This window comes from Schistocerca cancellata, chromosome 2, assembly GCF_023864275.1.
Source record: "Schistocerca cancellata isolate TAMUIC-IGC-003103 chromosome 2, iqSchCanc2.1, whole genome shotgun sequence".
NCBI classification, from domain to species: Eukaryota; Metazoa; Arthropoda; class Insecta; order Orthoptera; family Acrididae; genus Schistocerca; species Schistocerca cancellata.
The window spans coordinates 1,010,539,243-1,010,683,421 of NC_064627.1; the positions used below are offsets into that span (position 1 = coordinate 1,010,539,243).

At 41.3% G+C, this 144,179-nt stretch overlaps 1 protein-coding gene across 1 annotated transcript; it reads left to right on the forward strand.

Annotated features, from left to right (window-relative positions):
• Nucleotides 1–46,230: 46,230 nt before the first annotated feature.
• LOC126149252 (uncharacterized) lies at nucleotides 46,231–113,174 on the forward strand. Its single transcript, XM_049915804.1, has 7 exons — nucleotides 46,231–46,527; nucleotides 46,815–46,979; nucleotides 52,021–52,258; nucleotides 87,877–88,108; nucleotides 95,029–95,356; nucleotides 103,045–103,273; nucleotides 112,806–113,174. The coding sequence occupies exons 1-7, from the start codon at nucleotides 46,390–46,392 to the stop codon at nucleotides 113,093–113,095; spliced, it is 1,620 nt and encodes a 539-aa protein (XP_049771761.1). The 5' UTR covers nucleotides 46,231–46,389; the 3' UTR covers nucleotides 113,096–113,174.
• Nucleotides 113,175–144,179: the final 31,005 nt, after the last annotated feature.

Below are 144,179 nucleotides of genomic sequence, written 5' to 3' on the forward strand. Positions count from 1 at the left end.
TAGGTTTGCCTTTTCTTAATATTTCTTCCAAGATAAGTCGTAAGGTCAGTATTGCCTCACGTGTTCCAACATTTCTATGGAATCCAAACTGATCTTCCCCGAGGTCAGCTTCTACCAGTTTTTCCATTCGTCTGTAAAGAATTCGCGTTAGTATTTTGCAGCTGTGACTTATTAAACTGATTGTTCGGTAATTTTCACATCTGTCAACACCTGCTTTCTTTGGGATTTGAATTATTATATTCTTCTTGAAGTCTGAGGGTATTTCGCCTGTCTCATACATCGTGCCCACCAGATGGTAGAGTTTTGTCATGACTGGCTCTCCCGAGGCCATCAGTAGTTCTAATGGAATGTTGTCTACTCCCGGGGCCTTGTTTTGACTCAGGTCTTTCAGTGCTCTGTCAAACTCTTCACACAGTATCTTATCTCCCATTTCATCTTCATCTACATCCTCTTCCATTTCCTTAATATTGTCCTCAAGTACATCGCCCTTGTATAAACCCTCTATATACTCCTTCCACCTTTCTGCTTTCCCTTCTTTGCTTAGAACTGGGTTGCCATCTGAGCTCTTGATATTCATACAAGTGGTTCTCTTTTCTCTGAAGGTCTCTTTAATTTTCCTGTAGGCAGTATCTATCTTACCCCTAGTGAGACAAGCCTCTACATCCTTACATTTGTCCTCTAGCCATCCCTGCTTAGCCATTTTGCACTTCCTGTCGATTTCATTTTTGAGACGTTTGTATTCCTTTTCGCCTGCTTCATTTACTGCATTTTTATATTTTCTCCTTTCATCAATTAAATTCAATATTTCTTCTGTTACCCAAAGATTTCTATTAGCCCGCGTCTTTTTACCTACTTGATCCTCTGCTGCCTTCACTACTTCATCCCTCAGAGTTACCCATTCTTCTTCTACTGTATTTCTTTCCCCCATTCCTGTCAATTGTTCCCTAATGCTCTCCCTGAAACTCTCTACAACCTCTGGTTCTTTCAGTTTATCCAGGTCCCATCTCCTTAAATTCCCACCTTTTTGCAGTTTCTTCAGTTTCAATCTGCAGTTCATAACCAATAGATTGTGGTCAGAATCTACATCTGCCCCAGGAAATGTCTTACAATTTAAAACCTGGTTCCTAAATCTCTGTCTTACCATTTTATAATCTATCTGAAACCTGTCAGTATCTCCAGGCTTCTTCCATGTATACAGCCTCCTTTCATGATTCTTGAACCAAGTGTTAGCTATGATTAAGTTATGCTCTGTGCAAAATTCTACAAGGCGGCTTCCTCTTTCATTCCTTCCCCCCAATCCATATTCACCTACTATGTTTCCTTCTCTCCCTTTTCCTACTGACGAATTCCAGTCACCCATGACTCTTAAATTTTCGTCTCCCTTCACTACCTGAATAATTTCTTTTATCTCGTCATACATTTCATCTATTTCTTCATCATCTGCAGAGCTAGTTGGCATATAAACTTGTACTACTGTAGTAGGCATGGGCTTTGTGTCTATCTTGGCAACAATAATGCGTTCACTATGCTGTTTGCAGTAGCTTACCCGCACTCCTATTTTTTTATTCATTATTAAACCTACTTCTGCATTACCCCTATTTGATTTTGTATTTATAACCCTGTAATCACCTAACCAAAAGTCTTGTTCCTCCTGCCACCGAACTTCACTAATTCCCACTATATCTAACTTTAACCTATCCATCTCCCTTTTTAAATTTTCTAACCTACCTGCCCGATTAAGGGATCTGACATTCCACGCTCCGATCCGTAGAATGCCAGTTTTCTTTCTCCTGATAACGACGTCCTCCTGAGTAGTCCCCGCCCGGAGATCCGAATGGGGGACTATTTTACCTCCGGAATATTTTACCCAAGAGGACGCCATCATCATTTAATCATACAGTAGAGCTGCATGTCCTCGGGAAAAATTACGGCTGTAGTTTCCCCTTGCTTTCAGCCGTTCGCAGTACCAGCACAGCAAGGCCGTTTTGGTTAATGTTACAAGGCCAGATCAGTCAATCATCCAGACTGTTGCCCCTGTAACTACTGAAAAGGCTGCTGCCCCTCTTCAGGAACCACATGTTTGTCTGGCCTCTCAACAGATACCCCTCCGTTGTGGTTGCACCTACGGTACGGCCATCTGTATCGCTGAGGCACACAAGCCTCCCCACCAACGGCAAGGTCCATGGTTCATGGGGGGAGGGGAGCTCCGTATGCCATGGCAAACTGGCTGACACTGACGGCGGCGGTGCACAAATGCTGCGCAGCTAGCGCCATTCGACGGCCAACACTGCGGTTCCTGGTGTGTCCGTTGTGCCGTGCGTGTGATCATTGCTTGTACAGCCCTCTCGCAGTGTCCGGAGCAAGTATGGTGGGTCTGACACACCAGTGTCAATGTGTTCTTTTTTCCATTTCCAGGAGTGTAAAAAGCAGAAAAGCTGTATCATTATCATTGACTGTTGGTGTTAAGCAACCAAAACTGTTCATCGAAGGGTTTCGGTGAATGAGTGGTGAATGCGAAATGAAACTGTGAACGAAGTTATGTTAAATAAAGCAGAAGAGACAAGACAATTTGGTCATATCTGTTATTATTCCATCAATCGTAACATTTCTTCTCGTTGTACGAAGCCTTTATAGACGATCGTTATGCCAATTTGCTTTGAAGGGATCTCGTTACGAGTTAAGTTTTGGGGACCTGGTCAACAGGGGATAGTTCGTAGATCTTAACTACTGCAGCTATTCTGGAATCAGGTGCTACCATGACCGTTGTGTGTTGTCAATGACTTAAGGTCATCATATCTCATGCTCTAAGATCGACGCGCCTTTCCTCTTGGTATAACGGTGTCTCACGGTAACAACGACAACGCCAACGGTGAAGGAAGATACGGTAGAGTATGATGCGAGAGAATAAGGATTCACCAGTCACACCCACATGTGAATGCTCACTTCCCCTGAGCAGTTTTCCATGCTGTGTGGTAATACATTCCACAGAATGCCCCAGTCAGATATTATCATACCACTGAAATAGTGATGCGATCTATACATTAGCATGAGGGACATTTTCAGCAATGTTCCTGATGTCATCCTCAAATGTATAATTAAGATTAGATCCAAACAATTATCTGCACCCCTCCTCCTCCTTTCATCAATACCTTTTCCATGATCCTTCACCAAAGAGCCTAAATATAGGTTACAATGCTGAGCAAGCACTTGGTTTAAAATGCTATGTAACAGTTAATCACTTTGCGAAGATGATTGTACAGTTCTTACATTCCTTTCCCTTGACCACTGCCTGGTAATAAGCCCTTCTTAGTCTTCTTAAAACGTTTTTTCCTACATTTAGCTTGTACTTTATGCTGTGTACTGTCAAACTGCTTCTGAATTTTTTGACTTCTCCATTGGATTTTGTCCTCAGTCTCCATGTTGAATTGAATATGATCTAGTCATACGGTGAGGAATTTAAAGTGGTACCGGTATCTATTGTGAGGTTGCAGACACATAGCACTATGGGGCAGATGCAGTTCTTTAGAGATCAGTTCAGAGTTTCACTTGACAATCAGCTTGATTAGTGAAATGAATATAATAGCAAAATGCTCAGGAGTGTCTTACTATAACAGACATCAGCACTGATATTACTGACTGTTAGAGTGGGACTTCTATGGGAGCTAGTCTTTCAAGATATGCCATGAGCTTTTGTGAAGTTTGTAAATTAGGAAAGAAGTAGTGGCAGAATTAAAGCTGTGTAAGTGGATAGTGAGTCATGCCTGAACAGCTCAGCCAACACGAGCATTGTCTGTAATATGCAAGTTTCCATATTTGAGTCCAGGTCTAGTATGCAGTTTTAATCTGCCAGCAAATTTCAAAACAACACCCACTCTGCTGAGAGTAAACAGTTCAGTCTTGAAACATTCCCAAAGCTTTAGTTAATCTGTTTCTTTGTAATATCCTTTCTTCCAGGAGTGTTACTGCAGCAAGGTATGCATGAGAGCTGATGTGAAGTTTGCGAAGTTGGTGAGAGTTAAAGCTGTGATATTATATCATGAATCATGCCTTTATGGCTCAGTTCATAAGGGCATTAGCCATGGAAGACAAGTTTCTGGATTTGAGTCCCAGTAAAGTGTGTAATTTTAATGTAAGGAAGTTTCATAAAATAATATCAATTAGATTACAGTGCCTTTTAGATAGCGCATAGAGGTTCAATGCTGTTGAAACCTTCAGGCCAGGGATAGGGATCTTAAGACAACCTTTGGAGCAAGTCAGACTTGAAAATGATGGTTTGGAAATGGACAGCCACTGAGCATTTTGATACATTGTTTATTTAACAACTCTTTTATCTTACACAGGCACAGATTGTCAGGAACACAACATGATCCAGTGAGCTTCTCTTAGACACCAGGCTTATGTCCCTCTGATACATTATCGACAGCTTACAAATATGCAGCAAAATATGTGGCAAATATAGAGTTTCTGCATTAACACAATTGTTAACAAATCTAATAATTAAATCCTTTAGAACCACAATCCTTGACTACACTTGAATTAATCCAAAACATTTAAGTACACCACTACAATTTAAGAAAAGAACATTATTAAAACTTAAAAACATTAGCAATTAATAATAATTCTGAAATTGGCCCATGGGGTGTGCACAGCTCTTGATGAATTTAATCAGAGTTCAGGCATTGCCCCTTTTTGGAAGATTATTTACACAGTTAAGTATACAAAATGGACAAGGATACACAAAATTAATATTTGGGAGAAGCCCTACAACCAAAATACTAATAACCTTGAAATTTGTCAGCAGAGCAAATGTAGCTCCCAGTTAAACTTAACCCAGACCTTGGGCATTGCACCTTTTGTGAAATTATTTACACAATTAAGAATACCAATATAGACAAATCTAAGCAGAATTAACATCTGGTCATGCGCAAAAATGCTCTTAACCTTGCAATTGGTCAGTAGAGCGAGTGTAGCTCCCAGTTAAACTTAACCCAGACTTCAGGCACTGCCCCTTTTGGAAATTGTTTATGCAGTTAAATATGCCAATACAGAGAAAAACATGGAATTAATGAACCTCAGCCTTTTTAAAGTCATACAACCATCCAACTATTAAAACTTCTTAATCTGCTTTATAATAAACAACCAAAGGATGTCGCCCTTTTTTAAAAAAAACACAGTCCACACCAAGCTAGGCATTGGGCATTGGCCTGTTTTAAGAAAAATAACCACATTAAGTAGAAAGTACCAAATATATTAAGCTGTTATCAGTTTGTTAAACAAGTAATTCATAGGCAAGTAAGTAATGACTTTTAACTAGTGTTGCCCAGCAAGAACACACCAGCTACCAAACAAATTCAACAAACACTGCATTAAGCGCAATGGTAGGAAGCTTGAGGAAATTAGAACATATTACAGAATGAGATTTACAGTCCATCACTGAGTGCACATAAACATAAGTTGACAGGAGCTGTCCTGGAGCTGAGCAAGGGCTTGAAGCACCCTTAAGATAAGTTTCTGCAACACTGAGTGGTGACAGGTGGCTTACCACTACATACAACCACAGGATTTAAATCTTGCTGTTCCCCCACACCCTTGGAATCATATCTGTGCTTAGAGCCACCCAGAGAGCACCTCACATGGCTCCCTTAGGGACACAAATAACTGCCTCTAGAAACTTCACCATGTACACATGGGAAAAAAAAGGTGAGTGTCTGCAATCCTACAGAATCACAAGAAATACCCAATAAATGTAGTTCAACAGTGGGTAACCCAAGAAGCCTCATCCCAAACAGATGGAATGACTAGGCTCACCAATGACAGAATGAAGCCCAGTGCACTAGCCCATGGGTGCAGATTGTCACTTCACTCCTGAGCAGACAGCAACCTGCCTATCCAAAGTGACTTGACATACATTGTTGACCCCTTCCAGAGGTGCTGCCTGCCTGACATCAAGGGCCCAGTGATCCACCAAACGACCTCAACAACACTAAAATGCTCACAGCAGAGCTTAGGATCAACAACCCCTGTGTCCTATGACTGCCCTCTTGGTTCATCTGTGATGCCTTAAGAAATTTTTGCAAGGGTACCACAGTGTTTCCCTTTTTTTTTTTTTTTTTTTTTTTTTTGTGTGTGTGTGTGTGTGTGTGTGTGTGTGTGTGTGTGTGTTTGTGTGGTGACCCAAGTGTCACACCATGAGTGGTGGCCCTGTCAGTTTGATGTGGTCTAAGTTACCTTTCACTGTTCTTCTTCAATTATGGTCACCCTTTTGTTTTGTTCTCATGGTCTGGCTACTCCATACCACGGTCATGTGTGTACTTATTCTTCTCAACTTCGTCTCCAAGCACGATGATGCTGTAAGAGAGTGTCACTATTTCCAGCTATGAAATGAATATGTCTTCTGCCCCCTGTCATTGCATACACACCATCTGCGCAGATCACAGATTGGAGTGTGCAAAATATATTTTTCTCACGACATAAAATTTTTACAAAATACACAACTATCTTTCGCCAGCATTAGTGTCTTCAGTGGAACATAGGTCATTCTCACAAATAACCTATGTTACACTGCAGATCCCCCACTGAGGCAAAATATGTCATGTAAAACTGCTTTAACACACTCATTAAAGTAAATATCACTTTTATGATACCATATTACAATTTGTTATCCTTTTCTTTTTCCCTTAATAAATGTATTCAATATTTTCGTTAAATGTCCATGCATGATTATTTATTTCGTCTTGAAGAGTTAGCGTGCAATACATCTCTAGTAACTCTGAGCTCTGAGCACTATGGGACTCACATCTCTAGTAACTGACCATACCATAGTATTTGGATTTGATCATTATACTCTCCATAACAATAATTCTGCTTCTAGCTTATAAGAGCATGGGATGTGTTTTCTTCATTTAAATTGAACTGCAGTGTTAAGTAACAGCTGTGATTTCACATTAACAATCCAAATCTCAGGTTTTAAAACGTCACCATACATGGAATGGAGATTAGCCCAATTGGTTCCATGGCAAATCTGTTTGCCCCTAAGTAGTTTGGATATTCTCTTTGACAAAGTGACTAATTGTCACTCAACGTATCTTTTCCAACCTTAATAATTGTGTTCAATCTTTTCTATGGTCAGATACTGTACAATCATTTTGCTTTTCAGATGAAAGTGTCCTCTATTCATTCCCCACCAAGAATGGTTTAGGTTATCCCTCTGTGGATTCACCAAACCAAATGACTAGGCACCTCTGTTGCGTGTACCTCCTGTGAGACTTCTCTACAGAAAGTATGGTATGGGCCATTTCTTTCTGGCATGCATCTGATCTTAGGCACAGAACAGCCTCTCTAGCCATTTCAACTCTCCCCAATTCACCTAAAGCAGGGTACACTTCACCATATGAAATCTGTCTGCACAGTGCCTCAATTTCATTTCTCACATCCTGACAGGAAGTAGTTCGTTCACTTCTGGCATGTCTCTACCCCTGTTTTGAGGTGTACCACACTATACTTCCGTTATAAAATTGCTTTTACCGACATGTTTGTACTAAATGAAAACACATCTTCGTTAGCAAATAATTTTAGGTAATGATATTCCCACATTCATTTCTTTTTCTCTGGATCATTTAGTTCCACAATTATGTTTGTACTTAAAATTATTCCAAACCAAAACATACAATTCACTTTATTATTAAAAAGTCCACAGGGCATACTAAATAAGGACTGAAATTGTCATTTTCATCCTTTGAAGAATCAACAGATTTCATGTTAGTGACAAAACCTACTAGGGTAGTCAAGGTAGCTCTATTTTCTTTCTTTTTTTCCATTGTCACATATTTTATACAACATTTGTATCATAATATGTATGTGTATCTGGGTGATTAAATTTTGTTTATGTCTTCTGACACTGATTGAACGTTGTGTGCTGACACTGGTTGAACGTTGTGTTACTTAAATATAGCCTAATTTTCATGTCCACTACTGAAATGATCTTGTTTTATTTATTGCACATCTGCACTATCATTAATCATTTCCCATTGGGTGGCACTGTTATGTTCAACTCATTACGCTCATACCAGCATGTCATATTTCATACTGTGGCACTTCACGCATGGGCTTTTCTCCCGTTATCTGCCCGAACAACATGTGGCAAATAAGTAATGACTTTTAATGAGTGTCATCCAGTGGGAATGCACCAGCTACTAGCCTGCTTGACAACATGGGCCTAACGATCCACCATGTGACCTTAGTGACAACAAACTGTTGCTGCAGAGCTTAGGATCAGTGCCCCTGTGTCTTGTGACCACCCTCTTGCTTGATCTGTGACACCTTAAGAAGTTTTTGCAGGGGTGCACATGTGCACCAACTGGCAGGAGGGTAAAATCTCTGCATCAGCGATGTGCTGCTGGCAAATATCGATAATGCCATGTCAGGTGTCAATGCTTATTGCTTTGCAAATCAGTCCGACACCATGTACATCTGCATCCTTTATGCAGACGACTCAGCAGCAGAAATCTAGTTTAAATCCAATGAAGGCCTTATCTGTCATACTGAGCAGTCACTTGGGGAAGTAGAAGTGAGGGTAAAAAATAATTTGAAATTAAACTTTGAAAAACCGAAATCAATCATTTCACCACAAAATAATCAGAGCAATGTATAAGTGAAATAAACTACATGTACAAAAAATTGGACACTGACAACTTTGTATATAAAAATATGTTGTGTAGTTATCATATGGACAGCATACTGAGTTGCCTCAACACCTTCATTTGTCATGAACATTTCATATAGTATCACTGATTTAGGTGTAAAAGAACTGTCTATTATGCATACTTTTTCAGGAATTAGGTATACTATAATTCTCTGGGGGTATGAGAAAACTAATCTACTTGTAGTGTTACAGGGTATAGGCAGTGATGACAAAGAATAATCACACAACAAACAGACTATTATTAATGAAAGGAGTTTACACTTCAGAAGCAAGCAAACTCAACAAAGACATAAGGCAGACTAACAGTCATTCAGAGAGAACCTGCAAGGTCCCAATGGACCACCAGTGATGATATTTGCTAACACAGTTTTTCCTCATCCCCCACCCCCACCCATGTCCTCCACTCCAGCCCCATAGTGCAGAGCACCGTGCGGGAGTCAAGACTGTGTGGAGATGGTGGGAGGTCTTATGGGGGTGGTGTTGTCTGCAGCAGTGGAGTAGTTGTTGGGAGGTAATGAATGCCAGATGGTGTACAGGTGGCAGTCATGGAGGCAGGCTGATTTGCATTGGGGATGGACATAGCACAGGTGTGTGGCGGCGACTGAGGTCGAAGGAGTGTGGATGTATCGCCAGGACCAGATGGCATCAGTAATGATGTGATTTCTGTTGGAGGCAAAAGTGAGGCTGTGGTTGTGAGGATGCCGTTGGTTGCAAAATGAGAGGTGAGAGCAGTGGTATCAGTGTTGTGTGGTACTTTGTTGGTCTTGTGGAAGTGTCATGTGATGGAGCCATCTGCAGTCTGGTCACCTGTGTGGTGATCCTCAATGAGGAGGTAGTTGTCTAAGAGCCTGATGTTGAGTTCTTCAGGGGGGAAACTGTGGACGTCTAGTAGCAATTTGAAGGCTGATGGTACAGCGCCAGTAATGAGAGGGTTGACAGGTGTAGCAGAGAGGAGAGCTTGGCAAGTGCTGTCTTCTGGTGAGATATCTTTTACTGTCCACACAGATTTGAGTTTGGTTAACAGACACTGGTGTAGGCCTACCATTTAATAATATCTCGAAGGCTTGATCATCTCTTTGAAGCATCTTCTGGGGACCTGAGTAGGGGTGCTGGGCAGGTCACGATGTGTCATCTCATAACATTGCAAAGTCACAATATTTGAGTGCTCTATGCAGAAAGACTTTACGTGCTGAGTGCAGAAGTGGAAGAGGTATGTGGAGGTGAAAATGTGTTGCTTGACACGAGAGACCAGAGTCTGCATGCAGTGTTCAAGATCACCCATGTAGTCACTTGTATGTGCTTAAAAATCAATGTGCTGGCCCCTCTGACATGGTGGGGTCATTATGTACACTTCTGGTAGAACCTCTTGATGCCACAGGAAGGTCGGATTGAGGGAGGACATAGAAGCAATTCAGAGGTGGGCTGCTAGATTTGTTACTGGTAGATTTGATCGTCACGCAAGTGTTACAGAAATGCTTCAGGAACTCGGGTAGGAGTCTCTGGAGGAAAGGAGGCATTCTTTTCATGAATCGCTACTGAGGAAATTTAGAGAACCAGCATTTGAGGCTGACTGCAGTACAATTTTACTGCCGTCAACTTATATTTCACAGAATGACCACAAAGATAAGATAAGAGAGATTAGGGCTCGTACAGAGGCATATAGGCAGTCATTTTTCCCTCGTTCTGTTTGGGAGTGGAACAGGGAGAGAAGATGCTAGTTATGGTATGAGGTACCCTCCGCCATGCACCATATGGTGGATTGCGGAATATGTATGTAGATGTAGATGTAGACTAGATGTCCATCTTCCTGGGGCATCAGCAGTCTCAGCAATTGCCCTCATGCCAGATGACCTTTGCTGTGGCTAGATGGTGCCCATGGGAAGTGCCCTTGATTGGAGTGGGTGGGATCAGGAAGGAAATTTCACATATGAAATGTGTCAAATTAAACAGAAACAATGGCAATTCCAATCTGGTTGTCTCAACAGACAAGTACAGAAATTTCAATGCAGACAGTTATAATCCTACTGCTTTCCCTACCCTGGCCACTCTATGGGGAGAGGGACAATGACAGATGATTGGGAACAAGACAATTTATCCAGTACCTGGTGTTTACTTGAATGGATAAGGAATGTTTTACTGTGACAAAACCATTATTTTTGTGGAACAAACTGAAGATAAATTTGAAGTTTGGACATTCGGAAAAATGCATGATGGATCATTACTAATTAAAGCCTCCTTTGCTGCACAATCTGCAGAACTTCAGGCATGTGAATTACTGGGTGACATACCAGCAACCATTGTCCATATAAAACTTTGAGTGTGGTCCAAGGAGTCATCTTCCACACAGACTTTACACTACAGACAGATGAAGAGCAATGGGCTAGTCTCAAACGGTGAGTGGCACATTTTTTCCAGCATATACAAAAAGGTCCCAAGGATAATTACACAGACACGGCCACTTTCATTTTAGCCTTCAAAGGAAAAGTGTTCAGATGTGACATGAAACCTTAAGTCCTGCCACCCATGCATTATTTCCAATGCTTACACTTTGGCCATAAGTCAACCTACTGCTTGATGGACCAAAGTGTGCAAACTGTAGTTGATTGCTCCATGAAGGTAGTCCTTGTGAGCTACTGCCTTTGTGCATCAACTGCATGGAACATCATCCTCCTAGTTCACCTGTTTGCCCATTCTTTAAGAAGGAAAAAAAGATATAAGAAAAATAATCTACTGACCTTCTTTAATATACCAAGGTGCAAAACAAATATGAATGCCTACATCCTGTGAAGTGGTGACCAATTATGTGAAAGCCACATCTCCCCTGTGGCAAAACAAGTGCTGCATCATTTGAGAGAGACAGAGGTGAATGAGTGTGCCAGAACTTACTACAGTTCACTGCTATTAGCGCTGTGTCGTCATAACGTGTCTATGCATAGCAAACAAAGTATCGTGCCATAATCTAACAATGAAATTCATAGTTAAAGTAACTTTTCCAAACTTTATCAATATATGCTTCAGTATATTAATGTTAAATCTAATACATCTCAGAATGATCAGATGAATATGTTTCGCTAAATACATTGTTTTAAGAAATAAATAAGTGGCACTAAATAATGAAGCTAGAAACCCAAAAATTGTTCAGGATGTGCAAATATATGTTGCAAGTAAAAGTTACAAGTCCCAACTTGATCGGAGCAATATTTTGGTCAAAATCGGCATTTCTATGAAAGATTGAAGGTGCTAAATATTAGAATCAGAAAGATGAAAATTCATATGAAGCATAGTTTGATATAAAAACATCAACTATGTGTCTCCATTAAGCTACCTCTATTAGTTTTTAAGTTATTTACTAAAAACTAAATTTGGAACAAAAACGTCCTTATTCATAATAGATTAAGTATCATTTGTATTAATGATAGAAAGTTCTAATTACAGCACTTGATTACATTCATTAAATAGTACAACTGTACCAAGTGTCAAAACTTTAATGTAAATAACAATCAATACAAGGACTCTTAAAGAAGTAGTTCAGAGGTCATGTTCTACTGTCAGTTCCATTCTAAAAATTCTAGCAGGCAAAGCTTAAAAGCAGCTGGGCTGAAACTTTTTCAATAATTAAAGCCAACTGAACTTCATTCATATAAAAATTATGAAGCTTGTAAATTGATACACAACAGAGTCATTAAATAATAAGTGTCCAAGAAAGTGGCCATTTAGATGTTGCTAGAGTGATTGGCAGCAGATGTTCCGTTCAGCCATCCACTGCACCCATGTGTAGATATGGCCAGAGAGGCAGTGGGAAGAGGCACTTCGCACCGAGCTACCCATCTGTCTGCATCGGTCAAACACTGGCTTACATGCTGTCTCGCATGACGCCAGAGCTAGATGCCGACCTAACATGTTTGGTAAAAGTAGGAAGTGAACTCACAAGGACTGTACATCATCCTGAATTGCATAGATTTCATGGAAGTAACTGTTTGTATGCCACCTGCAATGTTGACAAAACCACCTGGCAAGTAGTAAGATTATTTTCCATGTGTGTGGTGAGCAATTAACTTCGATGATTAGAAGACAAGGTGATAGACCATTCTACTTGGAACTTACTGTAGAGGTTGCTTTTGAACTGCCACTAGTGTTGTTTATGAGAGGGACATTATTATTATTATTATTATTATTATTATTATTATCAGGAATGTAATTACATTTGTGCATGCAATCTTTTTCTGAATGTATTAATCCGTTAGAACTCAAAACTTTTGTTTATAGTAACAGTACCTGATCTCGCTGAGTAAATAGCAACTAGAAACATTTTCTTTCAGTGAGCACTAGAAGAATGTGGACTTGCTAACTGGGAATTATGATCAGTATGTTCTCCATCACTTTCTGGCTGACTGCAAAAATAGTTGTCAGGCCCTTATAAAAATGGCAAACCTGCTGCCCCACACCCCCACCACTGTCCTTCTCACTTGTGGTTCTGACAGCACCACCTTTGCAAACCATTTCCCACACCCAAACTGAAGAAATAGCTTCCTGTTCATTTCTACAGGTGACAGGACAACCTCTCAGAAATCCTCCCTAGAAACCCACAGATCAGAGGCCAGACACCAGCCAATGGCTGCAGGTTATGTAGCCTGTGGGTCCCAGGGCTGACTGCTCTTCATCTATTACATTCATGCAGAATCTTGGCCACTGAAGGCCGAGAAGAAGGAGGAGGAGGAGGAGGAGGAGAAGAAGAAGAAGAATTGCAACAAGGCTGCTGCAGTGTCCCAAGAGGCTCCATATCCCTCTAGGCAGTCAGATGCTGAACCCAAATTCATTGATGTGGTTCCATCCCCACCAGTGGCAGGCAGTGGTGCCAGGTATGACAGACCTTCCCATCTCTTTCGTGCATAACCTAGACACCCATAACATGGCCATTCAGTGGAACTATAATAGATATTTCTGTCAACTGCCATAACAACACCACTTGTTCCCTCATATTGTATACAATGGGAGGCTACCTCGTGGTGCAGCAACGACTCCTACAGATGTGTAATGCAAGTATGTCACAGTCCCTGCCACTAGAAACTCTGCTCTGAGAGATTGCATGAAAACAACTAACATCAATACAATTTTGCTGCGCTGTTTCCAACCAAGCATCACCCAGCTTCCACGACATCAGATGGTGCCAACCTCACTGATATATGACACACATATTGGGGTAAACAGCACTGCTGTTGCAGCCACCATTGCACTTCCTTAAAATCACATGCCCATGAAATGCCATGACAGTATTCACCTGCTGGCATGTTTTTAGAGTGCCTCTTGACCACTCTGCAGCCAGTGTGTGCTCTGGGCTCAATGCTGACTATATTTGCAGCCCATCAAAAGGAATCATCTTCCCCTTGCCATTTACTGCTTTCTGGATTTTTGTCAGCTGCAAGTGCAAGTCTTCACTGGTCTTCCTCCAGCCACTCTCAAGTGCAGTGCTGTACTGGACCTGTGCCTTAGCTGCACTCGAGCTCACAGCTTTGTGGTACTTTCGTCTCAGCTGTCCATGAGCCCATGGCCTTGCTGGACCTATTGCTAATCATCCTCAACACCTCCTGCTCACCACTGACTGTGGCTTTCATGTTCCTCCTCATTGTATGCACTTTCCAGGCATTGTCAGAGACTGAATTTTTAGTTTGCAATCCAGTAGTAATGGCACTTGTTCCCAGAAACTGTGTATAGAGTTCTGTTTCTTAGTTAATAAAAGAGCAGTGGCTATTGCTACATGAGCACTTCTTTTGTCACCTGTCCCACCCCTTGGCCACACACACTACACTGGCAACCAAGCTGAATACTGTGTGTTTGATAGTTCATCATGATGGACAAACAGTTTCTGGAATTTTTGTAGGAATATTTGGAACAGAAGGGTATGCAGCATGAACTGCTACAGGAACAGCCTGACAATTGTGAGCCAGTGTGCCAACCTGACTCCACTGTGGCAGCTGCCACCTCCTGTGTCAACAATCTTGTTATTGGCACATTCAGTGATGGCCCTGTTGTGTTCAGTCCTGACAACACTGATGAAGGCTCTCTCGTTGTCAGCCCATTCAGTGCCAGCTCTGTTGGGGCCAGCCCCATTGATGCTGATGCAGGACCTGTCGTTACTGGCCCCCTAGTCTTCAGCCCAGTCAACACCAGACCTGACATGGCTGTCCCCAGTGACACTGAAATTGGCCCTGCAGCCAGTTCCATTGCCATGATCTCACTTCCCCACTGGTGCCACTGCCCTCATCAAGTCACCCCTTCCTCAGAGTTCCATGGCTCCTTATCCTTTTGCCTCATCTTCTACATCTCTTATGCCCATTGTGAATGTACGTTCCAGGGCTCCTCCCTTTCATTCAGTGGTGATGGTGCTGCCCTCTCCACTGACTGTGCTGGGTGATGGTTGCTCCTTGCTCCTCTCTGTCCTGCACCAGGAGCTGCCTGATGCCACTTCACCCTTGTTGTTGCCTTCCTTCCCTTCATTTTCAGAGGCTCCGCCCATTCCTCTAGTCCCCTGCCACTCTTCTGAACCTTTCCCCTCATGGTGTGGGTGACATTCTGAGTGTGAACCATTTGACTGTCTTTGCCTCTCATTGTTCACTGCTTTTCTGGGCCCTTGAAATGCTACTAGCACACGCAATGGTCCTTTGGATATGCTTGCCTGTTTCTCCTATTATATGGGTGTTCTTCCTGTACAGATCTCGCCCTTCTGTTTCTGTATGATCTTTGGAACAGTCACCACTGGCCACAATTCACCTTCACCTTGCCCTGTGTCTCCCTGCCAAAGATACCCCTCCTGAGTGTATCCCATCATGAGCATTCAGCATGCATACAGTCGTGCCTTGCAGCCTTTTTGCTACCACTGTTCATCATGATTCCCTCATGCTTGAGACAAACCCTGACCATGCTGGGGCCTACCCACACCACGTGTTCCCTATGCCAATACTGCATGCTTCTCTTTTTCCAGGATTGCTTCCTTGCCTTGGGTGTGTCCCTCCAGCCTTCTAGAGCTCTGCCCTCTCTGAGATGGCTTCACCATCTCTTCCTTAAGGGGGAGGATTATTGTATATGTTGGACTGCTACCTTGCAAGGCAGCCACCACTCTTACAGATGTATATCTGGGTAAGCCACAACCTTGCAACTTGTAACTTTACTTTGGGAGATTGCACGGAAACCACAGACATCAACACAACTTGCTGGATTGTTTTCAAACAGCCTCATGCAGCTTCCAGGGCATTGGGTGGTGCCTTCCATGCTGCTGTGTGGTGCACTGCAGTCACAGGCACCATTTTGCTTCCACAAAATTCATGTCCACAAAATGCTGCACCAGTATTCATCCACTGGATCCACTGGTGAGCATTTAGGCCACTGCTCAACCACTCTGTGACCGTGCATGCTCCAAGCTCAGTATCAGCCGCATCTACAGTATATCAAATGGAGTCATCTTCTTCCTCACCAAGAGTACCTGCTGTCCGACACATGCTGAACTTCCATTAGCCACTCCCATATGCAATGCTTCACTGGACTTCTGTCTGTTGCCATCAAGTGCAATTCTGCACTGAACCTGCATCTCAACTGCACTTGAGGTCAGAGCATCATGCAACTTTCATCCCAAGTGTCCATGAGCCCACAGCTAATCATCCTTGGCACCTTAGTGCTAAATGGCAGAACTTGTCACTGTGAGCACCTTCCAAGCAATGTCAGGGAATGACTTTTCAGTTTGCAATCAACTAGTATTTATATTAATCCCCAGAAACCATATATAAAATTCTGTTTCTTAGTTAATAATTTAACAGTTGTCATTACTATTTGTGCATTTCAGTTGTCTCCTGTTGCACCCCTTAGCCACAGACACTAAGCTCCTCTTCTGATATTTTCATTGCTCTACAAGAAACACTCTTCACTTATGACCATTCCCCAATGCACTTGCATTCTGTCAGAAACACGCTGGCTCCAAGAGGGCATTTGGGGGTCTTTACATTGGTTCACGTTCACATACATGTCATCAATGAGTGGAGCTCCCTCTGTACCATGTTAGAAGCAATAGGGGTGTTGGAGAAAACAACCTCAGCAGTCGCCATTTGTAACAGTTATTTATCTACAGGAGGATCACTTAATTAAACTGAGTTGGCCACCTTAATTCAACACCATACCCTTGCCCCTTTTCTCCTATTTGTGGATTTCAACACACCATCCCCTGTGAAGGAGTACAGCTTCACCTGATAAAGGCCTTCTGGTTGACCAGCTTCTTACTGACCATGATCTGTGTCCCCTCAATGATTGTCCTACTTACCTCAGTGTTGCTCCTGGCACCTTTCCACCTACTGACCTAATCTCTTCCCCCAATCTCTTGGCTTCGCTGCATTGGTCAATACATAATGATCTTTGGGACAATGACCACCTTCTGGTGAACTTGTTGCTTTCCTGCCCCTGTCAGATGGATCAAATTCTATGTTGGGTGCTTTGAAGAGCTAACTAGCAGTTGTAACCCCTCCTGTTACCTTCACCACCTCTATGCCAGACTGTACAGACGAATTGGTATCCTTCACAGCCTGCTCTCCTCACTTTTAAGTGAGTCTGCACTAAGGCTCACTTCTCTAATCAAGTGCAGTAAGATGGAAAGCTGGGAGCATTAGGTCTCCTACTTGGGAACATATGCCTCTTATTCCCAGGTATCGGACAAGCTCCATAGTCTTCTAGGCTGCCAAAGATCAACAACTGTTAGTGTTCTTTGTGCTGGTGATTCAGTTATTGCTGAACATATCGCAATCCAGTTTGCAACAGCACTAATGTCCTCTTCTTACCTGGCTATCTTTCTAATGCAGAAATACAAGTTGGAGACGTCTCCCTAGCTTTCATCTCCCTCCTCCCCACAAAGCTGAAATATATAACGGACATTTCACTGGCTGGGAACTGCTTCGGGCTTTTGCCTCATCCCTCAGTATGGCTCCAGGCCCTAATTCAATTCATAATCAGATGACCCAACACCTGTTACTCAAACGCTACATCTACCTGGCATCTTCAACCATATTTGGCTTGAAGTTGTCTTCCCTCCACAATGGCAAGATAGTATCATCATTCAGATCCTTAAGTCAGGCAAAAGTCCAACATCTCTTGACAGCTACTGTCCAGTTACCCTCACCAACAAGCTCTGTAAACTGCTTCAAAGGATGGTTGTCTGCTACTTATGCAGGGTTTTTGAATCTCAGGGACTTTTGTCCTCCTATCAGCGTGATTTCCAGGAATGAAAATCAACAACTGACCATTCAGTTAGGTTGGAAGGAAGGAAGGAAGGAAGGAAGGAAGGAAGGAAGATGAGAGTTTAATCTACTGTTGAGAGTGCTGCCATCAGAGATGAAGCACAAGCTTGGATGAAAAAAGGATGGGGAGAGTAATTGGCTGTGCTCTTTTCAGGGCAACCATGCTGGCATCTGCCTGGAGTGATTTAGGGAAATCACAGAAAAGCTAAATCTGGATGGCCAGACAGGGATTTGAACCTTCATCCTCCTGAATGTGAGTCCAGTGTGCTATCCACTGTATCATCTTGCCCATGATTAGGTTGGAAACAGCAATTCAACAGGCTTTTTCTAAATGCTAACACCTCATTGCTCTTTTACTTGACGTTCGTAAGGTGTGTGATACCACTTGCATCATTTCATTATGGATGAATTACATTGATTTTTTGAGCATTTGAATTCCATCCATGCTAGCATCAAATTTACTATGGAAATAGAAGATGGCTGCCTCCCCTTTTTGGATGTTGTTGTTTGACGTAAAGTTGATGGCACATTAGGAGATGCCGTATATCAGAAACCAACACACACAAATCTATATCTTCATGCCAGTGGCTGCCACCACCCTTCACAGACCATAGGTGTCCTTAAGACCTTAGTGCAAAGGACACACTGTATATCCAACAAAGACAATTAGCAAGAAGAGCTCGCATACCTCAAGAGCATTTTTAAATCGAATGGATTTTCTCTGCAGCAAATTCATAGAGCATTCAATGCAAAACCTAGAATTCAGGTATGTGATGGGGAAGAAGGTAGTAATTCCTTCAGATCTAGTGTGTTTTTGTCCTATGTGGGTGCTCTTTCCTCAAAGATAGGCCATATTCTTGAGAAACACTACATTCAGGTGATCTTCTGGCCCCGCATGAAGATTGCAGCTTTACTCGGCTCTGTAAAGGACAATTTACAGCTTTGTAAAGCAGGTGTGTATCCGATTCCTTGCGGAAATTGTGACAAGTCACACATAGGTCAAACAACACACATCGTTCATGACAGATGTGTGGAGCATTGAATATACACACGCTTATTACAACCAGACAAGTCAACTGTGGCCGAACATTGTATTGATACAGGGAATTCCATGAATTACAGTGATGTGAAGATTTTAACATCCACCTCTTCCTTTTGGGAATCTGTCTTCAAGGAAGCTATAGAGATTAGATTAGCTAATAATTTAATTTGGACAAAGCATGGAATCCAGCTCTTGGGGTAATTAAACTGCAGAGAAGTCATCATGGTGTCACCGCTGCCGATCATACATCGATAAGCGAATCGAATGTCTGTACGCCTTCGCCACACGCGGTGCATGTATAAGTGTATTTCTTTGCTGCCCACCAGCACCTGTGACCCTCATGCGCAGTACTGCTGCAGTGGAGCATATAAGGCCATGCTTGGCATCTTGGCATCAGTCTTGTGATGGTCAAGTGATACGTGGCCAAAATAAAAGTGGAGGAAATTTTATTTGCATCGCTGTATGCCCAAAATTTAATGGACTATTCATTATGCTGCGAAAAGTTGAAAATGCACAATCTGCTTAAACTTTGCCCATGATTCCTCTATGTCCATCTTACTGAAAGTGTGATTGAGATGCTAACAACTGCTTACCTGCTCTGTATACCAGGAACACTCTCCTAGCCTTCTTGACTGATTTATTAACTTCTGTAACCATAGTTGCTATAATGACATCGTGATCGCTTACCCCTGTTTCTATACTGATGTTCTCAAAAATGTCCAGCCTATTTGTAGCTACGGGGTCTAAGATATTTCCATTGGATGTGGGCTACTGAGCTAACTGCTCAAGACAGTTTTCAGAAAATGTGTTCAAAAGTATTTCTTCTGTCTGTCTGTCTGTCTGTCTGTGCACCACACAATGAATCCATAGACGTCCCAGTCTATACTTGGTAGGTTAAAGTCACGTGCAACCAGTATTGCAAGATCTGGGTGCTTATGCACTACTGAACATAGGCTTTCTTTGAATGTCTCTAGAACTGTCACGTCTACGCCTGTTATGGGTGACCAGACAACTTCACTGTCACGCTCAACTTTGACCTCAATAGAGACAGTATTTTTGTCAACTGTAATTAAACCTATTACTTCAAAATCATTCTTAACCGAATCCAGGTACCTTCTCCTCAGTCTGCCCCAACTCCTCCTACCCTCTACTGCTGAATCCATGAGTCTCTTGGGTAACCTTGCTTCTCCCATGCGTGTAACATGACCCCACCATCTAAGCCTGTTCGCCCTGACTGCTACATCCATAGAGTTCATTCCCAGTTTTTCTTTGATTTCCTCATTGTGGACACCCTCCTGCCATTGTTCCCATCTACTAGTACCTGCACTCATCCTAGCTACTTTCATATCCGTAACCTCAACCTTGTTGATAAGGTAGCCTGAATCCACCCAGCTTTCGCTCCCATACAACAAAGTTGGTTGAAAGATTGAACGGTGCACAGATAACTTAGTCTTGGTACTGACTTCCTTCTTGCAGAAGAGAGTAGATCGTAGCTGAGCGCTCACTGCATTAGCTTTGCTACACCTCGCTTCCAGTTCTTTCACTATGTTGCCATCCTGTGAGAATATGCATCCTAAGTACTTGAAACCGTCCACCTGTTCTAACTTTGTTCCTCCTATTTGGCACTCAATCCGTTTATATTTCTTTCCCACTGACATTACTTTCGTTTTGGAGATGCTAATCTTCATACCATAGTCCTTACATTTCTGATCTAGCTCTGAAATATTACTTTGCAAAGTTTCAATCGAATCTGCCATCACAACTAAGTCATCGGCATATGCAAGACTGCTTATTTTGTGTTCACATATCTTAATCTCACCCAGCCAGTCTATTGTTTTCAACATATGATCCATAAATAATATGAACAACAGTGGAGACAGGTTGCAGCCTTGTCTTACCCCTGAAACTACTCTGAACCATGAACTCAATTTACCGTCAACTCTAACTGCTGCCTGACTATCCATGTAAAGACCTTTAATTGCTTGCAAAAGTTTGCCTCCTATTCCATAATCTTGTAGAACAGACAATAACTTCCTCCTAGGGACCCGGTCATATGCCTTTTCTAGATCTATAAAGCATAGATATAATTCCCTGTTCCACTCATAACACTTCTCCATTATTTGCCGTAAGCTAAAGATCTGGTCCTGACAACTTCTAAGTGGCCTAAACCCACACTGATTTTCATCCAATTGGTCCTCAACTAATACTCGCACTTTCCTTTCAACAATACCTGAGAAGATTTTACCCACAACGCTGATTAAAGAGATACCTCTGTAGTTGTTACAATCTTTTCTGTTTCCATGTTTAAAGATTGGTGTGATTACTGCTTTTGTCCAGTCTGATGGAACCTGTCCCGACTCCCAGGCCATTTCAATTATCCTGTGTAGCCATTTAAGACCTGACATTCCACTTTATTTGATGAGTTCCGACTTAATTTCATCCACCCCAGCCGCTTTATTGCACTGCAATCTGTTGACAATTTTTTCCACTTCCTCAAATGTGATCCTATTTCCATCATCATTCCTATCCCATTCTACCTCGAAACCTGAAACATTACTGACCGCATTTTCACCTACATTGAGCAACTCTTCAAAATATTCCCTCCATCTGCCCAAGGCATCAACAGGATTCACCAGCAGTTTTCCTGACCTGTCCAAAATACTTATCATTTCCTTCTTACCTCCCTTTCGAAGACTGCTAATTACACTCCAGAATGGTTTTCCAGCAGCTTGACCCATAGTCTCCAACCTGTTTCCAAAGTCTTCCCACGATTTCTTCTTGGATGCTGCAATTATCTGTTTGGCTTTGTTTCTTTCTTCAACATAACTTTCTCTGTCTACCTGGGTTCTGGTATGTAGCCATTTTTGATACGCCTTCTTTTTCCTTTTACAGGCTGCCTTGACTGTATCATTCCACCAAGCTGTTTGCTTCATCCTACTTTTACACACTACTGTTCCAAGACATTCTTTAGCCACTTCTAGTAGTGTGTCCCTGTACCTTGTCCATTCATTTTCCAATGACTGTAATTGACTACATTCACCTAACTGGTACCTTTCTGAGATCGCTGATATGTACTTGTGCCTGATTTCCTTATCCTGAAGTTTCTCCACTCTTATCCTCCTACATATGGACCTGACCTCCTGCACTTTCGGCCTCACAATCCCAATTTCACTGCAGATTAAATAATGATCAGTGTCATCAAAGAATCCCCTGAATACACGTGTGTCCCTCACAGTCTTCCTGAGTTCCTGATCTGTTATTATATAGTCAATGACAGATCTGGTTCCCCTGCCTTCCCAAGTATACCGGTGAATGTTCTTATGTTTAAAAAAGGAGTTTGTGATTACTAAGCCCATACTGGCACAGAAATCCAATAGTTGTTTCCCGTTCCCGTTGGCCTCCATATCCTTTCCAAATTTACCCATAACCTTTTCATACCCTTCTGTTCAATTTCCAATCCTGGCGTTAAAATCACCCATGAGCAGAACACTGTCCTTGTCCTTTACTCTAACAACTACATCACTGAGTGCCTCATAAAAACTATCCATCTTATCTTGATCTGTTCCTTCACAATGCGAATATACTGACACAATCCTAATTTTCTTGCTAGCCACTGTCAAATCTATCCACATCAGTCGTTCGTTTACATACCTTATTGCAACTACGCTGGGTTCCATTTCTTTCCTGATGAAAAGCCCTACACCCCATTGTGCTATTCCTGCTTTGACTCCTGACAGGTAGACCTTGTATTCTCCCACTTCCTCTTCTTTCTCACCCCTTACCCGAATGTCACTAACAGCTAAAACGTCCAGCCCCATCTTACTTGCAGCCTCTGCCAGTTCTACCTTCTTCCCAGAGTAGCCCCCATTGATATTAATAGCTCCCCATCTCATTACCATTTGTTTGCCAAGTCGTATCTTAGGAATCCCTGGTTTGTCAGTTAGAGGTGGGACTCCGTCACCTCCAAAGGTCCGAGGCATTTTGCTCTGATTGTTGCCAGCATCATATTTAAAGTACCAGGGAAGCAGGTTGCTAGCCTTACTTGCCCTGAGTCCCATTGGGTTTTACCCCTAACGGCTGAGGGACTAACCGGTGGATTTGGTAGTCTTTGCCGTATGAGCACAAAGGTGACCACGACTCAGAATATGTCCGAGATGCCCAGCCTTATTCCAAAGTAACTGGTATCCCGACTGTCGGGACCACTTACTTGGCCACTCATACGTTGCCCGTGGTTCATGAACTAGGACATGACTACAGGAACCCACACCACTTCACCTCAGTTGAGCTGAAAAGCTACGGTGTCGTAAAGCTGTGTTACGTGTGTCAAAATATTGGCAGTCTTGTTTATTTGGTAAATTGTTGCCTTTAATTGTTAAATTATTTACATTCCATCAGGATTTTCCATTACTGATATATCAAGTAAGCTTTTGAGAACTTGCTTTAGTGACATAAGTGTACCATTGTGTCAAATTTTGAACCCAGCATTGTTTCATCATATACAGAGTGGTTATAACTAAACTGTTCACTACTCAAGCCAGTGTAGACAGAAAACTATTTACCGCATGTGTACCATACTTAACTTTATAGGAATGATGCTAAGACTGAGTGCTGCAGGATTTGCGCCATTAGAGGTGTTAGTGTCATGACTTGCCATTAGGTGATGGTACTGATACAGCACTGTAGGGTTGAAACACAAGCAGCAGTACAGATTACAGTTGCACACAGTCAATATGGGTCTGGACAAGATGAGCAGGACTTTACTTGTAAACAACAGCAATAGCACTGCTGCTCTATGTGAGTACCAGTGAATTAAAGGAATACAGAGAGGTCCTCTTTCCGCACCAGGGTTGAAGAACATGATTTGGAAGTTCAAAATAACTGGTGATATGGGAATTGCTCCTATGAGAGACCAACGGCCGTTTCTGCCACAAATTGTTGAAGAAGTTAATGTTGCCATTGCTGAGAATGCTGGACACAATGTGTGGTCTTCAAGCAGTGCAGGAGATGTGTCAAGACATCTGAACATTTCATGGTCGACCATTCAAAAAGTACTGCGAACAATTGTGAAATGGTATCTCGTGTGGTGCCAGGCTGTCATGGATGCAGGTGGTTGTCACATTGAGCAATGTTTGTAATTTGGAACACAAACATGTCTGCAGTTAACAAATGTTACTGTCTTATGTTAAAATTAAAATATGTTTCTTTCAGTGAGTTATTCATTATTTCTCTTGTTCATGTCCTTACAAATGTCTCCACAAAGTTTCACTGTCTTACGATCATTTGCCTTCTCAAGTAGTGAAAGTTTAATTATAGCCACCCTGTATATCCTGACAGAATGAAATATGTCATTGAAAAATGTGTTTCCAAAAAGGGAAAGGTGCAAAGATGAACAACCACATAACCCATTTCATTTCTGACTGTATATTAAAAAGTATCAAAAAACTTATACCATGCAGGGCTAATCAAACATCTTGAGACTTCGGAATCACTCACAGATTGTGTTATTAATAGTAGGGAATATGGCAGTTAGAAGTATTTTCCAACTGATTAGGTGCTCTTTTCTTGTGTGAATAACAATATAGACTCCTTAAACAATAACTGTTCACTAGTGAGTATATCAGGTGATCAAATTATGCCTTTGAATTGGTAAATAACATTGTATGATTGGAAAAAGCTTAGTACTATGGTATAATTTATTCATTAGGTAACCTGCTGAAGTTCTACCTCACCAACAGAGGGTAGAAAGTTATTTTAGAAGTGATGGAATGTAGATGAAGAGTATCTATTACATTGGATTGGGGTACTGTCTGGTGTGAAGCCCCTAAGGTTCTCATCTATGTTCGTTTTCATTTTGGATTTATGTTAATGATCTGCCCACAACTGTGAATCATTAGCATAAATTAACAATGTTTATAGATAAAAGCAGTGTGGTATAACTCCTGTCAACTGCAAAATCCAATAAGCCTGCTTTCCACAGTCCTCATCTGGATTACGGTCAGTTCCCTTTTTTTAATCAATCTAAGCAGAAACAACTTAATTCAGTTTTGTTAGCCATGTGTATTCACAGGATTTGCAGTGACATATGCTGGCCGGTGGGGCCAAGCAGTTCTAGGCGCTTCAGTCTGGAACTGCACGACCGCTATGGTCGCAGGTTTGAATCCTGCCTCGGGCATGGATGTGTGTGATGTCAGGTTGGTTAGGTTTAAGTAGTTCTAAGTTCTAGGGGACTGATGACCTCAGATGTTAAGTCCCATAGTGCTCAGAGCCATTTGAACCATATTTTGCAGTGACGCACAGTAACAAGCAGTTACAGAGAGTAGATAGTAATAAGTTACTGGGTCTTCATATGGTTTACATACCACAATGAGAACATCATTTACCAACACAGTACAGAGATTCAATTCTACTTCTGCCTTAATGCCTTCTCACTCCAGTGACCTGAAAATAATGAAGGCAACTTATTCTGCTTATGTACACTCCATTATGTGTCATGATATTATTTCTGTGGGAACATCATTTACCAACACAGTACAGAGATTCAATTCTACTTCTGCCTTAATGCCTTCTCACTCCAGTGACCTGAAAATAATGAAGGCAACTTATTCTGCTTATGTACACTCCATTATGTGTCATGATATTATTTCTGTGGCAGCAGGGGCTCTTTTATTTCTCAAACCATCTTCATCATACAGAAAGTGAATTAGCAGTCTAGTTAAAAGTTGATTAACTCTCTACAGTAAATTGATTTCTTAGGATGGATAGGATGTATGACTGCTGTGTACGGACGCAGGAGGAGCTGACCACTGTTTGCGAACAGCTGAACATGTTGATGGCCGCGGTCAGCCGTCTTCAGGCTGTTGCCTCGGAGTGTAGCGGCAGTGGGGAGTCTGGTGCGTTGCATGGTACACCCCAGATGTTACATGCTTCACCCACTGTCCCTGCTGTCGAGACATCTTCGCAGGTACCGGGCCCGGTTGGGCCACCCTCTCCCCAAAGGGAGTGGCAGGTTCAGCGGCGCACGAGGCGGAGGGTCAATGTGGAAGCTGGCCGTGTGGCATCGCCTTGCTCTGCCTGTCAGTGGACATGTGGCTGCTCCTTCAGCAAGGTCCGAGCAGGCACATGGGGGGAGGGGTTTATTAGTTATTGGGAGCTCCAACGTTTCCCTTAGGGAAATAGCGGAAAGGTCGGGGAAGAAGGCCAGTGTTCACTCTGTCTGCTTGCCGGGGGGTCTCATCCGAGATGTGGAGGAGGCCCTGCCGGCGGCGATAGAGAGCACTGGGTGCACCTGACTGCATATTGTTGCTCATGTCGGCACCAATGACTCCTGCCATCTGGGTTCAGAGGTCATCCTCAGTTCGTACAGGCAGTTGGTGGAATTGGTGAAGGCAGAAAGCCTCGCTCGTGGGGTGGAATCTGAGTTAACTATTTGTAGTATTGTTCCCAAAACCGATCGCAGTCCTCTGGTTTAGAGCCGAGTAGAAGGCTTAAACCAGAGGTTCAGACGATTCTGCGGAGATCTGGAATGCAAAAATCTCGACCTCCGCTATCGGGTGGAGAAATGTAGGGTCCCCCTGAATAGGTCAGGCATGCACTACACGCAGGAAGTGGCTACAAGGGTAGCGGAGTACGTGGGGAGTGCACATGTGGGTTTTTTAGGTTAGAGAATTCCCTCCCTAGGCCTGACAAGACACCTCCTGAGACGTGGCAAGGTAGGAGTAGGAAAAATGCAACAGGGAATGACAATATTAATGTGCTAATAGTAAACTGCAGGAGCGTCTATAGAAAGGTCCCAGAACTGCTCTCATTAATAAATGGTCACAATGCCCATATAGTATTAGGGACAGAAAGTTGGCTGAAACCAGATGTAAACAGTAATGAAATCCTTAACTCAGATTGGAATGTATACCGCAGAGACATGCTGGGCAGTGAATGGGGAGGTATGTTTATAGCAATAAGAAGTGCAATAGTATTGAAGGAAATTGACGGAGATCCGAAATGTGAAATAATTTGGGTGAAGGTCACGGTTAAAGCAGGCTCAGACATGGTAACTGGATGTCTCTATAGGCCCCCTGGCTCAGCAGCCATTGTGGCTGAGCACCTGAAGGATAATTTGGAAAATATTTTGAGTAAATTTCCCCATCATGTTATAGTTCTGGGTGGAGATTTTAATTTGCCGGATATAGACTGGGAGACTCAAACGTTCATAACAGGTGGCAGGGACAAAGAATCCAGTGAAATCTTTTTAAGTGCTTTATCTGATAACTACCTTGAGCAGTTAAACAGAGAACCGACTCGTGGCGATAACATATTAGACCTTCTGGTGACAAACAGACCCGAACTATTTGAAACAGTTAACGCAGAACAGGGAATCAGCGATCATAAAGCGGTTACTGCATCGATGATTTCAGCCATAAATAGAAATATTAAAAAAGGTAGGAAGATTTTTCTGTTTAGCAAAAGTGACAAAAAGCAGATTACAGAGTACCTGATGGCTCAACACAAAAGTTTTGTCTCAAGTACAGATAGTGTTGAGGATCAGTGGACAAAGTTCAAAACCATCGTACAATATGCGTTAGATGAGTACGTGCCAAGCAAGATCGTAAGAGATGGAAAAGAGCCACTGTGGTACAACAACCGAGTTAGAAAACTGCTGCGGAAGCAAAGGGAACTTCACAGCAAACATAAACATAGCCAAAGCTTTGCAGACAAACAAAAATTGCGCAAAGCGAAATGTAGTGTGAGGAGGGCTATGCGAGAGGCGTTCAATGAATTCGGAAGTAAAGTTCTATGTACTGACTTGGCAGAAAATCCTAAGAAATTTTAGGTCTTATGTCAAAGCGGTAGGTGGATCAAAACAAAATGTCCAGACACTCTGTGACCAAAATGGTACTAAAACAGAGGATGACAGACTAAAGGCCGAAATACTAAATGTCTTTTTCCAAAGCTGTTTCACAGAGGAAGACTGCACTGTAGTTCCTTCTCTAGATTGTCGCACAGATGACAAAATGGTAGATATCGAAATAGATAACAGAGGGATAGAGAAACAATTAAAATCGCTCAAAAGAGGAAAGGCCGCTGGACCTGATGGGATACCAGTTCGATTTTACACAGAGTACGCGAAGGAACTTGCCCCCCTTCTTGCAGCGGTGTAGCGTAGGTGTCTAGAAGAGGGTAGCATTCCAAAGGATTGGAAAAGCGCACAGGTCATCCCCGTTTTCAAAAAGGGACGTCGAACAGATGTTCAGAACTATAGACCTATATCTCTAACGTTGATCAGTTGTAGAATTTTGGAACACGTATTATGTTCAAGTATAATGACTTTTCTGAAGACCAGAAATCTACTCTGTAGGAATCAGCATGGGTTTCGAAAAAGACGGTCATGTGAAACACAGCTCGCGCTATTCGTCCACGAGACTCAGAGGGCCATAGACACGGGTTCACAGGTAGATGCCGCGTTTCTTGACTTCCGCAAGGTGTTTGATACAGTTCCCCACAGTCGTTTAATGAACAAAGTAAGAGCATATGGACTATCAGACCAATTGTGTGATTGGATTGAAGAGTTCCTAGATAACAGAACACAGCATGTCATTCTCAATGGAGAGAAGTCTTTCGAAGTAAGAGTGATTTCAGGTGTGCCGCAGGGGAGTGTCGTAGGACCATTGCTATTCACAATATACATAAATGACCTTGTGGATGACATTGGAAGTTCACTGAGGCTTTTTGCGGATGATACTGTGGTATATCGAAAGGTTGTAACAATGGAAAATTGTACTGAAATGCAGGAGGATCTACAGCGAATTGACACATGGTGCAGGGAATGGCAATTGAATCTCACTGTAGACAAGTGTAATGTGCTGCGAATACATAGAAAGATAGAACCCTTATCATTTAGCTACAAAATAACAAGTCAGCAACTGGAAGCAGTTAATTCCATAAATTATCTGGGGGTATGCATTAGGAGTGATTTAAAATGGAATGATCATATAAAGTTGATCTTCAGTAAAGCAGATGCCAGACTGAGATTCATTGGAAGAATCCTAAGGAAATTAAATCCGAAAACAAAGGAAGTAGGTTACAGTACACTTGTTCACCCACTGCTTGAATATTGCTTACCAGTGTGCGATCCATACCAGAAAGGGTTGATAGAAGAGATAGAGAAGATCCAACGGAGAGCAGCGCACTTCGTTACAGGATCATTTAGTAATCGTGAAAGCGTTACGGAGATGATAGATAAACTGCAGTGGAAGATTCTGCAGGAGAGATGCTCAGTAGCTCGGTACGGGCTTTTGTTGAAGTTTCGAGAACATACCTTCACCGAAGAGTCAAGCAGTATATTGCTCCCTCCTACGTATATCTCGCGAAGAGACCATGAGGATAAAATCAGAGAGATTAGAGCCCACACAGAAGCATACCGACAATCCTTCTTTCCATGAACAATACGAGACTGGAATAGAAGGGAGAACCGATAGAGGTACTCAAGGTACCCTCCGCCACACACCGTCAGGTGGCTTGCTGAGTATGGATGTAGATGTAGATGTGGATCAGAATGTCTTTACTCAACCAGTTAATATTGTGGAAAGGATATATTGCTACTCACCATAAAGATAACATGTTCAGTTGCTGACTCGTGCATTGAAAAGTCTGTTACTCATTGAGATTTCAGCCAAAACCTCCACCAGAAAAGAAAACACACACACACACACATTCACACATGCATGACTGCTATCTGTCGCCGCTGCAGCCAGAATGCAACTTTCACGTTGAACAAAAGCAGCAATCTGGAGTGGGGTGAGGAAGGAGGAGGGGGGAAGGAAGGGAGAAGAGCACTGTCTGCTGAAGTGTGCAGTGATTAGAAAGCGGCAGGACAAGCCTACCAGGCACAGTGTTGGGAGGCTGTGGGAGAGGCAGAAGGGGGGGGGGGGGGGGGAGAGAGGAAGGAGAAACAGGGAATTGCAAAGGAGAGAAGCAGAGAGGGGAGAAGACTGGTGGGTGCATTGACAGAGAGTGGAGTTGGTGATACGACAGAGATGGTGGAAACTGTTGGGTGGAGGGTGTGGGGACAGTGAGTTACCATAGGTTGAGGTTGGGAGCAGAGAATATGTTGTAAGGATATTTCCCATCTTCACACTTCAGAAAATCTGGTGGTGGAGGGAAGGACCCAGATGGCCTGGGTTGTGAAGCAGCCATTAAAATCAAGCATGTTACGTTCAGCTGCATGTTGAGCCACAGGGTGGTCCACTTTGCTCTTGGACGCTGTTCGGTGGTGGCCATTAAACCTGGTGGACAGCTGCTTGATGGTCATACCAACATGAAAAGCTGTTAAAGATCACAGCACAGATGGAATATGAGAAGGCTGCCTTCACAGGTGGCCCAGTCTCTAATGGGATAGGATAACCTATGGTGGGTGGATGGACTGGGTCTTCCACAGAAATACGATCTCTATGGTCAAGGGTTGGGATTGGGAATGGCATAGGGATGGACTAGGATGTTATGTTGGTTGGGTGGGCGAAGGAACATCACTTTAGGTCGGGTGGGAATGATCTTGGGTAGGGTGTCCATCATATCAGGGCAAGATGATAGATAATCCAAGCCCTAACAAAGGATGTAGTTCAGTTGTAACAATCTGAAAAGGTATTGGGTGACAAAAGGGGCACTCCTTTTTTAGTTGGTTCCTTGAGTGGTGGGAGGGTTGGGCTTATGTGGGGTTATGACATGAGGAATCTGTTTATGAACTAGGTCTCAGGGATAGTGCCTGCCTGTGAAGGCCTTTGTGACACTGTCATCATAATGGGCAAGGGAGTTTGCATCACTGCAGATGCACTGTCCCCAGGTGGTCAGGCTGGGGGGAAGGATTTTTTGGTGTGGAAGGAATGGCAGCTGTCAAAATGCAGGTACTGTGGGTAGTTGTTGGGTATAATGTGGACAGAGATGTGGATGGAGCATCAGAGACAAGGAGGTCAACGTCCAGAAAGGCTATATGCTGGGTTGAGGAGGACCAGGTGAAGTGGATGGTAGAGAGGGTATTGAGGTTGTGAAGGAATAAGGATAGGGCATCTTGGCCCAGAACCCAAATCAAGGAGATATCATCGATGAACCTGAATCAGACCATGGGTTTGGGAGGTTAGAAAGGTTTCCTCTAGATGGCCCATAGACAGATTGCATATGAGGGTGTCATACAGATGCCCAAGGCTGTGGGGTGGGGAAGGGGCTTCCTTCAAATGAGAAGTACCTGTGTGTCAAGATAAAGTTAGTAAGGTGTATGAGGAAAGAGGTAGTGGGTTTGGAGTCTGAACGATATTGGGATTTTAGTGTTCAATAGTGGCAAGACCATGGGCATGAGGGACATTGGTATATAAGGGAGTGGTATCAATAGGGATGAGTAGTGGTTCAGGAAGTAAGGGGTGGAGTGTCGATGAAGGAAGTGGTTGGTATCACTGATGTGAGAGATTAGATTTTGGGCAATTGGTTGCATGTGTTGACCATGAGGGCCAAATATTTTTCAGTGGGGTACAATAACCAGCAACAGTGGAGCATACAGGATTGTTGGGTTTGTGGATTTTCTGGAGTATGCGGTGGGTATGCAGGTTGTCACAGTGGTGAGGAAGGAAGTGGATTAAGAGGAGAGGTTCTGAGAAGGACCTAAGGCTTTAAGCAGGGACTGGACGATATTGGACTTAGGGGATGGGATCACTCTCGCAGAGTTTATAAGTGTAGTAGTCAGACAATTGGCAGAGGTGTTCTGCCAGGTAGTCACTGTGGCTCATAACGTCAGTGATGGAATCTTTGCTGCACGTAGGATGATTAGGTCAGAATCTGTTTTGGGGCTATGAAAGGCTGGCTTTTCTTCTGAGGTCAAGTTGGATATTTGGAATTCCTGGAAGGTGACCAAGGGGTGGCTGGATGGGAGGGAGGCAGGATAATGTTTGGATGGTGGTATGGAATGCGAGAGGCAGGATTCAGTGTTAGGATTAGCTGGACTTTGGTTGGAAGGATTGGTGGCAAAGAAGAGAGTCCATGGCAGGGATTGGGAGAAAGCTGTTAGGCATGTTAACATGGGGCTGGGGAGGGAGCTCATGGCAGACGGCATGGGTCTATCAGTAGATCGTGTTTCACTAGGCATGGCCTGCACCTCAATAAGTATGGGAAGGGGAGACTGGAAAAGTTTATAGGTGACGGTGTAGTGGGTGGTGGCAGGTTCACTCATGGAAAAATTCCTCTAGTAGTTGGTGTTAGAGCTGCACCTTTTTTTAGATTGAAATCAGCTAACTAAGGGCTCACCTTCAGAGGACATCATGTTTCCCAGTAGAGAAGGAATTGACATATTTCATCAAAATATAAGAGGTATTAGAGAGAAAGTTAATGAACTGCTTATAGATGTAGACTCTGAAATTATTGGTATGTCAGAGCACCACTTAAATAATTTGACAATTCAGAGGGTTCCTTTACCAGGATACACATTAGCTGGCTGTTTTTCAAGGAGTTCTTTGTGGGGTGGGGGAGTGCCTATGTATGTAAAAACACAGTATTCCATTTGAGTCCATAGACGTATACAAGCACTGCAATGAATAGATATTTGAATGTTGTGCAGGGGTAGTTGAATTTAGTGAAACTAAACTTCGAATTGTTGTTGTTTATAGGTCACCTAACTCTGACTTCAGAGCATTTCTGCTCAAGCAAGAGAAGGTTCACTTTGTAGGAAGTACCAGAAATTAGTTAGATGTGGTGACTTCAATATAAATCTTGTATATGATGGTGCAGAAACAGAATGTTGGTAGATCTCCTAAATTCATATGATCTGATGCAGAATGTGTTTTTTCCAACTAGGGTGCAAGGGAACAGTAGCACAGCCATAGACAATATTTTTATTCATTCTTCATTACTAGATGGGCATTCTGTTAGTAAAAGGGTGAATGGCCTTTCAGACCATGATGCACAAATTTTAACTCTAAAAGATTTCTGTACTCAAACAGATGTCACATATAGCTACAAACTGTGTAGGGAAGTTAACCCAATGGCAGTAGAGAGTTTTTGAAACCTTGTCAAGGAACAAGAGTGGCAGGATGTTTATAATGTCGATAACATGGATGATAAATATAATACTTTCCTTAACACATTTCTCAGGCTCTTTGAGAGTTGCTTTCCAGTAGAACATTCTAAATGGGGTAGTAGCAGTAGTAGGCAGCCTGGGTGGCTGTCTAACGGGATACGGATATCATGTAGAACAAAGCTCACTGATAGATAACTTCTTTAAAGACCAAGATAAGTTTAACCAGATAAATGCTCAGCCTGTTGAGAATGGTCTTTCTGATCATGGTGCACAGCTAGTTACAATATATGACATAGCTCCATTCAGCAGTACTAAACAGTCCTCCAAAGTAGTACATTCAGTCAACGATTTAACAATTGCAAATTTCAGGGAAAGCCTACAGTTGTTAGACTGGGATGAGGTGTACCATGAACCTGATGCCAATTTAAAATATAATTTATTTCATGACACTTTTGTAAATGCATTTGAAAACTGCTTCCCCAAGAAAATAGTTAAATATACTCGTAAGAAACCATATAACAAACCATGGCTTACTAAGGCTATAAAAATTCTTGTAACCGGAAAAGGGAAATGTGTCTGACAGCAAGAAAGAGTAGTGACCCAGAAACTATCAAACATTATAAAAACTACTGTGCTATATTAAGAAAAGTTATTAAAAAAATCCAGAAGTACGTGTATCATGTCTGAAATCAGCAACTCTGATAACAAAATTAAAACAATTTGGAATATTATTAAAAGAGAAACAGGTCAACCAGAGCACAGGAAGACAGTATTACCATCAAATTGAATGAAAACTTTATGAACAAAAAGTCAGAAGTTGAAAATATTTTTAATACTCATTTTCTAAATGTTGTGGATATAGTAGGATCCAGGTGTTCATTAGAAGATGCTAGGCAGTTAATGGGAGAGGCCATACCTATGCAATTTGATACAATTGAAATCTCACCCACTTCTCCCTCTGAAATTAGGAAAATAATAAACTTGCTTAAAAGCAAAAACTCACATGGAATTGATGGCATTTCCAGCAAAATACTAAAAGCTTGTTCTCAACAGATAAGTAAGATTCTCAGCCACCTGTGTAATAGCTCTCTGGAACAGTGCATTTTCCCTGATAGACTGAAATATGCTATTGTTATACCTTTGCATAAAAAGGGGGATAGATCTGATGTCAACAATTACCGTCCAATCTCCCTTCTAACAGCTTTATCCAAAATTTTTGAGAAAGTAATGTATTCAAGAGTAGCTTCACATATCTGTAAAAATGAAGTACTAACAAAATGTCAGTTTGGTTTCCAGAAAGGTTTTTCAACAGAAAATGCCATATATGCTTTCACGAATCAAATTTTGAATGATCTGAATAACAGAACACCACCCATTGGGATTTTTTGTGATCTCTCAAAGGCTTTTGATTGTGTAAATCATGAAATTCCGCTAGACAAGCTCAAGTATTGTGGCATGAGTGGGACAGTGCACAAATGGTTTAATTCGTACCTAACTGGAAGAGTGCAGAAAGTTGAAATAAGCAGTTCTCATAATATGCAAAGATCAGCACATTCCTCAAACTGGGGAACTATCAAGAATGGGGTTCCACAAGGGTCGGTCTTGGGTCCTTTGTTGTTCTTAATATATATTAATGACTTGCCATTCTATATTCATGAAGAGGCAAAGTTAGTTCTCTTTGATGATGATACAAGTATAGTAATCACACCTGACAAACAAGAATTAACTGATGAAATTGTCAATAATGTCTTTCAGAAAATTACTAAGTGGTTCCTTGTAAACGGATTCTCACTGAATTTTGATAAGACACAGTACATACAGTTCCGTACAGTAAATGGTATGACGCCATTAATAAATATAGACCTTAATCAGAAGCATATAGCTAAGGTAGAATATTCAAAATTTTTAGGTGTGTCCATTGATGTGAGATTAAATTGGAAGAAACACATTGATGATCTGCTGAAACGTTTGAGTTCAGCTACTTATGCAATAAGGGTCATTGCAAATTTTGGTGATAAACATCTTAGTAAATTAGCTTACTATGCCTATTTTCACTCGTTGCTTTCATATGGCATCATATTTTGGGGTAATTCATCACTGAGGAATAAAGTATTTATTGCACAAAAGCGTGTAATCAGAATAATAGCTGGAGTCCACCCAAGATCATCCTGCAGACATTTATTTAAGGATCTAGGGATATTCACAGTAGCTTCTCAGTATATATACTCTCTTATGAAATTTGTTATTAACAACCAAACCCAATTCAAAAGTAATAGCAATGTGCATAACTACAATACTAGGAGAAAGGATGATCTTCACTATTCAAGATTAAATCTAACTTTGGCACAGAAAGGGGTGAATTATACTGCCACTAATGTCTTTGGTCACTTACCAGATAGTATCAAAAGTCTGACAGATAACCAACAAGTATTTAAGAAGAAGTTAAAAGAATTTCTGAAGGACAACTCCTTCTACTCCATAGAGGAATTTTTAGATATAAATTAAGAAAAAAAGGAAAAAACCAAACAAAAAAATTCATCATCATCATCATCATTTAAGACTGATTATGCCTTTCAGCGTTCAGTCTGGAGCATAGCCCCCTTATACAGTTCCTCCATGATCCCCTATTCAGTGCTAACATTCGTGCCTCTCCTGATGTTAAACCTATTGCTTCAAAATCATTCTTAACCGAATCCAGGTACCTTCTCCTCGGTCTGCCCCGACTCCTCTTACCCTCTACTGCTGAATCCATGAGTCTCTTGGGTAACCTTGCTTCTCCCATGCGTGTAACATGACCCCACCATCTAAGCCTGTTCGCCCTGACTGCTACATCTATAGAGTTCATTCCCAGTTTTTCTTTGATTTCCTCATTGTGGACACCCTCCTGCCATTGTTCCCATCTACTAGTCCCTGCAATCATCCTAGCTACTTTCATATCCGTAACCTCAACCTTGTTGATAAGGTAACCTGAATCCACCCAGCTTTCGCTCCCATACAACAAAGTTGGTCGAAAGATTGAACGGTGCACAGATAACTTAGTCTTGGTACTGACTTCCTTCTTGCAGAAGAGAGTAGATCGTAGCTGAACGCTCATTGCATTAGCTTTGCTACACCTCGCTTCCAGTTCTTTCACTATGTTGCCATCCTGTGAGAATATGCATCCTAAGTACTTGAAACCGTACACCTGTTCTAACTTTGTTCCTCCTATTTGGCACTCAATCCGTTTATATTTCTTTCCCACTGACATTACTTTCGTTTTGGAGATGCTAATTTCATACCACAGTCCTTACATTTCTGATCTAGCACTGAAATATTACTTTGCAAACTTTCAATCGAATCTGCCATCACAACTAAGTCATCCACATATGCAAGACTGCTTATTTTGTGTTCACATATCTTAATCTCACACAGCCAGTCTATTGTTTTCAACATATGATCCATAAATAATATGAACAACAGTGGAGACAGGTTGCAGCCTTGTCTTACCCCTGAAACTACTCTGAACCATGAACTCAATTTACTGTCAACTCTAACTGCTGCCTGACTATCCATGTAAAGACCTTTAATCGCTTGCAAAAGTTTGCCTCTTATTCCATAATCTTGTAGAACAGACAATAACTTCCTCCTAGGAACCCGGTCATATGCCTTTTCTAGATCTATAAAGCATAGATACAGTTCCCTGTTCCACTCATAACACTTCTGGAACAGACAAAAAAATTGTTGTTGTTGTTGTGGTCTTCAGTCCTGAGACTGGTTTGATGCAGCTCTCCATGCTACTCTATCCTGTGCAAGCTTCTTCATCTCCCAGTATCTACTGCAACCTACATCCTTCTGAATCTGCTTAGTGTATTCATCTCTTGGTCTCCCTCTACGATTTTTACCCTCCACACTGCCCTCCAATGCTAAATTTGTGATCCCTTGATGCCTCAAAACATGTCCTACCAACCGATCCCTTCTTCTAGTCAAGTTGTGCCACAAAATTATTTTAAAAAAATTAAATTATTTTAAAAAAATTAAAAAAAAAAAACAAAAAAAATAAAAAAAGTTGTTATATTAACTTAATTTTGTTGTTAAATTAACTTAATTATGTCATGTATTGGAAAATTTGACTCGTTCCACATCATTACGAAATATCGTATTCATGATCCATGGAACTAGTATTAATCTAATCTAATCTGTTGTTGTTGTTGTGGTCATCAGTCCTGAGACTGGTTTGATGCAGCTCTCCATGCTACTCTATCCTGTGCAAGCTTCTTCATCTCCCAGTACCTACTGCAACCTACATCCTTCTGAATCTGCTTAGTGTATTCATCTCTTGGTCTCCCCCTACGATTTTTACCCTCCATGCTGCCCTCCAATACTAAATTGGTGATCCCTTGATGCCTCAGAACATGTCCTACCAACCGATCCCTTCTTCTGGTCAAGTTGTGCCACAAACTTCTCTTCTCCCCAATCCTATTCAATACTTCCTCATCAGTTATGTGATCTACCCATCTAATCTTCAGCATTCTTCTGTAGCACCACATTTCGAAAGCTTCTATTCTCTTCTTGTCCAAACTATTTACCGTCCATGTTTCACTTCCATACATGGCTACACTCCATACAAATACTTTCAGAAATGACTTCCTGACACTTAAATCTATACTCGATGTTAACAAATTTCTCTTCTTCAGATACGCTTTCCTTGCTATTGCCAGTCTACATTTTATATCCTCTCTACTTCGACCATCATCAGTTATTTTGCTCCCCAAATAGCAAAACTCCTTTACTACTTTAAGTGTCTCATTTCCTAATCTAATACCCTCAACATCACCCGACTTAATTCGACTACATTCCATTATCCTCGTTTTGTTTTTGTTGATGTTCATCTTATATCCTCCCTTCAAGACACCATCCATTCCATTCAACTGCTCTTCCAAGTCCATTGCTGTCTCTGGCAGAATTACAATGTCATCGGCGAACCTCAAAGTTTTTATTTCTTCTCCATGGATTTTAATACCTACTCTGAATTTTTCTTTTGTTTCCTTTACTGCTTGCTCAATATACAGATTAAATAACATCGGGAAGAGGCTACAACCCTGTCTTACTCCCTTCCCAACCGCTGCTTCCCTTTCATGCCCCTCGACTCTTATAACTGCCATCTGGTTTCTGTACAAATTGTAAATAGCCTTTCGCTCCCTGTATTTTACCCCTGCCACCTTTAGAATTTGAAAGAGAGTATTCCAGTCAACATTGTCAAAAGCTTTCTCTAAGTCTACAAATGCTAGAAATGTAGGTTTGCCTTTCCTTAATCTTTCTTCTAAGATAAGTCGTAAGGTCAGTATTGCCTCACGTGTTCCAGTATTTCTACGGAATCCAAACTGATCTTCCCCGAGGTCGGCTTCTACTAGTTTTTCCATTTGAAAGGTTAGAAGTAGTCACAATCAAGCTACAGAAGCCCATTACAAACAGTACTGTAAGGTGCTTAAAAATGTTATTAGGAAGGCAAAGAGTATGCGGTATGCAAACAGAATAGCTAATTCACAGGATGAAATTAAAACCATATGGTCAGTTGTGAAGTAAATGTCTGGTCAGCAGCACAAGTTTGACCATATAAAGTCAGTTCATAGTAAAAAAATTCTGTTACTGATAAATCAGATGTATGTACAGTATTTAACAATCATTTTCTGAGCATTGCTGGTGAATTAAATAAAAATTTAGTTTCTACAGGGAATCATACAACTTTCTTCGCAAATGCATTTCTGAGATTGATGTCTGAAATACTCCACTGTGATACAGGTAAGGGGTAGATTGAGTCAATAATTAAATCATCGAAGACTAAGGACTCTCATGGTTACAATGGAGTGCCTAGCAGAATATTAAAGTAATGTGCTGTACATGTTAGCCCTGTATTTAGCCATATTTGTAATTTTCCCTTTAGGAATGGTCAGTTTCCTGAGCGATTATAGTACTCAGTAGTAAAGCCGCTTTACAAAAAAGGAGAAAGAGATAATGTAGATAATTTTAGACCTCTTTCTATGCCATCAGTGTTTGCTAATGTTATTGAAAAGGCTGTGTATGTAAGGATAACTGATCATTTTATGTCACTCGACTTGCTATCAAATGTACAGTTCAGCTTTAGAAGTCATTTAACAACTGAAAATACTATATCCTCTTTTCTCTGTGACGTACTGGATGGGTTAAACAAAAGGTTTCAAACGTAAGGCACATTTTTTGATTTAACTAAGGTGTTTAATTGTGTTGAATACAACGTATTGCTCTGAAAATTGGACCATTACGGAATACGGGGAGTAGCTCTCAATTGGTTCACCTCGTACTTTAGCAACAGACAGCAAAAGATCTTTATTTACAATGTTGAGAATGGCTGTGATGTGGGGTCTGAGTGGGGTACGGTCAAGTGGAGTGTGCCCCAGGGATCAGTGTTGGGGTCACTCCTGTTCCTTATTTATATAAATGATATGGCCTCTATTATTACAAGTAATTCTAAAATGTTTCTGTTTGCTGATGACACTAGACTAGTAGTAAAGGATGTTGTGTGCAACATTGGCTCGGTCTTAAATAGTGCAGTTAATGACCTAAGTTCATGACTTGTAGAAAATAAACTAATGCTAAAACACAGTAAGACTCAGTTTTTGTTTCTAACACACAATTTAACAAAACCTGACATTTTAATTTCACAGAATGGGCATATGATTAGTGAAACTGAACAGTTCAAATTTCTAGTTGTTCAGATAGATAGAAAACTGTCATGCAAAGCCCACATTCAGGATCTTGTTCAAAGACTCAATGCTGCCATTTTTACTATTCAAACGGTATCTGAAGTGAGTGATCGTTTGACAGAAAAATTAGTCTATTTTGCTTATTTTTGTTCGCTTATGCCATATGGTATAATTTTTTGGTGTAACTCTTCCCATTCTAAAAGGATATTTTTGGCTCAGAAATGGGCGGTTCAGGCAATAAGTGGTATAAGTTCACGAACCTCTAGTCAACCCCTGTTTACGAGTTTGGGTATTAGCTTATTCCCAAGAATAGGCAGCTTTCACTCAGTTAATACTTCACAGAAATCAAACCTGCATTTGGATCGGACTTCCATAACTCTTCTGCAGAAAGGTGTGCAGTATACTGCTGCATCCTTTTTCAGTGAGCTACCACTCGAATTAAAAAATCGTAGCAGTAATCCATGCACTTTCACATTGGACCTAAAGATTTTCCTCATGGGTCACTCCTCCTATCCTGTCAAGCAGTTCCTTGAAAAATTAAGTTGATTCTTGTTGTATTGTTGATTATGTTTTCTTAAACTTATGGATTGACTTTTTTTGGGTTCATAAACATTTTATTTTTATCTGTTATTACTTTTATGTCATAATTTCATGTACTGACATGTTCCATGACCTTGGAGATTTGCTCCTCAATTTGGTCCTATGGAACTTGACATGTGAATAAAAAAAGATAAATGAGAGTAGGTCTTTGACAAGTCCAAGCTGATCTTCCCATTGTTTGTAACAAATTGTGTAATAAGTGGGAATACTTACCACTGGTTCCCAAAACGTATTTCACCTCAAGTACTTTGTTACAAAGAACCCTAATCTCTATAAAAGCAATGCAAATGTCCACTTGCATGGTGTCAGATATGTGAATAACATTCACAACAAATTGGTGCAAAAAAGTATCAATTATGCTGATGTCAAAAATTTTTTGCTTGCTTTCCACACATCTACAATGGTTATGAAACCATTTTCAAAACTAAATTCTGGCAGTTTCTCTCTGATCATTCCTTCTGCTCTGACAAAGATATGGGAAATACAAACTTAACAAGATGAATAATCATCATAAACTGAAGTGAGTGTAAGTGTTTGACACTTGCAAATTAGTCTTCACTGAAACTGAAGGTCATTAATCAGTAATGAATGCCAACAGTAATGTATAATGTTTTATTTTTGCTATATACAGGTTCAAAATCTAGACCTTTCAGATCACCTGTGTCAGATATTAAAAGTAAATATTTATGCAGAAAAGCCTCCTTAGTTAAAAGTGTACAGAAGGATCTTCCCAAAGTCAGACCTGCATGAGTTTTCATACCAGTTACAATATGAAGAGTGGGAGGAAGGGTATGCTGAAACAAACACGAACAAAAGTTTAATAATTTCATGTCCATATTTAAACTAAAATCTGAAGAAGCACTATCCAAAACATTGCATTTCAACTTCAGGCAGAAAGATATTGATGACACGAGGTATTAAAAAAATCCTTTGCAAATCTTAGGTATCTTGCTTCCATCAAAAATAGACAGACTGACCCAGCCTTTTTGCAATTTCATAAAAATATTAGAGAATTGCAAATACAGTTCTTTGGTTTGCCGCCGGATTGCATTGAGCAAATCCCATAATATTTCATAGATGAAACTGCTCGACATCTTCAGGTGGTGGTAGTAGCTTTTGCTGTCACTGCTGCATGTGTTTGTTAAACTATTAAAAGATTCTGTCATAGAGCCCATATTTTTTCGTGTGTGTTAATAAACTTTCATTAGCAACATTACTAGATGCTGCATTTGTTCTGAACGTATATGATACCAACATTGGAAAAAAAATCAAAGAAAGTACAGTTTTAGAATGACTAGTTATTGGACTTTGCTTGCATATTAGGAAATGGTTTCAGGCCCATCTTTGTTCCTATACTTTGGAAAGATGTGTTCTATGCAGTTCAGCATTTGTAGGAAGTTACCTCCTACTATATATCTAAAATATGATAAGAAGATTCAAGAGACTGACTGGTTAAATTCTTGGGATTACAACTTGATGATTCAGGTGGGAGGAGCATACCACAGAAATGCTGAAATGACTAAACAAATCTGTATATTTTAAATACAGTTGTCAGACATAAGTGGTATAAAAACAAAGAGCCAGCATACTTTCAATCCATAATGTCAATTTTTTGGTGTACTCATCAAGCCAAGCTAATTTTTTACTATGAGGCAGAATTTCTATACAAAGATAATGAGACTTACCAAACAAAAGCGCTGGCAGGTCGATAGACACACAAACAAACACAAACATACACACAAAATTCAAGCTTTCGCAACAAACGGTTGCTTCGTAAGGAAAGAGGGAAGGAGAGGGAAAGACAAAAGGATGTGGGTTTTAAGGGAGAGGGTAAGGAGTCATTCCAATCCCGGGAGCGGAAAGACTTACCTTAGGGGGAAAAAAAGGACAGGTATACACTCGCGCACACACACACACACACACACACACACACACACACACACACATATCCATCCGCACATACACAGTCACAATCAGACATTTGTAAAGGCAAAGAGTTTGGGCAGAGATGTCAGTCGAGGCGGAAGTACAGAGGCAAAGATGTTGTTGAAAGACAGGTGAGGTATGAGTGGCGGCAAATTGAAATTAGAAATTAGCGGAGATTGAAGCCTGGCGGATAGCGAGAAGAGAGGATATGCTGAAGGGCAAGTTCCCATCTCCGGAGTTCTGACAGGTTGGTGTTAGTGGGAAGTATCCAGATAACCCGGACGGTGTAACACTGTGCCAAGATGTGCTGGCCGTGCACCAAGGCATGTTTAGCCACAGGGTGGACCTCATTACCAACGAACACTGTCTGCCTGTGTCCGTTCATGCGAATGGACAGTTTGTTGCTGGTCATTCCCACATAGAAGGCTTCACAGTGTAGGCAGGTCAGTTGGTAAATCACGTGGATGCTTTCACATGTGGCTCTCCCTTTGGTTGTGTACACCTTCCGGGTTACAGGACTGGAGTAGGTGGTGGTGGGAGGGTGCATGGGACAGGTTTTACACCGGGGGCGGTTACAAGGGTAGGAGCCAGACAGTAGAAAAGGTGGTTTGGGGATTTCATAGGGATGAACTAAGAGGATTTGAGGAAGTCTTATCCCTGCTGGAGAGCCACATTCAGAGTCTGATCCAGTCCCGGAAAGTATTGGGGTTCTTCTGTGGGAGGTTCCGGGTTTGAGGAGATGAGGAAGTGGCTCTGGTTATTTGCTTCTGAACCAGGTTGGGAGGGTAGTTGCGGGATGCGAAAGCTGTTTTCAGGTTGTTGGTGTAATGGTTCAAGGATTCCGGACTGGAGCAGATTCGTTTGCCACGAAGACCTAGGCTGTAGGGAAGGAACCGTTTGATGTGGAACGGGTGGCAGCTGTCACAATGGAGGTACTGTTGCTTGTTGCCCTCTGGCTAAACATGCCTTGGTGCACGGCCAGCACATCTTGGCACAGTGTTACACCGTCCGGGTTATCTGGATACTTCCCACTAACACCAACCTGTCAGAACTCCAGAGATGGGAACTTGCCCTTCAGCATATCCTCTCTTCTCGCTATCCGCCAGGCCTCAATCTCCGCTAATTTCTAATTTCAATTTGCCGCCGCTCATACCTCACCTGTCTTTCAACAACATCTTTGCCTCTGTACTTCCGCCTCGACTGACATCTCTGCCCAAACTCTTTGCCTTTACAAATGTCTGATTGTGTCTGTGTACATGCGGATGGGTGTGTGTGTGTGTGTGAGATACTGCAAGGGATGACCTACTATTGGGATCAAGAGTAGTCCTAAACATGTCGGGCTGCATTGAAAAACCCAAGAATCATTGCGTATACTTTGACAATTTCTCCACTAGTAGAGATCTTCTGATTCATCTGAGAAATTTGGGTTTTCGAGCAACTGGGACTATCAGAGAGAATCGAGTTGGTGACTGTCCACTACTGAGCAGCAACGAACTGAAAAAGAGGAAACTATGACTACCATTTTGACAGGAATGGTGATGTCTTATTTGTTCGATGGCACGACAACAGATGCGTTATAATTGGTACAAATTTTGACCAAGTTGAACCTTTGGGAGCAGCTACGCGGTACAGTAGACAAGCAAGTAAGAAGACACAAGTGCAAAAACATGTGATTTTGAAGTCGTATAACACATGGGAGGTAATTAGAGGGAAAAAATGGTACTGGGTCCTATTACACGTTTGCTGGAAATGGCCCTCTTAAAGGCCTGACTCTTCTACAGACTAGTACATGTGAAAAATGCACAGGATTTACTGGATTTCAGACGTGCTGTAACAGTTACATACCTGAAATTGGACAATGGAAGACCGAATATTGGATGTCCAATGGAATACCCATCAAGTCAGTTGAGAGTGATACCAGATATCTGGTTTGATGGAATTGGTCATATGATTGACAAAAGAAGCATGCAAAGAAGATGTGTAAGAGCTAAATGCAATGGGAAACCAAAAATATATTGTGTTAAATGCCGTGTAACACTGTGTGTGAAGTCTTTTGTACCATTTCACAAGAAATAAATAGTGAAGACTTGAATACAGTTTAGTATGGTATACGATACTATTAGATCCCAGTGTCCTATTTTGATGTCGGCCATTATATCAGCATGTATAAATATTCTTTGGCTATTTTTGTACTTATTGTGGTTCATGCACTATGTACATTATAATTAAGGAATAAAAAATTCAGATTTAAAAAAAATTAATTTGGGACTTAATGGGTTAATACAACAATTAGACAGATAATTACAACACTATCCTAGCCTTCAGAACTATTAGTTCCTTCCTGGTGAGAAGAGAGAGATAGGATGGGGAAAGCTGAAAATACTGAGCAGGCCACTCAGACCCCAAAATCAGAGGGGCCCACCTGTATTGAGGACAAGCATCTACCTTACACTGGTAGGGCTGGTCACTTGGGCCCAGGATAAGAGGGATGCGACGCTGGGTTCCTCTCTTCCTGGGGTCCGATTGACTCTCACTTCTTTTTTCTGTTCGCAATCTACCCTCTCTACTCACTGAGGAACTAACTATTAGTTCAAAATGTTGTGTACTTTTATGTGTGTCTACTGGTAGTACTAACATTTCTCCTGAAAGTACGTAGGCTGCTGCTGGTCACCAATTTGGTCCCACAATTTTATAGTTTTCACAAGAGAATTTTCCTTTCAGTACAATTAAATACATTAGCTACTAACACACAAATATTATACTATTGCACATTGAGAGGTTCTTCTAGACAGGGATTTTAAGTAGATACGATTTCACATTATATGTGAAGGTAATTTTATTACCCATGAAATTCTTCGTAGTACTCAGGAAGCGGTCATTCACTTCTTTCAGTAACGTGCCAAGGCTGAATGTTAGACAGTACCATTTTTCCTTCTACAGTAATATTACATTTGTGAACGTTGTTTTTGTTTTCAAATGTACTACTGTAATGCGAATAAGTTGAGTATGCTCTATTATTTTGAGGTGTTTACAACGGATTACAACTAACTTTGATTACGTAGAGTTTTATCTTTGTAAAGGAATTATAAGAACTTATGTAAAGGAATCGCACTAGTACTTCCTGGCGAAAAGTTATTAGTTACTTGTTCGTCTAGTTTGGAGGAATGTATGCTCTGCTTTCGATAAGTTTTGTTACTGGGAGATTGAAGACTATCAATCAGCGATGACTGTCAAGACTAAATTTCCGTTTTACATTTTTTAAGTGAAAATGTATTCTAATATTTATATCGAGCAATTTTATATTGGTAAATTACTCAGAAATAAATTGGCCAAATTTTTAACCATTCGTTACAACGAGGTTTGGTTATTAAAGAAAAGCTGTGTGTGAGCACAAAACTGAACCTCTATCTGAACTCCACAATCACATTTCTTTCACCCGAAATATCCTTCCTAGGCACAATATTTTGTCGATTTCGACTATTGACGAATTAGTTTTATTACAATTAGTGCACGCCACAGTTCCTAATTTCTTATATTATCACAATTGCGTCAGTGTAGTGCATCATTTCAAAATTAATCATCGGAAATTCTTCTCTCTGTCACTAGAATTCTACGTAATTCAGTGTACTTCCTAACTTCCCGAAAGATATCAGTCGTCGACGCGTAGTAGTTCCTGAAACAATGTATTTATGTCTGCGTCACACGAAGCATTTTACTGTCAAGAGAGAAAACTTTGTGAATTTATGTTCGAAATAATTTTAAAAAATTGTTTAATATTGCTACGCATTATATTGATTTAGAAGGCTACGTTTTGACAGCCATTTCTTACATTATAATTCTTTCCGTCACTGCTAGGAATTATTTCTCCCCATTTCAGGCCATCGGCGAACATTCAGCATCAACACTCAAAGGAAGCAGTGATATGATGTACTCCTGTTTTCCGACAATGAGTGTTGTTGGCGATAAAAAAGTTCGCAAAGGTTGTCAGCGGTAGACGAGGGAGTGGATCTTTATGTTTAAATGCAGTAACTGTGACATAATTAACCAAGATTTTATATAATTGTGAGACAATAATATTCAATATGTGCAACCTACCGCCGAAATTCTATGAACTCTGTCGTCTTTGTTTATCGTGTGATGGTGTAAAATCGTCTATTTTCGACGATGAAGGAACTCAGCGTAACTTTCCGCTGAAAATTATGACGTGTTTATCATTATTGGTTCGTATTGTAAATACCTTTGCTTACCTTACAAACAATTTAATGTGATAAGTTCGTTTTTAAGTAGGTCTTCATGGCTGTAAGAAAGATGGGTGTTGAAAGATTGTGTTTCGTGATAAGAGCATTCCGAAATGGAACGTAATGCTTGCGTTTCATATAAGTATTTGTATATTGATTTTCATTATCAGGAAAGCTTTCATTTGATCATTTTGCATATCTCTTTTTCTGAAGAAAATAAATAAATTTCTTCTTGTGTTTGATTTATTGGTGTTGTGTATTATTTGTAGGTGTCTGACAGAGATCTATTGCCACCGTCTATATGTCACCGCTGTGTGTACAAACTTGATGTACTCTATGACTTCAGGGAAGTCTCAAGAAAATCAGATGTGATCTTAAAACAGTATTTGAGCTACACAGAACAACTTGCTCGGGCGACAGCAGTATGTAAAAGGGTACTAAAATTGTATTTTTGTGTTTAGATAAATCACTTGAGTCCAGACAATAACTTAGTGTATGAAATGTGTGTATTTTCTTTTCTTGTTTGCTGAAGGATGGGTTGTCAGTTTAGTTGTCTATTATGGACAAAATTCACTACGGTACTTGTCTTAGAGTACACAGTATTGAATATGGATCCATTGTACATTCAGCTTAATACTAGAGTTTTTTAAAAAAAAAAATTGGTACACAATGAATTTTTTTGGTGAAATGTAGCTTTTAATGAAAGTTTTCATATCTATCTTCTCTACTATATACAATGTACTAAGCAGCCACATTGAGGCAGAGGAAGCTTATACTGTGGAATTTTTATAAACATGGATATCTTTTATTATTACTATCAAAAGATTTATTAATGTGTTATGAGTTGCCATACATTACATATTGTAAACGTGATGGCCATTGCTGTGAGTTGCGCACACAGTACTATCATAAAAGTAATATATTGTTAGGAGTAAATACTTATCAATTACATTTTCATTGTTTTTGCCATAGTGAAAGGTAGTTTGGAAAGTTTGGGTATCTAACCCTCTTGAAGCCTTTACTGGGAAGCTATTATGTCCAAGTGTGTAAGTTATTTTATAAATACGAAAGTGTGGGGTTCAGTCTGCCATCTACCCTATTGTTCCTCACAAATTCATTACTTCTTTCACCTCGGGTGCTGACTTTTGTGTGTGTGTGTGTGGGGGGGGGGGGGGGGGGGGAAGGTCAAATTTCCTCTTGGGTTTGTGGTCCAAAGTAAACTGTATTTCCTGGCTTAGCCAGTTTAGGCGAAAAACGAGTACCTCCTCCAGTAGGACTGCCAAATAAGGCACTGTGGTATGCAAATCTGCCTGGGGTTGGAGAACTGCTGTGTATGTTATGGGGAAGCTGTTGTATGTATCTTGGTTAATAAGTGTTTTCACCCAAGTGTCTCATACCTGGCTCAGGATAGCAACAATCAGTCAAGTGTGTAAGGGTCAAATCTTTTATCTTATTGTCATTGGCAGTTACATTTGCTGGAAATAGATAAAAAGGATTTGCGGGGGTCCACTTGCCAGTTTAATGCACTGTCTTCCATTGTTTTCTTTTGAAATATGGACTCGCATTCGGGAGGACGACGGTTCAATCCCGTCTCTGGCCATCCTGATTTAGGTTTTCCGTGATTTCCCTAAATCGTTTCAGGCAAATGCCGGGATGGTTCCTTTGAAAGGGCACGGCCGATTTCCTTCCCAATCCTTCCCTAACCCGAGCTTGCGCTCCGTCTCTAATGACCTCGTTGTCGACGGGACGTTAAACACTAACTACCACCACCTTCTTTTGAAATAATGCCACAGTTAAGCCTGTAGAGAAGCAGTGTAGTATAAAACAATAGCTGATATATGATTGTGTAACTAGACTTTCTACGATTCTGTCAAGACAAATTTGAGTGTCCTGAGGAGATAAGAGACTAGTCAGAGTTTGTAATGAAGACCTGTAGGGTGTTCTTCCCAAGCCAGTTTTTCATTGGTAGTTTTGTGGGTTGTAACAATTGGTTGCACTGTCGATTATTCCATTGTTGTTGAGGGCACAGATCATTCTTTGCAATTTTTTATTGGTCAAATGTGTGAGTGGCATGAAAATCAGACTTACTAGAAATTACTTGATGAAGCGTTGTCCGAATTTTCTAATCAATCGAAGAATGGAAAATGGACAAATAGGTCACCAAATTGACCAGCAAAAAAGTCTAGTTAAAAAAAAAAAAAAAAAAAAAGCTTGAAAGAAAGCAGCTTAATTAGGAAAAATGTAATAGTTTGAGGAAAAATTTGAATAATTAATTAACAGCTACCACTGTTAGCTATGTGAATGAAGTGTGAAAAGTTCATCTTTCCAGGTCTAGCTAATTTGGTCATAAAAGGTTCCATTGACTTGATGTTTCCGTGTTGACAAATGTTTGGTCAGAGCGAAAACAAGACTCTCTGGAAATTACAAATTTGATCTTTTGTTTCAAATTTTTATAGTCAAACAAAGAGTAGAAAATAAACAAAGGGGCTATTAAATTGACCAGACAAAATTATTTTTGCTCACTGTTTGTAAAAAGAAAAAACTTGAACCAAAGATATAGAATAAAATTGCAACCTTCATCAGGGAGCAGTTGGTATTGGTAAACATTTTAGCTGCTATAATGAGTGATTTGCATAGAAATAATAATTCTGTTGGTAAAATATTTAACCATGTGATACTCTTTACAAATCATATCTTAACATATAAAATATTTTACAGCTTGACTTCACATAGCAATAGTATATCAAGGCCACACAATGGCATACTATAGGGTCTGCATGATCCACCACACAAATATCCTCTAGTACTCTTTAAAATTCTAAATTACCATTGAACTTTAAATTCTTAATTGGCTCTTCATGTGCTGTACATGATTTTGAGCATCATTAAAAGGCACATCAAATGTTTCTCTAATCTCTTTTTTTATTACATCTAGACAAATTATTTCACATAACATTTGACTGTTTTCATTTTTTTCCCCCAATTCTTTAAAATTTTAGTCACATTAAGCTGCCCCTTGGGATAATCAGAGATATGAACGTGTATTGCCAAAACAGTGAATGTACATTTACTTTGAGCGGGAAATGTGATCTCTGCAAACTGCAGCATATGTTGATGGGAACGCTAGGATAATTATTTTCTGTTTTAAGTGCTTCTATAAACAGTTAAACAGGGTGAACGCAGACCTCAGCAAAGATATTTCGGATGTTGTTCACAGAATATGTTCTGAATATTTTGCACTGGGAACCTATGATCTCTGGTAGGTGGTTATATAGGAATTGCACTTGGTATGATTTCTTACCCTCATTAAATTTTGTATCTGTATTACACTGAAGATAGGTGCACAACAGTGCAATTGCTGAAAGTATGCAGTTTGTCTGGCTTGGAAACAACACTATTCCATTCGCTCATGGTACTTCTACTGGAGATGCCCACTTCAATCTTCACTCTGTCTTGCATTATGTACTTCTTGGTTCTGGTTTGTATTTGCTTTTACAGCATGTTAGTCGTTAATGACAGTGACACACAGCAATATGTATAGGTTTACAGGTGAAGAATTGGCCAATATGCACCTTTGTATAGGTTCACGGACTGTCTCATTGACACTGAATTGAATTTTGCCTATTACAGTGACAACTGCACCACAGTAATTTTGCATCTGCACAGCACTGTTTTGTTTTGTACATTTTGCTGTTGCATAGCACATTTTTTTTTTTTTTTTTTTTTTTTTTTTTTTTTTTTTTTTTTTTTTTTTTGCTGTTGTGGAGATATTTTCATAGACACAAAGGTATTTGATGTAACAAACAGAATAAATCATAATAGCATTCTTGTTCTGTAATGAGCCATTGGAGACCACAGATCCCTTGCATAAAAATACTCGGAAAATAACCTTGAACAACCTCGGGAATTTTCTTGATCGTGCTTTTGTTCATCCTATATAGAAATTACACCTCCTGATCAGTACTGGCTACCCGTATTAAAGAACCAGTTCTTGTGGAATTGTTCTTCATAGTTCAGTGGATGATGGGAAAACACAGTTAAGTGGGAATGAGCTTTCAGAGTGAAATATACTGAATTTACATTCTTGACCATGTGATTAGTATGCCTATTCCATTTTGATGTCTAGTAATTTCATGACAGGCAGTGTAATTGAGTTTGTACCATTTAATATCAGTTGCAGGGAATTGTGAGCTGCCGGTCACTGTCTCTTAGATTTGTTTTGAAAGATTTAATTTGTTTTTCAGTGTTCCATTTGTACTTTCCTTTGTTTTAGTTGCGTTATAGATTTGGGGCCCATGAACAGGAAGCCTGTATTTTTGACAGGTATTGACCCTCTTTGCCTAGTTATTTGACACTTATTACTTCTGTAGACCTTTCATAATGTTTCAGTTGTAGAACTCTACTAAATATTTAGCTTAGTTTAGTGTTAGCCCCCTACATTTTCGGACAAGTTTTAATTTCTGCAAGGTGTTGTTATTTATGAAGGTTTACAGAATCAAAGCATTTGTAAGGTTCCAGAAAATCTCGGCAGTGTGTGGTAAATTATACAGCTAAATCTGAACAAAATTTCATTGAAAAGCCTAAATATTGCATTCTGTGTAGGGTAACCATTACATAATTTGTATTCTGTAGGAGTTTACAATTCCTTTTCATGTAAAAAATGTAACGACTTTTGGAAAAAAAAGCCTTAAATTTTTTGCCTTCCTCAGGGGGAAAAAGTATGTATTATATAGTAAGTTCACATTTCAGGTATAATTTATATGAATCACTGCAGCTACAAGTTTTCTTTTAATAAGTTACATACCCCATCATAGCTAGAAATGTGACGTTTTACCTGAATTTTTAGAAATGAATTTGATTCAGAGCTACACGCAAAATGGGTACTACAGATAAGTAGCTGACGGTCCTACAACACAATCCTACTGAGAAGTATTAGTCGACTCCTGTATTATTGCATCTGGAAGGAGGGTGCTTCCAGGCTTATCATGAGTTTTTGTCATGATATTTCACAAGAACCTGCTGAACCACCAATAGTGCACACCAGGTGTCCCGAAAGCATTCAGAGTGTGATGTGTTTTCCTTAATCACCTCTGTATTTGTTTACTGTAATGTCACTGCATGTTTCTGATAATGACCATGGGAGGCCAAGTGCAATAATACCATGGTGGAGTAATAACTTCAACTATATTAGACTGTGCATTATTTGTAACTTTGTCAGATTAAAATGTGACATTTTGTTTCAGAGTTACTTAGTATTAATTGTTAGTATTTGAATTTAATTTCTAAATTTCACAAATTCTGTTATCCATATAGTTGTTTGTTTTATGTTAACATATATCCTTCACCAGAAACACACAGTTATTAATATGTGTGTCTAATTGTTGTGAGTTTGTTTATCGAGTACTAAAATGTGCAGAATTATAACAACTTCATATTAATACCAAAAAGTGTAATTCTTGAATTACTGTTTTGCAGCAGGAAAAGAGAGTGGCCTCGCCTATCAATTGCAGCATGCAAAATGAAAATAATGTGGCTGAAGATTCATTGCCCCAAAATGAACAGAGAAGTGATTTGGATAAAACGAGCACACCCTCGCCATTGGAATTACGAATAAAGAATGAGATTAGAAATGACACAGGAGATGATGCAGACACTGGCAGTGAATCTGAGAAGTCATTGAGGTTTAACGGAACTGCTCATGGCTCCGAGTATGGTAGGAAACTGAAATGCATTTTTATGTTTATTTACAAATATCTACAAAACACTTGAGAAATTATAAATCTTTGAAGCATTCATTGCTACTCTTTTCTAACTGCATGTTTTCATCAGTAAGGTGTCTGTCCAGGACAGTCCTTATTTTTGTCATGTAGTAATTCCATGGATGCATCTTGATTGCTAAAAACTTTATTTATGACATGTTTCGATTCATCATCATCAAGTAACTGTGGCAAAATTTAAACAAAATACAAATTAGAAAAGCTAATATATAATAATGAGGCCAAAGTAACAACAGTAACAGAAGTACATATGAGGTACAAGTACTTAAAATATGCTTAGGAAGCTCATGTAAGTGAGCAATACAAGAAAACATGCAATCTCATACACAATTGCCATTAAGTGATATTTGCAAAAGATGTTATTTTGAGACTTTAGATGCCAGACTGAAGATAGCAGTCTCGAAGACCATAATATATCACCTTCATGCCAGATGGCATTGATTTCAAAGATCAAGACAAATCAAGACATAGGTTCTATAATACGCAAAACAGCATAAATATTCCTACCACACTACATCTCTTCTTTTTCTACATGCAATAAGCATCATATTGTCAACAAAAAATAAAACAGAACACATTGTGAGTCAAAACCATCACAGAACACATACAAAGTTGCACAATGCACAAGACAACTAGGCGCATTGAGAGAGAAAGCAATGCAAAGGCCGTCGTTATAGAAGAAGGCATAAAAAAAAATTAATTACAATTTTACAGTCAAGCAAGCTGCAGGCTATTGAGACCACAGATGGGTCATGTCAAAAAATAGAACCTATCACAAATAGCAAATTTTCTCGACATGTCAGCGTGGACTAGGGATAGATAGGAACAAGGGGGAGTGGCTGTGGGAAGGGATGGGCACCAAGGGCAGGGTACATATCAGATGGAGACAGATGTTGAATTACTTGGAGGGGGAAGGGGGACATGGGGGAGGTGTGTAGAAAAATGGTAGATGTTGGGGAGGGGTGAAGAACCAAGGAACTGGACAGAAGGCTAGCATGAAGAGATGGAGGGGAAAAAGGAGTATTGATCATTACTTCAGATGATGATTATATTTCTAAAACTGTGTGTTTTTTTCTATTAAATAGGATATAGAAAGGTTGGATGTGACCCAGTAAAAAATTTCAAGAGAACTTTCTTATTCTCGACATGTGATAAGAAACGTGTCATCATGATGAATTCCAAAATACATAGATTAAGATCTCAATTAAAGATACAAGAACGGAGTTACCCGGTATGTCCGATAGTGAACAATTGTTAGAGTCTGAATTGTAAAATCAATCGGTTCCTTAATAATAAACTCACAGAGCATTATGCTGTCACAAAAGTGTATGATTTTTTTTAAAAAAATCATATGACCTGGTGGAGAAATTAATTACATGATGATGATGATGATGACTCAAAACACATCGCAAATAAAGTTTTAGTGATCAAGACATTTCCATGGAATTACTGCATGCCAAGTCTGGATGGTTGTGTGCCTTGCAAATTGTTTCTTGCATAACATGCCTGTCATTTTTAATTTTTAAGTAACTCATCGACCTTAGACCACATAGAATGCTTTCTGTCGTAACACTTCATTAATTTCCCCAGCATTATTTCACCTACGGTGTGTTTTGAAGAATATCATTACATTCTGTTCTCCTGAGAAAGTAAATTGTTTTGGGCCTAGAGTTAAGTAAATAATAGAAATTTTACTGGAAACTTGATGTCACGGTCCCATCAATAAATAGTGATTTTTTTGCAAGAATTCCCATTCATGAAGGATGAGGTTGAGAATGTTGACTACCGAGTTAGTGATGTGAAATTTAGTGTTAGACGCAGAAAACAAACCAAAATTATAATTCTGTAGGAAGATTATTTCACTTTGAAATTGTTAGCAGACAGATTCACAGATCAGTACTCAGCATCAGAAATACTGCCGGTATGCCCTCCCCACCCCCCATCCTGCTGCCTCTGCCTCCTCTCCTGCCGCCCCCTTACACACACACACACACACACACACACACACACACACACACACACACAACCCTGAGCTAGTGTTTGAAACTGTTAGTTCCTTCTTCAGGCATTAAAGATGGATAGATTTGGAAAGGTTGGAGAAGAGAGCAAATCACTCTGTGGTTGAATGTTCATCTCACTGTACTGTACACCATGATGATGCTGCTGCTGCTGCTGCTGATGATGATGATGATGATGATGCTGATGATTTATGGCAGAGGGCACTAAACAGCTAGCTCATCAGTGCCCTCGCATTAATGTTATACCAAAGAAGATTTTCATAATCTATGGAAGGAGATCAATAAACTGGAAAACTGATCCCACCACAGGAAACTTAAAGCAACCCCAGAAGGTGAGGTTCAGAAAAGCCCGTAATAAAACCCCAGCAAGACACAGTGGGATAACTAAATAAATTACATGGAGAATATAGTAAATATGCTGTTAAAATAACTGTGGCTGGATGACGACTTAGAAATAATACATGACCCAGCCACTTTGTGACACATTAAGATCACACACCAAGTATTTTGGGAAGAATTCCGGATGTCACACAAAATTTTAAGAAACGAACAACACTTGCCTCATTATCACTTAAAATAGATGGAAGACCCTGTGGGAAACCCAGTTCAACCCTCAGGTCTAAAACACATTCAGTTAAAAGATGTTGTACTGACACCTGTGTCCCGCACCTCTGACATACTGGGGGCTCCTCCTGATGTAAGAGGAAGCCATGTGTCAATGGACAATGTCCCACTCTAAGCTGAGTAAGGGCTACTTCTTCACACCCTCGTGAGCGGGAGGAGGTGATCCATGGTCGCACTGAAATCTTGATGTAACATAGTTTATTGTTCCTCACTTCCAGCCACGGGACTCCCACCAACATACAGCCTTCCTAGTCACAAATGACGTGACAGCCCGCAGAGGGACTGAACAGCGGGCAGAAAGAGGAGGAATGGAGCAAGCCTCCTTAGCAGCAGCAGCAGCGAGTTCGTTTCCCTGGATGTCTGTGTGCCCTGGAACCCAGCAAAAAATGGCTTTCTTGTTTTGCCTTTCCAAGAGAAGGAGAGCGTCCTGCACTTGTTGCACCATCCGATCTGCCGGCTACTCTCCCTGCGGGTCCAGGGGTTAGAATAGGACCGAGGTATTCCTGCCTGTCGTAAGAGGTGACTAAAAAGAGTCTCACACTTTTCGGCCCTATGAGTTCAGGTCTCATCTGTGGTTTGAACTGCCACTTTCAAAATTCTACAGAAGTGCAGGCCATGTGGGGAAGGACACCTTACGTAGTCCATGAGTGCCCTTAGATTCGATCTCCTGAATCTCTTGTCATGGCTTTGCATCTCCACCTGCGATTCAACTATTTTGGTGAGGACACTTTCTGGGGTATGTCATCTTCTTCCATTGTCTCCTGTTCTCTTTCGCCCCCCATGAAAATATAGGATTTCTCTGCACCTTATATCTAGCACGGTATCCAGTCCATTGTGGTGGTGCCATCATGTACCCATTTGGTGGCAGCCCCCCGATAACACAGGGATCGCACTGCTGATGCCTGAGCTGTAAACTCCCCACGTATCCCAAGGAGTAGATGCCTGTCTTCGTGGGGCATCAGGACTCCCGGCAATGGCCATCACGCCAGTTTGCGTTTGCTGTGGTTGGGTGGTTCCCGTGGGGAAAGCCCCTGACAGGAGTGGGTGGCATCAGGGCGGATAACCTACAATGAAGTGGCCTGAGTCATCTCTTGCTGGTGACCGTACGGCACCAGCAGTCTCTAAGAAGGGCAAGATAGAATACAATGCCGACAGGTATGACCTTAAATTGTTTCCCTCCCTCACTACATCATGGGAGGAACGTAGAGCCGTGGTTTTTAGTCTGTATTTTTTTAGCTGCGAAGCCTCAGTTTTTCATTGAACACCTTGAGGATAAATTTGGAGAAGTGACAATGCTATCAAAGATGTGAAATGGTGCAGTCTTGATTCAGACAACATCCCCAGCCCAGTCCCAAGCCTTACTCACTTGTGACAAGCTAGGTGATATTCCTGTTTCCGTCACTCCCCATAAAAGCCTCAACATGGTCCAGAGGATTATTATCCATCATGACCTCCTCTTGCAGTCTGACGACGAGCTTCGCACTAATTTAGAATGGCGGGGTGTTCATTTCATCCGGCGCCTTTACAGGGGACCCAAAGAGAACAGGGTTGCTACCAATGCCTTCATCTTGGCCTTTGAGGGCGATTCATTGTGTGAAAAGCTCAAGGTGATGGTTTACTGCTGAGACATTAAACCATATGTCTTTCCCCGTATGCGGTGCTTTAAGTGCTGGAAGTTCAGGCACATGTTTTTCTGCTGAACTTCCAGTGCCCCATGTCGAGACTGCCTACATCCACTGCACCCAGATATTCCATGTGTGCCACCTTCCACTTGCATCAACTGTGGAGAGCACCACTCCCCGTGCTCGCCAGACTGCCCAGTACTCCAAAAGGAATGGAAAATCGTGGAGCACAAGACCATGGTACGGTTGACTTACACGGGCTAAATGTAAATTCGAAAGATTACACCCCATTTGGTTGACGTCAACATATGCTGTAGCTACATCACGATTGCTGTCCCAAGTGCCAATGGTTCCTCAATCTGTGCCACGAACAGTGGGCCATCCAGGCTACCAGAATACATCCACCCCCTTGGTGGGGGGCAAATCTTCCTTCATTGCTCCCAAAGCATCTACATCGGGAGCAAGGCCCCCCCCCCCCCCAAATGCAGGGGACATTGGTCCCCTCCCCCGTGTCGGAGAAGCAACAGCCTCCTCCAGCTCCTCTCGTGCGGAAGGAGTCCTTTGGAGGCCCTCTCTCCCAAGGTCTACACTAATGCCATGGCGGACACTTGCCAGTGGCTCAAGGAGCCAAAAGCTGCTGGATGAATAGCTTCACGGTCTTCCTCCGTGCCTGAAGCTTCTTTGGAGAAATCTTCCCAGCAAGCCCCTAAAGAGAAGCGAGAGAGCAAGCAAACTAAGAAGTCTGCTAAGAAACAGGACCCTCTGGTGGCCCCAACATCACTACTCCCGATCAATTCTGCTTCTGAGGAGGATGACCATTCAATCCCGTGTCCGGCCATCCTGATTTAGGTTTTCCGTGATTTTCCTAGATCATGGCTGACTTCCTTCCCCACCCTTCCCTAATCCAAGCTTGTGCTCCGTCTCTAATGACCTCGTTGTCGACGGGACGTTAAACACTAATGTCCTTCTCCTCCTGCTTCTGAGGATACAGTGGGAGATCATAGTGTCCCTTGTGGACCTGGATCTCACTGATGCCTCATCCACCATAGAAATGGCTATAAATACTCAGTTGGAGGCAGCAGGTGACCTGAGGTATAACCTGTCTCTTTGCGCGCTTCATGCCTTGCCAAACTCAGAATAACTACATCCTCTAGTGGAATTGTGGTGGTTTTATCCCCCACTTGGCTGAGCTATGGCAACTGTTAAGCTTTACACCTGCATCCTGCAATGCCCTCCAGGAAACATGGTTCCCGGCAATGCGGACCCCTGCCCTCCGTGACTATAAGGGATATTACGGGAACCATAGCAATTATAATTGTCAGATGCAGTTTACGTCTATGTCCTGAACTCAGTATGCAGTGAACCTGTGCCCTTTCAAACCCCTCTTGAAGTTGTTGCTGTCAGGATAAGGATGACACAGGAAATAACTGTCTGCAACGTATATCTTCCTCCAGATGGTGCAGTACCCCTGAATGCATTGGCTGCACTGATTGAACAACTCCGTAAACCCTCCCTACTTTTGGGAGATTTTAATGCTCGTAACCCCCTTGTGGGGTGGCACAGTTCTCACTGGCCGAGGCAGAGGTGTCAAAAATTTACTGTCCCAACTCGACCTCTGTCTCTCAAATACTGGGGCCGCCACACATTTCAGTGTGGCACATGGCACATATTCGGTCATTGATCTCTCGGTTTGCAGCCCATCTATCCACTGGAGAGCACGTGACGACCTGTGTGGTAGTGACCACTTCGCCATCTTCCTGTCACTGCCCCGGCGTCAGAGCCACAGATGCCTGCCCAGATGAGCTTTAAACAAGGCAGACTGAGTAGCCTTCACCTGTGCTGTCACTGTTGAATCTCCACCGCGTGGTGCCATCGATGTTGTAATTGAGCAGGTCACTACGACAATTTCTGCAGTGGAAAATGCGATCCCTCGTTCTCTCGGGTGCCATTGGTGAAAGACAGTCCCTTGGTGATCGCCAGAAGTCGCTGAGGCAATTAAAGAGTGTCTGCGAGCTCTACAATGAAATAAGCGGCACCCTTTCCTAGAGCACCTAATAGCTTTTTAGGGGCGCCATTCCCACATTCGCCAGCTTATAAAATTACAGAAACAGGAGTGTTGGAAGAGGTATGTGTTGACCATTGGGTGCCATATGTCACCTTCCCAATTCTGGGCAAAGATCAAACGAGTTTTTGGGTACCAGACCTCAACAGGTGTTCCCGGTGATAACATATCTTCCGTCACAGATGCGATTGCCGAGCACTTTGCTGAGCACTATTCTCGCACCTCTGCGTCGGAGAATTACCCCCCAGCCTTTCGCACTCTCAGATGGTAGATGGAAGGGAAAGTCCTCTCGTTCACTACATGCCACAGTGAATCCTATAACGCCCCATTTACAGAGTGGTAGCTCCTCAGTACCCATGCACATTGCCCCGACACAGCTCCTGGGCCCAATCGAATCCACAGTCAGATGATTAAACGTCTCTTGTCCGACTACAAGTGGCATCTACTTGTGATTTTCACCGGATCTGGCGCGATGGCGTCTTTACATTGCACTGGTGGGAGAGCGCCATCATACCAGTGATCAAACCCGGCAAAAATTCACTTGATGTGGGTAGCTATCAGCTATGTTCTTTGTAAGCTGCTGGAATGTATGGTGTGTTGGCAGTTGGGTTAGGTCCTTGAGTCACGTGGTCTACTGGCTCCATGCCAGGACTGCTTCCACCTGGGTCACTCTACTACTGATAATCTTGTGTCCCTTGAGTCTGCCATCTAAACAGCCTTTTCCAGACATCAACACTTGTTGCCATCTTTTTTGTTTTATGAAAAGTGTATGACACCGCCTGGCGACATCATATCCTTGGCACATTATACGGGTGGGGTATCAGAGGCCCGTTCCCAATTTTTATCCAGAATTTACTGTCGCTTCGTACTTTCCATGTCAAAGTTGATGCCTCCCATAGTTCCCCCTATATCCAGTAGAAGGGGTCCCGCAGGGCTGTGTATTGAGTGTCCCTCTATTTCTAGTGGCCATTAACTGTCTAGCAGTGGCTGCAGGGCTGTCCATCTCACCATCTCTGTATTCAGACGACTTCTGCATTTCGTACTGCTCCACCCGTACTGGTGTTGCTGAGCGGCGCCTACAGGGAGCCATCCACAAGGCGCAGTCATGGGCTCTAGCCCACGGCTTTCAGTTTTCGGCCGTAGAGTTGTGTGTTATGCACTTCTGTCAGCGTCGTACTGTTCATCCGGAACCAGAACTTTACCTTCCTGTTGATCCCCTCACTGTAGCGCAGACGTATTGATTTTTAGGACTGTTTTTCAACGCCCGATTGAGTTGGCTTCCTCACTTTCATCAGCTTAAGTGGAAGTGGTGGCAGCACCTCAGTGCCCTCTGGTGCCTGAGCAACACCAACTGGGGTGCAGATCGCTCTCCACTGCTGCAGCTATACATAGCCCTTGTTCAATCCCACCTTGACTATGGGTGTCTGGTTTATGGTTCGACGGCACTCTCAGCATTGCATTTATTCGACCCAGTGCACCACTGTGCTGTTCGACTAGCAACGGAAGCTTTTAGGATGAGTCCGGTGACCCACATCCTTGTGGAGGCTGGATTCCCTCCATTGCAGGTCAGGCACGCACAGCTGCTCGCCGTTTACGTTGCACATGTTCGTAGTTCTCCTGCGCAATCGAATTACCGTCTCCTTTTCCCACCCATGGCGGTTCATCTTCTGCATCAGTGGCCCAGCTCAGGGCTTACAATTGCAGTTCGCGTCCGATCCCTTCTATCTGAACTGGAGTCCTTGCCTGTATTACCTATACTCTAGGTCCAATGGCGTACACCTAGGCCACGGCTTCGCCTGGACCTTTACATGGCCCAAAGGAGTCGGCTTTCCGCTGTCACTTCATCTTGATTCTTCACATGTACCCAGGCCATTAAGTGGTTGACACCAACGGCTCGATGACTGATGGTCACGTCGACTTCGCGTATGTCCATGGAGGACATACTGAACAGCATTCCGTGCCCGATGGCTGCGGTGTGTTCACTGCAGAGCTGGTGGCTATATCTCGTGCTCTTGAGCACATCCGTTCATGCCCTGGGGAGTCGTTTCTTCTGTGTACTGACTCCGTGAGCAGCCTACAAGCTATCAACCAGTGCTACTCTCGTCATCCTTTAATAGCGACCAACCAGGAGTCAACCTCTGCCCTGGAATGGTTCAGTTGTTCCGTGGTGTTTGTGTGGACCCCAGGACACGTCAGAATCCCAGGCAATGAACTTGCTGTCAGGCTGGCCAAACAGGCTACACACCGAGCGAGGTGGTGCAGTGGTTAGACACTGGACTCGCATTCGGGAGGATGACGGTTCAATCCCGCGTCCGGCCATCCTGATTTAGGCTTTCCGTGATTTCCCTAAAAATCACTCCAGGCAAATGCCGGGATGGTTCCTCTGAAAGGGCACGGCCGACTTCCTCTCCAATCCTTCCCTAATCCGATGAGACCGATGACCACGCTGTCTGGTCTCCTTCCCCAAACCAACCAACCAACCAACAGGCTACACAGAAACCTCTTATGGAGATCGGCATTCCAATAACTGACCTGTGTTTGTTTATACGTTGCCAGGTTTTTTGGCTTTGGGAGATGGACTTCCATAGTCTCAGTACGCACAACAAACTGCATGTGATTAAGAGACTAAAAATGTGTGGCAGTCCTCCATGTGGGCCTCTCGCAGGGGTTCTGTGGTTCTCTGCCAGCTTCGCATTGGCCACGCTTGGGCAGCCCAGGGCTACCTCCTGCGCCCCATGAAGACCCACCTCCGTGTTGATGCGGTGCCTGGTTGACAGTGGCCCATATTCTGGTGCACTGTCCCACTTTAACTGGCCTGCGATTAAATCTTTGGTTACCAGACTCTTTGCTGCTAGTTTTATCTGACAATGCCTCATTGGCTGAGTTAGTTTTACATTTTATTCGTAAGGGTGGTTTTTATCATTTGATCTAAATTTTAGCACATGTCCTTTGTCCCTGTATGTCCTCCACCCTAGTGCTTTTAGGGTGGAGGTTTTAATGTGTTGCAGAGTGACTGGCTTGTCCTTTTTATTCTCGTGGTCAGCCAACCATGGTAATCTATTTTGTCGCTTTAATCTCTTCTACCTGTTTCTTGCGTTTCTTTGGTTTTCTTCTCCCCTTTTTTCCATTTAAGTGTTTGTTGCCCTTTCATCATTCTTGTGGTTTTTCGTTTCTCTCTATTTTGTGTTGTCAGTCTTGCTTGTTTTACTTTCACCCTCGTGGCATTGTTTTATTCGGAACAAGGGACCGATGACCTAGCAGTTTGGTCCCTTCCCCCCTCTTTTAAATCAACCAATCTGCTGGGTACATCTGTCAAAAGCGAGAAGGGCACTTTGAGAATCGGAGCAGATGATAAATTTTTTGTCACGATGCCATCATATCTGCTCCATTGCCTTCAGGATAGCAAACAGTTCTGCGTAATAAACTGAAAACTGCTCTTGGAGCCCTATCCGGAGGACAATGTCGGGAACAAGATGGAACAAATAAAAACATCTCCCTGCTTAAAACCATCTGTGTTGACAGTAATAAAATCTGATTGGCTACGTAAAATGCTTCTTGTAAGCAGTCAGTTCTAAAAGCAATCTGGGCCTTTGTAGTAGCCAGGGGGAGACCCTACTCCACCCCTGGCTTTGGACCTGAATGCCCCCCACCTGTAATAACTCATGGCTCTCCCGTGCACAGGTCCCAAATGACCTTGTTGCTTGTGGTCGATGATTGTACAGCCGTTCCAGTGGCAGCTGAACAATGTAACTGGATGCTGGCGATGTAGGAACGGGCAATGCTCTATATGCTTGGCGTGCCACGAGAAGACATCGTCGAATAGACGGCGGAGGCTCACCAGCCTCCGCGCACTTACTAACAGGGCTCGTGCGATAGGCCCCTGTTGACAGTCTTAATATCCTCGTGTGGTGAACTGCATCCAGCACTGTAAGGTATCAAGGCCTTGCTGACCCATAAATCTGACATCCGTATTCAAGTCGGGGTCACACAAAGGCCTTATAAAGTTGGAGCAGACATGCCCTTTCGGCTCTCGAAGACCGATGACTGACACATTTAAGGATGTTGAAGGCTTTGGGCAGTTTCAGTTCTTTAAGGTGTGGCAACCATGTGTCCTTTGTTCCACATCTATAATCCCCTTTGGTGCCCATTCTTGTTTGATTTCAGCAACACCTAGATCCGTAATATCACGGCAGGTTACCACATCTTTGCTGGAGTGAAGGGAGTTTTACACTTGCTTTGCCCAGGTAGTCTCGACAAGCAAGGAACCATTTTGCAACTGCTTAATAGACTTTAAGGTACCAGCCAGCCCTTCTAAGCCTTTAGGGATATAGAAGGGGGACACCTTTTCAAACGTCGCCTCCTTCCTCCTGATCACTACAAAGACGTTGTGATTCATGACTCCTTGGCCCCCATTACTGATAGAAAATTGATTATAGGAGGACTAGCTTCCCTCGTTCTTTTTGATGAATAGGTGTGAGAACTCCCAGATGGTACACCCTTCCCACTGGGAGGAGAAGAAGATTTCGAGGGTTCCATCTCAGTCCCACGAGTAGCTATGGAAATAAGGGTCCAATCAGACAGAGCCCCACGTGCCTGAGTAAGCTGTATACAACTGAGGTGCAGCAGGTTCCCCAGAGGTTTCCCGTTAATGACTTCCACCTCAACAGCCATGCATCTCATCAGTGCGCAGCACACCTTGAGATTGAGTTTTTTTCCCCCATCCTCATGACCTGGGCGCTCAAACCAAGATCCCCATTCCCTGTGACACAAAACGTTCCATGGTGGTCACTGAAGCATACCCAGAGCTTACTGTGGCAGGGGACTGGCGGTGCCTACCAGTCCCCAGCTCAGGAATCCTGAGGCCGCCAAGCCCGTACACAGGAAAGGAATGCTGAGCCCCTGAGGGCTACTGTACACCAGTTCAGAGGATAACTTCACATGTCAATGGCCCCTCTTGTCGCGAACTGAGGATACACATGTTCTAAACTTGAAACAACCTCTTCAGACATGTCAGGCTGCACTGCCAATGCATGAATTTAATTTAGTTTTTTTGCATGTTCCGAAGAACATTTTTGTGGCAATTCTCCGTTATGTCAGTAGGTGTAGGAATAAGATATATTTTTAAATTTTCTCAGTGAAAACGCGCCTTCATGCTGGCCATTTACATATTAGATTTTTAAATCTTAATTTACAACAAAATTTGATAATGCATATTTGGCTGAGTTACAACTATCTATCCAGAAATTCAACTTTGGAGTAAAGGCACTGATCAAGTAGAAGTGATTAAATTTATTTTAAAAATATAAACTTAGTCTTCCGCAGCCATTATCACATTCAATAAAATTTTTCTGGGTTTGTGACCGCATTGTCAATATATATAAACTACCGATATTTCAGTCCCTATTGCAAGTGACCTCCTTCAGGGTGTTTTTGTTTATTTCATTTTAAAAATTTTCGTTACCTGACAGCACCTGTTAATTCACAAGAGAGTTGGTGAAATACTTTAATGGCAAAACACTGAGCTCATTTTTGAGTAAATTTTACTTATATATTCAGCCAATGATTATCTCACAGTGATATACATCCTCACATCTACATCTGTGAGATTATTCTTCAATTCACAGTTAAGTGCCTGGCAGATGGTTTATTGAACCACCTTCAAGCTACTTCTCTATCGTTCCACTCTCAAACAGAGCACGAAAAAGCAAACTCTTAAATCTTTCTGTGTGATATTTGATTTCCCTCATTTTATTATGATAATCATTTCTCCCTATCTGTAGGTGGACTATATATTTTCACACTCTGAGAAGAAAGTTAGTGATTAAAATTTCGTGAGAATGTCCTGCCACAGTGAAAAAGCCTTTGTTTTGACGACTGCCACCCCTACTCAGTTTCCCTTTTGTGGCGATAATGCTAAACAAGCTGCCATTCTTTGAACTTTTTCTGTTTCTCTGTCAATCCTATCTGATGCGAATCCCATACTGCACAACAATACTCTAGAAGTAATTGTCAAGGTAGTACAATGAAAATCAATACCTCAAAATATACATACGCACAGAATATGTAAGTATGTTTAATGAGAGTTGGACAGATGGTCGGTTGTGAACTCGATGAAGGCACCATCACAGCATTTGCGTGATATGATTTATGAAAACTACTGAAAGCTCCATAGTAGTGAACAGTGAAAGCTATTTTGGCTTCTAGTGGTACATTTATAAATGCTAGCTTTATTTTCAAATTATGCCTGACTTTTTCCAACAAACTTCATAAGAGAGTAAAATGTATTTTGTGGCTGTTGTATGGACTGTTAGTAATATATTGTAAATAGGACTTGGTATCTTCATTTGTTTTTAATTCCCACTGTAATCAACTGAATATTAAACTACAAATAGCAGCTAAACAGCAGCTATTAATTGTAACTGAGGGGGCAGCAGCTTTTTTTTCTTATTTAGTTTCCAACAGGTCGCAGGAAAATGTGAATGGTGCTTTGAAAAGCATTAGTTTCAAAGTAAATTTCCTATTATGCAAGATGAATTATGTTACTTGTGCAAATGCGCAGTGAATGTCTTAAATCATAGTGTGTTTGACTCTCATTTAAAACTTAACACATTGAGGACTAGCCACTTAAAATAATTTTGAGCCCAGAAGACCAGACATTAATGTCATTATTTAAAATTGGCACATTTGTGTGATGTATCTTAAAGTGTAACACACGCAAAAAAGACAAATATTATGTTTGAAAGCTTAGCTTTTCTTGCAGCTTATTAATCTTCAAGACCAATATTATATGTGAAAGCTTACCTTTTCTTGTAGCTACACGATGTACATTATTTTAAACCATTAACTTTTCCTATTTGTTTGTTCACATTACTGAACTGTGGTGTCGCTATTACCTGAGCACATCGAATGTCCTATGCTCTGAATATCTGCTGTCATTTTCTGGCAAGATCACATGATAGGAGCTATGATTGGCTTCCGAAAGCTCATTTCAATCTCGATTTCAGTGCTATGGAAATGTGCTCTTTTGAACCTATGCCACAGTCTAATGTAACAGTTGCAACACTTTGCCTCGATTTTGTTGTTTAATGTGCCAGCAGCGCGCCAAGCAGCCAGTAAGTAAACTGTTCAGTTCGGCGCAATCGCGAAAGCAAAAGTGGAATTGTCGTAGTTTATTTTGGTTTGTGCAATGGTTTTTACAAATGGGAGCATCTGTAGTGCAATAAATTGCAGCAAGAACAAGAAGAAGATACCACATCCATCTTTTTTTTTTTTTTTTTTAAAAAAAGAGGTGTATACCATGATGTTACTTGTGTCTTGCAAAAATGTGTGAAGTATCAGAAAGGGCAGATCGCCAGACTTCATGCAAAACTTTTACAGAGCAAGGAAAATGCCTATCATTTTAAGTACGGGTGGCAACAGAAATTGTATCAGAAGGATCAAGTGAAGGAGGACAAACAAAGTTTGAAGACTATAGGATCACAGTATTTAAAAAAAGATGCGCTTGACTTGTTGTTAAGTCTGATTAGAATGCCATTGAAGGAGAAATGTGCTGTAAAATGGAAAGACGAAAATAACCTGTTTGCTCTAAATTTATTATATTACAGCACTCAGACATACAAGTTTTGTCAGAATATATTATGCTCCCATCAGTGTGCACACTACAGAGAGATGTGGAAGGTATACAAATAAAATGTGGGATAAGTGACAATATATTCCATCTTTCAAAGCAGAAGGTACAGCATTTCTCTGATACTGATGAATTAGTGAATATGTCATTGGATGAAGTGTCTCTAATGGCAAATTTAACATACACTTAAGTGCCAAAGAAACCAGTAAAAGCATGCATATTCAAATACAGGGATATGTAAACAGGCAGAATACAGCTCTGCAGTCGCCAATGCCTATAAGACAAAAAGTGTCTGGTGCAGTTTGTTAGATCGGTTACTGCTGCTACAGTGACAGGTAATGAAGATTTATGCGTGTTGTGTTGTGTTATAGTTGACGCATAAGTGATGGGACAAAGCATCTCCGAGGTAGTGATGAAGTGGGAATTTTCCCGTACAACCGTTTCACAAGTGAACAGTGAATAGTAGGAATCCAGTTAAACATCAAACCTCCGATATCACTATGGCCGGAAAAAGATCCTGCCAGAACGTGATGACGATGACTGAAGAGAATTGTTCAACATGAGAAAAGTGCAATCCTTCTGCTAATTGCTGCAGATTTCAGTGCTGAGCCATCAACAAGCGTCAGCATGTGAACCGTTCTATGAAACACCATCGATATGGACTTTCAGATTAAAGGGTCCATTTGTGTATCCTTAATGACTACAAGACACAAAGCTTTATGCTTCGCCTGGCCCTGTCAATAATGACATTGGGCTTCTGATGACTGGAAACATGTTGCCTGGTTGGTCACGTCTTGTTTCAAATTTTATCAAGCAGATAGATGTGTATGAGTGTGGATGCAACCTCATGAGTCCATGGACACTGCATGTCAGCAGGGGACTGTTCAAGTTGGTGGAGGCTCTGTAATGGTGTGGGGCGTGTGCAGCTGGAGTTATCGGGGACCCCTGATACTTCTAGATACGACTCTTGACAGGTGACATGTACATAAGTATATCCTGTCTGTCTGCATCCATTCATTTCTATTGTGCATTCTGATGTACTTGGGCAATTCCAGCAGGACAGTGCAACACCCCGTACGTTCAGAATTGTTACGGAGTGGCTCCAGGATCACTCTTCTAAGTTTAAACACGTCCGCTGACCACCAAACTTCCCAGACATGAACATTATTGAGCATATCTGGGATGTGTTGTTACATGCTGTTCAGAAGAGATCCCCACCCCCTCATATTTCTATGGATTTATGGACACCCCTGCAGGAGTCATGGTGTCCAGCACTACTTCAGACATTAATCAAGTACATGCTACATTGTGGTGTGGCACTTCTGTGCGCTCGTGGGGGCCCTACATGATATTAGGCAGGTGTACTGGTTTCTTTGGCTCTTCAGTATATGACAGCAGTTCTGACAGTGTTCTTGGCTTTGAGGACTTGGGGTTTATGTGCACAGCATATTTCTCCCACTATTTGGCAGTTGCTTACCCCACTTAGAATAGTATAATGTTGCAACAGGCGACAGTGACTAAAACTCAGGAGGCCTACGGAATGACATATAGGGCGTCGATCCACACTCTGTGTCTTTATATTCATTTGATGTCAGCGTGGCAAGCTGCAGTTCTGTCCAATGTCACAAGTGTTTCTTCATGAATGTGTTGTAGCTTGCCACTGGATTCATAATTTTTATCCCTCCTTGTGCTTATTTTAGAATCATTTTTAGAAATACCTATGTCTTTTGTAATTATTCAAACTCTTGGAAAATAATTAAAATATTTTGTAAATCACAAAGGAAAGGGATGCAGAAGAAACATTGTGCTTATGACGCATCTGACGTTCTCCTATTTGCTGCTTGGAGCGCTAGTGTCACTCCAGCTGTCAAACTGTAACAACTTTTACAGCAGTGAGTGTCGCGAGTGTTTTGGTAGACTATGTCTATACTTCCGTAATATGAATACAAAAATATGCAGCGTATCTTAATATGAAAATATGCACCGTAAATGTTGCTGCACATCAGAGACCTTCCCAAAGCTTTTTTTTTTAGAGGTTTTTCGTTCTCTGAAGTTCCATGCTGATATTGATATTTTTACAGTCCCAACGGAACATATCCAATCACTTAACAAGAAAAAAGTGTATTTTACATCTTGGAAGAAGTGTATTTTCATGTGGGGAAACGTGGTGGTTTTGGCTGGGAAATCCAGAGAAAATCAAGGAATTTGTTTTCTTGTCCCTGTATACTCCCTGCTCAGAGCTCCAGTTGGTGTTGGTCTAGCTTGAAGCTGCTGATCTGGAGGTATGTCCAGCATGTACCCAGTCAGAGACTATACTTGACAGCCTGAATAAATTAATAATTGATTCCTTTTACCGACCTACTGACTCAGATGATACAGTTACTGAACAGTTCAAAGAAAACTTGCGTCTTACTTCAAATTGGGTACCCCGCTCATACAATTACAGTTGGTGGTGACTTCAATGTACCCCGAGTATTACCTGCACTAAGGTTGACCCCTCACCCGTTGTTGAGTGGGAGGTCCTTCTGGGGGACTGCCACTCTTGTTTGCGAGACGAAGGTGGAGTTCACTATCTGTAACATTGTCGACAGAACCATGTGGTCCTTAAGTGCAGAGCTGAGTTAAGGGTGTGAATCCCAAGCTCAGAGGGTTCTATGACCATGTAGACTGCAGATTCCCTGACTTGTGTCATCAGATAGTGGGATTCTGGGTTCTGCTGAATAGGTCAGGAACAGCTACATGGGCAGCAGGAGTTGTTTGGAGGGGGCTGGGAGGTCTTTTAAGTTAGAGTGTCTTGGGGAAACTACAGAAAGGGCATTAGTCTAGGAGGAAGCAGGGCAAACACAGGAAGGTACATCCAGCAATTGATGTTGTAGTTTTAAATTGCTGACACTGTGTTGGGAAAGAAGTAGAGCTCCAAGCACTAACAGAAAGCATGGAAGCTCAAATTGTTACAGGTGTGGAAAGCTGGCTAAAACTGGGAATAAGATTAGCTGAAATTTTTACAAAGTACCTAACCGTGTTCAAAGAGGATAGATTAACTACAGTTGGTGTTACAGTGTTTATTGCTGTCAAAAGTAGTTTATGTTTTAGTGAAATTGAAGTAGATAGTTCCTGTGAGTTAGTATGAACGGAGGCTATATTTGACAGCCAGAATAAATTAACAATTGATTCCTTTTACTGACCCACTGACTCAGATGATACAATTTCTGAACAGTTCAAAGAAAGCTTGAGTCTTACTTCTTCAAATACGTACTCCGCTCATGCAATTATAGTTGGTGATGACTTCGATGTACCATCAACATGTTACCAAAAATACATGTTTAAAGCCAGCGGTAGGCATAAAATGTCGTCCAAAATTGTACTGAAAGCTTTCTCAGAAAATTATTTTGAACATTTAGTTCAGGAGTCCACTCGTAAATGGTATGCTGTGCGTAAACATACTTGACCTCTCAGCAACAATTAATCCTGAGCAAAGAGGAAGCATCAAGACAGGTACAGGGATTCGTAACCATCAAAGATAAGTACATCTGTTTAAAAAAGCAGATGAAAATTTGCTTGATGCCTTTCTAAAAGACAGGCTCCAAGTCTTCCAAGCTGTATAGATCAGATGTGATATGAATTAAAAGAAATAGTATTGATTGCAGTTGAGAGATATATCCCAAATAAATTAATAAGAGATGGTAGTGATCCTCCCATGGTACACAAAATGGGTGGTAACACTGTTGTGGAAGCAATGAAAAAAGCGTACCAAATTTTACTATTTAAGTGTAAACCAGATGTTTGAATTCAAAGAAATAGTATCAATGGCAACTGAGAGATACATACAGAATAAGTTAATAGTAGATGTACTGAATGAATAGGAATGTAATGAATGTAATGAATAGGAAAATAGGAATGCGGGTAAGCTACTACAAACAGCATAGTGAACGCATTATTGTGGCCAAGATAGATACGAAGCCCACACCTACTACAGTAGTACAAGTTTATATGCCAACTAACTCTGCAGATGACAAAGAAATTGAAGAAATGTATGATGAAATAAAAGAAATTATTCAGACAGTGAAGGGAGACGAAAATTTGATAGTCATTGGTGACTGGAATCAGAGTGTAGGAAAAGGGAGAGAAGGAAACATAGTAGGTGAATATGGATTGGGGCTAAGAAATGAAAGAGGAAGCCGCCTGGTAGAATTTTGCACAGAGCACAACTTAATCATAGCTAACACTTGGTTTAAGAATCATGATAGAAGGTTGTATACATGGAAGAACCCTGGGGACACTAAAAGGTATCAGATAGATTATATAAAGGTAAGACAGAGATTTAGGAACCAGGTTTTAAATTGTAAGACATTTCCAGGGGCAGATGTGGACTCTGACCACAATCTATTGGTTATGACCTGTAGATTAAAACTGAAGAAACTGCAAAAAGGTGGGAACTTAAGGAGATGGGACCTGGATAAACTGAAAGAACCAGAGGTTGTACAGAGTTTCAGGAAGAGAATAAGGGAACAATTGACAGGAATGGGGGAAAGAAATACATTAGAAGAAGAATGGGTAGCTTTGAGGGATGAAGTAGTGAAGGCAGCAGAGGATCAAGTAGGTAAAGAGACGAGGGCTAGTAGAAATCCTTGGGTAACAGAAGAAATATTGAATTTAATTGATGAAAGAAGAAAATATAAAAATGCAGTAAATGAAGCAGGCAAAAAGGAATACAAACGTCTCAAAAATGAGATCGACAGGAAGTGCAAAATGGCTAAGCAGGGATGGCTAGAGGACAAATGTAAGGATGTAGAGGCGTATCTCACTAAGGGTAAGATAGATACTGCCTACAGGAAAATTAAAGAGACTTTTGGAGATAAGAGAACCACTTGTATGAACATCAAGAGCTCAGATGGAAACCCAGTTCTAAGCAAAGAAGGGAAAGCTGAAAGGTGGAAGGGGAGTATATAGAGGGTCTATACAAGGGCGATGCACTTGAGGACAATATTATGGAAATGGAAGAGGATGTAGATGAAGATGAAATGGGAGATACGATACTGCGTGAAGAGTTTGACAGAGCACTGAAAGCCCCGAGTCGAAACAAGGCCCCCGGAGTAGACAACATTCCATTGGAACTACTGACAGCCTTGGGAGAGCCAGTCCTGACAAAACTCTACCATCTGGTGAGCAATATGTATGAAAAAGGCGAAATACCCTCAGACTTCAAGAAGAATATAATAATTCCAATCCCAAAGAAAGCAGGTGTTGACAGATGTGAAAATTACCGAACAGTCAGTTTAATAAGCCACAGCTGCAAAATACTAACACGAATTCTTTACAGACGAATGGAAAAACTAGTAGAAGCCGACCTTGGCGAAGATCAGTTTGGATTCCGTAGAAATACTGGAACACGTGAGGCAATACTGACCTTACGACTTATCTTAGAAGAAAGATTAAGGAAAGGCAAACCTACGTTTCTAGCATTTGTAGACTTAGAGAAAGCTTTTGACAATGTTGACTGGATTACTCTCTTTCAAATTCTAAAGGTGGCAGGGGTAAAATACAGGTAGCGAAAGGCTATTTACAATTTGTACACAAACCAGATGGCAGTTATAAGAGTCGAGGGACATGAAAGGGAAGCAGTGGTTGGGAAGGGAGTAAGACAGGGTTGTAGCCTCTCCCCGATGTTATTCAATCTGTATATTGAGCAAGCAGTAAAGGAAACAAAAGAAAAATTCGGGGTAGGTATTAAAATCCATGGAGAAGAAATAAAAACTTTGAGGTTCGCCGATGACATTGTAATTCTGTCAGAGACAGCAAAGGACTTGGAAGAGCAGTTGAACGGAATGGACAGATTCTTGAAAGGAGCGTATAAGATGAACATCAACAAAAGCAAAACTAGGATAATGGAATGTAGTCGAATTAAATCGTGTGATACTGGGGGAGTTAGATTAGGAAATGAGATACTTAAAGTAGTAAAGGAGTTTTGCTATTTGGGGAGCAAAATAACTGATGATGGTCGAAGTAGAGAGGATATAAAATGTAGACTGGCAATGGCAAGGAAAGCGTTTCTGGAGAAGAGAAATTTGTTAACATCGAGTATAGATTTAAGTGTCAGGAAGTCATTTCTGAAAGTATTTGTATGGAGTGTAGCCATGTATGGAAGTGAAATATGGACGGTAAATAGTTTGGACAAGAAGAGAATAGAAGCTTTCGAAATGTGGTGCTACAGAAGAATGCTGAAGATTAGATGGGTAGATCACATAACTAATGAGGAAGTATTGAATAGGATTGGGGAGAAGAGAAGTTTGTGGCACAACTTGACCAGAAGAAGGGATCGGCATCAAGGGATCACCAATTTAGTATTGGAGGGCAGCGTGGAGGGTAAAAATCGTAGGGGGAGACCCAGAGATGAATACACTAAGCAGATTCAGAAGGATGTAGGTTGCAGTAGGTACTGGGAGATGAAGAAGCTTGCACAGGATAGAGTAGCATGGAGAGCTGCATCAAACCAGTCTCAGGACTTGAAGACCACAACAACAACAACAACATATATGTACCGGTCCCCCATGGTACACAAAACAGGTCAGAACGTTGGCAGAAACAATGAAAAAAGTGTGCCAAGTTAAAAGGGTCACAAAGTCTTCAACATTGGGAAAGTATTACAGAACCACAAAATTTAGTGCAAACTTCAGTGCAAGTTGCTTTTAATAGTTTCCACATTGAAACCCTGTCTCGAAAACTGGCAGAAAATGCAGAGAGATTCAAGTCATGTGTAAAGTAAACCAGTAGCAAGATGCAGTCAGTACTTTCACTGCATGTTAACAATGGTGATGTAACTGATGACATTACCACCAAAGCAACATTACTAAATAAAGTTTTCTAAAACTCCTTCACCCAAGGAGAGGAAGTAAATATTCCAACTGCCAACTTGAGTAACTTAGAAGCAGATATCTTCGGTGTAGCAAATCAGCTTAAATCATCTGACAAAGGTAGGGCCTCTGGTACAGATTGACTGTGAGCTAGAGTGTGAGCAGCAGCACATGGGTTTTGGTATCCCCCATGGTACACAAAATAGATTAGATTGCTGTTGCAGAAGCAACGAAAAAAGACTCCAAATTTAAAACAGTGCAAAATCCCCAAGATTGGCAAAGTTTTGCAGAAGTTCAAAACATAGCATGTGCGTCAAAGTGAGATAAAACATAGCATGTGCGTCAAAGTGAGATGCATTTAATAATTTCGAGAACAAAACTCTGTCTCAGAATCTGGCAGAAAACCCAAAGAGATTCATGTCATAAATAAAGCACACCATTGGAAAGACGAAATCAGTACCTCCACTGCGCGATGACAATGGTGAAGTCACTGATGACAGTCTTACTAAAGCAGAGTTATTAAACACGGTTTTCCAAAAACTCCTTCACCAAAGAAGACGAAGTAAAAATACCTGAATTCCAATCAAAAACAATTGCCAATATGAGAAACATAGAAATAGATATCCTTGGTGCAGCAAAGCAGCTTAAATCACTTAATAAAGGTGAGACCTCCAGTCCAGATTATATACCAGTCAGGTTCCTTTCAGAGTATGCTGATACAGTAGCTCCATATTTAGCAATTATATACTACTGCTCGCTTAAATGAAGATCTGTACCTAAAGACTGGAAAATTGGTCAAGTCACATCAATATCCAAAAACTGAAATTCAAGTAATCTGCTGAATTATAGGCCATATCACTAATGCCGATTTGCAGCAGGTATTGTGAAACACAACTAGCTTTTTGTATTCGTGAAGTAATGAGTGCTATCAGCAGGGGATGTCAAATTGATTCCATATTTTTAGATTTCCAGAAGGCTTTTGACACTGTTCCTCACAAGCGTCTTCTAACCAAACTGTGTGCCTATGGAATATCGCCTCAGTTGTGCGACTTGGTTCATGAAGGTCACAGTTCATAGTAATAGGTGGAAAGTTACTGAGTAAAACAGAAATAATAACCGGTGTTTCCCAAGAAAGTGTTATAGGTCCTCTTTTGTTCCATATCTATATTAATGTCATAGGGGACGATCTGAGAAGCCCTCTTAGATTGTTTGCAGATGATGCTATCATTTACTGTCTTATAAAGTCATCAGATGACCAAAACGAATTGCAAAATGTTTTAGCTAAGATATCTGTATGGTGCGAAAAGTGGCAATTGACCCTGAATAAAGAAAAGTGTGGCAATTGACCCTGAATAAAGAAAAGTGTGAAGTTATTCACATGCGTGCTAAAAGAAATCCGCTAAATTTTGATTACACGATAAATCACACAAATCTGAAGGCTGTAAGTTCAACTAAATACTTAGGGATTACAATTAAAAAAAAACCTAAAGTGGATCGATCACATATATAATGTTGTGTGTAGAGCAAACCAAAGACTGTGATTCATTGGCAGAACACTTAGAAGTTGCAAAAGGTCTACTTAAGTCACTGCTTACACCACAGTTGTCTGCCCTATCCTGGAGTATTGCTGTACCGTTTGGGATCCTCATCAGGTGGGACTGATGAATGACATCAAAAAGTTCAAAGAATGGCAGCTTGTTCAGTATTATTATGAAATAGGGGAGATAGAGCCACAGACATGATACTTGAATTTGAATGGCATCATTAAAACAAAGGTATTTTTTGTTGTGATGGGATCTTCTTTCGAAATTTCAATCACCAGTTTTCCCCTCCAGTTGCGAAAATATTCTGTTGTCACCCACTTACATAGGAAGAAATGATCATCATGAAACAATAAGAGAAATTAGGGCCCGCACAGAAAAATTTAACTGCTCGTTTTTCCCACTTGCTGTTCGAGAGTGGAACGGTAGGGAGACAGTTGAAGGTGGTTCATTAAACGCTCTGTCTGGCACTTTATTGTGAACAGCAGAGTAATCACGTAGATGTAGATGTAAGTCCTGTGATCCTTCCCCTCAGTCAATGTAACACAGTGGCCAGCCAGCCAGCCTGGCCTGACAGGCTGTGCAAAGGTTTGTTATTGATATGGAATGGGTTGCCCACATGTCACTGTAGCCTGGCCATGCTACACTGGTTTGGTGTTGTGTTGTGATTTTATGTATTCCTTTCACATTGTGACCAGCAAGGATCTGTGATGTATTTGATACGGCCTACATTTACATAGGTGCAAATGTACTGTCTTTTATTGCTAACATCATTTTATCGCAAAGACGTATGCTTTTAGGGAAGTTGTGGCCTGTTCAAATCCATATACACATATACAGGATGTACATAAAGTCCGGGAACACTTTCAATTATTTATTGCACACGAACCAAACATTGTACAGATATTATACATATGTCATTTTGAAGAGAGAGCTTACATAAAGTGCTCAGTGATGTCAGGTTATACGTACATTGCTTTATCTAATCTATTTAAATCCATTCCCTCCCACCAAGCTGATTTCAACAATATTACAAGCACTTCTGTTTTCCCACAGAAGTTCTGTGCTGTTTGGTGAGTGGAAAATAAAAGTGGTGTTAGTCTGGTCTCAGCAAATATTAACGGCTGTTTAAAAATGTGTAAAGGACGTAAAGAGTAAAGAAGGAACTGAAGTAGTTGGACCAAAAACCTAAGGTCACTACTGGAATTTTTAAGAGTCATAGCTACCAGGTAGCATGTTAAGTCATTAAGGGATGAGATGCTGGTAGTTCATCTCGCCTTTTTTGAGCCTGTGATTGCTGAAGTTGAGTCGTTTCTGACTAAATTTCAGTCAGATGCTTCTTTAACTCCTTTCCTCTGTAATTCCCTCCAGTTTATAGTCAGAGCATTAATGAGAGAATTTGTCCAACCAGAGGTTTGTAGAAACCAACAAGCTTCAAAAACAGATCTGAATGATAACAAAATTAGTTGCAACCTCAGAAAGTAGACATCAAGTAAGAACCGAACAAGCTGTGTGTCATTAGTGTGATGTATCCGAGAAAAATGCGTTGCATTTCTGTAGTGAGTGCCTTACTTTCATGAAGAATATAAATTGCCCATGGCTTATTTCTTTACAAAGGGCGTTCCATGTTCAGTATCAGAAGTGGCAATCATGAGAAGAGACAAGCACAGCACTGACACATCCCATGACCTTAAATTATTTTTGGAGGTCATGAGGCTGACACCACTGCCCTTGAATTCCAGAGTCTAGTAGAGATCATGACAAAAAGGAAATCCTCAAAGAATTTGATGGAGATGATGTTTGCATCAATCAGCTCTAGATGACTGTCATTGGGGTCGAGAATGGACATGAAAATGAGAAGAGATTTATCAAGGTCTCTGCCACAGCCTTATGAATTTTGAAAGAAGTTTTTCTGACAACTCCATTCTGATCAAAAATTTGACTTGAGCATTTCTGTTAGCCATTCGTGCTGCTGGCTATATGGTCAAGGTCACTGGGGATGTTGATCAGACATCTGTAACTATCACAAAGCAGTTAATATACAGCTTCCGAAATACACATCGTAGGCATGGTGAAATAGTAGCAAGAAAGAGCACAGCTTGAGAAGTCCTCAAAAGATAATGAGAGGAAGAAGAAAGTGAGTAGAAAAAAGCTAAGAGCGCTACAAAGTACATAAAAAAACGTGTGGGAACTGCTGAGAAAGAGATTTGTCAGTTTGATGTAGTAGTTCTATCCCTAAAAACTACCAGCTTGTGATTGCACTTAATGTTCATGTATGTGTCCGTGTCAGACTAGGCTGTTCCTGTTTCTTTCATAATAGTTTTGATCAAGTGGTTTGGATTTTATTCTTAAATTTCTATGCAACAGAAATAGTTAATGCTCTTTGTTTTTACGTCTGTGTGCTCCCAACAGCTGATTGTTCCTAATTTAAATGTTGTTTTACTTCCTTTGTACTCTAGTTTCATTCTACACTGCCCTTTCACATTGATGGACCACTTGTCAAAAGCCTGAATATGGTCCCTAGGAATAGATGTATATTTGTGTTGATCCATTGTGCCTTACAGAATGAAGATATAACCCAGGGAATGCCACGAAAACATTCCCCCTGAGCATAATATTAGCTCCTTTATTCTGGACCCTTGCTTTCAGATGTTTCACGAAGTATACCAGGGTGGATGCGCCCCGGCATGACCGGGAGACCCGGGAAAAACCCGGAAATTTTTTCATCCGCAATACTTCATAACAGCAAACTGCTTGCGATGAGCGTGACGTCACAATTGTTTATGTTAGCTTTGTTAGAGAAGATGCTGGTTGCGTATGAACAGCATTCTTTCGCTTCTGGCTACTTGGAAGTGTGGCTGTAGCAGGCAGCCAGATGCTACCCGGAAAATTTTTTCTGGCACACAGTGTTTACATTTAGTTATTTTGCTGTTTCCTCTTCGTTTACAGATCTCATGTCATGAAAACAAAATGGATTTCTGTGGCCGGGAGCCATCAGTTCATAGATTTCATAGATAAAATAGATTCATATGATTATGGAAGACTAGAATACGTTATTCGTTGCAGTTTTTTTGTTTTGTTTTATTTCCAGGTTTTTTACAGTCAAGCATTAATTGCCTTTCAGAACGGTGAAGTTATTTTCGTTGGTTTGCTAAAGAAATTTGGTTGTTATTAATCTTGTCCGCTGAGGCAGTCAATTTATATGAAATGAAGTGTTTCATTCCATACTGTTGGCTAGTTTCAACTGTTTGCTGGATTTCGAGTGTACATTTTCATCTTCTGGCACAAATGGAGTTATCGATAAAATGAAATGCGCATATGGCATTATTGGCCGGGAGGCCCCTATTCAGGGAAGTTCGGCCGCGGTGCAAGTTATTATTTAGTTTGACGCTACGATAATAAAGAACCAAACACAAGATAATGCAGTATTGGTACTCCAAGAAAATTTACATCCAGAAAACCACAATGAAAAGCTTAATATCAGGTTGATGCCTACTTCATTGTGAATGTGAACATACGAATGTACACTTTAAGCGGAATTGGGTATTTTAGTATGGCGTACGAAATTCCGATGCTCTTGGATTATCATGTGATGTTCTGTTTCTTTTATTACGGTATGTAAGTTCTCTTAATGCTTTAAACGTACGAATATACAGGCTGTGCACGCACAGTAACAACTGTTTTCTGGAGGCCAATGGCAGCTGATGAAACGAACCTGTTTCTAATAGCTCTTGGGGAAAATATTGCGAATGGTGGTTTGAAAAGCATCACTCTCAATATAAATATCTTTTTACGCAAGATGATTTATGTTGTGTATGAGAATGTGCGATGAATTTCTTAAATCAGAGACTATATTTAAAAAGAAAGATGATGAGACTTACCAAACAAAAGCGCTGGCAGGTTGATAGACACACAAACAAACACAAACATACACACAAAATTCTAGCTTTCGCAACCAACGGTTGCCTCGTCAGGAAAGAGGGAAGGAGAGGGAAAGACAAAAGGATATGGGTTTTAAGGGAGAGGGTAAGGAGTCATTCCAATCCCGGGAGCGGAAAGACTTCCTTACCCTCTCCCTTAAAACCCATATCCTTTTGTCTTTCCCTCTCCTTCCCTCTTTCCTGACAAGGCAACCGTTGGTTGCGAAAGCTAGAATTTTGTGTGTATGTTTGTGTTTGTTTGTGTGTCTATCGACCTGCCAGCGCTTTTGTTTGGTAAGTCTCATCATCTTTCTTTTTAAATATATTTTTCCCACGTGGAATGTTTCCCTCTATTATATTTAAATCATAGACTGTTTGACTGTCGTTTAAAATTTTACTGGCGGATTTGTGTGATGTATGTTAAAGTGTAACACGTAAAAAGAAAGACTAATTGATCTTCGAGACCAGTATTATATGTGAAAGCGTACCTTTCCTTGCAGCCACACTTGTATATTAATTTAAACCATTAACTTTTCCTACTCATGTGTTCGCGCTATTTAACAGTGATGTTGCTGTTGACTGACTATATCGCTTGTTCTATGCTCAGAATACCTGCTTTCATTGGCTGGCGAGACCATGTGGCATGAGTTCTGATTGACTTACAAAAGCGCATCGCAAACTCGATTTCATTGCTTTGGAAACTAACTTGCCGAGTTTGAAGGAAATTCGAATTTATATTTTTGTAATATGAAAATACGAAGCGTAATAACCCCGCTCGCAGTCATTTACTAATGTGCCGGGAATTTCAGGCTGGCGCATGAAACCTTAACCCTTCAAAGGATTTATAAGTTTTACAGCTCCGAGGAAACGTATCCTGTTATGTAACATGGAAAAAGTGTATGTTCGTCTGGGAGAAAGTGTATTTTTAACCGGGAAATCCGGGAAAAATCCAGGAATTTTTTTTCCTTGTTCGCGTATACAGCAACAGCCATCTATGTGATGGACTATAAAACTAAGTTCATCTGAAAAGGCCACATGTTGTCACTCAGTTTATGTCCATTTGCTGTATTGGTGTTAAGGTTTCAGCCTTTGTTGCAAATGAACAGCAGTCAGTGTGGCTGCATGAAACAGTCACCTGCTGTGGAGGCACTTACTCAGCAACAATCGCTGAACTGTCAATGAGGAGGCACAGTTAGTAGCCCCTTGTTTCATCTGTGCAGTTAGTTGCTCAGGCATCATTCAGCTCCGTCATCTATGCCCCTCCCCCAGGCACAGGGGTTAGAATAGACCCGAGGTATTCCTGCCTGTCTTAAGAGGCGACTAAAAGGAGTCTCACACCTTTCGGTCTTTGTGATGGTCCCCTGTAGGGTTTGACCTCCCTTTTTCAAAATTTTCCCGAAGATCGAGCCAATTGGGAAAGGGCACCTTATATGGTGTATCATGTTCATTGTGCATTGAGATACTTAGCCCGCTTTCTCATTGTGGCATTGCTGTCCTGCTCATCCTCCATCTCTTGAGTGAGGACACCTTCCTGGGCGCGTTTTCCTCCACCCACTACGCAGTGTCGTTTTCTTCGCCAACGATGACCATGGAATTCTTTGCATCTCATATCCAGCACAGTAGCCAGTCCGTTGTGGTGGGGCCGCCATGTACCCTGTAGGTTGTAGCCCCCTGACTACACATGGATCATTCTGCTGATGCCTGCGCCTTTAACTTCCCATGTATGCCAAGGAGTAGATGCCCATCACGCTGGGGCATTGGGACTCCCGGCAATGGCCATCCTGCCAGGTGGCATCAGGGCGGATGATGCGTGATGAAGTGTACATCATCACTAGCTAGTGATCAAACTCCAGCAGTCTCTAAGCATTCCAAGTCTCAGTACAATGCAAGGAAGCATGATCCTAAATCGTTCTCCTCCCTGGCCACACCATGGGAGGAACGCCAGGCTAAGGTTGGCAGTGAACCATATTCGCCCCAATAGCTCGTATGTACGAGAGCTGATGGGCACTCTATTGTCTCGATGAAGCCTCAGGTTTTTTTTGTAGAGCGTTTAGAGGACAAGTTTGGGGAGGTGGAGGGCCTGTCAAAAATGCGGTCAGGGTCAGTCTTGATAAAAACGGCATCCTCTGCCCAGTCACAGGCATTACTCACTTGTGACAAGTTGGTGGTGGTGGGGATGTTTCCTTTACCATCGCGCCTAATAAGAGCTTAAATATGGTCCAGGGTATTATATTCCACAGGAACCTTCTTTTGCAGTCTGACGATGAGCTGTGCACCACCTTAGAGCAGTGAAGAATTCATTTCGTCCGGCGCGTCCAACGGGCTCCGAGGGATAATTAGGTTGCTACTGGTGCCTTCATCTTGGCCTTCTAGGGTAACACATTACCCGAGAAGGTCAAGGTGGTGGTCTACTGCTGTGATGTCAATCCATATATCCCTCCCCCAATGCGGTGCTTTAAGTGCTGGAAGTTTGGCCATATGTCCTCCCGCTGTACTCCAGTATCCCATGTTGAGATTGTGGATGTCCATCCGATCCAAATTCTCCACGTGCCCCACCCCCCATCTGTGTCAACTGCGGAGAGCATCATTCCCCTTGCTCAACAGACTGCAGGATTTTACAGTGAGAAAGGAAAATCATGGAATACAAGACCCTGGACCAACTGACTACACTGAGGCCATGAGGAAATTTGAGTGCCTACATCCTGTGACTATGACTTCCTCTTATTATCCCACTATGAGAACAGTTGTAGACCCATCAGTTCCACGAGTTCCAGTCGGTTCTCAGAGCTGTAAGACTACACCTGCCCCCTTGATGGGGGGCACTTCACTCCCTGTTGCTCCCACACCACCTACCTCCGGAGCACTGTCCCCCTAACCATCGGGGACACCAGTCCCCACTTCTCAGCTGGAGAAGCGTAAGTCTTCTTTTGCTCCTCTTGCGAGGAAAGAGTCCCTTGGGTCACTCCCATCGCAGATTTATGCTAGTGGGAAAGATGTCACCCGCCAGTGGTTGAAGTGCCCAAAAGTGGCTGGAGACTGAATCAATGAAGCCCTCCCGGCCAGAGAAACCCAAGGATCAGTGAGAGAAATCCAGAAAGGAGACCCTTAAGACCAAGGGAATTGTGATGGCACCCACACCACTGCTGCCTACAAGCTCTGCGTCTGAGGATGAAGTGAAGATTCTGGCGCCCACTGAGGACCTAGATCTCGCCAGACCCTCAGACACAATGGTTGTAACCTGTTCAGGAAATAAGTCAGTGGCAGCAGGTAACCCTGAGGCGTAGATTGCCTCATTGAATGTTCCATGCCTTCCCAATCTAACAATGATGTCATACTCCAGTGGAATTGTGGCGGTTTTATCCGCCACCTGGCTGAGCTACAGCAACTGTTAAGCTTTACACCTGCTTTCTGCATTTCCCTCCAGGAATCCTGGTTCCCGGTAGTGTGGACCAATGTCGTTCACGGCTACATTGGATATTACAAGAACTGTAGCATATAGAATAGTGTGTCAGGTGGAGTTCGTGTTTATGTCCTGAACTTGGTATGTAGTGAACCTGTGCCCCTTCAAACTCTTCTTTAAGCTGTGGCTGTCAGGATAAGGACGACACAGGGAATAACTCTGCAACATATATCTCCCTCAAGATGATGCGGTACCCCTGAACATATTGGCTGCACTGATTGATCAACTCTCTAAACCTTTCCTACTTTCGGGAGATTTTAACGCTTGTAACCCATTGTGGGGTGGCACAGTTATTACTGGTTGAGGCAGAGATGTCGAAAATTTATTGTCCCAACTCGACCTCTGCGTCGTAAATATTAGGGCCGCCACATATTTCAGTGTGGCTCACGATAGCTACTCAGCCATTGATTTATCAGTTTACAGCCCAGGACTTATCCCATCTATCCACTGGAGAATGCATGATGATGACCTGTGTGGTAGTGACCACTTTCCCATCTTCCTGTCACTTCCCCGGCATCATGCCCACTGACGCCTACCCAGATGGGCTTTAAACAAGGCAGACTGGGTAGCCTTCACCTCTGCTGTCACCATTGAATCTTCCCCACATTGTGCCAACGATATTGTAATTGAGCAGGTAACTACGACGACAATTCTGTTGCGGAAAATGCAATCCCTTGTTATCTAGGATGCCGCCACTGGTGAAAGACAGTCCCTTGGTGGTTGCTGGAAGTCACTGAGGCAATTAAAGAGCTTCAGCAAGCTCTACAGTGAAATAAGCTACACCCTTCCCTAGAGCACCTAATAGGCTTTAAGCGGCTCCGTGCCCACATTTGCCAGCTTATAAAATGACGGAAACAGGAGTGTTGGAAGAGATATGTGTCGACCATTGGGTGCCATACGTCACCTTCCCAAGTCTGGACGAAGATCAGACGTGTTTTTGGATACCAGATCCCAACATGTTTCACTGGCGTTAACATCAATGACATGCTCTCGACCAATGCAAACGCAATTGCTGAGCACTATGCTCGAGCCTCTGCATTGGAGAACTACGTCCCTAGCCTTTTGCACTCTCAAATGGCGGATGGAAAGGAAAGTCATCTTGCTCACTACATGCCACAGTGAATTCTATAACACCTCATTTACAGAGTGGGAGCTCCTGAGTGCCCTTGCACATTGCCTCGACACAGCACCTGCACTGCGTCGTATCCACAGTCCGGTGATTAAACATCTCTCATCTGACTACAAGCGATATCTCCTCGTCATCTTCAACCAGATCTGGTGCAATGGTGTCTTTCCATCGCAATGGTGGGAGAGCGCCATCGTTCTGGTGCTAAAACCTGGAAAAAATCTACTTGATTTGGATAGCTATCGGCCCATCGACTTCACCAATGTTCTGTGTAAGCTGCTGGAAAGTATGCTGTGTCGGCAGTTGGGTTGGGTCCTGGAGTCATGTGGCTTACTGACTCCATGTCGGGGCGGCTTCTGCCAGGGTCGCTCTACCACTTATAATCTTGTGTCCCTCGAGTCTGCCATCTGAACAGCCTCTTCCATACGCAAACACCTGGTTGCTGTCTTTTTTGACTTAACGTAAAGCATACGACATGACCTGGCGACATCATATCCTTGCCACATTGTATGAGTGGGGTCTCTGGGGCACACTCCTGATTTTTATCCAAAACTTCCTGTCGCTCCGTACTTTCCGTGTCCAAGTTGGTGCCTCCCATAGTTTCCCCCGTATTCAGGAGAATGGCATTCCGCAGGGCTCCGTATTGAGTGTATCTCTATTTTTAGTGGCCATTAACGACCTAGCATCAGCTGTAGGGCCGTCGGTCTCTCCTTCTCTGTATGTGGATGACTTCTGCATTTCGTATTGCTCCCCCAGTACTGGTGGTGCTGAGTGGTGCCTACAGGGAGCCATTCACAAGGTGTGGTCATTGGCTCTTGCCCATGGCTTCCAATTTTCAGCTGCGAAGTCGTGTGTCATGCATTTCTGTCTTAATGACAATCCACCCACTGTAGTGGAGATGTATTGATTCTTAGGACAGGTTTTCGACACCTGATTGACTTTTCTACCTCACCTTCATCAGCTTATGCAAGAGTGCTGGTAGCATCTCAATGTTCTCCGGTGCCTGAGAAACACCAACTGGGGTGCAGATCGCTCTGTGCTGCTGCAGCTCTACAGAGCCCTTGTTCAATCCCGCTTTGACTATGGGAGTCTGGTTTATGGTTCGACGGCGCCCTTAGCGTTGCGTTTACTCGACCCAGTGCACCACGGTGGTGTTCGCCTATTGGCAGGAGCTTTTAGAATGAGTCCAGTGACCAGTGTGCACCACGGTGGTGTTCGCCTATTGGCAGGAGCTTTTAGAATGAGTCCAGTGACCAGTGTCCTGTTGGAGGGCAGAGTTCCTCCATTGCAGATCTGACGTGCATGACTGCTCACCAGTTATGTTGCACACATTCGTAGTTCTCCTGTGCATCCGAATTGCCGTCTCCTTTTCCCGCCTGCTGCAGTTCATCTCACGCATGTCAGGGCTCACAGTTGCGGTTCGTGTGCGATCCTTTCTCTCCCTTTACCACCTCTACTTGAGGTCCATTCACGTACACCTCCATGGTGTACACCTTGGCCAAAGCTTCGTTTGAACCTTTTGCATGGCCCTAAGGACTCCGTTAACCCCACCGCTCTCCACTGTCACTTCCTCTCGATTCTTGACATGTTGTGGGGCTCTGAAGTTGTTTACACTGACGGCTCGATGGCTGTTGGTAATATTGTCTTCGCATATGTACACAGAGGCCATATTGAACAGCATTCCTTGCTGCTGGCTGCTGTGTATTCACTGCAGAGCTTGTGGTCATATCTCGTGCGCTTCAGCACATCCATTCCTGTTCTGGTGAGTTGTTTCTTCTCTGTTCTGACTCCCTAAGCAGCTTACAAGATATCGACCAGTGCTACCCTTGCCATCCTTCGGTAGCGACCATCCAGGAGTCCATCTCTGCCCTGGTACGGTCTAGTTGTTCAGTGGTTTTTGTGTGGACCCCAGGACACGTCGGAATCCCAGGCAACAAACTTGCTGACAGGCTGGCCAAACAGGCTATGCGGAAACCGCTCCGTGAGATGGGCATCTCCAAAACTGATGTACATTCTGTCTTATGCTTCAAGGTTTTTTGGCTTTGGGAGACGGAGTGGCATAACAGTATGCACAACAAACTGTGTGTCATTAAGGAGACTATGAATGTGTGGAAGTCTTCCCTGCGGGCTTCTTGTTGGGGAATTAGTTGTCCTTTGTCGGCTCTGCATTGGCCGTATGTGGCTCGTACATCGTTATCTCCTCTGTCTCAAGTACCCACCTCAGTGTCGTTGTCGCTCCCAAATGACTGTTGTCCACCTCTTGCTGAACTGCCCGCTTTTAGCCGCTCTGTGGCGGACTTTTAACTTTCCCGGCACCCTACCATTGGTGTTGGGCGATAATGCCTAAACAGCAGCTTTAGTTTTATGTTTTATTCATGAGGGTGGATTTTATCATTTGATCCGAGTTTTAGCGCATGTCCTTTGTCCCTCTGTGTCCTCCATCCTAGGGCTTTTAGGGTGGAGGTTTTAATGTGTTGCAAAGTGGCTGGCCTCCTTTTTTCTTCTCATGGTCAGCCAGCCATGGTAATATCCTTTCTTGTTTTTAATCTTCCCTGTTTCTTGTGTCTCTCTGTGGTTTTCTGTGTCACTCAACACACTATATATACCCTCTACTACTAGTGCTGCCACCTACTATCCGTGAATGGGTATTGCATGTTTATTCATGTGGTTTATTCAGTGACGAGAGGCTGTTGCTGTCCCATTGCCAGCATGCTAGGTAGTCACATCATATTGCATATTGCATCCATAATTGGACTTCCATCAGTTCATGCAGTATCCACTGCAATGTGACCTTGTGCAGTTGCAGCTCTGCCGCAATAGCTTGTAGATAGTGCAGGTCTCTCTGCCACTTGTCTTCTTTAACTGCAGTAGTTTCCATTGTCTGTCTTCCTCCAGGACTGCTTGATGGCAGCACATGCCTTGTCAGTCCGCACGCTCCAGGTTGTCCTGAGTGTTGCTTATCACTGGTAGGCACACGTCCTCCTTTCACAATTCGCAGTGCACGCTGTGCTACTATCAGTAATCATAGAGCCAATTGTTGTGAATAGACACTATGCCTGCATAGCTTTCACAAGAAAGATAGCAATTTTTGAACTGCTCACATATCTGCAAGGAAAAAAAAAAGTTTCTATGACTTTTGCCCAAATCCTTGTAGTTCAGTTGTTTCAGCCCATGGTGGTGTTGGATGATGAGGGGTGTACTCCTTTTTAACTGATTCTTAAGGGTGGTGGGAATGTTAGGGGTATGTGAGGACACAGCAGATCTGTTAATGGGCTAGGTTTGGGAGGTAGTGTCTGTCTCCGATGGCCCTCATGACACCTTCAGCATACTGAGCAAGGGAATTTGCATGACTACAAAATGGGAATAAGCCATCCACTCATGGGCAGACTGTATGGAAGCTATTTCGTGGTGGGGTGGGATGAGACAGCTGTCTAAACCCAGGTACTGTTGATGGTTAGTGGGTTTAGTATGGACAGAGATGTGGATGGAGCCATGTAGAGAAAACCTTCCAGCGTCCCAAAATCCTGAACCCCATGTCTGGTTCAGGTTGATTGATGTCTACATGGTCTGGACTTGAGACGGAGACACCTACACTCATTCTTCCAAAGTCTCAACACCTTCTCTCCCATCCGCTTCAGGTGGTCCTCCACTTCACCTGGTCCTCCTTAACCTGACGTGCCACCTTCCTGGACATTGATCTGCACCTCTCTGATGGGTTTATCTGCACCGCTGTCATATTAAACCCAATAGCCACCAACGGTACCTGTGTTTTGACAGCAACGCCACCCTGGGCTAGAACCACTAAACATAAACCTACACCAGGGCTTTGATTATTTGTGGGTGTACTGTAGATCAAGCAAGGATTTATTCCAAAAGCTAGCAAGTTTTTATTTTCTCTTTTATGTATGCCTGTTGATGACTCAGTGCTTCTGCTATTCAGTGAGTGGTCTCCCTTACCCCTAAATTATTTACATTCTACCAGAACTTTCTTAATAAATTTTTATATAATGTGTTTCAGGTGTCATTGTACTTACAAGTGCTCCAATGCTTGTCCACATCTCAATCACCTGTGATTTTCTCCTTAAGCCTTTGTGCAGTTATGTTCTGTTGCAATTAGCAGAGTTTTAGGTTATGTTTAACGATCCCAAGTTCTTACATTATATATGAAAAAATTGGTTGGAATGTTATGTGGTAACAGGATGAGGCTGTGTCTTCTGGAAATCACATCCATTTGGATTCATTCAGCGTGTTACTTACCTTAGACAGGTGTAAGGTATCTTGTACTAGTTGGCATGTGAAATGTGGTGTGGAGTTATTTAACCCACTCTTTGCATTTTGTGTTAACATCATATCTTTGACTATTATCCTTAGTTTGTTTGGTGCTGTAGAACTTAAATTGAGGATAGAAACATAAGTTAATGGGTAGACATTGTGTATAGAAGTTAGCAGAGTATGCATGCTGTTCGCAAGATATTATTTGTAATTTTAGCTGTTATTTAATCACGTACATTCATTCTTTTGTTACTGACTAATATGCCGAACCATCCAGACAAGTTAATATTGTGTGCTGAGTCAGGGTAAAATTCAGTACTTCATCTTGCAGATTCGAAATTTATTGTAACTAGTGAATTGATTTCAGTTCTTGCAAGATGTGACTTACGTGCATCAAATGTGATTAGTGCAGTCCACATTTTTAATTTTAGGTGGAAGCGGTGGAAATAATAGTGGAAGTGGTGGAGAGGAAGAAACAAGTGAATTGGACACATCCAACGTATCCACAAACACCACACTAGAAAATGTGTACGTGAAGGTAAAAGTTGAAGGAGGACAGAGTCCTCCCCGAGAACAGCAAACAATGACAGATGATGAAGGCTGTGCAACTGACTATGAGGATGAACAGTGGCCACAACCATCTCAGCCAGCAATGGAGCACGAGTAAGTAACACATACAAATTGCCGATTCAGATTGGCTGGAACACGCTTTGGACCTTTCTGATTTCATTATATGATGCATATTTTAAGTAGATAAGGTTGTAGGTTTCCAAAGCCAGTATCATTTTGGATAAAATGATTTATTTTAACTATTTTTATAAGGTGTTGTGTTTGTTGCAATTGATACACAATTGGACAATTATCCACAGGTTAAATTTGTGATTTTATGCTGACTTATGATCCTGACATTACCTAATGTTACAATGCCACTACCGGTCTATATTTTGATAATGTAATGAACTACAGTAACCATTTGGTGCCATTAACAGACTGCTAGTGTTGCCACAGACTAAGTTTGTATTTACATATAGGTAACCTGTTGACCTCAGCTGTGTGTACGGCAGTTTATATGGCACTCCCAAGTTTATATATAATACTATCAGCCACATACCATTTAATTCTAGCCTTTCTATCTTCTTTATTAAAAACTGTCTATGTCTTACAGTTTTCAGTGACCTGTGTGGTGAAATAATGAGGTGATTATGGGCTTAGCCAGATCTGAAATTTGCCATGGCCACATATCATCTTCTACATCTACATCTACATCTACATCTTGATACAGTTTCCACCCATCTGCTTTTAATTCAGAGAGGCTGTTAACATTGACAAAGATTAAATGTTATAAAACTAAAACAGAAAGGCCTGAAAAGTATTAACATGTGGGTACTGCCATTGTGTTAATTAACGCACCACATTATAGAACTCAACAATGTCTTATCAGTTTTTTTTTCGATTATTCCCACTTAGGAGAGCATACTAAATTGATCCAATCACAGATACACTTCCATTTCCTCTTTCCTTCTGTTCCTAAACCCATTTCATTCATACTCATCAGGGGCAGACAACTGCAGGATTTTGTAGCAGGAGAGAAGTCAGGTGTTGTAGAAATTGGCAGATGAAGGATATAGGTCCCAGATTAGTCAGGTAAGTGCAAGAGATAGCTGTATTTGAACTGTAAAAGAGGCTGCCGTAGAGTATGATTACTTCCAGAAAAAGGGAGCTCACTCCCTGCAGAAATCCAGGCTCTTTGTTCCTAAGAAACTGATGACTCCATCATTAGCAGACAAGGAATCTACCATTGTAGTACTTGACAAATGAGAGTATGTAAGCAAGGGTCTACGCTAACTGCCTGACACCTCTGTGTACAGCAGTCCCTCCTTTAAATGTCAGGCCCTTCACAAGGACTAACACCACAATCCATTGAACTTCTTACCCCACTTAAACCACCACTCACATCTTCTACCTTCTTTCTAAGATCCATAAACCCAGTCACCAATTTCATAGTTGCTAGCTTCAAAGGACCCACCAAACATTTATCTGCTTTAATTGCTGAATACCTGCAACTTTTAGTACAAAGACTGCCCTCCTAAATTAAAGGCACAAACCATTTTTGAGATTGTCTGAAATCTTTGTGTGTCCCACTCCCACCACACTCAACTTGTATGTCACAATTGATGCTGCCTCCCTCTATACAAACATCCCCTATGTATGTGGTCTGTCTGCTGCTGAAAATTTCCTCAGTCAGTGCCCACCTGATTCCAAACCCAAGATGTCCTTCCTGCTCTCCTGAATCAACTTACCAACTACTACTTTGTCTTTGAAGGGCAGACATGAAAGATGATCTGGGGCACGGCCATGGGAACCAGGATTGTGCCTTCCCATGCAAGCTTTTCGTGGGTTGCTTGAAGCGTTCTTTCCTGGAATCCATAAGCTTTCAGCCACTGATTTGATTTAGATACATTGACAACATACGTTGTCTACATCTACATGGATACTCTGCAAATCACATTTAAGTGCCTGGTAGAGGGTTCATCGAACCACCTTCACAATTCTCTTATTGTTCCAATCTCGTATAGTGCGCAGAAAGAAAGAACACCTATATCTTTCTGTACAAGCTCTGATTTCCCTTATTTTATTGTGATGATCATTCCTCCCTATGTAGGTCGGTGTCAACAAAATGTTTTCGCATTCAGAGGAGAAAGTTGGTGATTGGAATTTGTGAGAAGATTCCATCGCAACGAAAAACGCCTTTCTTTTAATGATATTCAGCCCAAATCTTTTTTGATTTCTGTGACACACTCTAATATTTTGCGATAGTACAAAATGTGCTGCCTTTCTTTGAACTTTTTCGATGCACTCCGTCAGTCCTATCGGATAAAGATCCCACACCGCACAGCAGTATTCTAAAAGAGACTGGACAAGCATAGTGTAGGCAGTCTCCTTAGTAGGCTGTTCTCTTAAAATGCTTATAAGCTCCAAATACATTCTCCCAATTAAATTTCATGCAGTCCTATTCTGAATACCAAGCTATTTTTCTTGATGTCGACAACCTCACCTAGGGTCAGCTACACACTTCTGTGTACGTTAACCATAGTAACAAACAACAGTACTTGCATTTTGACAATTGTCATCCTTCCCATGTCAGATGTTCCCTCACATACAATCGTGGCATTTGAGGCAATCATATTTGTTCAAATGCAGACTTTACAGCAATATACAGTACAACCTCTCTCACCTCAGCCTTCAATGGGCGTAATTATCCAACTAGCCTGGATCAAAAGCTGATTTCGCAGGCCATCACATCCAATCTTGGTACTACTTATCCCTCCAAACAGTTCAGTAGTACATTTCTTGTGACTCTGTATTACCCTGGTCTTTAATGTATTCACCAGCTACTTTGATAAGGCTATGACTTTCTAAAATCTGCCTTGAAATGAGGTTCATTCTGTCTGACAATTTTCCCACCACATCTAAAATGGCTTTTCATCACCCTCTCAATCTCTGCAACATTGTTGTCAGATCCTGAGGTCCTTCTGCACCAGTCTCCCTTACGGCTCCTGTGACTAAGACTTGGCCTATGCAGCCTCCTACCACCACCTGCACCAGCCCTGTAACTGGCAAAACATATGCTATCAAAAGCAGCTGTTATGTAAACACCGTTCGGCCTGTTACATTGTCATGACTACCACCCAGTCGGTAATCGGGCAGGTAGGTTAGAAAATTTAAAAAGGGAAACAGATAGGTTAAAGTTAGATTTAGTGGGAATTAGTGAAGCTCAGTGGCAGAAGGAACAAGACTTTTGGTCAGGTGAATACAGGGTTATAAATACAAAATCAAATAGGGGTAATGCAGGAGTAGGTTTAATAATGAATAAAAAAATAGGAGTGCGGGTAAGCTACTACAAACAGCATAGTGAACGTATTATTGTGGCCAAGATAGACATGAAGCCCACGCCTACTACAGTAGTACAAGTTTATATGTCAACTAGCTCTGCAGATGATGAAGAAGTTGATGAAATGTATGATGAGATAAAAGAAATTATTCAGGTAGTGAAGGGAAATGAAAATTTAATAGCCATGGGTGACTGGAATTCGACAGTAGGAAATGGAAGAGCAGGAAACGTATTAGGTGAATATGGATTGGGGCTAAGAAATGAAAGAGGAAGAAGAATTTTGCACAGAGCATAACTTAATCATAGCTAACACTTGGTTCAAGAATCATGAAAGAAAGTTGTATACATGGAAGAACCCTGGAGATACTAAAAGGTTTCAGATAAAAAATGAGATCGACGGGAAGTGCAAAATGGCGAAGCAGGGATGGCTAGAGGACAAATGTAAGGATGTAGAGGCTTATTTCAGTAGGGGTAAGATAGATACTGCCTACAGGAAAATTAAAGAGACCTTTGGAGAAAAGAGAACCACTTGCATGAATATCAAGAGCTCAGATGGAAACCCAGTTCTAAGCAAAGAAGGGAAAGCAGAAAGGTGGAAGGAGTATATAGAGGGTCTATACAGGGGCGATGTTCTTGAGGACAATATTATGGAAATGGAAGAGGAGGTAGATGAAGATGAAATGGGAGATATGATACTGCGTGAAGAGTTTGACAGAGCACTGAAAGACCTAAGTCGAAACAAGGCCCCGGGAGTAGACAACATTCCATTAAAACTACTGACAGCATTGAGAGAGCCACTCCTGACAAAACTCTACCATCTGATGAGCAAGACGTATGAGACAGGCGAAATACCCTCAGGCTTCCATAAGAATATAATAATTCCAATCCCAAAGAAAGCAGGTGTTGACAGATGTGAAAATTACCGAACTATCAGTTTAATAAATCACAGCTGCAAAATACTAACGCGAATCCTTTACAGACGAATGGAAAAACTAGTAGAAGCCGACCTTGGCGAAGATCAGTTTGGATTCCGCAGTAATGTTGGAACACGTGAGGCAATACTGACCCTACGACTTATCTTAGAAGCTAGATTAAGGAAAGGCAAACCTACATTTCTAGCATTTGTAGACTTAGAGAAAGCTTTTGACAATGTTGACTGGAATACTCTCTTTCAAATTCTGAAGGTGGCAGGGGTAAAATACAGGGAGCGAAAGGCTATTTACAATTTGTACAGAAAGCAGATGGCAGTTATAAGAGTTGAGGGACATGAGAGGGAAACAGTGGTTGGGAAGGGAGTGAGACAGGGCTGTAGCCTCTCCCCGATGCTATTCAATCTGTATATTGAGCAAGCAGTAAAGAAAACGAAAGAAAAGTTCGGAGTAGGTATTAAAATCCATGGAGAAGAAATAAAAACTTTGAGGTTCGCTGATGACATTGTAATTCTGTCAGAGACAGCAAAGGACTTGGAAGAGCAGTTGAACGGAATGGATGGTGTCTTGAAGGGAGGATATAAGATGAACATCAACAAAAACAAGACGAGAATAATGGAATGTAGTCGAATTAAGTCGGGTGATGTTGAGGGTATTAGATTAGGAAATGAGACACTTAAAGTAGTAAAGGAGTTTTGCTATTTGGGGAGCAAAATAACTGATGATGGTCGAAGTAGAGAGGATATAAAATGTAGACTGGCAATAGCAAGGAAAGCGTTTCTGAAGAAGAGAAATTTGTTAACATCGAGTATTGATTTAAGTGTCAGGAAGTCGTTTCTGAAAGTATTTTTATGGAGTGTAGCCATGTATGTAAGTGAAACATGGACGATAAATAGTTTAGACAAGAAGAGAATAGAAGCTTTCGAAATGTGGTGCTACAGAAGAATGCTGAAGATTAGATGGGTAGATCACAGAACTAATGAGGAGGTATTGAATAGAATTGGGGAGAAGAGGAGTTTGTGGCACAACTTGACTAGAAGAAGGGATCGGTTGGTAGGACAAGTTCTAAGGCATCAAGGGATCACCAATTTAGTACTCAAGGGCAGCATGGAGGGTAAAAATCGTAGAGGGAGACCAAGAGATGAATACACTACGCAGATTCAGAAGGATGTAGGCTGCAGTAGGTACTGGGAGATGAAGAGGCTTGCACAGGATAGAGTAGCGTGGAGAGCTGCATCAAACCAGTCTCAGGACTGAAGACAACAACAACAACAACAACATCAACCACCCAGTTATCAGTTAGGACAAATGGGCATAGGCAGACAGTGTACACATGCAACACACATAATCATGTTGCAGAGCATGGTGTACAACATGACAGTCGTCATCTCTGCGCCTGTTTCACCACATGTACCATCCGGATTCTTCCCCCAGATTCTGGTTTCTCAAAACTCAACATGTGGTAACTAGCATTACAACATTTCCTTGGTTCTTGCCACCCATCTGGCCTTAATTTACATTAATTTTTTGTTTCAGTATTCCTTTCTTCACTCTGTTTTAGTTTTCTGTATCTTTTATTTTCTAACCCGTCTATTTTTTCCCCATCTCCCACTTCTAGAACATACAACACTCTCAGCTCTCTGCTCATGTAAACTTGTGCACAATGCTTTGTCAGTAATCTCTGTCCTGCATATTGCTGTATCTTCCATGTTTAAACTCTTATAGATTTTCAAATCTGGTTCAGTGCAGTCCCCAACAGTCAGTCTTTCCTTCTCATCTTGTCTGAAAAGTCTCGACTGAACTGGGAGTCTGGGTAAATAGATGTATTATGTTATAAAAGTTGTTAACATTCTCTCCATTAAAGAATGATTTGCAGTTAGATGTAAGACAAAATCAACTGGTTTTAGTGATGTCATTTCTACCATAATTGAAAAATAATGATTTTAATACAAATCTGAAATGACTGAACATAGCCCATTATTTTTGTGTTGGTGGTGATGAGCAGATGATAAGCACGCAGACAGAAGTTGGGTAACAGTCTCAGCTTACAAACTTACGTACTTTAACCCTTGAGCAGGCTTGCTGTTTTTCATAACACAAGTAGGCGCACTTCGTACACATGTGAAGAATAGCTGTCTTTATGTTACTGATGTAAACATGTGTGAACAAAATCACAGTTTCATCTTAATTTTATTAAACAACAATGAAACAAACTTACATTATATGAGCCAAATCACTGCATAATTAAACAACAATAAAATAAACTTTTCGTTATATCACTGTTGCTGCATAGAAGCATTACACCATACTAATGACCCACTCAAAGCATTAAACAGTGCTGTTGCATCAGATCGCTGTCAGCTGCTTCTCTGATTACTTATCTCGTAGATAACTGCCTCATTGTCGGATGGGTCATTTTCTTGCATGGATAGTAAATTTTTTGTCACCCATCTTGCTGTTTATTTTAAGTTACTGCTGCTCACTGTAAAACATTCAGTCTTCATGTTAATTATTAAATTATGACTTGTTTTACTTTTTCGTGTAAGTTCTGTATCATTTAAATAAGAGAGTTTTTAAGAAATTTCCATGTAAGCAGATTCTTTTTAGAGCTTTCTTCTCTGAATCTGACACTGCTGTTGAATTCATGTAAATATAGTTCAGATGAGTAACTGATTTGGTATATTTATGCAATTTTCAACTCAAATTAGGAGGGCTTTTGGATGTGACTTCTATGAAATGACTTTTTTTTTTTTAATTTCCAGATCTTCAGGGAAGGCACGCATTGATATGCCAACTAATGGTGGAGGTGGTGAAGCAAGCACATTATTGCGTACACTAATCTCTTGTCGGAAACTCGGATTGACCCCTAGCGATGGAGCTCATCAGGCTCCACATACAGATAGTGTGGGATCTGGAGCAGTACTAGGTAATTGCACTAACCAGCCACCAACAATAACTGGAGATCGCCGAAAACAGAGTTTTCCCACACGAGCTATAGCAGAAGACTGGGGAGGAGCAGCACATCATCCTCCTGACTTCACTGGCAACAATCCTTGGTGCAATCTCTCACCAGCAGCAAGATCAGGGAGGGTAAGTTATTTACATTGCTCATTGTATTTTTCTCTCTCCTGTCTTTATACTCTTATTCCTATCCTATTTCATGTTCTCAGTGTCTCATCCTTTTTTTTGTGTATGCATGCATGTGCATGTCTTCTTTTAAAGGTTACAGCCCACTCAGTTAATTACCAGAATTCCCAGGGTATTAGTTTGAATAAATTTTCAGTCATCACTATCGTGAGGAAAGCACAACTTAGTACTATTCTGTAGTGCAAACTTTTACTAATATTTGATATTTAATATTCATAATAGTGTAATTGCTTTAGCAACACTCTGCAATGAAGACATTAAACAGAGAATGGATCAAATATTATGTTTGCATAGGAAAGATTGTGGGAAGTAAATACCTGTTTTAGTCTGTAGATAAATTTAGTTTGAAGCACTTGTCCACAGTCTTACTGAAGCTACATAATCATGTGAGTTCTGCAGTATGGTAGCTGCCGTGCTGTTGCCTCACATTGATGTTTGACACAACCAAACTAATGGTAATGAGAAGCTAGATCTGCACTGAAAGGAGAGTGCTAAAATGTTGAAAAATAGTCTTTCAGTTGACAAATGTTATTGCTAATTCTGGGAACAGTACAGTGTAAATATAAATTTGAAATTGAAGTGAGTAACAGTTATAAAATGAAACTTCAAAAAGTGAAAAGTAGCTGAAAAATTTAAAATTGCAAGAAATAGCAGTAGTGTGGAGAAAAAGGACAATGTCCAAGAATGCCTCACGCCTCAGTAGTATGTTAACATTTTGCGGCTTGCAGTTGCAGCTGTAGCGGTAATAAAGCTAAGTACTGACAAAGTTATTTGTGCACTGTTATACAGGTATTAAATTCAATAGTTTTCAGTTGTGTTTCGTGCTGTTTGTGGTGAAATAATGATTTAAAAAATTTATGGAAACGTCCGCTCGCTGTGTTTTATAGAGCTTTCTGTGCATTGAAGTCATTTAGTAAATTTCGTGCTTTAGTTTTCAACTGACGTTTCTTATTGTTTCCAGTGAAATATTTCAGTAAAACTTTCATTCAGTGTTTTAACTTCATTCGGTGTTCCAGTGGCCACTTGAATTTTTGGTTTTAGCTTGTAATTTTGTGAAGTTTTGTTGGTATCGGTATGAGCTGTGGTGTAGTAGTATTAATACAAGTAGTTGCTTACGTAGTAGACAGAGAATTTTGAGAATGTTGGTGTAACTGAACTTAGGTAACGTAGACGTATAGTTTTTTCAGTAACTGTAAAATTTTACCATGAGTGAGAAGTGTGGGCTCTGTCGTAGGTCTATGAGTAGTGGGTTATGGTGTGGGATTTGTTCAAAGTATTTTCATTGGGGGAATGCAGTGGGGAAGCCAGTGGGCATTCTAACGAGAGTCTCTCCTGGGAATGTAGAATCTGTAGGAGAAATAAGTTGATAGAGAAGCAGGAGAGCTAGATGTGTGCCCTGCAGGTGCAGTTACAATGAGCAAAGGGAGGAGCTAGATAGGTTGAGGAGGGTGAAGGGTGGTGGAGAATGGGAACTGGCAGTTGGCAAGAAGGCAGCTAGCAGGAGGAGGTATTCAGACAGCTATACTTCGCGTACATGCAATAGATTTGACAAACAGGGTATCTGCCCCGGTAGGCAATTGGCCGGGGGGGGGGGGGGGGGGGGAGGGGGGGCAAAACAGGGTATCTGCCCCGGGAGGCAATTGACGGGGGGGGGGGGGGGGGGGCTACCAAATTCATATTTTTGAGGAAAAAAGCTTTGTTTCAATAAGCGCTTAGTATCCAGCGCACATTGATCTATCGAATATTCACATGATATTGAAACGCATTCCTGTTCATTTCTAAACATTTTTGAACATATTCTAAGCTTATTTCCGAATGAATCATAAGTTTCATAAATAGATTTTGGAATGTGTGCATAGTCTACATCACTATTTATCTAGAATAAACTTTCCTGCAGACAGAAGGGAACAGGGCTGTATGAGCTGAGTGGAATAAAGCCTAACAGGTGAATGCCAATTGCTGTTTGTTTATGTGGTTGACTGGGTTTGCGAATGATCAGTGTTGTTATAATTACCAGTGAAATCCATAGATTCAGACTACTAGAGTGGAAATAAACGACTAAGAGGAATAACAGGTAAGAAAGATGATATATTATCTTCTCTGTGTATTCAAGAAAATGAAATTCTGAGAGAAAATTTTTGGTCAGACTGCTACACTAGTAAGGGCCAGTTGTACAGACCCCGGTAGCAGCTGCAAGCCGTTGATTGTGGAAGGGTTAGTGAAGTTAACTGGAGAATAAGTTTTGACACTGTGAAGGAATAGTTCTGTAATTAGTGATGACAAGATTGTTTGTTAGGACAAAGAAGGAGAAGAAACAGGGACATCAAACAAATTATGGAAGAATATGACTATTTCAAATTAATATAAAAAATTTGTACTACTACTATTCAATCTCATGCTTGAGAAGCGGGAGCACATGAATGAAATGTGAAACTATCTTCGAACAAAAAGTTAAAGATAACATACACTGAATTGCTTGTGCATGAGGCAATAGACAAAATTCTAATTGTAGCGTGGGCACAGTCTCTGCGGCATGTTGAAAAGCTTCAGAAAGCAAAACTTGATTGGGAAGTGATGATGGATATAAGCGTTGAACCTATCTTCGTAAATTTACTATCAAATTGTTCGGAAACAGACTGAAATAGAAGTGATGATGGTATTACAATGTAGACTTTGGAACAATGTAATAATATTTCTTAGTTTTAAAGACTCGTGGTTTAAAAAATGTGTTTGTCAACATATCAGTTGCACACATAATAATGAGAACTTCCTACCCTTTTTGATTAGGACTTCATATCTTTTTAATTGTATGGACTATAATGTTCAACATATTGCCCAAGGAAAGTTGAGCTCCATCCACCATGTATACCCCAATAACACACGAGAATGCAGCCTGATAAATTCGTCAGAAATCTGATGTTTCCACATGTAAACCTCTGTCACTTTCAAGGCATGAACTGAATAATGGCCGAAAGTGGCAGTAACTGTTACTGGTCGACATATCGGTTTCCGATGTTATCGGTGAGCATTCCCTAGAGATATTCGCAGGAGATGGTTAATTGTTTGCTTGTTCATTGGATTATAAATATGGTCTGTCATTGTAATGTCAAATGCGTTAGTGTACACTCATACTGCCCGTTAACAGCAAAAAATATGACAACTTACTGACATTTTTACTATAGTCTTTTACATTTGTCTTTTCTACCACTAATTCTTATTTACACACAGTGATTGCACGTATCTGTTGACACACACACACACACACACACACACACACACACACACACCTTACTCATTTTTAAAAATTCTATTGAGCAGAAGCAGTTGTCAAGCAAATATAGTGATTTTGGCTTGTGCTTGAAGTTAATTTTACTGTGCATTAAACTTCTACTTATAGTGCAGTTCAAATCACAATAAATGGTAATTATTGCAAGCAGTTTCAATGTCGTTTTGAGAAAAATTGTACTTCACTTCTTCACAAAGCTGTCAGCTGTTCTCGCCTCCCGACGTCATGCAGAGTAAATCTGTGGAGCAGTGGACACACAGTCGTCAAGACATGAATTAATATTCCTCTCATGGGAATTGATCGAAATTGGTTTACCTGTTCTCTGCTGCCGTGCAAGCGCAGTTCTAACCCCCCCCCCCCAGTGCTTCCTTCCTTTCTGCTCTGCCTCTATGCATGGAAGCCCTGTCCTAGGTGATGTGGGCTCTAGTACCATGTAGTACTATATTCTCTGTAAAGCAGAACTTTCACTTTTAAGTTGGACAGGTTTTATTTTCAAAAATCAGTTTTTTTAACTTTCAAGGGTAATGTATGTCTTCACTGAAGTTGTATCCTACTAATTTCTTTTTTACAGTGTTTATATTTATTGTCTTTGTTGCAGTTATTTCTTATGACTTTCTTTGCTGCAATTATTTCTTTTCACTTTCATTGTTGCAGGTATTTCTTACACTTTGTTTTAGTTTATTGTCAGTTTCTTTGTCGTGGTTGTTCATTGCAGGTTTCTGTAGTGTAGTTGTTCGGTGCTAATTTGTTTACTGGAGAGGCTTCTAAGAAATGTGAAACCATTCAGTGAGTTCTGTGTTTTCGTGAGGAATTTGCCAGTTAACACAGTTGCAGTGTGTTTTGTGAAAAGGACTGTTTGAAATGTCTTCTGACTGGGGCCACAGAAGAGCGAAGTGAAGTGTGCTGACTATTTGCATATCCTCCAAAGAGTGATATATAAGGAAAAGGAGAGTGTGACGAAGAGCTCGACAAACCTGGAACTTCCTGGTATTCATTTTGTGTGGCTCATACAGAGAAGGTCAAAGGAAAATTGTGTTGACACAGGTCCCTTCATGTTGGCAATTGAAGAACACATCTTAACGAAAACATCTCTACCCCTGAGGTTTTCCATTTTGGTCACATATAAACTCTCTTGCTCTTCAGAATCCGCGAGTGGAAACTATGGCAGAACTCTATACAGTGAATGATCTTGTGAACAATCTGCATTGTGTGCAAACAGCCTACACCATTTAGCTGCCAGGTCACATGTGTGTCTGAGTTAAAATTCGAAGCCTGGTGGGGGTGGGGGGAATTTTATATATATAAATGGCTTCATCCAGTTGATATTTTCACGAAGAGAGAGCAGGAGACCCTGTATTCTTCTCTGTTGGGGTTGAAGTTCTCCCCCAAATGTCCTCCTATATTTTAACACTTCACCCACACACAAACAACAGTAGTTGTGAGTACGAGCATCGGAATACAGAATGGTTTGATCGTCTTCTCAACCAGATATGCAACTCAACAAGCCCTTAAAAAAGACTGCCTTGACCATAGTGTCACAACTTGAATATTCTGCCAAAGTATAACTTTCTGTGGGCATAGATATTCCACCATTTGTACAGGAATTCTGGGAGGAAACAGACTTGATCCAAGTGTCTCTCACTTTTGCTACCCCTAACGATCATACAACGGAATTGTAACAGTTATTACCACTACCTGTATGGACTAAAGCAGTTGATGCCCCTTTCCGTCATATGTGTTCCAGTGTAAAAATTTATGTTACTGGAGGATCAACTATCCTACTCTTCAAAATGATCACTTTTTAATAACAATTGGACTATGCGATGATGGCTTCAGGACTATTTGCACACTGGTACAATTGTCCACTTTTACTGAGCAATTATGACTAAACACCACACCTGAGACGACTTATACTTCCCTTAGGTAGCATTATAGTCTATCAAGAGGTGGAAGAATTATTACAGCAATCACCCCTACCTCTCTCTTATAACCTTCCTCTGCTGAATACAGGGATGAAAATGCATTTAGTGCTGCATTACCACCTATTCTTCAGTTGGTGCTCAGCAACCAGAGTGTTACATTTATGATACAGTGACATGTATACATTGATCTTTGCTATAGCAATTATTACCTAAATGTTTTATTCATACCCTGTTTGAGACCCACTTATTGTGGTAGTCCATACAAGAAGCTAATTGGGACGCATGTTCCTCTGAAGTATGTGTCAATATCCCAAGAAAAAAATGTTGGCGATATAGTGCAAATGGCTCTGAGCACTATGGGACTCAACATCTATGGTCATCAGTCCCCTAGAGCTTAGAACTACTTAAACCTAACTAACCTAAGGACATCACACAACACCCAGTCATCATGAGGCAGAGAAAACCCCTGACCCCGCCGGGAATTGAACCCGGGCACGGGAAGGGAGAACGCTACCGCACGATCACGAGCTGCGGACGATATAGTGCAAGAAGTGATAAATGAAAGATACTGTTGCCACACCAACAGAAGTCAATGAATGCATGGAGGAATGTTTCATACCAGTCTTTTTGACACAGTCAAATTACTTGGTGTGTTCTGTGCAAGAATGGCAGCCTAAGAGCATTTTCATAGAGTTCTACTCATCATCAAATTTTAACAAAACACATTATTCCGTCTTTTAACATGATGCCCCCATTACAGACTGGAATGTAACAGTGCACTAGCACAATGGAATGATACATCCCTAGCCACAGGTATCTTACACAGCAAATGTTTCATCACCTTAGTGACTATAACCACAAAAGTATCCTGATAGAGTAAAACAAAATTTGCCAAGCTACCTTTTACACTTGGAGTCTGCAGACAGTGGGCGGTCTTAAAGGGAATCTACTAACTTTATTAAAGAGTATTATACTATCAACATTTCAGAGTTAGTTGGTACAACCCTTAGTAATCAAAGTGTACTGGAAAATGGGGTTCCACCCAGGGTTAACCTGGAATGCTGCCCTCTTCACATTTACCATAAGTGCAATAGTCACTGTTGCAGAAACAAATGTATTATTGGCTTTGTATGTTGATGACTTCAACTTCAGTTCTATGTTACTATGCTTAGTGCAATGTTGGAATGTCATCTTCAAACTGCCATCCAGAAGACATTGGAAAAAGCTCAAAACCATGGGCCTCTGTTTCTCACCTACTAAATCCCAGGTAATGAATTTTTGTAGAATTCAATCTACCCACACCTTGAATTATATCTGGATAACCAGTGGCTGGAAATAATTAACAACTTTTGCTTTTTAAGAGTGTTTGATCATATTGTAATACGGTTATTGTGTGTAAAGCGGTTTAAAACAACTGTAGCCAGAAATTAAGCTTTGTGTGCTTCATTGGAAACCCTTCTTGGGGAGCAGCCTGACAAGTTCTAGTAAAATTTATACCATTTGTCAATTTAGCACGACTAGATTATGGACGATTCAATTATGGATCAATAGCCTCTTGCGTATTAGGCCTACTAGACCCTGTGCATCATGGCAGAGTCTGCCTCCTGACCAGAGCTTTCTGCCGAGTCCTGCTGATAGACTACTTGTAGAAGCAGTTATTTCACCTTTAATAGTATGCTACCAATAATTCTAATTAGGCAGTTAAGATGAAATGTAGACTAGAACATAACTGTTGCTCAATTTTTATCCAGAAATCCAACACCCACCTCTTTGTGGACCATTTGAAAATTGGAAGAAGAGAAGAGGGTGGACATTGAAAGCTGTTTTTCCCTGTAATAACTTGCCCACCTACCTCAAAGATGGAACTTCTCGTGTTGTGTATTCCTCAATCTGTTGTATGAATGGATCTGCTATGTTGCGTCAAGGATCATCCAGACCCTAATATTCGTCAGTGTAGGTTTTATTCACTGTAGGTTTTATTTCCTCCCTCATCAATGCACAACATGTAGTCTGATGTATACTGACAGATCAAAGGATGGTGAAAAAATGTGCTATGCATTTATTGCCAAAAAAATTTATGAACTTGCATTCCTTTCTCATAGTATGCAGTATCTACGTGGTAGAATTAGTAGTAATACAGAAATCTCTCACAAATACAATTTAACCTGCTAGAAATATTCTGGACTCGTACTTTGTTTCCACCATTCTACAATTTGATAATGTTCTCCCCAATACAGGAGCCACTTTGGTGTTCCAACTGACATCAAACTATGTAGGTAACTCAGTCAGTGATCTTGCACATTAGCTAACCAAGCCTCCACAATTTTTGTGCTCAGTTACATGTTTTTTGCGTTTAGGAGATTCATGTGATGAACAACAGTAAAACCTTTCACTTATAAATTTTTTATTGACTAATGTTACAGCAACAACTGGCAGCACGGCGAGTGGACTTATCATGTACTAATTGTGGTACCATGACAACTACTATATGGCGGCGCAACCCAGAAGGTGAAATGGTCTGCAATGCCTGTGGATTGTATTACAAGCTTCATGGAGTGAACAGGCCAGTTACGATGCGAAGAGATACAATACATACAAGGCGTCGAAGGCCAAAAGGGGACAAGAATTCTCCAAACCATCGCCATCGTTCCAGTGAGTATTTCATGATTTTTTTGATTTTGTTATCTAAGAGGAAAATGAACATCCATTGTAACCTGCAACACAATATTGAACAAGATGAATTATGCCATAATCCACATTTCAGAGACATGCCATGATTGATGTCAGTCCCCCCTCCCCCCGTCCTCCCTCTGGCATGACAGTCTGTTCTTAGTTTGACCAGAAAGTGTGATTGCACTCTCAATAAATAACAGGAAAGATAACCCATATTTCTGTTATAATGGACACTGCCTTCTGTACACTAATAATACAGCTTTTTTTGTCCTCATTCTACTTGATTTCTTTGCTGGGAAAGGAACTATTGGTTCAAGAAGTTTATAATCGATTTTTTTCTGTTTACGTTTGTTCTGACCTTTCCGAGAAAACCCATGCCAGGGTGGAATAAATGAGATGCTTATGTTTAGTATTTGTTTCCATAAGACACACTCAGGGCTTAGAAAAAGAACAGCAAATAACTAAAATTATCTCCAACAACAATTGGAAAGCAGTGCTGGGCAAACAAAGATTAAAACATGACTCTCCTGCTTATTGCCAGGATGTCCCTTAGCCAATTAGGTCATCTGAGTATGCTTACAGGACTGACTAAACCTAAATGTCACCAATAGTTTCTATCCCCACCTTCTTTTTTGTTGTTCTTTCAACTGGATTTATGCTGTGCTCCAACTTTTCCTAATTTGTGCTAACCCTTTCATTTAAACATAACTGCCATATCCACTATCGTGTCAAATGAGATGGTGCAGTGTTAACGATTAAAGACTCAAAACCCCATCCAGCTTTAGGTTTTTCACGATTTCCCTAAATCTTTGAGACAAATGCCTGGACAGTTCCTTTGAAAGGGTGCAGCCGACTTCCATCACCATCTTTTCTCAGACTGAGCTTGTACTCCAACACTAAAGTTCTTGTTGTCAAAGAGACATTAAACCCAGATCATTCTTCCCTTACAACGTCCTGTATAACCTCAGTTTCCATATTCGAGTCTTTGTCTCCCCCTGTAATTTTTCCCCTCTACAGCTCCTTCCAGTATCTACTTAATTATTCCTGGATTTCATGTCCGACGTCTATCTAACCTGCCACTTCTGGTAAGGATCTTCTATAGACCTATTTTCCAACCTACTCCTTTCAATATTTCTTAATTTCATATTTTTTCAGTCCACTTAATTTTCAACAGTCTTTGATAGCATGACATTTCATGTTTCCAGTTTTATCTTCTCTGGATTTCTAATGATTCACATTTCGCCTTTAGCCAATGTTTTACTTGAGACATGCACTTTCAGGAACTTCTTTCCCATTTCTGTATCAGTATTTGACACTAGTAGATCTCTTAAATAGAAGACAGATTTACAATCTTGTTGCCTAGATAGGTTATTTGTACTTCTTCCACTATTGTATTGTTCCCACCAAGCGAGTCATTATTTTCTTTTCTACTACTACCCATCACCTTCATCTTTGTTTTGTTTATTCTTGATCTGTATTTTGTTGGAAATATTCTGTCCATTCCTAGCAACAAGTGTAAGTTTTCCTTATATTTGGCGATAAGGAATAATGTTGTGTGGGAACCTTAGCATCGGTATGTGTTCCTGTTCTTCTTCATTCCACTTCTGAAAACGTGTTTGGCATACATCATTAACATTTCGAAGCACCAGTTGTGTAATAGTGGTGATAAGCTGCAGTCTTTCCTTAGACTCGTCTTAACACAGACTTGTCTTTCTTGACATTTCCACTTTTATTACTTCCACATTTGGCTTTTGTAGATCTTGTAAATTGTTCTTGTATCTGTGTACTCTAGCACCTGTCTTCTAAGGCTTGTGAACATCTTTTTCACTCGACACTGTTGAAGGTCTCTTGGTTTTTCTTCACTTTGACTTGATTAATAAATGCTATGTTAGAAATAGTTCTCCTCTTAAATTTTCCATTCCTAAAACCAGTTCAGACAAATTGTCCACTCCAACTTGAATAACTTTGTGGTTCCTTCCTCTGCCACGGGTATGTCACTCTGAAGATCTCTTAACAACTCCTGCTGACTTGTTTGGATTCAGCTCATTCAGTATTTTGATAAATTCTGTGTTATTGAATCAATTACTTCTTTGTACATCAACTTTTTCTTCCCTTTATTATGTGTGCCTCACAGATTAACATCTCTACATTTTACTTCATGTCGTGTCCATGGCTGGATTTTGCTGGCAGATTAAAACTGTGAGCCCTTTAGCTTGGTTGGCATTGCTGGCGAGAGGCTAGGTTCTGGGTTTGTGTCCCATTCCGACACACAGTTTTAATCCATCAAAAGGTTTTGTAACTACAAACACTCTGCTGCAAAGGGGAAGACACAATCTCATCAATGGCTTCTCTGCCTCTACTTTTGCTGTCGTTGTGATGACCTGTCATATTTTAACTATTGCTTTCTTTTTATGTTTATTCCTTTTTTATAGAACTGCTGTTGGCATTTTTACTAAGGCCATTGTCCATTGACTCAGATATTTTCTACTTTCTCATTTTGTTCTAAATTTTATGTATTCTGTTTCATTATGCACTTCTTTTACACCCTCTTCAATTTCAGCTTCCTGTTCACCTCTGTCCATATTTGAGTATGTTTGCAGTCCAGCATATGATTTCCAAGTCTTCGTCTATGTTGTAGTCCAACAACAATATGAAGAAGATATATTGCTATTCGCCACATAGAGGAGGCGATTGGCAGATGGGAACATTGGAAAAACACTGCTAGATATTATTTACATGAAATGTATTTGCGGTTGTGAATATGGACAACCATCAGTTGTATAATGGAGTGACAATGAAAATTCATGCCAAACCAGGACTCAAACCATGTTTCCCACTTACTGCGAGCGTTGCCTTACTGTTAGGCTATATGAGCATGACTCATGACCAGACCCAAATTTCTACATTTCATCAATCATGTGTCAACAATTCACACACGTACATTCATTATGTATATTATTGTACAGGGGAGACATATTAATTGGAAGACATTTGCCTGTAGTTGGTGGATAAATACAATATTGCTGTGCCTGTGCAGTTCAGGATTACAATGCGATATTCCTGCGGAAATGCGTGCATGTCCAAAGAAACAGACACTGTGGCGTCTACAAACATTATGAAATACAGGAAATGTATTCACAGTTGTGAACACAGACAACTATCGACTGTGTAATGGCATGACGACAGTGAAAATTTGTACACGACTCCGACACGAACCCGGATTTACTGCTTGTTGCGAGTGGTCTCTTTACCATTAGACTATCGGAGCTTGACTCATGGGCAGGCCCAAACTTCCATATCAACATTTCAGTGACCTGCACTCATACATTAATTATGGATGTCACTGTACTGGAGAAAATTTTAATTGAAAGTTGCTTGCCCAGTTTCAATTGATAAACAAGGTTCTTGTCTGAAGGGACTTTGCAGCGTAATTCTGAATATCACAGGCACTGTAATATCGTGGATATTATTTAGGATTTGGGCTAAATCCTCCTCCAGATATATGCAGGTAAATCAAAACTTGCACACATTCACATTAGCACAACTTGCGTACACATGGCCATGCTCGTCTCTGGGTGTTAAGGCTCAGTTGCATCTAAGGTGAGCATTGATTGGGGGGGGGGGGGGGGGGGGTGCAGAAGAGGCTTGGGCAGGCAGGGGGAGGGATAGCAGGGTAAGGTGAGGGAAGATGGTAGTACTGCCTGTCAGAGTGTGCAGGGATGAGGTGGTGATGGTGTAGTGGGCTACTTGGTTACAAGGTGTAGTATCGTGGGATGTGGTGGTGGTGGTGGGGGTGGGGGGGGGGAGCAGCAAAAGGGAGAGGAGTGAAGTGAGGAAGGAGAAAGGTGTATACAGGTGCACTGGTGGGATGGAAGGTTTGCGTAGGGTTGGAATTAGAGCAAGGAAGGGGACAGGCAGCTGGAGGACAAACTAGCAAAGGTTGAGGCCAGGGGCTTACAGGAATAAAGGAAATGTTGCAAGGAAAGTTCCCACACAACCAGCTCAAAAAGGCTGGTGTTGGTGGGAAGAATCTAGAAGACGCAGTCTGTGAAGCAGTCGCCAAAGACAAGGACTTTGGGATGGCATTCTCAGCAACTGAATGGTCAGCTGTTTGTTGGCCACAAATTTGCATTGGTCATTAGTGCAGACCAACAGCATTTTAGTTTGAATGTCCACATTGAGTGTGGCACAGTTGTTGCAGCCAAGTTGCTAGATCACATGGCTGCTTTCACAGGTGGCACTGCCTTTTATGGGGTAAGAGACACCTGTTACAGGACTGGAGAAGGTGGTTGTGGGAGGATGTATGGGACAGGTTTTGCATCTAGGTCTACTGCACAAATATGAGTCTATTGTGCAAATGTTGGGGAGCAGGGATGGAATGGGGACAGGCAAGGATATAGTGTAGGTTCAGTGGGTGGTGGGTTACCACAGTGGGAAGTGCGGGGAGGATATTCCTCATTTCAGGATACAATAAGAGAGAATCTAAAACTTGGCAAAGAATGTGATTCAATTGCTCCAGTCGTGGTTGGTACTGAGACGCAAGAGGGGTGCTCCTTTGTTGTTGGACAGTGGGTATGTGGTGTACGGTAGGCTGGCTATTGAGAAGACAAGGTAGGGAAATCTCTTTCTAGATAATGTGGGGAGGGCAATTTTGGTCTGTGAAGGTCTCAGTGAGACCCTTGGCATATTCAGAGTGTGTGTACTTGCCCCTACAGGTAGCCATGGGTGGCTAGCCTGTATATAAGGGACTTCTTGATTTGGAATGTGTGGCAGCTGCTGAAGTGAACGTTTTTTCAGTGGTTAGTAGATTTGATGTCGATGTATGTAGTGATGTATATGCCTTTGAGATGGAGGTGGACATTGAAGAAGGTGGCTTGTTATGGTGAGAAGGACCAGGTAACTTGAATGGGGGGAAAAGTGTTGGGGTTCTGGAGGAATGTGGATGGGATGTCCTCACCGTCGGTCCAGATCATGAAGATTTCATCAGGTGTGGGGCTTGGGATTTTGAATGGTTAGGAATGATTCCCTAGATGGCCCATGAATAGGTTAGTGTAGGATGGTGTCCATTGATGTATCACAGCTTTGTTTGTAGATAACACCTTCAAAGGAGAAATAATTGTGGGGGATGATATAGTTTGTTGGCTGTGGTGACCAGGAAGGAGGTTGAAAGTTTGGAGTCAGTTGGGCATTCGGAAAGATAGTAGTCTTCAGTAGATAGAAGGCTGTGAGCATTGGGGACGTCTGTGTAGAGTGGAGCAACAATGACACATGATAAGAAAGAAACAGGAACTGTGGGGTGTCAGTGGAGGAAATGGTTAGTGTATTGTTATAGGAGAGGAGGTTATGGGATTGGGCTACAGGTCATTGTCCACAAGGACAGATATTCTGCCTTTTGAGGCACAGTAAATGGCCACAATGGGGCATCCTAGTAGTTTAGTTTCTGTGCTTAAGGAGGTAGGAGAGTGGGGAGTGGGTGGGGGGCCAGGAGATAGATACATTCAGGAAAGAATTTGTGGGATGGACATAAAGATTTGAGGAGGGGCTTGAGATCCTGCAGGATTTCTGGAATGGAGTCACTGTGGCAGGGCTTGTATGATGGATGTATCTGACAGCTGGCATAGTCTGTTTGCCAGGTAATACTTTTGATTGATAGCTACAGCTGTGGAGCCCTTCTCGGCATGCATGTTATAAGGTTGGTATCAGTTTGTTGATTTTAGATGTGACATTGGTTTCCATGTTGAAGGAATTCGGGAATTGTGGTGGGACAAGGGTCTAAATTAGGAAATTCTGGGAAGTTAACGGGAGTTGTTAGTGGCAATGGGAGTTAATGAGTGGATCTGGAGACAGTGGGAGTGCATCAAAGTTATGTGTAGGTGTAAATTGAGTGAGGCAGAGTTGAGTGTCAGTTTTGGACTGAGTCACTTTGGTTGGGTTAGTGATAAAAAATTGTTCCCACTGTGAGGATCAGGAGAGGTAGATACGGTCTTTAAGAAGCCCAGCAGGATTGAATTTTGGAATGGGTCAAACGGTAATGACTTTGAAAAGATCTGATACCCTTGAGACTGAGGCACTTTGAGGATAGGTTCATCACTTTGTTGAGCACCTGTAGTTCTTTTTAAGTTGTGGTGGTTAGAGTGAGTTCCCGAGAGTGTTGCAAATGTAGTATATCTCCAAGGTACTGTTTGCAGTTATAAAAGGAGGCATAGGTGGTTTGATGGATTTGATCATTGATTAGTTTCCCACTGCGAGGTTAACAACCGAACTCCTGTCTGTATGTCTGCCATCTTTTGACTAAGCCATTTTTATAATGGCGTGACGCCGTATGCCAGAAGGATTTTGCAACTATAGTTGATTATCTCCATTCAAAATCTGGAATTTAACTTGTGTCCCAAGACCGTTGGACCACTATTTACCCACATGATTGCAAAAACTGTGTGGGACTTCACTTTTAATGTACATACTTTATCAGATAGCATCAGCAGCAATTGTAGATTGTTCACTATTGGAGCTGTTGCGTGCAGGAAGGTGTTGTCGCTAGGTAATTCTAAGGAAATACAGAGTTGTATGGGCAGTATTTCCACTTGGGGTAGACCTACTTCATAGCAGCACCTCTTAAATATGGACAAATGTGATATAAATATCCCTAGAAAAGAAAGAACCCAAGATTAATAATAAATACTGAAGCTTGCCACAATGTTCAAAGATATGTACTCTGTAAACCACTGTGAGGTACTGGGTGCTCCCTATTGTACCACGTATTCAAGTCCCTTCCCTCTACATGGAGTGCGGGAATATTAGGTGTTTAAATGCCTCTCTGTTGGTTTCGCTACCCCTATGGGACAGTTGGCATCTATTTTCAAATACATTTCAGCACCCCAATTCTGTGTTCCCTTGAACAGTCTTTTAAGATAGAGTGCACAAGCATTTTGTAAGCAGTCTTCTTTGCAGACTTACTGAATTTTCCCAGTATCCTACCAATGGATCGTAGCCTGCCACCTACTTTACCTACAGTTGTGCCTATGTGATTATTGTACATCTTCTCAGATTGTTGCGCCCAGGTATTTGTGATAGTTGTCTCCTATTGGCATTGTGGTGATGAGATTCTCTAAATTTTATGATGTGCACAATTTTACCTTTTTCTATCATTTTAATGCAAGTTGTCAGTCTTTTCTCCACTTTCAAATCCTATCAAGATCTGACTAGATATTTGAACAGGCTTTTTTTCCCCAGATGCTACTCCATTATAGATAACTGCATTACCTATAAGAAGTTTGAGGGTATCATTAATATTGTCTTCTGGGCTGATAGTACACTACATAACAGCAAGGGTCCCACAGCCAGATTTCCGTTCTTCTGTAGATAATTTGTGCCAGTATATTGCACTATGGCATATTAACCCTTTTACTGTGGTTGGCTTATGTAGAAGTCCGCTGTAATTGGGCCCTGCAGTTGCCGTCCAGCCTGCTCTGCATGTTTACCAATCTGTTAAACAAAATTGCTGTGGAAGCAATGTCTTTGGTGTTATCTACCGGACTTTCTGGTGTTCTGGATAGTTTTGTTTGGCAGTGTTTTGTTACTTGGGCAGTCACTTAGCTTTGTGGACATGCAAAGGATTTTGAGCTTCATTTAGCCATGCAGTGCGAGCAGAGGCACATTTGTTGTCAAAATACCCACTCTGTATTGCCTCCTGTCTCAGCTGTAGATGTTTTATTTTTGTGTAAGATTTTCTTTTGAAAATGAGCAAACTGTTTTACTCAGCCAAAGAAGCCTTGAAGGTGCTATTAGAGAGTGATTTCAAGGGCAGCAGTGAAAATTAATGTGATAGTGATTTATTCCATGACCAAGTGCATTGGCACAATAACCGACTGAGAAGCAAGCATCTGGGAACTGTGCGCCCAGCTGGTCAGCCACACCTCCCATCGTTAAAGGGTTAGGCACATAGTTACTTTATATTTATGCCTGCAGGCATGTGCCCTTTCTCTCTTGTATGAATCTGAGTTAAAGGCGTGACCAGTGTTTCCAGGTTTGCCTTGGCAGAGACCAGTTCAGTTTGTTGTTTGAGATCAGAAGTTGTTCTGTGATTCTACAACAGATGTATATCAGTGGTACTGAATAGTAGTTTTGAGGATCATTCTACTACCATTTTTGTAGACAAAGGTAACCTGTGCATTCTTCCATCTACTGGATGCAGTCCTTTATTTTAGGGATACGTATTATATCGGTGTTAAAATAGGGGCTGACTTCAGTCAGAGAGATCTGTTAAAAGATCCTGCTGCAGTAGTTATTGAAGACTTCATACATTGGCCTTATGATATCTGAACATGTTTCATTTAGCATTTATTTATCTGTTGACCTATGCTTTGTTTTGTACCTATTGTGTAAGTCGCTCTTTCTTAACGGAGGCTATATACCATGGAGGGTCCATCCAATCATAATCATTGTTGCTGCAACTACCTCATGGACGTCCTCAAAGACATCAGGTATATTTGTTCCTGTAGATCTAATATGTTTCTGTTATGAGTTGGCTGCCGAACTATCTGCTTTAAGTAGTTTTAAAAGTAAACATTCCATCCTTTTTTTTTTTTTTTTTTTTTTTTTTTTTTTTTTTTTTTTTTTTTTTGTACCCACCACTAATTAATTGCAACTATCTCAATGGTTTTTGGGTGACTAAAATCTTCTCCAATATTGATAGTATGGTTGGGGAACATGTGTTCTAGTTACATCTAAGGCTGATGTATCTCAAGTATAGATTTATACACACTCTTAATACTGAGTGTTGCCCAAACAGCTAAGAAGGAATGTGAAATGGGAGGAATAATAAATGAAACCAATACAGTGAAGGCAACTGGAAGACTTAGATTTTTTGGGGAGAATTCTGGAAAGAGATGTGCCTCTGTAAAGAAAACTGCATCCTAGATTTTGAATGAATTATTCTGGAGTGCCCCAGTATTTAGAGTATGCACATGAAAGTATACCTATGACTTCAGAATTGCACTGCTAGGGTCTTAACAAGTCTGTACAGCCTGTACAAAATAGTCAGAAGAGTAATTTGATAAACAGTTTTTTGAAGAAAGACAAGCCTCTGTTGAAACCCTGTGGGGGTGAATTTAAAGAGTGGCAATCAACAGTTCTGTTGTCTCTGTTGTCTGTCTCTCATGTAGGGACCATGAGAATAAGATAAAAGTGTAGAGGCATGTGGATATCCATTTTTCCATCACTCTGTATGGGTTTGGACAGTAACAGAATGTTGTTGGGATTGGACAGTAACAGAATGTTGTTAACTGTGGATAGTGTATAACTATCCACTGTTGTGTTTTGCTCTCTCTCTCTCTCTCTCTCTCTCTCTCTCTCTCTCTCTCTCTGTGTGTGTGTGTGTGTGTGTGTGTGTGTGTGTGTGTGTGTGTGTGTGTGTGTGTGTTACCTCATATTAAAATTTGGAAATTGTTGTTGCTTTATTTTGTCTCTAGTTTAATTGTATTAGTATTTTTCTGTGAAATATAATGTTTTGCAGAAGCAGCCAATGGAAATATAGCTACAGAGGAGCCAGCAGACATGCTGGCAGCTTTACGTCGACAAATACAACCGCATCTAATGTTGGCGCTGCAGGCGGCGCCAGGACTTCCTCCACATTCGCAGGGACATCCTCCACATGGTCCTGCTTCGTTGTCAGTCATCAAGTCAGAGCAAGATTCTGCAACTGCTGGGGGCTCCGACAATGAATCTGAGGAACATGATAGGTCAGGTGAAAATGACCTTTCTGACCTCCCCCTTAATTTGGTGGCAACCAGCTTAGCTGATTGATAATCGAACAGAAAGTCACTGTAACACAGGGATAAACTCAGGTTCTGTTGCTTCAAGAGTAATACACAATATGCACTGACACATACAAAATTAAAGATAATGGCTTTAGAATATGCAGATGTTGTAAGAGATCAATTATCCTATTTTAAATAACAATCCAAAACAGTAGTAATTATGCTCTACAAATGTATTATAATTTTTTAAATAATTTCATCATATTTGGTAATGACATGACATTCATATATTTCAGTATTGAAACCACGATTTCCTCACACTTATATGAAATTTAGATAACTGCAGTGAAAGAATTTTCCGTTGCTTAATGAAGAGCACAAATCTGAAGAATTATGGCAAGTTTCCTTTGTCCTGTGTGATCAGTTTCATTTTGTGAGAAAATCATTCTACAAAAGAGAAATCACCAGTAATGTTTTATATCACCTACAAGCTCAACATCCAGGAAGGTGCCCGACTGTTATTTTCCAAAAAGCTAAGTGTCCTACTGAAGACAAAGCTGTCATGTTGAAATGTGGCAACAAAAATATACAAAAGCTCAATATGAGCAGCATGTGCATTTCTTTCCAGCTTTTATGGCTGAAGATAAACAGTAAACAACAGTGCTGGTGCTGCTGAGCCCTGAATAAGATAGGGCCAGTGCAAATGTGAGAAGACAACGTTTGTGTGCAAAAATGTTGTTTTCACATTTTTTCTTAATTTCTACTACAGAAACAAAAACTGCAGTAAAATGTGAAAAATTTTAACCTGAAATCCCGTATTTGTGAATTCTATTTTCTAATTCCTTGAAATTCATTTATTCACCTCACCTGTTGATACACTTTTGAAAACAAATTGGACTCCATAAATAATTACTTGCTGTCATTTTATAATTTGGAAAATCAGCAGATGTTTGGTTTTACCCTGTCACATTCGTCACATTAGTTGTTCAAAAGTGTTTTCATGATGCTACTGAGGACATTTATCATTGAAATATAACAGAAACCATTTTGTTCATCGCAAGGCCAGTTGTCAGATGTACTTATTTCTGCAACCATTTCAACGACTCCAGAAAATACTTGTGTCTCAGTAAATTCTACAAATGTGCTAGCAGCACCTTAACAAACTCTCTGTGGCATTATTTTGGAAGTAACAAGACAGACAGATTTGCAGTGCCTATAGCAACATTTTAACTGTGGTTTCAAAGTAAAAATCTTTCATGGATAAAATACTGTCTAACATCAAAGACAAACTGTTTTCAAAAGTATTTGCAGAATATTTGTTATGCATTACTGTAGAGCAAAACTGTCGTATTGTAAGAAGTAAAATTTGAATTTAAAAGTGCCTGTGCAGAATGAAGCTGGTTTGATAGGAATTAGGTGGGTGCATAATCTGTATTTGATGTAAATTCTGCATTCATCTAATTTTCAGAAATATTTTGCTGTTTTGGATGGTTAAAGTTTGTGGATTTCATAACAGTGCACAAATGCTGTGTAAGATTACATAGCTGTTGCTTTTGAAGTCTGTCTTCCCTGTGTTACAGTTGTATCCTCTTATTCTAAGTGGAAACTGTAAAAATGGCTTTGTTTCAAGTGGTAAAGTGTGCAGCAAGTTGGACAGTGAATTTTGTTGCCACAGCTGCCATTATTGTAATGCCATGGCTGTTCCCAAAGCAAGATAATTGTGTGAATTTAATTGTACTAATAAAATTTGCAGTATTTTTGTGGAGTATGAAAGATAGGTAGGGGTTGCTGTATGTGTCAACATTGTCTAACACCAAGTCGTATTGTAACAAACCACATATATATTTTCTAAATATATTCATTTTAAAATATTATGTGCTATTGGCTTGATGAGCATTTTTATAAAAAATGCTAGCCATTACACATTGTTAACTGTTGCCTGCTCTGCAATATGGGTCATTGTTTACATTGTAACTGTTTAAGAAAGTAGTATTTATTGACTCCTGAGTCACAACTACAAGTGAGGATATTTAATGACAGCAATAATCATCTAAGATATGTTACATTAGTGCTGACTGCCATCAAATGTAAGATTGTTTTTAGTCTTTCTCCTTTTTTTATTTGTGTGTGTGTGTGTGTGTGTGTGTGTGTGTGTGTGTGTGTGTGTGAAGACGAGAATTGCAGGCATAAGTAGTGAAGAGAAATTCTTTATAGATTTGATTTTTAGCTGTTGATATTGGAATTACATTTGATTAAACATTGTGTATTCCATCTGTCTCTCAGTACATGGTTCTGTATGTTGTTAATTACTGTAATTCAGCTATGCCCTTGCTATCCTTTCTAATTAGGTTATGTTGACAAAGTGGCTCAAAAGAACATTGGCCAATAATTCTGCAAGCAAAAATTTGTAACATGCTGTCCATTTTATTGGGCAATTAGTAGATTATTATTTATTCTAATTAATTTTACTTTTTATAAGTATTATTTGTAACATAATGACCTGTTATTTTGTAACATAGGATATCGAAGACATTTACATTTGGACTATGTACCCATCTAAAACAGCCAAAAGTTCTTGAGATATTAACACACTAGTTGTATTACGCTTGTGCTACCAATAATTTTTTAAAAATGGAGCTCAAGAGTAATCAGACTATTTATCTTGTGCGAACATTAGTTAGATTTTTATTTAAAAAAGTGAATTTAAGAATTTTGCAACCTTTTCATTTGGCTTATGGCAGAAGGTTTTTTTTTTTCCGGGTCTGCATTTAATGCATACTGTTGTTTTGCACATAATGAAAGTAATCTCAAATTCTTGGGCTGTTGGAGTTGGGTTCATTACAACATTGCCACCAGCATTTGAGGCTCCTTGCTTGTTATTGTTACATTTTAAGCTTGACCCTCATAGAAATGCAGATTTTAGAAATAGTAAACATATTTCAGTTTTGCTGTTCAGTTTGCCTTGCCGTCCAAACTTAATTGTGCTGGTGGCTGTACACAGTTTTTATAGTTTTGACATGAAGTGAGTTTTTGAGTCACTTCTATTAATTTAATTTCTTAAATTTATTTTTTATATCTCTTGACTCATTGTAGATGTGAATTGTTTTAAGATGTAAGTCACAGCAGCGAACAATATTTGTTGTTGGGCTTTGTTTTCTGTGAATGTATGCACACAGGCTAAATACGTTATTTTGTTACAAGCATTTATGAAGTGCTTTAGTTACATTTTATTTATTATTATTATTATTTCCTTATTTGTCACTAAAGAAGACATTACTTTCTCCATGGTAAAAATGAGATAGAGAGAGTGAGTGAATGACGTTAGATAGAAAATATGGGAAAGTTTGATTCCAAGCAGTTTTCATTTGTATTGCATTAGTGACATTAGGAATATTTATCTTTTCTGCAGTTCGTACATTTGAATTTTTCCAGCAGCATTCATTGATAATTGCTGTGACTTATATAGAAAAGTTCTTTTTACCCAGATATGATGTGTGATTTGAGTGAGATTATTTGTTTTATGAGCTTTTTATACACAGTATATTTAATGAATCTCTTTTTTAACATTGTTGTTGATGGTAAAGTATTAACATAGACATACATTACCATAGTGGTTTGACTGATGAGTATTTTTATATTACTTAATACTGAAATTGTGGCACTTAACAATGTAAAAAAAATGAAGACTTTTCTTCCTTTTTATGGCTCAACTTGAGAGAAATAGAAATAAACTAATGTGCTTATTAATATAAATACTCATGTTCACAGAAAAAGCCTAGCTTATGTTATTGCATGTTAAATACCAGTTTTGCTTACAGATTGATATTTTTCACTTGTAATACATATGTAACAACTGTAGGCAGCTTAACAAGTAATAACATGCTGTAATGGAAGTTAGGCAAGACACAATGTACATTATTTTGTAATGAAATCAGAGATATTATAAAAAGACAAAGAAGCTTATCACAATAATTTGAAGCCCTAGTGCAAATGAACACAGAAATGTTTGATTTTTATCCTAGTACTGCCATTAAATAATGTGTTGTGTATTTCAAAAGTTTTGAAAACTTTTAGGTAGCTAAAACAAATGAAGTGGTTGGCACATGTAGAGCATCTGACATCCGGTTTGAGGATCAGACAATATTTGGCTCATTTATTCAGGCATCTCAGTCCTTACCAGTAGGTCTGATTTAATTGGGAATATGTTCCTTTTCCTGTGGTTAAGCATAAAATCTCATTTTCTGTATCATTCGTAAGGGGATCCAGTAAAGTAGCTTTCACTGATTAAGATCTTCTGCTCCCACTCTGCTGCAAAATTCTGCCATCATGCTTCTTATTTTTCACCCTATTTACATCTGTAGCAATAATGTAATATCAGGTTACCTGCCATTCAGAAGGCTGTTGCACTCAGCGACTGTTATATTGACTTGTAAATAATAGATTTCAGTTAGTGCATTGAGAATGGCTAGTTTCTAGCTGAAATCTAGATCTGCCAATAAAAAAGTTAAAAAGGACAACAGATAGCTGAAATCTGTTATTTACAAATACCATAATAAATAAACATTACAGTATTATTTGCAGCAAGTAAAGCTTTGAAGTAAATTATTGTTAAAAATCAGCATTTTGAGTATCTTCTGTTGCTCAGTTTCAACTCTAACCTAAGTTTTATCATCTCCAGATTGTCGCACTTCCTTTGCTAGTCCTGGCCCCTCATCCTTTCTGCTATTTGGCTACAGAAGATGAAACTGTTAAGCTGGAAAGCACTAAATGTATCAAACATTTCTGTGGCTTTTATTTGCACTACTGCAAAAATGTACTTTGAAAACAGATACTCTTTCATAGATGGGGTGATTTTATTCCTAGACATTTAAATAGCAGTATTTATCAGTCTGTGACACACTTAAACATAAGGGTCTAGGAAATAAATGCTGTTTTCAGCTGTTATTTCTTAATGCTATATCTACTTAATTTTTTTTCCATCTTGTTTTCTTTGACATCTATGAAAGATATGGTGTCTGCTCTGCACACTACAAACATTTTGATAATTCATCTTCCTTTGCTTTCCCATATTCTTCCCTGGTTTATAAACAGGGCCTGTAGTATTTTTTGTGGCAGGTATTGAACAGATGTTGGCATTCCACAGAAATTAATGCTCAGGTTTAGGGATTGGATCATGTGATGCTATTGTTTACTCTGACAATATTCTTTATACAGTGATACCCAAAAATGATGCTGCGATTTCGTGAAGAGATTATAGGGTAGAAGAAAATATTTGGGACAGGAAGAGATTTAATTAAGTTAACTTTGCCTTCTCCTTCCCCCTTAACTCTCTTCTCAGTACTTAAGTATATAGTCATCCATCTTTCCACTTGTAAGATTTAACTTCTGTTGGTGTTCATGACATACAAGATATCAGTATTTCAGAAATATGAAAGATTTGCTTACTTGAGTTGTTAATAACTGTGTGGACATAACTGGAACAGAATGTAATTATTGGTTTAATTAAATGTTTTGTCATTTGAAAGAAAATTTATGTTGTAGAGCACATATTTTTGGAGGGTTACATAGATTTAAAATTTCGTTGACAGACAAGTAACAAATGGAAGTGGTACAGTACCTGTCACTGATAATATTCTCGTGAGATTGAACTGACTGGAAGCTTATAAAACTGAATTCAGGCTTCATCAGTATTTGATAAGAGATTTGGTGCCATAATGATATTATCTCCGTTTATGTTTGTTACAGAAGTATTGGGATTGAATAATGATGGGAACAATCAAAACGTTACAGCAAACAATGGACTGATGGATATGAAAGGTGGAAGGATACCCAAGATGGAACTTGGGGTTCTTTTTTTCATATACTCCATATTTTGGGAGTTAATGAATATATATTATTTTATATGTCATACTGTGCCACCTTGTGAGAACTGAGTAGTTTTAGTTTTAATCCAAAGCCTCAATCTTTATTGACCTGTGTGTGAAAAACTGGAATGGGGAAGAAGTGGTTGAAGAATCTCATTAAAATTAAGGGGGGAATTGTGGTAGTCCAAAAGATAATTATACATCCTGTGACCTTGTGGTTTTATAAAAATTTGTACTGAGGACACTGTCTGTCAGACTCATTTACCCCCACCAATCCTGCCAACCACTTTCAAACTATTATACCTTTAGTTAGATTGTTTGTGCACCCAATAGAAATGTTTGTGTTCCAAATTATGAAGATCTTAGTTTATTTTGACTTCGCCTTTGAGGTATCTCATTCTTCTGGTAGCACTGCTTTGTTTGCTCCTGTTCATTAGTATATAATGTTTGAATTGTTTGTTTTATGACTTGTATGTATTCATTTACTTGAGCCATGACTGTTGTATTTGCTAAATTCATATTTTTGCTTGTCTCAACACTGTATAATTGTGATAACTTCCTTCTTATCCCTCTTTTTTTGATAAAAGTTCTTATGTTCATATGAGGAAATCCTAATTCAGTTCAAACAATTTATTGTAGCAAAGGTTTCTGTGTGTGACATATTTGACATTGCTTACTTGTATTATGATAATGTGCATTGCTTCTTGGAGGCAGCTCTTTGTGATATCAATTTTTTTACTTATCATTGATGGTCCTTACCAGTGCACATTTTATATTTGCACCAGGTTTTGTGAACTCTGGACATTTGTCAGTTTTTGAGATTTTGTTGCCAAATAATAAAACTGACGGCTATAGTTTCTGTTATCGCAGTTTTCTCTGGATCGATTTAATAGTTTATGATGAACTTGAAAATATCTTGTGCATTTGTGCACATAGATCACACCATAGTGTGCTGAGACATTCTTATTACATTTTATTAAGTATAAAAAAGTTCATATCTTTTATATAGTCATTGAAAATACTCATGCATATTGTGTAATGATTGGTTACATATTCTAAACGATTTATATACCGGTGCCCAAACCCTGTGTATTAGTAACAGTATTATTTTTTGAAAATATTACATTTATTATTGACTTTCAGCGAGTCATTTTAACTGACTGTCGACTCCAATTCAAGTGTCTTAAATCAGTCACCAGCATTGCCTTTGTGCTCTCTATGATAGCGTTTCTTTACAAATTTTATAGAAAATGGTTGTGTAATGTTTTTATTTTGTTATTTCATTGAATTTATAAAATGTAATGTTAAACATCAGTATTTGAGTGATAATTTTCTCCATATTTCAACAGTCTACAGCATATTTATAGAGTATTTAGAGTTCTTTATTCATATTCAGTAGCCACTGCATTACAACGGAATCCATGACATTCTTCTTATTTATGTGCATGTATTTATTTGGCATGTTTTTTTCACATTTCCATTAAGAACACATCTGATGATGTATCACAAATATAGTACTGTGATGTAAACTGCCTAGAGGAAAAAACCCTCAGTGAAATTGTATGTTCACATTGTAAGTCACTGCTCTCTGATCAATCATCTCTTCACTGAAAGCATTGTTCTTGCCATTTGTGATTAGATGCACTGAAAAATTTGAATCTTGGAAGCAATCTAATTATTGTATAAGATTAAAAGCTGTGGGGAGAAATGGTTTATTATTTAAAAATAAATTTTTTATATCAACAGAAATATATCTTTTTGTTAATTTTATTGTTAATTTGGCCCAGCCTTGTGTCACTTTCCTATTTAATCTCTGAATAATTCTAGTCACTCCCACTCATCTCCTAAAAGCTAATACTTTTTGTTACCCGTTGTTCAGTTGTAGGTCTGCTGCCAAGATCAGAGCTCTTAATTGTTTCATGGGCAGGTGAAAGGAAGTATAATTTCTTACAGAACAAAAATTGTGAGAAACTGTTTATTAATCACCAAAGATACTAATGCTACTACTTTATAGTATAACGTTATTAAATGATGAAATATAGTTTGATATTTATACATATTATTTAGCTGTTAGCCAGGTAGCATTCAGATACGTACAAATTCTATCTGTATTCCTATTTAGCAGTTTGCGATGTTGGCTGGTAGCTTGAGAAAAAACATCACAGATTCTGGACACAATGCTACTGCAAACTTTTCTAATCTAAAAGTACCTGTATTTTCAGTTGCAAGAAGAGGAGTGAGTGTTGAATGTCAAAATTGTTTTGAGATAAGCACGAGTAATGGCTGTTGGTAACTTGCTCCTGGTCACTGTCAGTTGCATGCTCTAGTTTTCTTGAAACTATACTGGATTGAAATAAATGTCTATGCCTTAGGTTAGTGTGCAAGTTAACTTTGCAAAGTCAGTTATGGTTAGCAGGACTCGCTCTCCACACTGTTTCATCCATCTTTGAGAGCTTGTGCCACTTAGAAACTGCAGTTTGACATGATTTTGCTATTGAACAATTGGAAAATTATGGCCACCATCTCTATACAGCCCAAAACAAAATTTGATGGTGTATCGCTGTTCAGTCATTTGCTGTGTTTTGTGCTTGCTTGGAGTCACTCAACAGGGTTCACTAAATGCTCGATCTTACTGAATGAATGCTTGCTGGTGACTGGTGCTTGGTGCGTGTTGAAGGCCCCCCCCCCCAACCATCATTGATCGTGCTTGTATTGAAAAAATTGTTCACAATACTTTTTATATTCACATGTTAATTGAATCAGCCAGTGACAAAATTAGTAGCACATTTCTTCATTGCTTCAGTGTCTTCTTTTCTTTTACTATGAACTTGTGTAGATACAGAACACTCAGTACTTGAGAATATGTTGCACAACTTTTGTGGACAGGTTCCGCTTCATAGATGAACTACACTTGAATCTCCCAATAAACTAAAGTTGACCATTTGCCTCTCCTACAACCGACCATGTATGTTCATTCCATTTCACGTCAGTTTGCAACATTATGCCTAGATGTTAAATAGATGTGACTGTCAAACAGCAAACTACTGAAACTATGTTCAACACTCACAGGATTGTTTTTCTGACTCATCCTCATTAACGTATATGGCAAGCAAGAAAAAGTTCAAGTCTCTTACTTGATGTCAGCTCCAACATCCAACGCTCATAAGAATAGAAAAGTGAAGGGACAGGAACACACAAAACAGTTATAAATGAACAGTAAAAAAGGGAGGTCAGCTCTGCTGTCCTGTGAACAACACTGTGAAGTTTTGCACCTACTTCCAGATAAAGCAAAGACAATAATGCTTAAAACTGCACTTTCTGTGAATATAGTTAAAAATTCATCAGAATCACTAAGACTAGTCCTAAGCAACAGAAGGAACAGAGAGTCAACATCAAACCTAACAAACAACATATTGTGAAAAATAATGAAGATGACAGTAATGACGTTTGCTACAAGGTTGCAAAGTGCAGCCAATTTTTTAACATTTTGTATAATTGAAAGTGTATTTGAAACTCGAGGGCCATTTGCATATATTTAAATGTTGCCAGCTCACAAGAAAGTTGTTTGAAAGTAGCATTATCTATTGATAATTTACAAAGCATTAAGAGCTGTTCTTTTGATTCAGTCTATTTGTTTTACAGATAGTGAAACGAAACAACAATTACTTAGAAAAACCGTTGCTCCCACCAGTTGTGAATTGCGCACTGAAATTTGACTTTTATGTGCGAAACGATCTACAGTTTTTCCAACTCATCGAGAGTTGTACCTAGTTTACAGGCCCAAACCAATGACTGAAAGCAAGGTTAGACAATGATATTGAAAATTTAAAAGTGGTCATACAAAATGTGTTTGATGAAGAACTGAGTGGTAGGCCCGGTATCCAGACTGATGAAATTATGTATCAAGTGACCAAGAACTGCAATCTGATTGACAATTGCTCTGGCTGATTAACTGCTTGATGGTGGATACACTACTATTTACATGATTGTCATGAAAGCTTGGATGTAACAAATTGTATACAAAGGAGATTGAAAAGCTTACTGACTATCACCAAGATACAAAGGAATGTATTTTGATCACTACTGACAAGGTGTCTATAGAAAGGTCCCAGAACTGCTCTCATTAATAAACGATCACAACGCCCATATAGTACTAGGGACAGAAAGTTGGCTGAAACCAGACGTAAACAGTAACGAAATCCTAAACTCAGATTGGAATGTATACCGCAGAGACAGGCTGAACAGTGAAGGGGGAGGCGTGTTTATAGCGGTAAGAAGTGCAATAGTATCGAAGGAAATTGACGGAGATCCGAAATGTGAAATTATTTGGGTGAAGGTCGCGGTTAAAGCAGGCTCAGACATGGTAATTGGATGTCTCTATAGGCCCCCTGGCTCAGCAGCTGTTGTGGCTGAGCACCTGAAGGATAATTTGGAAAATATTTCGAGTAGATTTCCCCACCATGTTATAGTTCTGGGTGGAGATTTTAATTTGCCGGATATAGACTGGGAGACTCAGACGTTCATAATGGGTGGCAGGGACAAAGAATCCAGTGAAATTTTTTTAAGTGCTTTATCTGAAAACTACCTTGAGCAGTTAAACAGAGAACCGACTCGTGGCGATAACATATTAGACCTTCTGGTGACAAACAGACCCGAACTATTTGAAAAAGTTAACGCAGAACAGGGAATCAGCGATCATAAAGCGGTTACGGCATCGATGATTTCAGCCGTAAATAGGAATATTAAAAAGGGTAGGAAGATTTTTCTGTTTAGAAAAAGTGACAAAAAGCAGATTTCAGAGTACCTGTTGGCTCAACACAAAAGTTTTGTCTCAAGTACTGATAGTGTTGAGGATCAGTGGACAAAGTTCAAAACCATCGTACAATATGCGTTAGATGAGTATGTGCCAAGCAAGATCGTAAGAGATGGAAAAGAGCCACCGTGGTTCAACAACCGAGTTAGAAAACTGCTGCGGAAGCAAAGGGAACTTCACAGCAAACATAAACATAGCCAAAGCCTTGCAGACAAACAAAAATTACGCGAAGCGAAATGTAGTGTCAAGAGAGCTATGCGAGAGGCGTTCAATGAATTCGAAAGTAAAGTTCTATGTACTGAGTTGGCAGAAAATCCTAAGAAATTTTGGTCTTATGTCAAAGCGGTAGGTGGATCAAAACAAAATGTCCAGACACTCTGTGACCAAAATGGTACTGAAACAGGGGATGACAGACTAAAGGCCGAAATACTAAATGTCTTTTTCCAAAGTTGTTTCACAGAGGAAGATTGCACTGTAGTTCCTTCTCTAGATTGTCGCACAGATGACAAAATGGTAGATATCGAAATAGACGACAGAGAGATAGAGAAACAATTAAAATCGCTCAAAAGAGGAAAGGCCTCTGGACCTGATGGGATACCAGTTCAATTTTACACAGAGTACGCGAAGGAACTTGCCCCCCTTCTTGCAGCGGTGTACCGTAGGTCTCTAGAAGAGCATAGCGTTCCAAAGGATTGGAAAAGGGCACAGGTCATCCCCGTTTTCAAGAAGGGACGTCGAACAGATGTGCAGAACTATAGACCTATATCTCTAACGTCGATCAGTTGTAGAATTTTGGAACACGTATTGTGTTCGAGTATAATGACTTTTCTGGAGACTAGAAATCTACTCTGTAGGAATCAGCATGGGTTTCGAAAAAGACGGTCATGTGAAACCCAGCTCGCGCTATTCGTCCACGAGACTCAGAGGGCCATAGACACGGGTTCACAGGTAGATGCCGTGTTTCTTGACTTCTGCAAGGCGTTCGATACAGTTCCCCACAGTCGTTTATTGAACAAAGTAAGAGCATATGGACTATCAGACCAATTGTGTGATTGGATTGAGGAGTTCCTAGATAACAGGACGCAGCATGTTATTCTCAATGGAGAGAAGTCTTCCGAAGTAAGAGTCATTTCAGGTGTGCCGCAGGGGAGTGTCATAGGACCGTTGCTATTCACAATATACATAAATGACCTGGTGGATGACATCGGAAGCTCACTGAGGCTTTTTGCAGATGATGCTGTGGTGTATCGAGAGGTTGTAACAATGGAAAATTGTACTGAAATGCAGGAGGATCTGCAGCGAATTGACGCATGGTGCAGGGAATGGCAACTGAATCTCAATGTAGACAAGTGTAATGTGCTGCGAATACACAGAAAGATAGATCCTTTATCAATTCGCTACAAAATAGCAGGTCAGCAACTGGAAGCAGTTAATACCATAAATTATCTGGGAGTACGCATTATGAGTGATTTAAAATGGAATGATCATATAATGTTGATTGTCGGTAAAGCAGATGCCAGACTGAGATTCATTGGAAGAATCCTAAGGAAATGCAATCCGAAAACAAAGGAAGTAGGTTACAGTACGCTTGTTCGCCCACTGCTTGAATACTGCTCAGCAGTGTGGGATCCGTACCAGATAGGGTTGATACAAGACATAGACAAGATCCAACGGAGAGCAGCGCTCTTCGTTACAGGATCATTTAGTAATCGCGAAAGCGTTACGGAGATGATAGATAAACTCCATTGGAAGACTCTGCAGGAGAGGCGCTCAGTAGCTCGGTACGGGCTTTTGTCAAAGTTTCGAGAACATACCTTCACCGAAGAGTCAAGCAGTATATTGCTCCCTCCTATGTATATCTCGCGAAGAGACCATGAGGATAAAATCAGAGAGATTAGAGACCACACAGAGGCATACCGACAATCCTTCTTTCCACGAACAATATGAGACTGGAATAGAAGGGAGAACCGATAGAGGTACTGAAGGTACCCTCCGCCACACACCGTCAGGTGGCTTGCGGAGTATGGATGTAGATGTAGATGTAGGTGGAGAAAATTTATACAACAATATAACATTTTTATACGCAAGAGATGTGGATATTGTACACGAATACAAAATGAAATTAACAGTCAATATTTTTGTGCCATTCAACTTTCCCAAAACTGATAAAATAAAAACTTTCAGTTTTCTTGCTGGATGATTTCGGGAGCATTTCTTGTGGAGAAAAACAAGAGTCTGGTTAAAAACAGTCATGATTGCAGTAAAATACATACACTCCTGGAAATTGAAATAAGAACACCGTGAATTCATTGTCCCAGGAAGGGGAAACTTTATTGACACATTCCTGGGGTCAGATACATCACATGATCACACTGACAGAACCACAGGCACATAGACACAGGCAACAGAGCATGCACAATGTCGGCACTAGTACAGTGTATATCCACCTTTCGCAGCAATGCAGGCTGCTATTCTCCCATGGAGACGATCGTAGAGATGCTGGATGTAGTCCTGTGGAACGGTTTGCCATGCCATTTCCACCTGGCGCCTCAGTTGGACCAGCGTTCGTGCTGGACGTGCAGACCGCGTGAGACGACGCTTCATCCAGTCCCAAACATGCTCAATGGGGGACAGATCCGGAGATCTTGCTGGCCAGGGTAGTTGACTTACACCTTCTAGAGCACGTTGGGTGGCACGGGATACATGCGGACAAGCATTGTCCTGTTGGAACAGCAAGTTCCCTTGCCGGTCTAGGAATGGTAGAACGATGGGTTCGATGATGGTTTGGATGTACCGTGCACTATTCAGTGTCCCCTCGACGATCACCAGTGGTGTACGGCCAGTGTAGGAGATCGCTCCCCACACCATGATGCCGGGTGTTGGCCCTGTGTGCCTCGGTCGTATGCAGTCCTGATTGTGGCGCTCACCTGCACGGCGCCAAACATGCATACGACCATCATTGGCACCAAGGCAGAAGCGACTCTCATCGCTGAAGACGACACGTCTCCATTCGTCCCTCCATTCACGCCTGTCGCGACACCACTGGAGGCGGGCTGCACGATGTTGGGGCGTGAGCGGAAGACGGCCTAACGGTGTGCGGGACCGTAGCCCAGCTTCATGGAGACGGTTGCGAATGGTCCTCGCCGATACCCCAGGAGCAACAGTGTCCCTAATTTGCTGGGAAGTGGCGGTGCGGTCCCCTACGGCACTGCGTAGGATCCTACGGTCTTGGCGTGCATCCGTGCGTCGCTGCGGTCCGGTCCCAGGTCGACGGGCACGTGCACCTTCCGCCGACCACTGGCGACAACATCGATGTACTGTGGAGACCTCACGCCCCATGTGTTGAGCAATTCGGCGGTACGTCCACCCGGCCTCCCGCATGCCCACTATACGCCCTCGCTCAAAGTCCGTCAACTGCACATACGGTTCACGTCCACGCTGTCGCGGCATGCTACCAGTGTTAAAGACTGCGATGGAGCTCCGTATGCCACGGCAAACTGGCTGACACTGACGGCGGCGGTGCACAAATGCTGCGCAGCTAGCGCCATTCGACGGCCAACACCGCGGTTCCTGGTGTGTCTGCTGTGCCGTGCGTGTGATCATTGCTTGTACAGCCCTCTCGCAGTGTCCGGAGCAAGTATGGTGGGTCTGACACACCGGTGTCAATGTGTTCTTTTTTCCATTTCCAGGAGTGTATTTGCAATCGTTACTTGTTTCGATCAGAATGTAACCATCTTCAGACCATTTATAACATGATGGTGTCAATGGTCTGAAGATGGTTACATTCTGATCAAAACTGGTAAACATTGCAAATAAATATTTTCTTGTGGTCAGGACTGTTTTTAATCCATTTTTAAAATTTCTTGGTAGAGTTGAAAACTGGTGGCTGTCATTTCTGGGACAAATAGGACATTCTTTTGGTTGATATCAGAGAGTGATGTCCAAGCTGAAGTTTACAACAGTCCTCACCAAGATGAAATGTGTCATGCAAAATTGATGATATGAGAAACTGTTGTCTCGAATAGTACTTCCCCATGACAGTGCTCATTCATATGACACTGCCTTTACTAAGAAAAGAGTGCCCATTGCTGTTGGGAACTTTTTGACCACTGTGTACCTTGTAATTACTTCTTCTTGCACTTGAAACAATGGCTCGACTTACAATGGTTTGAAGATGACAAAGTCGAGCTCTCCATTGTCAACTGATTGAGTTCCCAGTTGGAGAACTTCTATGCAGAGACTGTGAAGAATCTAGTGTAATGTTAGGAAAAGTGCTTAGAGGTGAATGCCAATCGCATGAAAGAAATGAAGTAGAGTATTAGGGAAGGAAAACCACTAGATGGATTGTGGGGAAAAGGGATATTTGTTTCCCTTATTAGCATTGTAGTAAAAAATCCATAATTCAAAAATGAGTGAATACGACAGTGTAATACTTCGCTATGTATTCGCACTTGCTTATTACATAATGTGAACCGATGAATCAAAACATTGTGGCCATCTGCTTCATAGCATGTAGGTCTACCTTAGGAATACAATACATCAGTCATTCTCCAAAGTATTGTAGGTTTCTGGAGGAATATGGCAACAGATGTCTATGTATAGGTCACACAATTCTCGTAAAATACAGATCTATTGTTTGTGGTAGACAGAACTGGAGTGCAATAGGATCGCATATTATTCCAACAGGTTCATACCAGGCAAATTTGGTGGCCATGGTACCATCATGAGTTCACTACTATGCTCCTCAAACCACTGTTGGATGATTCTGGCCATGCGAGACTGACAGTTATTCTGCTGGAAGGTGCTATCACTGTCACGGAAGCCATAAAGCATGGAGGGATGCATGTCATTTGCAATAATGTTCTTGTAGTACACAGCTGCTGACAGTGCATTTTATAACTGCCACAGATTCTATTGGAAGTGGCTTGGATGATGGCATATCTAGACATGACCATTGCCCTGGTGTAATGAGAAAACATGAGTCATCCGACCACACAACATGTTTCCATTGATCCGCTTTCCAGTCTCAATGATCCCATGCTAAGTGCTACCATAATGAATGATACTGTTAACATGGGGACATGTAGGGGTCCTTTGCTGCAGATCCCAATCTTCAACAATGTGCACCAAATGGTGTTTTCTGAACATTTGTATCTGCACCAGTATTGTACTACAGTATATCGTCAGATCTGACAGTGATTACCTCCTATTTTGCTTTACATAGCGGGCAAACGTCGGACCCCCATGTTCTGCGATGAGACGTGAACGTCCAACACCTTCTTGGTTAGTCACTGTTTCACTGCCCTTCAACCATTTACTATAGATGCTTACAACAGTAGCACACAAACACTAGCTTTGCTGTTCACGAGATCCATGTTCCCAGGCACAGTGCCGTAACCATCTGCTCTTCGTCAGAGTACTTTCATGTCATTATATGCTTAAAGCTTTCCTGTTTGATATTCAATCGTTTATTTGACTTGTGATGAAGCAACCTGAGATATTCTTACTTCCCCTCTTGTTTTGCCATCTGCCTGCTTAAAATTCATTTTTTTCCTCAACAAATTACCATTAACATACATGAGTATGATGTGCATTTTCATAAAAGAGATTTGGCTCTATTCGAGAACATGTTAGCAAAACCAGCCCTTAATTAAAAGTCCAAAGTAATTAACAGTTTTGTCAAAAGTATTGTTTGCATAACTATATCTGCTAATTTCATCATTTAAACAAATAATTCGGCCTAACTCTTGTAGTAGAAGAAACTGTTAAAAAGGCGCAATTTTTCGATGTATTTAGTTAATTTAATGAGTTGAGTTTCAATTGTAATTTCTGTAAATTAAACATCAAACAATGTGTAGTTGCAGTGCTTGTTATTGTGATGATATATAAGGGCCCAATTTTTGATCCTGAGACAGTCAGTCTACGGCCGAGCTTCAGACAAGAAACCTGTGTTGGTTAGAACAACAACAATGCATCAACTTAACCATGAAATAAGTGTTACACCAGTACTATGTATGCTAAAGTAATGGCAGTATCTGTTCAATTTATTGGAAAGACTGAAGTGTGTGCCTAAGTTTTTATTGCTCGTAGATGTTCAACAGTAAATTATTGTAGCAGTATGTGGATGTTTGCCTGCAGCCTATTAATGAGGCTTATTGGAAGTTAAACAATAGTTAACTGGCCATATAACTGTAATATTGGGGGGTTGTGAACAGTGAAAGTAAAGATCTGTGAAACGCAAATGTGCACCTGTTGACTACATCATTTAAAGTAGTCAGTGTTGCACTTCCGCTCTCTAATATGCAGCCAGTATCACAATGCAGTGTGTTGACACCGAGGACCATCAACGAAGAAATAAAGCAGGCGAATGTCACAGACTAGTTGTTTTCGGTACGTCACTCAGTTCCCATAAGCACCCATCACTGTAATGCACTGAACAGTTGGTGATGGGCTGCTTTGTATATCAAGGGCTTTTTTTATGTATTAAACATGTGACATTGCATTATCTTAACCCAACATTTCATTGTGTAAATGTGTTTCAATAGAAAACCAGACTTTTCTCTATTGTAGTTGAGCTAATTTCAAACTATATAAGACCTTGTTTGATCTCAAATGTAAATTAACCACATTTGATGTTACTCTTTTTGGATCTTCTTTAGAAATTTCATTTTTTCTCCATTTTTGCTGCATGTAAACATTCAGTTTTAACTATGCTACAGTAAGGGGCAGGAGGGGGAGGAGGACACTGGGAAAGAATGGTCACTACAGCAGATGACGGTACTGGTTTATTACTTTCAGGAGCCAATACTTCACCATCCAGGGTGGAATAGCAATGAAAACACGTCTTTTAGCTGTCCAACGCACCAACAAGGAAACATCATTTATTGAACACATTTTATTAGTGAGCACACTACAACAATCTTAATGACACTGCAGTGCCGACACCCTCCAGGGCATATGCTGAAGACAGTGGATGTGGTGGCACTGAGGTAGGGAGGCTTTCGGCAGTCTCCAGTGGCTGGTGGAAATGGAGATGCCAGTGACTCAGAGGGTACGCTGATGCTGTTTATTTTATTTTTATTTACACGTCAAGTTCCACAAAACCAAATTAAGGAGCAAATCTCCAAAGTCATGGAATGTGTCAGTACATGAAATTACAACATAAAAGTAATAACAGATAACAATGAAATGTCTATTGGACACGAAAAAAGTCAAGCCATAAGTTTAAGTAAACACAATCAATAATACAACAAGAATCAGCTTTATTTTTCAAGGAATTCCTTGACAGAATAGAAGGAGTGACCCATGAGGAAACTTCAGTTCTGATTTGAAAACATGTGGATTACTGACAAACTGCATATTGGCTTCTGTCTCGGGTTCTTCGGCCGACGTTCATCTAATGATTTTTCTGACGTTTCGCCAGCACGAGTGGCTGGCATTGTCAAAGCTTCACCCTCCATTGCCGGTGGTGAACTGGAGGCTAGCTCGCGGCCGCAGGCTATATGTACCTGGCGCGCCAACGTCCGAGGGCTTCTCCGCGGTCATTTCCGGTGCGTTTCTCCTCTTGTTACCTGTGACGGTCGTTCGCTGCAGTACGGGAAGTCAGGATCCATTTACCTTAAGGCTTTCCTCTTTCTTGTTGAAACTGTTCGCGTGTTTTTGGATTTCTACAGCTTCTCTGAACAAGCACGTGTGATAGTGCTTCTCTACAGCCAGAACTTCCGTGTCGGCGAATTTTATTACGTGGTCGGTCTCATTCAGTGCGTGCTCTGCCACGGCCGATGTCTCCACCTGCCCCAACCTGCAATGTCGCTTATGCTCTTTGATCCTGGTGTTAATGGATCGTCCAGTCTTTCCGACATAAACTTTTCCGCATGTGCAAGGTACACGGTATATTCCCGACATTGCAAGTGGGTCTCTTTTCTCCTTTGCCGATCTAAGACACTCTTTGATCTTCCTTGTCGGTTTGAAAATCGTCTTTACACCGTGTTTGCGCAATATACGGCCGATTCTGTCCGTCACTCTGGGAATGTATGGCAGAAAGGCCGTACCCGACATTTCTTTTTCTGGTTCCTTACTTCGCCGAGTGTTTGGCTCTGTTACACTTCTAATGTAATTTGTGGAGTACCCATTGCTCCTCAGAACAGTTTCCAGGTGTTGCATTTCTCGTTTGAGGTGTTGAGGCTCACATATTCGTCCTGCTCTCGTTATGAGCGTACTAATCATGCCTCTTTTCTGGCTCGGGTGGTGGTTTGACAGTTTGTGCAGGTATCGGTCCGTGTGTGTCGGTTTTCGATACACGCTGTGTCCCAGGTTTTTGCCGTCCCTTGTGGCCAGCACATCTAGAAATGGCAGTTTCTTGTCCTTTTCTACTTCCATGGTAAATGTTATGTTGGCATGGAGGCTGTTCAAGTGTCTCAGGAATTCACCGAGCTGTTCTTCACCATGGCTCCACACCACGAAAGTATCATCGACGTACCTGTACCACACCTTAGGTTTGCAAGTCGCCGAGTCCAGTGCCTGTGCTTCGAATTGTTCCATGAAGAAGTTGGCCACCACTGGACTGAGAGGACTACCCATGGCAACGCCTTCCAGCTGTTCGTAGAAATCGCCATTCCACGTGAAATAGCTCATGGTGAGACATGCATGGAAGAGCATTTTGATGTCTTGCGGGAACATGGAACTGATGTGCTCCAGAGCGTCGCTGAGTGGCACTTTCGTAAATAACGAAACAACATCAAAACTGACCAGGATGTCGTTCGGTGCAAGTTTCAGTTTCTTCAGCTTCTCAATGAAATGTCCTGAGTCCTTAATGTATGTGTCGGTCTTTCCCACATGTGGCTGGAGCAGAGAGGCCAAGTGTTTCGCCAGTTTATACGTTGGTGAGCCAGGAGCGCTAACGATCGGTCTCAGTGGAACGTTGTTCTTATGGATCTTGGGTAATCCATACAGCCAAGGTGGTAGGGCTTCTGTGTTGCGCAGGTTTCTCTGTATGTCTGCCGGCAGAGAAGATGCCTTGATTAATCGATTCGTATTCCGAGTGATACGCTGCGTCGGATCTGCGCTTAGTTTTCGGTACGTCATCGGATCTAATAGGTCTCAGATCTTTTGCTCATAATCTTCGGTCTTCATTACGACGGTCGCATTCCCCTTATCGGCAGGCAGTACCAATATACTCTTGTCGGCGTTGAGATTCTTAATGGCTTGTACCTCTTCTTCCTTCAGGTTGCAAGCTGGTGGTTTTGCTCGGTGCAGTATCCTGGCTGTTTCAGTGCGTATTTCCTCTGCCCTTTCAGAAGGAAGGGTCCGAGTGGCTGCTTCGGTGTTGGCAATGATGTCCTCCGTAGGTATAGTTCTCGGGATGATAGAGAAATTCCCTCCTTTTTGAAGAACAGACACTTCCTCTTCGGTCAATTGTCGTTCAGTGAGGTTGACCACTGTGTGTGACATGTCGGGAATCGCCTTGTCGGTCTGCTTCCGGCATCTTTCAAACTTTTTCTTTTGCTGCTCGGTGCAGCGCTCGAGTTCGTTCTGCATGCTCCTGTGAGTGATGCTGTCGATCTTGTCCCAGTCGTCTCGATGCATTCTGCTACTTAGTTGATAGAAAATGTCCAGAAGTTCCTGATCCGTTCTTGCCAAGTCTCTCCGTGTTGTATGTATTCACTCACGAAGAAAAGCTCGTTCCATTCTGTCGTAGATACGATGTGCTTGGGCGGTGCTGAATAGGCGCTTGCATCTCAAGAACTTCGGTGTAGCACATTCATCTCGGCACCGTGTAGAGAAGCACTATCACACGCGCTTGTTCAGAGAAGCTGTAGAAATCCAAAAACACGCGAACAGTTTCAACAAGAAAGAGGAAAGCCTTAAGGTAAACGGATCCTGGCTTCCCGTACTGCAGCGAACGATCGTCACAGGTAGCAAGAGGAGAAACGCACCGGAAATGACTGCGGAGAAGCCCTCGGACGTTGGCGCGCCAGGTACATATAGCCTGCTGCCGCGAGCTCGCCTCCAGTTCACCACCGGCAATGGAGGGTGAAGCTTTGACAATGCCAGCCACCCGTGCTGGCGAAACGTCAGAAAAATCATTAGATGAACGTCGGCCGAAGAACCCGAGACAGAAGCCAATAGGCAGTTTGTCAACAAGTGGCCACGAAAGCCTTAACAATGTGGATTACTGCTAAGATTTGAATTCTTGTGGTAGCTTATTGAAAATGGATGCCTCAGTATACTGCACACCTTTTTGTACAAGAGTTAAGGAAGTCCGATCCAAATTCAGGTTTGATTTCTGCGGAGCATTAAGTGAGTGAAAGCTGCTCATTCTTGGAAATAAGCTAATATTGTTAACAAGAAATGACAGTAAGGAATATATATATTTAGAGGCCAACATCAAAATACCCAGACTCATTAACAGAGGTCAACAAGAGGTTCATGAACTTAAACCACTTATTGCCTGAACTGCCTGTTTCTGAGCCAAAAATATCCTTTTAGAATGGGAAGTGTTACCCCAAAATATAATACCATAGGGCATAAGCAAATGAAAATGAGCAAAGTAGACTAAATTTCGTGTCAAACTGTTACTTGCTTCAGATACTGTTCGAATAGTAAAAATGGCAGCATTAAGTCTTTGAACAAGATCCTGAACGTGGGCTTTCCACGACAGTTTACTATCTATCTGAACACCTAGAAATTTGAACTGTTCAGTTTCATTAATCATAAGCCCATTCTGTGAAATTAAAATGTCAGATATTTTTGAGTTGTGTGTTAGAAATTGCAAAAATTGAGTCTTACCGTTATTTAGATTTAGTTTATTTTCTACAAGCCATGAACTTATGTCATGAACTGTACTGTCAGAAACCAAGCCAATGTTGCACACAACATCCTTTATCAGCAAACAGAAATATTTTACAGTTACCCGTAAATCAGGACCAGAAGTGGCCCCAACTCTGATCCCCTGGGGAACCCCCCCACCCCATTTGACTGTACCCCCCTCTGACCCCAGCCATTCTCAACACTGTGAATCATGACCTATTGCCGTGTGTTGCTAAAGTAAGAGGTGAACCAGTTGTGAGCTACTCCCCATTTCCGTAGTGAACCAACTTCTGGAGCAATATTTTGTGAACAACACAATCAAACACCCTAGTTAAATCAAAAAATATGCCTAGCGTTCAAAACCTTTTGTTTAACCCATCCAGTACCTTATAGAGAAAAGAGAATATAGCATTTTCAGTTGTTAAACAACTTCTAAAGCTGAACTGTACATTTGATAGCAAATCGTGTGATATAAAATGATCAATTATTCTTACATACACACCTTTTTTAATAACTGATGGCATAGAAATAGGTCTAAAATTATCTACATTATCCCTTTCTCCCTTCTTATAAAGCGGCATTACTACTGAGTACTTTAATTGTTCAGGAAACTGACCATCCCGAAAGGAAAAATTACAATTATGGAACATGTGCAGCACAGTACTTTTAATATTCTGCTAGGCACTCCAGCATAACCATGAGAGTCCTTAGTCTTCAGTGATTTAATTATTGACTCAATCTCCCCCTTATCTGTATCACAGAGGAGTATTTCAGACATAAATATCAGAAAGACATTTGCCAAGAAAGTTATATGATTCCCTGTAGAAGCTAAATTTTTATTTAATTTACCAGAAATTCTTAGAAAATGATTGTTAAATACTGTACATATATCTGATTTGTCAGTAACAGAAATATTTTCACTACCTACTAACTTTATATGGTCGACTTTGTGCTGCTGACCAGACACTTACTTCACAACTGACCATATGGTTTTAATTTCATCCTGTGAATTAGCTATTCTGTTTGCGTACCACACACTCTTTGCCTTCCTAATAACAGTTTTAAGCACCTTACAGTACTGTTTGTAATGGGCTTCTGTAGCTTGATTGTGACTACTTCTAACATTTTGATATAATTCCTGCCTTGTTCTACACGATATCCTTATCCCACTAGTCAGCCACCCAGGCTGTCTTTTACTGGTAGTACCCGATTTAGTACATTCTAACAGAAAGCAACTCTCAAAGAACATGAGAAATGTGTTAAGGAAAGTATTATATTTGTCATCTATGTTGTGGGCACTATAAGCATCCTGCCACTCTTGTTCCTTGACAAGGTTTAAAAAACTCTCTACTGCTGTTGGATTTACTTTCCTACGTAGTTTCTAATTATGTGTTACATCTGTTTGAGTACAAAAGTCTTTAAGAGTTAAAATTTGTGCATCATGGTCTGAAAGGCCATTCACCCTTTTACTAACAGAATGCCCATCTAGTAGTAATGAAGAATGAATCAAAATATTGTTTATGGCTGTGCTACTGTTCCCCTGACCCTAGTTGGAAAAAACACAGTCTGTATCAGATCATATGAATTTAGGAGATCTACCAACATCCGTTTTCTTGCACCATCATATACAAAATTAATATTGAAGCCACCACATATAACTAATTTCTGGTACTTCCTGCAAAGTGAATCAAGTACCCTCTCTAGCTTGATCAGAAATGCTCTGAAGTCAGTTTAGTCTCACTAAATTCAACCGACCCTGCATAACATTCAAATATCTGTTCAGTGCAGTGCCATGATACATTTATGGATTCAAATGGACTACTGTGTTTTACGTACACAGCCAGTCCCCCACCCCGCAAGGAACTCATTGAAAAACAGCCAGCTACTGTGTATCTTGGTTAAGGAAGTGTCTGAATTGTCAAATTATTTAAGTGGTCCTCCAATATACCAATAATTTCAGAGTTTACGTCTGTAAGCAGTTCACTAACTTTATCTCTAATACCTCCTATATTTGGTGAAATATGCTAATTCCTTCCCTACTTGGGAACATGATGTCCTCTGAAGGTGAGCCCTTAGTTAGAGGGATTTCCTTGAAGCAGTTATACCTATCAGCTGAGTTCAAAGTAAAAATGGTTCAGCTATAATACCAACTATCACAGGAATTTTTCCATGACTGATCCTACCACCACCCACTACACTGTCACCTATAGGCTTTGCCAGCATCCCCTTCCCATACATATTGAGGTGCAGGCCATGATAGACTCAACTGGCACCACTGCAGTGTGACCCATGCCCTTTGCCACCAGTGCCTTCTCTCGCTCCAGCCCTTCTCCAGTTCCTTCCATGCAGCCTAGCCACCCGTGGTCGTCACATCTGCAGTGATGAGCAGTCTCTCTCAGAATATACTGAGGGTGTCACCGAAGCCTTCACTGACCATAATTATCATCCCAACCTTGTGCAAAAACAAATCTGCTGTGCTGTATCTTTGCAGTCTCCCACCCTCTCACAAAGACCCACAGTCTGGCCACATAGGAGCATTCCCCTCCTAACTCAGTGCCATCCAGGACTGGAACAACTGAATTACATTCTCTGCCAGGGTTTCGATTACCTCTCATCATGCCCTGAAATGAGAAATTTGCTGCCCACTATCCTTCCCACCCGTTCTACAGTTGTATACCGCTGTCCTCCAAACCTGTACAATATACTCATCCATCCTGACACAACCCCTGCTCCCAATCCCTTACCTCATGGCTCATACTCCTGTATTAGGCCTAGATGCAAGACCTGTCCCATACCTCCTCCTATCACCACCTAGTCCAATCTGGTCACTAACATCACTTACCCGATCAAAGGCAGGGCTATCTGTGAAACCTGTAATGTGATTTACAAACTAAGCTGCAACCAGTGTGCTGCATTCTAAGTAGGCATGACAACCAACAAGCTATCTGTCTGCATGAATGGCCACCAACAAACTGTAGCCAAGAAACATGTGGACCACTCTGTTGCTGAGATATCCCTCATTTCAATGACTGCTTCACAGCCTGTGCCATATACACTCCTGGAAATTGAAATAAGAACACCGTGAATTCATTGTCCCAGGAAGGGGAAACTTTATTGACACATTCCTGGGGTCAGATACATCACATGATCACACTGACAGAACCACAGGCACATAGACACAGGCAACAGAGCATGCACAATGTCGGCACTAGTACAGTGTATATCCACCTTTCGCAGCAATGCAGGCTGCTATTCTCCCATGGAGACGATCGTAGAGATGCTGGATGTAGTCCTGTGGAACGGCTTGCCATGCCATTTCCACCTGGCGCCTCAGTTGGACCAGCGTTCGTGCTGGACGTGCAGACCACGTGAGACGACGCTTCATCCAGTCCCAAACATGCTCAATGGGGGACAGATCCGGAGATCTTGCTGGCCAGGGTAGTTGACTTACACCTTCTAGAGCACGTTGGGTGGCACGGGATACATGCGGACATGCATTGTCCTGTTGGAACAGCAAGTTCCCTTGCCGGTCTAGGAATGGTAGAACGATGGGTTCGATGACGGTTTGGATGTACCGTGCACTATTCAGTGTGTGGTGTGTCCGCTGTGCCGTGCGTGTGATCATTGCTTGTACAGCCCTCTCGCAGTGTCCGGAGCAAGTATGGTGGGTCTGACACACCGGTGTCAATGTGTTCTTTTTTCCATTTCCAGGAGTGTAGGAGATCGCTCCCCACACCATGATGCCGGGTGTTGGCCCTGTGTGCCTCGGTCGTATGCAGTCCTGATTGTGGCGCTCACCTGCACGGCGCCAAACACGCATACGACCATCATTGGCACCAAGGCAGAAGCGACTCTCATCGCTGAAGACGACACGTCTCCATTCGTCCCTCCATTCACGCCTGTCGCGACACCACTGGAGGCGGGCTGCACGATGTTGGGGCGTGAGCAGAAGACGGCCTAACGGTGTGCAGGACCGTAGCCCAGCTTCATGGAGACGGTTGCGAATGGTCCTCGCCGATACCCCAGGAGCAACAGTGTCCCTAATTTGCTGGGAAGTGGCGGTGCGGTCCCCTACGGCACTGCGTAGGATCCTACGGTCTTGGCGTACATCCGTGCGTCGCTGCGGTCCAGTCCCAGGTCGACGGGCACGTGCACCTTCCGCCGACCACTGGCGACAACATCGATGTACTGTGGAGACCTCACGCCCCACGTGTTGAGCAATTCGGCAGTACGTCCACCCGGCCTCCCGCATGCCCACTATACGCCCTCGCTCAAAGTCCGTCAACTGCACATACGGTTCACGTCCACGCTGTCGCGGCATGCTACCAGTGTTAAAGACTGCGATGGAGCTCCGTATGCCACGGCAAACTGGCTGACACTGACGGCGGCGGTGCACAAATGCTGCGCAGCTAGCGCCATTCGACGGCCAACACCGCGGTTCCTGGTGTGTCCGCTGTGCCGTGCGTGTGATCATTGCTTGTACAGCCCTCTCGCAGTGTCCGGAGCAAGTATGGTGGGTCTGACACACCGGTGTCAATGTGTTCTTTTTTCCATTTCCAGGAGTGTAGATCCTTCCCACCAATACCCACTTTTCTGATTTGCGCAGGTGGGAACTTTCCCTGCAATGCATCCTACATTCCTGAAACACTGCTGGCCTCAATCATCGTTAGTAACTGTCCTCACCCATCCAGTCGCCTCCCTGTTCCCATTCCAGCACTACACTGCCATCATTTCACCGCCACACCCAGTCTTTTATTTCTCTCCTTTCCGCTCTCCCCCCCCCCCCCCCCCCCTCCCCACCGCTCTCCTGCCCTCCGTCTAAACTGCAGCACTTCACTGTCTGCCCCCCCCATACTATCCCGCCCCCTCCCTGCCCCAGCCTCCTCATTACCTAAACCCATTGCCACTCCCTTGTGTACGCGTTGCATTTGAGTGAGAGAGAGAGAGAGAGAGAGAGAGAGAGAGAGAGAGAGAGTGTATTGTTGACAAAGGCCTTAATGGCTGAAAGCTGTAATTGTGTGAATCTTTTTTTTGTGCCTATCTGCGACTCAGTGTCCCTGCTATATGGTGAGTAGCAATTTTCCTTCTCTAATATTTTTACATTGCATCCTGGATTTTCCATTGTTTGATTTACACCTTATAATAAAAACTTCAGAGCCAATTAAAATGAACTATGTGATAAAACACACCAAGGGTAGTACAAGCCAATACATGGTGCTGATAAACAGTGCTCTGCTACCTCTACATCCCACTCCTGTACAATGCACCACATCGTTATGACAGAAGGTCTGCCCAGCCATCACAAACCATGCTGCCTCTTTACAGTGAGTCTGCACGTTTAGAAGAATGCTATTGATGAAATGCCCCAAGGGGGATCACGGGTGAAGGTCTCCAGGACAAAACTTGTTCCAAAAATAGATGGTACCATGAGGCTCTGTGGTGATTATAGGGTTCTTAACTCCAGGACAATTCATGACAGATACCTGACTCCAACATGCAAAATTTTACTCATACACTCATGGGCACCACAGTGTTCAGTGTCATTAACTGTAAACAGGCATATCTGCGGATTACTATGCACCCAGACAACATTGCGAAAACCACCTTTATGACCCTGTCTGGACGCTTTGAGTATCTGTGTGTGCCATACAGCCTGAAGAATGTGGTCCAAACATGGCAGCAGTTCATTGACAGATTCCTCTTTCACCTCCCCACTGCTACACATATTTAGACAATATTTTGATCTACTCCAATAACCTTGTAGATCACTTAGTTCATTTACAGCAAGTCTCAGTCGCCTTCTGTGAAAAGGGGAGGGGATTATCATTAATGAGGCTAAATCTTAACTTCAACTACCAGAGGTCATGGTCCTGTCCCACAGTGTGAATGTGGATGACACCCTCTCCGTGGTGGAGTGATATGTGTGGTGCAGAACCTGCTTCTAACAGAGATGTACCACAACTTTTGTCTTTCACTCAGCACACTAAACATTTACAGCCACAACTTACTACATGCAGGTGCTTCACAGTTGCCACCGACAGACATGCTAGCTGGAAAGGACAAACACAGCAAGAAGAAGGTGGAAGAGGTGGCAAGCATGTGAGAAGCATTCTAGAACTCAAAACAATCACTAGTTAACGCTGTCATTCTAGCCCATTTTGACCCGAATGTGCAACTCACCCTTACAACAGATGCTACTGGTGCGGGCCATTCTGCAGCAAATTGTGGATGACCTACCACAGCCCCTTAGATTCTTCTCCAAGAAGCTCATGCCTCCACAGACTAAGTGGTCTGCCTTCAATTGCTAGCTGCTCGCGATCTACATTGTGATTAAACATTTTTGAGAGCACATAGAAGGGCACTATGTAATGCTTTACACTGACCATCAACTGCTTGCACACAATCAAGAATCTGCCTTGAAATGTCAGCCTGCACTGTTTCTGCCACCTGCACTTCATTTCACAGTACACTAATGACATCCTACACATTCCAGAGGCAGACAATGTAATCACAGATTACCTCTTGCGGATCAGTCAATTTTGTTACAATGTGGCTGTGAACTTTTGGCCACAAAGCAAGACAACAACCCTTCCATTGATGAACTCATGACAGATCAGGTGACTGTCTTCAAACTGAATGCCAAACCTTACCCAACATCAAGCTCACTCTGCTGTGTGATGGGTCGCAAGACAGAGTATGCTCCATCATGGTACTCAGTATGTGATGGGAAGTGTTCAACAAGCTACACAACTTGAGCTGCCAGGAATTAGAGCAACAACATGCCTAGTCACAGACAGGTTTGTCTGGCATGGGGTTAAGCAAGATTGCAGATGCTGGGCACAGGGTTGTCTAGCCTGTCAACAAAGCAAAACTGGCCAACACACCTGCCCACAGCTCAGACACCTTCCAATACCCAAAGCTTATTTCTAACATGTACATATCGACATTGTAGTGCCTCTTCCTCAGTGGGAAGGCTTCTGGTACCCGTTTTTGGCCATCAATAGGACCAAGAGATGGGTTGACGTGGTTCCCATCTGCGATATTATGGTGGACACAACGGCATGCACATTTAAGATATGTGGATTTTGTACTTCAGAATCCCAGATCCCAGAACAGATCACCATGGACCAGGGCGAGCAGTTCAAGTTGTCCCTCTTTGCTGCCTGTGCAGTATCAATCACATATGCACAACATCTCCCCCCCCCCCCCCCCCCCCCCAAAGCAACAGGCTGGCACAGGACTAAGAAGTTGGCTCTGATTTGCCACTTTGGGTCCTGGTCAGAGGCACTGCCATCAGTCCTCCTCAACATTCAGTCAGATAAAAGGATGACATACATGTCTTACTTGTCGAGGTCCTGTATGTTGAAATCCTATTGCTTCCTGTGGACTACGCACAGCCTACATTCCATGCAGAGCACACTGACCTGTCTGTCAACACTAGGGGCTGAGTTCACACACATTTTCAGAATGTGTACATGCTGCCACTGTCAGCACACATACAACCAAAAGTCTTCATTCATAAGATTCTTCGCCAGTGTGAGTTTGTAGTGATATGTGGCAACACCATACATCCAGCCCTCCAGCCATCATACACATGACCTCACAAAATGCTGTCCTGTGGTGAAGAAGCATCCAATAATTAATGCATGGCACACCACCAACAGTGTTATTCATGAGGCACAAACCTGCGTGGGTTATGCAGGTTGACCACACTATGTCCCTCACAGACATCGGACCACCCAATTCCAACAAAGGCAAACAAACTACGCCAATGCTCAAAACCTGACCCCTGGTACCAGCACCACACTGTCAGCTCCTCATGTAGCTACCATCACTATCACCTGCACCAGATGTAATCTCTGAATTGCATTATGGCCGTGTTGGATGCTGCCTCAACACCTGGTGCAATATCACCAGTACCCTGTTTGCCAACACACCTCTTGCACTTCCGTGACGAATAATGAATACCTGTGCACACTGGAGACCTCAAATGAACTCACCACCATTGTATGGCAGCCATCCAACACATTCCTCAATGAGAAACAGTCTGCCTGTATCTTTCTTACGCACCATCCATGGCAGGGTTGGTCTGGTGAACTCACCTGTTGCTTGTTGTCGATGCAACCCATAGAACTCCACATTCCCTGTGAGGGTGGGGTGGAGGGTAGGGGGGAGGGGTCTGTGGGAACAGCGAGAGCTTTGAGAGGTCAAAACCTTTCTGACATCCCATGGAGAGGATCTTTGTGGGAGAAGAGGCAGAGATGAGCATTGCATTCTTGACACTGTAAATTTGCCCTGTGCAATAAAACGATTAATGTATAACTGTGTCATACATCATTCGCTAGTGGTTCTTAAATATGCCTCAGTACGCTACTTTGACCCTGACATTAGATGGGAAAAAAATAATATGTGTGGTTATTGTAGACAAGTAAATACCAAACAAATGCAAGTTAGGAATGTGAGCACAGCCAGATCCACTTTACCTTCAAGAAAAACTGTATTGCACTGCAAAAACAATTTAAATGAGTATGTCAGAGGAATGTACCAAATCAAATTCATGTTCACCAAAATACCCTAAATGTAGAGTCATTACACAAATAAGTGGACATTGAGTTGTTGGGAGTTGGTGTCATTGTTGACATTATTCACTGTCCATGTGATTATTGTGGAGATTAACAACACCTTCAGTTTTGACCTGTTTTGGTAGCCAGGGCTGTAACTGTGTTCTCCTCTCCTTTGATAATTATTATTATTTCCACAGTAATTCCTGTTCCATAGACTGTTATCCTGATGTGAAGTAGTTCAATGCCAGCCAATGAAGTTATTATTATTATTATTATTATTATTATTATTCTTTTCTTTCTCAGACGTTATGTCTAGTTAAAAATGGAAAGTGACGTGGATCTTGATCAAGCATGACTTCCTTTTAACTGTACGGTATATGTTATACGGTATAGTTGATAGTATAATCGGTATAATGTCAACTTTATCCTGATGCCACATATCCTTGACTTCCTCAGCCATTTGGATGTATTTTTCAATTTTTTCTTCTGTTTTCTTCTGTATATTTGTTGTATTGGGTATGGATATTTCAATTAGTTGTGTTAATTTCTTCTTTTTCTTGGTGAGTATGATGTCAGGTTTGTTATGTGGTGTTGTTTTATCTGTTATAATAGTTCTGTTCCAGTATAATTTGTATTCATCATTCTCCAGTACATTTTGTGGTGCATACTTGTATGTGGGAACTTGTTGTTTTATTAGTTTACGTTGTATGGCAAGTTGTTGATGTCTTATTTTTGCTACATTGTCATGTCTTCTGGGGTATTCTGTAGTTGCTAGTATTGTACATCCGTGTGTGATGTGATCTACTGTTTCTATTTATTGTTGGCAAAGTCTGCATTTATCTGTTGTGGTATTGGGATCTTTAATAATATGCTTGCTGTAATATCTGGTGTTTATTGTTTGATCCTGTATTGCAATCATGAATCCTTCCGTCTCACTGTATATATTGCCTTTTCTTAGCCATGTGTTGCAGGCGTCTTGATCGATGTGTGGCTGTGTTAGATGATACGGGTGCTTGCCATGTAGTGTTTTCTTTTTCCAATTTACTTTCTTCGTATCTGTTGATGTTATGTGATCTAAAG

Bases quoted from the DNA above. Each gene is read 5' to 3' on its own strand.
- LOC126149252 (XM_049915804.1), top strand. From the start codon at position 46,390: ATGTGCAACCTACCGCCGAAATTCTATGAACTCTGTCGTCTTTGTTTA. The intron at 46,528-46,814 runs GTTCGTATTGTA...TATTATTTGTAG, and splicing joins TGACGTGTTTATCATTATTG to GTGTCTGACAGAGATCTATT. The intron at 95,357-103,044 runs GTAAGTTATTTA...CTAATGTTACAG, and splicing joins CAGCAGCAAGATCAGGGAGG to CAACAACTGGCAGCACGGCG.